Source organism: Oncorhynchus clarkii, chromosome 11 (genome assembly GCF_045791955.1).
Source record: "Oncorhynchus clarkii lewisi isolate Uvic-CL-2024 chromosome 11, UVic_Ocla_1.0, whole genome shotgun sequence".
Classification (NCBI taxonomy): Eukaryota; Metazoa; Chordata; class Actinopteri; order Salmoniformes; family Salmonidae; genus Oncorhynchus; species Oncorhynchus clarkii.
Genome location: NC_092157.1, coordinates 35,700,966 through 35,831,745, shown reverse-complemented (window position 1 = coordinate 35,831,745; position 130,780 = coordinate 35,700,966). Strand labels below are relative to the sequence as shown.

Sequence of the window (130,780 nt, the reverse complement as noted above, 5' to 3'; positions counted from 1 at the left end):
TTTATTAAGGCATCATTGACATAAACACAGTTACTTGTCATAAATTAAGAACAGTTCATTCTTTGTGGCAGAATGTGTGTTGCTTAAATTTAGATCACAATTGATGCCCCTGAGGAGAAAGCAGAGTTATTACACTTTTTGATGGTTTATAGTGTGTTTGGGTGCCAGATGGAGGGTAAATAAGTCCTTCTTTTCACCTAAAGAAGCATTGTCTTAAAATCACCCAAAAAAGCACAGGGTCCCAGAAGTAAGACAAGAAGAAGTTATCTGACTTTCGGAGAACCAAATGTCTATAAAAGGTTAAGTAAGAGGTGAAAAAAAGAATGCATCCAACACCCCTAGAATTAGCTGCTATAATGTTCCAGGACCTCTATGGTATGCTGTATGTGTGCGCTACGAGAGATGATGATTTGTCTCCCCCTTAAGGTAGGGAAACATACTGTTCCCTCAGTATGGCATGTCTGTTGTGGACTGGGAAGCCTGTACATTAGTGTCCAGCTATTCTCCTGTTAAGACAAAAGTGTGAAAAATATATATATATATTTATTTTTCGCACTTTATATATATATATATATATATATATATATATATAAGAAAAAAGGTCAAGTGAAATCTAAAATGTACTCAAATCAAATATGAAACGTCTACAATACTTACAGATGTAGTGTAAATATGGCTTTTTCTTTCTGTCAGCAGCCTAATGTAGGCCGTTGAATAAATATGCTCTGATACTTTCTTATCCTTTATATACACGAGACCCCAGTGCGATTCATTCAAATGTCTTCTTCAAGACACCAGTATCATATAGTAAACTGATGGCTAATTTGGAATACAATGTAAGGCATAGATTCTCTGGATGGACTAAACCAACTTTTCCCAGAATAACAGTTTAAACCGTCCAACGGGAAAGACTCTTTGAAGCTTGTAAATCAGCAGGTCCACAACAAATAAAAGGCCCCGATGGTCAGCAGTGTGTTTTCTGTACATTAATCCACAGGGCTCTCATTCTGGAGCATCAAAGCCTTCGCTGTGCTAATCTGACTCTACAACGGCCTCGGGAAGCTTTCCCTGTGGAATATGTAACAAGCTTTTACCTTAGGGAGACGGTGCGACATATGACAAAGGTCGTTTTGTGATGCATCTAACACAGCATTCTACTGAACGACTGTAGATCCATATAGATCCACTGTAGATCCATTCATAGATCTGCTCAAAATTTGCTTGGTTGGAACAGCAATTTAACTCTAAGAAGGGGCTTTCGTCTTCATGTTAATTTAAATACTGCCTGTAGTCAGCATTTAACTAAATCTACTCTGCAGTTATAATTTATTTTTATTTTTTAAGTTGTGCAGTGCATAATTCAGCCACAGGAGGTTGGTGGCACATTAACTGGGGAGGACGGGCTCGTGGTAATGGCTGGAGCAGAATCAGTGGAATGGTATCTAATACGTCAATGGCTTCCATGTGTTTAATGCCATTCCGTTTGCGCCGTTCCAGACATTATTAGGAGCCGTCCTCCCCTCAGCAACCTGTGCTTTCGCCAATATCACGACTGACACGCCCACAGAACCACACAGCACCATGGGACTTCTCCTCAAAGTCAACTTCCCCAAGGCCCCCCCCCCCCCCCCCCCCGCACCATATCCACATTCTCATGAAAGGTGTGAAAATCTGATTTCCCAAAAAGGATTGCTAATTCTCTATGAGGGAAGAGGCAGTGATCGATAAATCATTGCTAAGTAGATTGTAAAGAAAAAAGTATCCCGCTGGTGTCACTGCATTAGGATTCTACTGAGGATGGAGAAGAGGAGGAGGTGGGTGTAGAACTCAATCTCAATAAAGCAGAGACAAATCATGCCTTTAGCACCCATCTGGACCCAAGCCACACCACGATCACAGCGGAGTAGAGCCTTATAAATATCATGCTAGTTTGATGGGCAGGAGAATGAGAACATACGTTTCTCTCCGCTGGTTACCACGCTTGTGTTTTGTCTGATGCACATGATTACATTTTTGCCAAAGGCACCTAGAAAGAGACTAGTCTCCAGCAGTAGCAGTGGTTGAGTGAAATCACTGGGGAAGCCAATTCCCCCCCCCCCACACCCGCAAAAAGCCATATTACAACCTATGTGTTGTGATAACTGTGTTGTTTGCTCTATAACCTGCTAGTTCATATGCCTCGAGACCGTGATATTTAGGCCTAAAGGCCGAGACAATAACAAGACACAGTGGCAGAATAAATTCAACCACACTTTTGTGTTATGACAAAACCGGACAGCAAGCTCTGCAGTGGCGTGTATTCATTGATGCCAAGGGAAGCCAGGCTTCCCCCAAAAATGTACCAATACAAATAGATATTTAGCCTCTCTGTGTTTCATAATGTTCCTTCAGAGCCTGAATATTTCTCACAGGAAAAAGCATCCAAGCGAGTGAAAGAGCGCCCCTCTGTCTCTCTACGTGGAGCACATCTGTCTGATGCTGTCCGGTCCAAAAGAGTATGATATTGTTGCCGTACGTAGTATTGAAAGCAAGGGAAGCCAGCAAGCATTTGGCCTGCCTTGATAAAGCCATGGATGGAGATAGGGATTTGGACTTGTGGTTTTACTTAATTCTCCATACTGTACTGGCCAATGATTATGACGGCTATTCTGATCCAACCATTAATTCATACATTGTTGTGCCGCTGGCCTGAAAAGATGGACATTCACTATGTAGCTAGATGTAGAAGGCTAATGTTAACTAGCTAACGTTGCCCGTTAATGGAAGTTAGGCTAGCGAGCTAGCATTTTAGCCAGGTAGCCTAGGACAACAAAAAATAAAAGCATGTGCTGTATGACAGATTGATAGACCTTATCATCAACATGAAATAGAGAAGGATGGCATCGGCGTTTCTCTACAAGTAGGGTGCAACACTATCAACAAGGCAGGTCCTATATGTCAATATGTTTTTCTACTTGCATGAACGCGCACGCACACACACACACACACACACACACACAATGCGCGCACACACACACACACACACACACACACACACACACACACACACACACACACACACACACACACACACACACACACACACACGCACACGCAGATTTTACCCACACACCGCTACTGAACCTCTATCTATTGCAGTTCACAAAGCATATTGCATGTACAATAACAGACAGTTACATGACCTGCAGCATGGTCAAGCAAGTTAATGTTTCCAACATTTTCGGACCACTAAACAACTATTGTTATAGAGCCACAGAGAGTTACCGCAAGTCACAAAGAAAACAGGAGCTGCCTCCACTATTCCAGCACCATTCCAACATCAACAAATCACCTCTGCTTAGTCTAATACAGTGACAATTAAAAGACACCAAAACAATTTAGTCCATCAACGTATACTAAATATGATATGGCTGTCCATGGTTCTGATATATGTGTGCCTGTGTGTGTGTGTGTGTGTGTGTGTGTGTGTGTGTGTGTGTGTGTGTGTGTGTGTGTGTGTGTGTGTGTGTGTGTGTGTGTGTGTGTGTGTGGTGTGTGGGTGTGTGTGTGTGTGTGTGTGTTTGTGCATGCGTGTGCGTATTTGTATTTATTAAGGATCTCCATAAGTTCCTGCCAAGGCAGCAGCTTCTCTTCCTGGGGTCCAGCAACATTAAGGCAGTTATATACCATTTTAAATATTACGTGACATTACATTTTATAACACTTTTCACAACACATTAAGTGTGGTCCCTCAGGCCACTACTCTACTATCATATATCTATCTACAATGTAATGTGTGTACATGTGTGTAGTGTGTGTGTCTTATCATGTGTGTATGCATGTGTTTGTGTGTGTGTGCGCGTCTCTTCACAGTCCCCGCTGTTCCATAAGGTGTATTTCTATCGGATACTACTGCTTGCATCACTTACCTGATGTGGAATAAAGTTCCATGTAGCCATGGCTATATGTAGTACTGTGCGCCTCCCATAATCTGTTCTTGACTTGTCTTGTGGGGTTTGCATGGGTGTCCGAACTGTGTGCTAGGAGTTTATACAGACACCTTGGTGCATTCAGCATGTCAATACTTCTTACAAAAACAAGTAGTGGATGAAGTCAATTGCTCATCCACTTTGAACCATGAGAGATTTACATGCATATTATTAACATTAGCTTTCAGCGTACATGTAAGGGCGAGCCATGCTGCCCTGTTCTGAGCCCATTGTAATTTTCCAAGGTCCCTCTTTGTGGCACCTGACCACATGCCTGAACAGTATTCCAGGTGCAACAAAACTAGGGCCTGTAGGACCTGCATTGTTGATAGTTTTGTTAAAAAGGCAGATCTACGCTTTATTATGGACAGATTTCTCCCCATTTTAGCTACTGTTGTATCAACATGTTTTGACAGTGACACTTTACAATCCAGGGTTACTTCAAACAGCTTAGTGACCTCAACTTGCTCAATTTCCATATGATTTATTACGCAATTTTGTGTTTTGTTGTACCTTTATTTAACTAGGCAAGTCAGTTAAGAACAAATTCTTATTTTCAATGACGGCCTAGGAACAGTGAGTTAGCTGCCTTGTTCAGGTGCAGAACGACAGATCTGTACCTTGTCAGCTCAGGGATTTGAACAACCAGTTGGTTGCTAGGCCAACGCTCTAACCACTCGGCTACCCTGCCGCCCCAGGGCTTAGTGAATGATTTGTCCCAAATTCAACGCTTTTAGTTTTCGAAATATTTAAAACTAACTTATTCCTTGCCATCTGAAACTAACTGCAGATATTTGTTAAGTGTTGCAGGGATTTCATTCGCTGTAGTACAGTTGAAGTCGGAAGTTTACATACACCTTGGCCAAATACATTTAAACTCAGTTTTTCACTATTCCTGACATTTAATCCTAGTAAAAATTCCATGTCTTAGGTCAGTTAGGATCACCACTTTATTTTAAGAATGTGAAATGTCAGAATAATAGTAGAGAGAATGATTTATTTCAGCTTTTATTTCTTTCATAACATTCCCAGTGGGTCAGAAGTGTACATACACTCAATTAGTATTTGGTAGCATTGCCTTTAACTTGTTTAACTTGTGTCAAAAGTGTTGGGTACCCTTCCACAAGCTTCCCACAATAAATTGGGTGAATTTTGGCACATTCCTCCTGACAGAGCTGGTGTAACTGAGTCAGGTTTGTAGGCCTCCTTGCTCGCACACACTTTTTCAGTTCTGCCCACACATATTCTATAGGATTGAGGTCAGGGCTTTTTGATGGCCACTCCAATACCTTGACTTTGTTATCCTTAAGCCATTTTGCCACAAATTTGGAAGTACCTTGTGAAGATGCTGGAGGAAACCGGTACAAAAATATCTATATCCACAGTACAACTAGTCCTATAAAGCTTGGTCGCAAATGGGTCTTCCAAATGGACAATGACGTCCATTTGGAAGACCCATTTGCGACCAAGCTTTAACTTCTTGACTGATATCTTGAGATGTTGCTTCAGTACATCAACATAATTTTCCTTTCCTCATAATGCCATCTATTTTGGGAAGTGCACCAGTCCCTCCTTCAGCAAAGCACCCCCACAACATGCCCCCGTGCTTCAAGGTTGGGATGGTGTTTTTCGGCTTGCAAGCCTCCCCCCTTTTCCTCCAAACATAACGATGGTCATTATGGCCAAACAGTTATATTTTTGTTTCATCAGACCAGAGGACATTTCTCCAAAAAGTACGATCTTTGTCCCCATGTGCAGTTGCAAACCGTAGTCTGGCTTTTTTATGGCAGTTTTGGAGCAGTGACTTCTTCCTCGCTGAGTGGCCTTTCAGGTTATGTTGATATAGGACTAGTTGTACTGTGGATATAGATATTTTTGTACCGGTTTCCTCCAGCATCTTCACAAGGTCCTTTGTTGTTGTTCTGGGATTGATTTGCACTTTTCTCACCAAAGTACGTTCATCTCTAGGAGACAGAACGCGTCTCCTTTCTGAGCGGTATGACAGCTGAGTGGTCCCATGGTGTTTATGCTTGCGTACTATTGTTTGTACAGATGAACGTGGTTCCTTCAGGCGTTTGGAAATTGCTCCCAAAGATAACCCAGACTTATGGAGGTCTACAATTATTTTTCTGGGGTCTTGGCTGATTTCTTTTTATTTTCCCATTATGTCAAGCAAAGAGGCACTGAGTTTGAAGGTAGGCATTGAAACACATCCACAGGTACACCTCCAATTGACTCAAATTATGTCAATTAGTCTGTCAATCAAAAGCTTCTAAAGCCATGAGATCCTTTTCTGGAAATTTCCAAGCTGTTTAAAGGCACAGTCAACTTAGTGTATGTAAACTTCTGACCCACTGGAATTGTGATACAGTGAATTATAAGTGAAATAATCTGTCTGTAAACAATTGTTGTAAAAATTACTTGTGTCATGCACAAAGTAGATGTCCTAACCGACTTGTCAAAACTATAGTTTGTTAACAAGAAATGTGTGGAGTGGTTGAAAAACGAGTTTTAATGACTCCAACCTAAGTGTATGTAAACTTACGACTTCAACCTTAGCTGACGTGTATAGTGTTGACTCACCCACATACATAGACACACTGCCTTTACTCAAAGCCAGTGGCATATTGTTAGTAAAGATTGAAAAAAGTAAGGGGCCTAGACAGCTGCCCTGGGGAAGCCCTTATTCTACCTGCATTATGTTGGAGAGGCTTCCATTAAAGAACACCCTCTGTGTTCTGTTAGACAGGTAATTCTTTATCCACAATATAGCAGGGGGTGTAAAGCCATAACACACACGTTTTTCCATCAGCAGACTATGATCGATAGCCACACTGAAGTCTAACAAAACAGCTCCCAGAATATATTTATCATCAATTTCTCTCAGCTAATCATCAGTCATTTGTGTAAGTGCCGTGCTTGTTGAATGTCCTTCCCTATAAGCGTGCTGAAAGTCTGTTGTCAATTTGTTTACAGTAAAATATCATTGTATTTGTTCAAACACCATTTTTTCCATATGTTTACTTAGGGTTGTTAACAGGCGAATTGGTAAACTACTTAAGCCAGTAAAGGGGGCTGTACTATTCTTGGGTAGCGGAATTACTTTTGCTTCCTTCCAGGCCTGAGGGCACACACTTTCTAGTAGGCTTAGGTTGAAGATGTGGCAATATCATCCGCTAATATCCTCAGGAATATTCCATCCAAGTTGGCAGACCCCGGTGGCTTGTCATTGTTGATAGACAACAACAAAGAAATTCACCTCTTCCACACTCACTTTACAGAATTCAAAATGACAATGCTTGTCTTTCAGAATTTGATCAGTTATACTTGGATGTGTTCTGTAAGTATTTGTTGCTGGCATGTCATGCCTAAATTTGCTTAATCTTGCGAATGAAAAAATCATTAAAGTCATTGGCAATATCAATGGTGTTTTTTGATGAATGAGTATCTGGTTCAATGAATGATGAAGCTGAGTTTGCCTTTTTGTCCCTCATTTCCTTTAAGGTGGTCCAAAGCTGTTTACTATCATTCTTTATATTATTTATCATTGTTTCATAGCATAGTTTCTTCTTCTTTTTATTCAGTTTAGTCACATTATTTCTGAATTTGCAGTACGTTTGCCAGTCGGTTTTGCAGCCAGACTTATTTGCCAATCCTTTTGTCTCATCCCTCTCAACCATAACATTTTTCAATTCATGGAATAAGCAATTTCATAAATGTGTCAAGTGCAGTGTCTGGTTGCTCCTCATTACACACCACAGACCAACAAATATTATTTACATCAAAAACATAGGAATCACTACAAAACGTATTGTTTATACAATATCTTAGACCCAGCCTTTGGAACTTTGGTTTCCCTAGATATGGCTACTATCCTACATCGAATGGATTTGGATACTGGCTTTAAAGCAAATTTCTGCAGCATTAGTAAAGATGTGATCAATACATGTTGATGATTCCATTCTTGTGCTGTTTGCAACTACCCTGGTAGGTTGACAGGGGCCTTGGTTCTGTCTTTTCTGTAGATGCTGTAAACATGTTTTGCTATTACTGTATCATCAAAGGTATTATCTATGTGAGTTTCAGAGATCGTCAGAATATGAATGTAATCTGTTACTAGCAAATTATTGTTTCTTAAACTATGTATGTTAACGTGGGTCATTTTTTGCACTTTTCTGGGATGCTTGATTGTTTTCATTGCTTTACTGTAGACATACTCATGCTATTTATGTTAGCGCAGGGTGAGCTGCACGCAGAGGACTTCCTACTAGGGCACACAGTCTCATTGCTAACAGTATAACTATTGTTCATAGGCACATGATTACTACATACAATAGCTGTAGGATCAGCAGAGGCAATTATGGCAGTTAGATAGACATAAATTAGGTTACTCATATTGTGTCTACCAACGCCCATGGGATACTGTACATTTGCTGAAACATTATGACAACTCAGCAACACAATGGTAGGGATTAACTGAGCTGGGCTTCGGTCATTGATAAATCCTTGTCTCAGTGCAGCCTTATAATGTTGTGAAAGGATCCAGGAACACAAATGACTCCTTATAAAACTAAAAGCTTTGTTTCCAGAAGGTATCAAAATTGCAATGAATGTTATACCCACAGAGCTGCAATAGTCATGTAGCCAGTTATGGAGGGATAAAAGTCTGCTGAAACGTTCAATGCCACGATTTAAGGAAGGCACAGGGCCAGATACTATGGGGCTGTTACGAATCCCGTTTCCTGAGTCTGTTTTTTGCCTGTGTTCTGTCCTGGAGTGTTTTTTCCGGCGTCCTGGAACGCACCCTGTCTGGTTGCCGGGCAATGTAGCGAGTTGGGAGTTCTGATTACCCGCACCTGTATCCCATCAGCTATCTGCACACCTGGTCCTGATCATCATCTCTCCTCTTCATAAGCCCGGACCTGACATCCATTCCCTGCCGGATCGTTAGCCATGAACAACAGTATGTTGTGCCATAGTATCAGCCTCAAGTTGGATAGAATTTGTTTTGTTGTTTTTTTACGTATTGCTTGCCTTAAACTTACCTCCGTTTGTTCTGTCTTCAGTTACTCACCTGGATCATTTACCCCATTCTCGCCTGGTCGTCGGAGGATTCCGCTACCCTATTGGATCCACCTATTTACTCCCATCAACTCACCACCGCTGCCCGCTACGCCACCTGGATATATCTACCCATTCACATTCACTTGTAAATAAATACTCACCTTCTTCCTACTCTCCTTGTCCTGGTCTGCTTCTGGGTTCGATTTTGAAGAAACGTGACAGGGGTGTTTGTTGGTGTCAAGTAGAGACCCAATCAGTTATTTAAAATACATCTTCAGCTGATCTGAGCTTCCCTTACTAATGTCATTGAATCCCACATGAACTATGATAGACTCCATTTCCAGATGCAAGTTTAAAATATTTGGGAGCAGCTTATTGATGTCCTGTACTCTGTACTTTACTGCTTCTGAATAGCACAACGTTTTTGTGACATTTCTCACCATTAAACTGCCCAATACAACGGCCAGAGAAGGGAAATCCACCCCTTCCTACCCCTCACAAAATTTGTGGAGCCTTTCACGAGCCCATGAGAAGCAGGATAGCGTACACCCACAGCTCCTGGCTATAGGCCAAGAACCTCCCACAGCAGGCAGAGCCCTGTCAGATCCAGGGAGAGGGAAAGGAGCCAAGCTCGGTGACAAAGTTGCTGTTGGAGTCTGTGTAGTTGGAGTCAGCACAGCTGTCACCGACACATACAGGTCCAGCGATTAAGGCGCAGGTAGATCAGGCATCAAGGAGGCGAAGGTATTCTTCATGTCGATCTGCTCTTGACCTCTCGCAGACACTCCAGTCCGTTTAGCAGCATGCCACTGCCTTCGGGCCCCACGACTTGTGACATGGGACCAGCGCTGATTGGAACAATCTTCTTTCTGTTCTTCGTCTACTCCACCACAAGATGGAGGAGAAGCAGATGGAGATGACTTCCTTGGCAGGAAAGTTCCAGATAGCACAGGGCTTTCGGATAGGGACAGATGACAAGGCGGGGATACATCCATCAAGCCCGAGCGGCGTTCAGCCACAGCAGTTGAGAACAAGAAAGTTCCAATTTGCATTTTCCGGAATGCCTTTGTGCAGAATTGAAATGAGCTTTTTGCTAGAATAGCTACATCATTCCTGTAATCCTCCGCAAGCAAACAATTGCCACGTTGTAATTCCGGATGGCTAATATTGTCATGGACAAGAGCGTAATAAACACAACTTCTACAACACTGGAAACTGTTCATTAGCTATTCCAGGCAAATCTGGCTCCATTGCAACCTAGCTAGCTAGCTGGTTAGTTGGTACATATCCAGTCCAAACAAGCAGGAAAACCAGTAGCAAAAAATATTGACTCACTCTACTTGTAGAGAAACGCCAAGTGCCATATTCTTCTCTTTCATGTTGACAAAATGGTCTATCACAGTACATGCTTTTATTTTTTGTTGTCCTAGGCTAACTGGCTAAAATGCTAGCTCGCTAGCCTAACTTCCATTCATGGTCAACGTTAGCTAGTTAATATTAGCCTTCTACATCTAGCTACATATTGAATATCCATCCTCTCAGACCAGTGGCACAAAAAATGTATGAATCAATGGTTGGATCAGAATCGCTGTTATAATCATTAGCCAGTATGGAGAATTAAGTAAAACCACAAGTCCAAATCCCTATCTCCATCTATGGCTAATTTAGGAAAGAGACAATTTTAGCTAGCTAGCTAGCCACCAGAGGACAACAACACAATGAGATGCAACAATTCAAGTTTTTCTGTCAATGACGTATGCTCTACTGGGATTTGATAGGAATGACACCAAAATGTGACTTGTTTCAGGAATCTAGGTGTATGTCACGGGTCACTACTTCACAGGAGAGCCATTTGAATGTAAACCCTTTTTGTTATCAAAATGCCATCTGTAAATATGAATAAAATTGTTACATTATGAGTCCAGTTGGTTTAGCCACAGAAAAAGACAAAAACCTTCCCGCTAGCCATGATTTGCTGAGATAATGAGTGGGCTGGACATGCAGAGGGATGAGTTCGGATTTCTCTGCCATATATCACACTTCTGTCTATTTGAGCTGGTCAGTATGTGTAGGTAATCCTGTCTAACGTAGCTTTATTTATGTATCGCGTAGTAGAACAGGCACGGTGTTGCGCTCCACTTTCTGGAGGGCCGAGTTTTGAAATCAGTGGAATTAGAGTATGATAGCTAAGGAGAAGGAAAAAACACCTATCTCCGGATTACATCTTCAAACCACAGCATCTGTGATAGGGAGAGGCGTCCATCCATGATGTATATGGGTAAGATAGTCTAGCTAGCTACATTTTCAGATATTACACATTTCTAATTTCAACAGAAAGTAGTTTTCATTTCTAGTTAAAGTGTATTGTTAGCTAGCTAGCTAACGTTAACTGGCTGGCTCGCTAGTTAACGTTACATGTATGATCTTATTATTCGTATCTGAGAGCCATTTACTTTGCTAGTTATAGCCTAATATTAGCTAGCTAACATTGAACCTGGTTGGTTAGCTACCTGCAGATTCAAGCAGGGTAGCAAGGTCATGAGTTGGGATTACGGTTCATGTCTTAACAAAATACACCACAATGCAAGTAACAATTTCATTAGAATGTCATTGCGACAACTGTTGATAGATGTAGCTGGTAAATTCTATCTACCCCTATTTCAGAGCGCAGAATTACTGACACATTTACGAACGCTCAACACCTGTTGAATATGACCGGTGTCAGTAAAGGTTGCCAAAAAAACGTAACTTGTTGCCAGCAGCACAGTTGTAGTCACCAACGCTCTGGATAACATGAAAACAGCCTAACCAGCTCTGCTAGGATGAGTAAAATGGTCAGTGAACGGTTATTTTACGTTAGCCAGTTAGCTTGAGTGTTTAATGTTGTTGTTAGGACAGAATGCTCGGATCAACCCTTAAAGAGGGGCGGCAGGTAGCCTATTGGTTAGAGCCTTAGACTAGTAACCGAAAGGTTGCAAGACCAAATCCCCTAGCTGACAATATAAAAATCTATCGTTCTGCCCCTGAACAAGGCAGTTATCCCACTGTTCCTAGGCTGTCATTGAAAATAAGAGTTTGTTCTTAACTGACTTGCCTAGTTAAATGAAGGTAAAAAAAGAGATGGGTGGGGCTAAAGCTTAAGAGGGTGTGAATGATGCCAAATGGGTGTAGACAAAGAAGAGCTCTCCAGTTGGTACCAACACCTTCAAAGGCCATTTTCTCAAAGTGAAGTTACAAAGTTGATCAACTTTCAAAGCAGAATTACTTTCCCATTGTTCCTCAAATGCAGTGTATGATATACCAATATGTAGCTCTGTGTCTCTGCTTTTATCCAATGTAAAAAATAAAAAACACAATTTCAAAATGTTCTACATAAACTACATAAGCCCTGACCAACAAATAGAGTATGAGCCTATCATAGCCTGTAACGTTTTTCAGGACAAGCCCACATGACAACAGCGGCCTCAGATGCCAGCAGTAACTTGTCCTCCACGTTTAGCAGAGTTTTTGAACCTCTTTGAATGTATCACCTCATTGGGTTTTTATGTCACCAGAGATTGTTAGTCATTAACTGTCTAATATAGAGTAATTGCAGAAGGGGGTAGTGGGTCATATCTACTGTAGGTTGATCATAATTTGGGGGAGAAGCAATACTTTGAATGTCAACTAGATGACATTTTATTCCTGCTCAGAGAGAAATTAATAGCTATTCCCTGCCTGCAATTACATGGAAATGACTTACAATATTATCTTCCTGTTGAAACACATTACATTCCTCTTGATACCTTGTTTGATGTTTAATGATAAACTGGAATAACTATTCTTTCACTGCCTACTAATGTAGTTACTGTGTGTGTTGGCTAGCTTTGTGTATTGGTTAGACTCCTGGAGTTGTGCATTGTTCTGGTCGTTGGCGACAGAAAATAAGCATACTACAATGTGGCCGGGCTTCACCCCCACAAAAAAACATTCCTGTCAACAAAAGCATATGTGTAATCTCTAGGAACGTTACTTACCAGACATGAAGTGAAATGTGTCCCTTGTTATCAAATTAACACCAGAGTCCAACTTTTGTCCAAACCGCACTACTTTTTGGGGGGGGTGAAGCCGGCTATATTGTGGTATGGTTATTTTTTGTCGCCAACCACCAGAACTAAAAACAACTCAGGGTGTCCAACCAATACAGACTCTCGATTTTGAGTCCCAAAGCTGTATTGGCCAGAACTGCTCTATGGCTGCTCTCAAGGCTCATTTGTTACAGGGAATGCCAATAGCAGGTGTTTCTAAAGGCAATATGTTAATATAATACCCTCAGTTATTTCTAATAAAAACAGCTAGGCATCTATTATTGGCCACTAGTCTGGAGTATTGGCCCTCAAATGTAGATAGGTCCTAGGCCTAGGTCATAGCCAAATACACTTAGCCTATGTACTGCTGTCATAAATCTATAGAGATTATAGGGATTTACAATATATCGTATTGTTATTGGACACAACAGGCGTTTCATACTATTTTAACAATAGGCTACCCTTTTTTCATCTGAGTAGCCGAAAGTGGCAATGCTGACCACCAAAATACTCACAGGAGGTAGACCCCACATGGCAAACATTTTCTTATAAACAGTTACATAGTTACATGCTAGTTACATGCTTCTAACATGTGGCATAACAAATATAACAATTAATTGATTGATGGTGACGCAATATTGCTAGCCAATCCAGGGACCAGTTAACAAAACTTAACTCTGGTTCGATGCAATAGAACAGAGTTGAGCTTTCCTCAGCTACACATGCTACCTTGATTGATTTCAACCCAACAAAATGGCCAAAAATGTATATATATATTTTTTCTGTGTGAATGTATTTTTCTGTGTGAATGTGTTCACTTATTATAATACTCTAAACATTTATACAGTATACTCTCTATAATACATAATGAGGCTAGATGTTTTTTCTATTATTAAAATATGTTTATTTTGTGTTGCACTGTAGCCTATTTCTAGAAAATGCATAGACAAAACTTACTCAGACAACACTGATAGGCCCACAATGGGAGAACACATATTTGATATCCTACAAATGTCCAGAACTGGATAAAATATAAAAGGGAAATGTGTGCTTATGACGTGCTTTTAAGACAAGGTTACAACAAATGTACCTTCTCTGATACCTGCAGGGCCAAAGCCTCTCATGTGTTCAAAGTAGACCAGCATGGAGTATTGATTTGGCTGGAATCACTCAGATCTGAGAGAAATGTGTTAGTTGATTGTTTCCCAGCAGGTCCTTCTTCTAGTGATGCGGTGGCCCGGTGGGATAGAGGAGGTAAGAGGTAAAGCCATCTCTAGCTAAGATGCAGCGCTCTGCTTGCATCGATTTTGGGAGGTATAAGCGTAGCTTGGAAGAGTAGCTGCGGCTTTCGCAACATGGGGATCCTAATAAAATACCAAAAATACCAAATAAGCAGGGTTTAAATTGGGCCAGGTCCCGCTGGGTCCGAGACCCGGCACCTAAACTCAGCAAAAAAAGAAACCCTTTTCAGGACCCTGTCTTTCAAAGATCATTCGTAAAGATCCAAATAACTTCACAGATCTTCATTGTAAAGGGTTTAAACACTGTTTCCCATGCTTGTTCAATGAAACATAAACAATGAATGAACATGCACCTGTGGAACGGTCGTTAAGACACTAACAGTTAACAGACAGTAGGCAATTAAGGTCACAGTTTTGAAAACTTAAGACACTAAAGAGGCCTTTCTACTGACTCTGAAAAACTCCAAAAGAAAGATGCCCAGGGTCTCTGCTCATCTGCGTGAACGTGCCTTAGGCATGCTGCAAGGAGACGTGAGGACTGTAGATGTGGCCAGGGCAATAAATTGCAATGTCTGTACTGTGAGACACCTAAGACAGCGCTACAGGGAGACAGGAAGGACAGCTGATCGTCCTTAGTGGCAGACAACGTGAAACAACACCTGCACAGGATTGGTACATCCGAACATCACACCTGCGGGACAGGTACAGGATGGCAACACCAGGAATGCACAATCCCTCCATCAGTGCTCACTGTCCGCAATAGGCTGAGAGAGGCTGGACTGAGGGCTTGTAGGCCTGTTGTAAGGCAGGTCCTCACCAGACATCACCGGCAACAACGTCACCTAAGGGCACAAACCCACCATCGCTGGACCAGACAGGACTGGCAAAAAGTGCTCTTCACTGACGAGTCGCGGTTTTGTCTCACCAGGGGTGATGGTCGGATTTGCATTTATCGTTGAAGGAATGAGCGTTACACCGAGGCCTGTACTCTGGAGCGGGATTGATTTCAAGGTGCAGGGTCCGTCATGGTCTGAGGCGGTGTGTCACAGCGTCATCGGACTGAGCTTGTTGTCATTGCAGGCAATCTCAATGCTGTGCGTTACAGGGAAGACATCCTCCTCCCTCATGTGGTACACTTCCTGCAGGCTCATCCTGACATGACCCTCCAGCATGACAATGCCACCAGCCATACTGCTCGTTCTGTGCGTGATTTCCTGCAAGACAGAAATGTCGGTGTTCTGCCATGGCAAGCGAAGAGCCTGGATCTCAATCCCATTGAGCACGTCTGGGACCTGTTGGATCGGAGGGTGAGGGCTAGGGCCATTCCCCCCAGAATTGTCCAGGAACTTGCAGGTGCCTAGGTGGAAGAGTGGGGTAACATCTCACAGCAAGAACTGGCAAATCTGGTGCAGTCCATGAGGAAGAGATACACTGCAGTACTTAATGCAGCTGGTGGCCACACCAGATACTGACTGTTACTTTTGATTTTGACCCCCCCTTTGTTCAGGGACACATTATTCAATTTTTGTTAGTCACATGTCTGTGGAACTTGTTCAGTTTATGTCTCAGTTGTTGAATCTTGTTATGTTCATCCAAATATGCACACGTGTTAAGTTTGCTGAAAATAAACGCAGTTGACAGTGAGAGGATGTTAATTTTTTTGCTGAGTTTATAATCCAAATGAGAGCCGGGCACAGCTGGAACCCAGTACCTTTGGTTATTGGAATTCACTAATGAAAAAATGTTACCCAATTTACCACAGCCAACAATACGATTAAGCAACAGCAAAATCATATAATCCCGTAGGAGAATGTTTACTTATTTAATTGTTCAGCTTGTTACATTCTATGCAAGAAAATCATATTCCTCTTCAGGTGATAATATTCCTCTCCCTCCACACAGGGAGAGAAATATTCATGCCCAGTCATTCTACAACATTCTTTAAAAAAAACCTAGAGCCAATGGAAATGTAATTAGCGTAATCAAACTATCCCCATAAAAACCTGTCAGTTTAAGCTAGAGATATCAGTTTTGCACTGGATGCATCTCAATCCACCGCATCTCCCGCATCCGCCCAGAGTCGCACTTCCACATTGGAGGAGAAAGTTGACAGTCCAATCGGTTTGGCCTACAAACTATTATATCTCTGGAAAGATGAGACTCTCACGAACCCGATGGCCTTCTCTGTTTTGCGCTGCGACCTCCGTAAACGTCTTGGGAATCGTTTGAATTCGGTACAGCCAATCTGACAACGTCTGTCTGTAGCGTCCGAACAGTTTGGCCACCATACTAATAAGACTCTCACGAACACGTACATGTCGGTTGTTTTGCTCTAGAAGTCCTGCAGGCCTCACAAGACTCGTCGGAAAGTCTCCCTGTACCAGTTGAAAAAAATGTATGGAAGTACTGTATATACTGTATGGAGACTGTACCAAAAAATAATAGGATAAATACATGTTTGCTGATCTTTCATATATCTCTCAGATATACTGTAGGACAGACACTTCAGAACAAACTTCCTTTAGATTTTCCGGGGTACTATCTGTTGTTCCATGTAGTGAATCTGTCATTCAATGCGTTTGTATGAGCAAATAGCAGTAAGGCCAAAAATCATTTTTCATCAAATAATTGTATATATATTTGTTGGATACTTCATGGGGTCTTTACATTTCAAATCAAATAGCTAAGTGGTCCTTGGTATGACCTTCTTAAAACAATTCCATATACTGTAGCTTAGTAGAACCCACCCCCCTGCCCTTGCTTAGATAGGGCTTAGACTGTTATGGGTTAATGCAGTTGAGTGAAAACACACCATTGAAAGCAGTGTTGATGGCCACTGTTAAAAGAGGAGGATCAAGGAGCTTTCTGGTCTTAATAGGTTACACTTGTTTCTTAAAACCAAGAAATGTGTAAAATGCACAATTTTATAACCTGAGTTTTTAGCAGCAGCATTGGTTTATGCGTCAATGGCATTGAATGCATAGGAAAGGTGTAACAGGTAGGCCTGTTACATTATATTCACAGTGCATGATCCTTGGTTGCCTGAGTGCCACTGGAATGTTTTTTGGACATTCAAGTCATCAATATGTTGGTTTTTAGAGTTTGTGATCTAGCTAATAATTAGCACAATTGGGTAAATGCAGATGGGCAACTCTCAGCCTATTTATTTATAGCCACAATGCTGCATCAGGTGGGGTAAATTGGGTGATAATGCTTAAATAGCGCATCTGCCTGATAATATGGACCAATGTTATTGGGCTAATTTGTGGGCTAATTTGTGGAGGGGGACATAATACTTTAGATGTCAGCATCATTATATTTGAATTCACTTTAGAGTAGTGTCCTTTTAAAAACTCACTAGAATTTACCTTCTCACACCCTCCACAACCTGCAGCATGCTGTGATAGCCTAGCAGCTAAGAGCATTGGGCCAGTATCTGAAAGGTTGCTAGTTCTAATCCCTGAGCTGACTAGGTGAAAATCTGTTGATGTGCCCTAGAGCAAGGCACTTAACACTAGTTGCTTTGGCTAAATATAATATGTTTTTGTCAGGATATATTGTTTAGGCTAATACACTACTATAGTGAGATAGAACTAGGTAGAAAGGCATATACCCACAGGAAAAATGTTCACACCCCCACCTTATATGATTGAAGACTAAGGATAGGCAGGTAGCCTAGTGGTTAGTGCGTTGGACTAGTAACCGCAAAGGTTGCTAGAGCGAATCTTTGAGCTGACAATGTAAAAGTCTGTCGTTTTGCCCCTGAACAAGGCAGTTAACCCACTGTTCCTAGGCTGTCATTGAAAATAAGAATTTGTTCTTAACTGACTTACCTAGTTTAAAAAAACACTTGCTGTCTTGATATCACATTGACAAGAACAGATCACAAGAGTGTTAGTGCAATGACAAAATACTGTTGGGAGAATGATAATGTCTTTCTAAACATGTGTCTATTTTTAGTAGCTGCATTGGTGTCAGAAGTGGGATGGCGTGAGGACTTGGTATAGAGAGGTGTCGGGATACTCTCTCCTCAAGGAATGGGTAATATAGTGAGTGACCTGAATTCAACACCTAGCAATATTATCAAGCAGTTCAGACATCTTGGTGTAAGGGTTAAGGTGTTGGCTTGACAGTTATTGGACCTGGGTTCAAATCTCAGTTTGGCTATGCCTGTTATGTTTAGTAGAATAATAATGAATCATTAATAATAACAATATTATTGCTATGAAGTCAATAGATCATGAATGAAAGAATGTCCACTTATAAACCTGGGTTGCTACATATGTATTATTATAGCAGCAGCAGGAATGGATGGGTGCAGTCAAAGAGGTAGAGGCCGAAGTGAAAGGGTCGACTTGGTCTGCTTAAAGACGCACTGTGCAGAAATCGCTCCTCCATTTCCTGGTTGCTAAAATGCTAATAGTTTGCCTCATTTCAATTTATGTCACAAAACAAGCAGGCATAGTGTAGCGAATCATTGTACCATCTAAATACTGTGAAAAATACTTTCCATTACCAAAAATATTGTATTGTCCGCTGTTTGAAGCTGGCATAAAACCGAAAAAGCCGGGAAAAACGAAACTTAAAAATGGGAAACATAGAAATAATGCACATAGAACAGATCTACTGCTTCTTAGACTTGCGTTCAATGATAATAACAGATCTATAACACATCATCTCTATGTGAATGTGTTCAGGTCGCCCAAAAGGTTACATATTGCAGCTCTAATGCTTAAGAGGGCAATGCATCATATACAGTCATACAGTCATATACAGTCATTGGGACAATGAGGGAGTGTCGAATTTGGTCAAGGTGAATTGCTATTTTTATAGGTGAGGCTTATTTTATACGTTTCATTATGCTTAAGTTATAATGAGTGTGATATGTCTGCTGCAAAAATATAATTGGCTAGAATGTTCCCACCTGATCGTGCCTCCTCTCGCAATGTATTTCCATTAGTAGAGCGCTCAGTCGACCATCTTGGCAAAATAATAGATCCTCTTTGGTGCAGTCCATTTGACAAGAAAACCTCAAAGACCCATAATGCCACACGTTTCTGTCATGTGATTTTACATGACTTGCATAGTGCGTTTGTCAACAAGAAACCGTTTTGATATCTGGAGAATTCAGTGAATTCCTTTAGTTTTCTTTTGCGTACCATTAGCTAGCTAAATAGTTAAAATCACCAATGGATAGTTGAAAATAGAACGCTGTTCTGTTATCGCTTCCAATCTCAATCATCATGGCAGAAGTAGAGAAGGTAAGCATAGCCTATCTCATCTGTTTTGCAATCAAATCAATGGACTTTATCTTCGTGCATTGGCTTTTCTAGGATATGATTCTAACATTAAAATGATTTATTTGCATTTGTAACCTAGTATGCATGTGATGAAGACTTGCTGAAAAATGTAAAGAAAGACAACAGTATTTAGCTAGTTATTCGTATAACGCCAGCTTGTAGTCCTAAAACCCGGAAATAAGTTACCTCTGTTTCTTTAGGCACCCCGTTTGAAAAATGGGGGAAAGATTAGGGTTTTGGAATAAACGTCGAAAATAAGGCCTGAGGTTATATATTTTGTTCTATTAGATAATAGCAGTCAGTTACCATGACCTTTGAATTATGAGCCCTTTGTGTTTTTGTTACATCAATTCTAAAAAATTCACAAAGTGATGTTAGCTGATGAAGATTATCGAGAACCCTTCTTCACCACGGACCTTTTTTTCGGCATTTATGGTTTGATTTAGCAAATTTCGGGCACTTTTATTTTATTTAGATTTTTTTGAAAATGAAACCTCTTTAAACTGCTTTTTATCTATCAGAATATTTTCTTCACTCTGTCTGGAAACAAGATCTAATAGTGTCTGAGATCACACTATTTAAAAAATATTAAGATTTTGATCGGTTTCCCCAAATCCCGGAGGGGAAATGTCAGTACCACCACGTCATAAATATTCCTATTTTAGTTGAAAAGGTAATTACAGAAATTGTGCCCAAGATATTTTATATAACATTTCACGTTATTTATTTTTTGGGAAGTTTTCTTAATTATATGAATTCATCATGCCTAGATATCCATATATGCCTTGATGATACTCAGAAACATGTATTTACCACATCAAAACTGTAATATTTTACATTATTTTAGGACTTATCTTAAGAACACGTTCACATATGGGAAACATCAATATCAATTGTAATTTAATACACCTTTTCCTCAAAAATATGTACCGTGATGGTAATGACTTAGTGTTGTGGTAATGACAGCGTGGTGGGAATGACATATAATATAAACAACTGATAAAAATACCATTAAATATTTTTTATGTCACAGTTGTATATGTTTAATTTCGTTGAAGATATAGAACACACCATTCAAACCTCACAATTTTGGGATTCAATGCATTAGGCAGAAATACATAGTTGGAAACACTGGTTGACATTAAACAAATGATTGTTCACTGGTTGCAGTCTATTAAGTCAGACTCGTGAGATAGGTGTGTGCTCACTCAATATTAGATTTTGCCCTTAATACCCTCTATTGCTTAACGAGAGAGCAAATTTCCTCCCAGACTGTGCTATCAAGGCTCAGGGACAAGCCCAAACACATTCTCTGGTTGGTAACATACAATGTCCTCTCTCATTGGCCAAAATAATCGGTTGTCTCCCACACAACTCATCGTCTTGACTAGAGCATAGCTCTCTGCATCAACATCTTGTATAATACCAGGGTAAGGGTCATATATAAATAATATTTCACAACACACCACTTTCCAATCAGTCCCTCATGTATGTCAGAAATGGGCTGTATTGTGCCAGGAGATGGCTGTGCAGGTTAACGTAGAAGGTTGTGCTTTGTCTGCCTCTGTTTTGGCCCACAGACTGTAATAATTCAACAATCACATAGAAGTGGAATGATTTGAGGGGTGGGTAGGTCATCATTGTGTAGCTGTAAGACTTCAGGTGAGTGTGGCGGTGTGTTCCTTGACAGGTATGACACCATAACCACTCTTTTCTGGATAGTTCATTGTCTGTTTTTTTGGTTTATTTTCCATTGCCTCCTTCTTTCTCTTTTTTCTCGCTGGGAAAGTTGTGAGGTGGATTTCAGTGTACCACTTTCTTTTCTCTTGAGGTATCTTTCTTTTTGTTTCTTAAGATACTCCTGGTATCTTTATAGGATCTTGTTTGATTTTGTTTATGTACACTACATTACCAAAAATATGTGGACACCTGCTTGTTGAACATCTCATTCCAAAATCATGGGAATTAATATGAAGTTGGTCCCGCCCTTTGCTGATTATAACAGCCTCCACTCATCTGGGAAGGCTTTCCACTAGATGTTGGGACATTGCTGCAGGGACTTTCTTCCATTCAGCCACAAGCATTATTGAGATCGGGCACTGATGTTGGGTGATTAAGGCCTGGCTTGCAGTCAGCTTTCCAATTCATCCCAAAGGTGTTCAATGGGGTTGAGGTCAGGGCTTTGTGCAGGTCGGTCAAGTTCTTCCACACCGATCTCGACAAACCATTTGTTTTTGGACCTCGCTTTGTGCACGGGGGTATTGTTTCCATTTTAAGAAATGCTTTCACCAGAATAGGCCTAATGAATAAGCCCCTGTTAGCCAAGTACCTCAACTCCTCCACAGAGTTGAGAGCAGACTAGTTTTTGAAAGAAATCTCAGACTCCTTTGATTTACTTTGCAGTTGATACTTAAATGTTTTTAAATTCTAGAGGTACTGCCCCTAAAACGTAATTTCTCATTTGACCTATGTGGCATTGATATGAGTCAAACATTTATTCTAGTGTCAAAATTGAATACAAAGTGTAAACAGGATAGTTTTGGTCATAAAGTCAGTCTCGTCCAAAACAGAGATTTGCGAGATGATAGGAAAAAATGGTGTGTCACGGAATGGAGGTACCCACAGTTTTCTGTGGGTTGGATTTATTTTAATCCTGCCCACATGCCCACAACTGTCAGCGCCCAAGTAATCGCCAATTCGCAGTGCACCTGCATTTAGCCCGATAATAATGCCCATGGTGAATTTGGTGTAACATTCACTGGCAACATAGGGTTAATAAAATACCATAAGGAAATTGCACAATGTACATGGGACATTATTTTAAAAGGTCAATAGCTCCAAATTTTGATGATGTAACCCTTTACACTCATACCATAGAGGTTGAAAATGGCAGATTTTGGCACTGATAAATGGCTAAATTGGAATACAGTGGCTGTACAGTAACATGCTATGTATGAGCTCAGGCTCTGCACTTCACAGTGCTGTATGGGTTTTGACCGACAGTCGTTCTGAACTTGAACACTGCGCCCGACAAGAAGTTGCGCTCATCCCTCACACTAAATGGGAAGCTTTAGCACATTTTTGTTGATTCAGTGAAGGAAATGCTGTATATTAAGAGGACTCTATGTATTTTGAAAGACGAGATGTTGAGGAATATAATAAAAACTGCTTTGTCATACCAGCAAGCCAAACACTAGTGAGTCCAAATGTGCACTTCAGATTTCGATATCATAAAATTGCTCGGCGCCATACCCTGGGTTATTCTGAAGAAATTGTGCCTATGCTTGCAGTGGTGACGCGTCTTCCGGGCACCTGGGGCAGAGTTGTTGCCTGTTTTGCATGTTATGTTGTCATTCATTTGTGTCACAGTTTGCAAACAATGAAAACATTGCCATAGATTTACATTTGAAGTGCCCATCCAAGAAGGCTCAAGGTCATTGGCCACAGATAAAATTATGTAAAATCACAAGTCGGAATTGCAAATTCAACAATGAGTGGTTTGGACAGAATCAGTGGCTAACTGCAGGCGTTGCAAAGCAATCACTGTTTTGCTTCCCCTGCCTGCTATTCGGTGGAGAGGGTTTGTGTGGTCCATGTCTGGGTTTAAGGATTTAAAACATCTGTCTGAATGGGTCTCTTTTCCAAGCTTAAAGGATAAATATTCACACGTAACACCATGTGCCAGAAATGGTTGAATACCTTGGCCATGCTGTCAGTCCAGTATGACTTCTGCAGTGTTCAAAACAACTGGAAACTGGGACCTCCCGGGTGGCGCAGTGGTTAAGGGCGCTGCACTACAGCGCCAGCTGTGCCACCAGAGACTCTGGGTTCAGGCTCTGTCGTAACCGGCCGCGACCGGGAGGTCCGTGGGGTGACGCACAATTGGCCTAGCGTCGTCCGGGTTAGGGAGGCGTTGGCCGGTAGGGATATCCTTGTCTCATCGCGCACCAGCGACTCCTGTGGCGGGCCGGGCACAGTGCGCGCTAACCAAGGTTGCCAGGTGCACAGTGTTTCCTCCGACACATAGGTGCGGCTGGCTTCCGGGTTGGATGCGCTCTGTGTTAAGAAGCAGTGCGGCTTGGTTGGGTGGTGTATCGGAGGACGCATGACTTTCAACCTTCGTCTCTCCTGAGCCCGTACGGGAGTTGTAGCGATGTGACAAGATAGTAGCTACTAAAAACAATTGGATACCACGAAATTGGGGAGAAAACGGGGTAAAATTTAAAACAAACAAAGAAAAACAACAACTGGAAACTGGGAAATCTCAGACATCAGCTCTGACCTGAAGATCACTAATGTCGTGATTCAAACTTGTTTTTTCAGAGTTCCCAGTTGTCTTGAAAGTAGAGGTCGATTAATTAGGGCCGATTTCAAGTTTTCATAACAATCAATCTAACTAGGAAAGTCAGTTAAGAACACATTCTTATTTTCAATGACGGCCTAGGAACGGTGGGTTAACTGCCTCGTTCAGGGGCAGAACGACAGATTTTTACCTTGTCAGTTCAGGGGATTCAATCTTGCAACCTTACAGTTAACTAGTACAATGCTCTAACCACCTGCCTCATTGCACTCCACGAGGAGACTGCCTGTTACGGTGCGTATCGTTGCTCCAATGTCTACCTAACCATAAACATCAATGCCTTTCTTAAAATCAATACACAGAAGTATATATTTATAAACCTGCATATTTAGCTAAAAGAAATCCAGGTTAGCAGGCAATATTAACCAGGTGAAATTGTCACTTCTCTTACGTTCATTGCACGCAGAGCCAGTTTATATGCAACAGTTTGGGCCGCCTAATTTGTTATGACATAACATTGAAGATTGTGCAACGTAACAGGAATATTTAGACTTAAGGATGCCTCACGTTAGATAAAATACGGAACGGTTCCGTATTTCACTGAAAGAATAAATGTTTTGTTTTCGAGATAATAGTTTCCAGATTCGACCATATTAATGGCCTAAGGCTCGTATTTCTGTGTGTTATTATGTTATAACTAAGTCTATGATTTGATAGAGCAGTCTGACTGAGCGATGGTAGGCAGCAGCAGGCTCGTAAGCATTCATTCAAACAGCACTTTTGTGCGTTTGCCAGCAGCTGTTTATGACTTCAAACCTATCAACACCCGAGATTAGGCTGGTGTAACCGATGTGAAATGGCTAGCTAGTTAGCGGGGTGCGCGCTAATAGCGTTTCAAACGTCACTTGCTCTGAGACTTGGAGTGGTTGTTCCCCTTTCTCTGCAAGGGCCGCGGCTTTTGTGGAGCAAGGGTGGCTGTTGTCGTTGTCTTCCTGGTTCGAGCCCAGGTAGGAGCGAGGAGAGGGACGGAAGCTATACTGTTACACTGGCAATACTAAAGTGCCTATAAAAACATCAAATAGTCAAAGGTTAATGAAATACAAATGGTATAGAGAGAGAGAGTCCTATAATAACTACAACCTAAAACTTCTTACCTGGGAATATTGAAGACTCATGTTAAAAGGAACCACTAGCTTTCATATGTTCTGAGCAAGGAACTTGAAAGTTAGCTTTCTTCCATGGCACATATTGCACTTACTTTCTTCTCCAAAACTTTGTTTTTGCATTATTTAAACCAAATTAAACATGTTTCATTATTTATTTGAGGCTAAATTGATTTTATTTATGTATTATATTAAGTTAAAATAAGTGTTCATTCAGTATTGTTGTAGTTGTCATTATTACAAATAAATAAAAAATAGTCCGATTAATCGGTATCTGCTTTTTTTGGTCCTCCAATAATCGGTATCGGCGTTGAAAAATCATAATCGGTCGACCTCTACTTGAAAGCACCATAAATCCACAGAATGCCAGACTTTGATGACAAATATGCCCACAAGAAGGACCACCCTCCACCTTCCTGTTGAAGGGAGCACAGCACAACAGTCCAAAACGTCCCAAAATGTCTTGTAGACTGCTGCATAAATTATGTAATATGCCAGGGAGATATGTATACTGTAGCTATGAAAGTAATACTAAGTGTCTGTTGTGTAGTAAGCTATTAGTAGCCCATGTGCCTCACCCTAATCATTTGGTCCCTTTCCCCCTCAGAACTTAGCCTACTGTTCTGTGGTGGTGCACATGTAGTCTATAGCCTGTTTAATATAAATGTCATCATTTAATATTTTAAGAGCTTTCACAGTCTGCTTATGTGCCCCCTTTATTTATCCTATGGTTCTGACTTGGTGTACAGGAAGAATACTGTAAGAACGGCCCATGTTCGGAATTCTGTCTCTGTACGTTTCAAAAGTGCTGAACAAATCATTATATTGACTACATCCGTCTTAGCTCGCTCATTGTCTTAATCGAAATTACGGCTTGCCTCTTATCCGCTCATCATTCCCTTATGCCGTAGTTTGTACATCTTAATTGTTATAGGCCTATTGCTTATATAGGTCTATCTCATTAGTATTGTATTCATAATTTTAGGCAATGTTGGAATGATGTAATTGTTTTGCTTACTTTGCGTATTATAATTAGCTCATGTGCTTTTATTGACGAGGAGGAGATGCTATATAATGTTGTTGGGTTTGTAACCAAATATTTGTTTTCAACAAACAGTTCAGTAAAAGACCCATGTAATTCCAGTTGATATTGCGAGAGTTGTTTTGTTTGCGCAATGCGTATGTGCTTCGGTATAGAAAGGTGGATACTCATGATTGTATGTTCCTTCCTTTTTTGACCACATTAGGTCTCTCTGTCTCTGTGTGTGTGTGTGTGGTGACGTAGGAGTTAAGGCCTCAACATCTTGATGAATGTATCTGAACTAGAATCAATCAGAATTTCTCTTGGTTTCCATTTTGAAAGTGCTGAGCGAAGGCCTACCTCGTCGCAGCTTGTTTGCATGCACTTTCTTATACTTAGAGCTAAGTGTTAATGATATAAGATTGAACGTTATGATTTTGCTGAACATAAATGTAATAATGTTTGTATGGTTCAAAAGTAAAAACTAATTTGGCGTTCGTTATTTGAGGAGAATGCGGCTCTTATCGACTTACACAAATCCACAAGGAGTCAGTAGAAACCACATTTGTTTAAGCAAGTCAGCCATATCAGCTATGGTTTTTAAAAAGGTTGTAAATGAGGCTTAATGAACTGTTTCGCTGCCAGACAAGGCTCTGCTAATAGCCAGGTGTAGCGTTGGTAAGGATTCACTCCATGGTGCTGAAAGGAAAGCTGCTGTTGGGACAGCTTTATGTAGGCCCTAACAGTTTGTGGGCACCGTTACCGTTATGGCAATTCATGTATTGTTTAGTGTTGTGTAGTGGCTTTTCTGGCATGCATCTAAAAAAAAATGTGGAGTTTGCCCCACCAAGATTTACATGCTAAAATTGGCATCGTATGTTTGTCTACCGTGAAGAAAATTTGCCGCGGCACGCTGAATGCACTCGTGACCAGTGGCAATTTTAAGCATGTAAATCTTGGTGGGTCCAAAGGAGAAAAAAAAGTGGGATGCATGCCACTACACAACACTAAACAATACATTAATTGCACTATAATGGTGACAAACGGTGCCCACAAACTGTTAGGGCCTACATAAAGCTGTCCCAACAGAAGTCCAAACACCTTACCACTGCTACACCTGGCTATCAGCGGAGTCTTGTCTGGCATCGAAGTAGTTCATTCAGCATTATTTACTGCCTTTTAGAAAAAACATTGCTGATATGTCAGACTTGCTACAACAAATGTGGTTTCTACTGACAATTGAGATGTACAAACTATGGCATATGTGGACGACAAGCGGATAAGAGGCAATCCGTTATTTCAATTAAGACAATAATGAGCGAGCTAGGATGGACGTAGTCATTATAACTATTTATTCAGCACTTTTGAAATGAACAGCGACAGAATTCCGATTATGGGCCGTTCTTAGTGTACTCCCTGTACAACAAGTCAGAACCGTAGGATAAAAAAGGGGGCATATAAACAGACAATGAGAGCTCTAACAATATTTGATTATATTTCTCTAAAACAGGTTATAGGCTACATGTGCACCACGGAGTTAGAACAGTAGGCAAAATTAAGAGGTGAAAATATACCAAATTATTAGGGTGAGGCACATTGAACACCGTTTGGGTCACGTCATACAACACTATTTGACAAGTTAAATCAGCTTTTAACTTGACACGTCAAATAACACATTTCTATTATAGAATGTTGTGTGTGCTGAATTTGCACGTGCAAGCCAAGTTCCACCACTACTACCAGTAGCACTGTCAAAGCTGTCCAAAAGAAGTTTGCAAACAAGCACACACCGGACACGAACGATGTGTTTACAATACCGCGTTGGTGAAAATAGACCAAATGATTAGGGTGAGGCACATGGCCTACTAACTGCTTATTTCACAACATACACTTAGTGTTACATTTCTTAGCTACAGCATACATACAGTTTAAGTCGGAAGTTTACATACACCTTAGCCAAATACATTTAAACTCAGTTTTTAACAATTCCTGACATTTAGCCTTCCACAAGCTTCCCACAATAAGATGTGTGAACTTTGGCCCATTCCTCCTGACAGAGCTGGTGTAACGGAGTCAGGTTTGTAAGCCTCTTTGCTCGCTCACAGTTTTTCACTTCTGCCCACAAATGTTCTATAGGATGAGGTCAGGGCTTTGTGATGGCCACTCCAATACCTTGACTTTGTTGTCCTTAAACCATTTTGCCACAACTTTGGAAGTATGCTTGGGGTCATTGTCCATTTGGAAGCCCCATTTGCGACCAAGCTTTAACTTCCTGACTGATGTCTTGAGATGTTGCTTCCTCATGGTGCCATCTATTTTGTGAAGTGCACCAGTCCCTCCTGCAGCAAAGCACCCCCACAACATGATGCTGCCACCCCTGTGCTTCACGGTTGGGATGATGTTCTTTGGCTTGCAAGCCTCCCCCTTTTTCCTCCAAACATAACGATGGTCATTATGGCCAAACAGTTCTATTTTTGTTTCATCAGACCAGAGGACATTTCTCCAACAAGTAAAATTTTTGTCCCCATGTGCAGTTGCAAACCGTAGTCTGGCTTTTTTATGGCGGTTTTGTAGTAGTGGCTTCTTCCTCGCTGAGCGTCCTTTCAGGTTATGTCAACAAAGGACTCATTTAACTGTGGATATAGATCATTTTGTACCGGTTTCCTCCAGCATCTTCACAAGGTCCTTTGTCGTTGTTCTGGGATTGATTTGCACTTTTTGCACCAAAGTACATTCATCTCTAGGAGACAGAATGCGTCTCCTTCCTGAGTGGTATGACGGCTGCGTGGTCGGTCCCATGGTGTTTATACTTGCATACTATTGTTTGTACAGATGCGTTTGGAAATTCCTCCCAAGGGTGAACCAGACTTGTGAAGGTCTCCAATTTTGTTTTTTGAGGTCTAGGCTGATTTCTTTTGATTTTCCCATGATGTCAAGCAAAGAGGCACTGAGTTTGAAGGTAGGCCTTGAAATGCATACAAAGGTACACCTCCATTTGACTCCAATTATGTCAATTAGCCTATCAGAAGCTGCTAAAGCCATGACATTTTCTGGAATTTATCAAGCTGTTTGAAGGCACAGTCAAGTTAGTGTATGTACATTTCTGACCCACTGGAATTATGATGCAGGGAATTATAAGTGAAATAATGTGTCTGTAAATAATTGTTGGAAAAATTACTTGTCATGCACAAAGTAGATGTCCTAACCAACTTGCCAAAACTATAGTTGAACTATAGATGAAAATTTGTGAAGTGGTTGAAAAACGAGTTTTAATGACTCCAACCTAAGTGTATGTAAACTTCTGACTTCAACTGTATTTCCCTTGTATATTTCCTTATTTATGCAGCAGCATGCAAGACATTTTTGGACTCGCCTTGTGAAGGCGACGCAGCGTTCCTTTGTGGGCAAGTTTTGTTATCAAGGTCTGGCATTCTCTGGATTCATGGTGGGAACTTGGGGGGAGAAAACACACAGCCACTCCATTGAATAGCAGGTTAGTGTTTGCTTTGCAACGCTTGCAGTTAGCCATTGATTCCTTCAAAACGACTCATTGTTGAATTTGCGATATCCAACTTGTTGAGTAATCTTCATGTCCAATGGCCAATGAGCACCGATTCATTTTATCTTCAATTTCTCTCCATTATTTCTCTTCATATGACATGGATTAAAAAGGATTTTCCAGTAGATTGTCAACTTTATTCATGATGATGACTGCTAGCTAAGACTTTGAAAGGAAGATGTTGACATGATCAGTTCAAAGTTACTGTACATATAACTGGATTTCACCTTCATTTTATCTGTGGCCAATGACCTTGAGCCTTCTTGGAAGGGCAATTGTAATATAACTCTATGGCAGGACCCGAAAGGACTGAAATTGTGGATGTCTACCCTTGCTAAGGACTTAAACTTGCAGATGACGTACTGTCCCCATGAGTGACAGAACACTGAGTCAATCACGGCGCAATGCTCCTATTTTCTGCTGGCTCGCCCCACCACCACAGAAAGCACTGCGCTAGGCTGAAACACCTGCATTTTGGAGCTGCCTTACTCAAGAAAACAAAAAAGAGACCGTGTGTGTGCAGCTTTATTAACTGAATTATATATATATTTTTTACATTGCTTGCAAACTGATATGTAACACGCTCTGCCCCACCTGCCCTGAATGACGGGTCGCCACTGCTCATGATTTTTTATTTTTTTTAAATTACGATTTGTTTCCCTGAATTGCATTGTGAAAGCCTAACACAGTAATGTCGTATTTTCTAACTTCACTAGTCATGTTGGCAATATAACAACAGCAATATAACAACAGTCTTCTTTCATTCATAAGTGCATTGAAATGAATGTCCACTAGTTAGTCCTCTCACTCAAACCTTTGAAATGTGTTTGTCTTATCTTTCACCTACAGCATATCTTCCAGAAATATTCTTATCATGTTACTGAATGTATCCAGAGTCATTTAAGATTTCGTTCACAAAGAGTATTTGTATAATCCACAGAATCCAAGCATTACCCCATTGATTGTGTCTATTTGTCCTCACCTTTTTGGTCTAATAATTTCCCCATAATTGACTAACTGGTCCCTTTCAATCGCTACCACGGTTATGCATATGCTTAAAAAAAAAATAATCTGTAAGACAAGTCAAACTTACTTTGCCACGGATGCACACCAGCCGGTTGAAGCTAATTGGCGAAATCATTTGGCTACCTCTTCCTACCTGCGAACACACACGAGACACCCACATCAATCAAACCACAGTCATGGCCACTAGCATTTCTTAAAGGGCAATTTCACCACTTTTCAACCTCATTTGCATTATGTCCAGCACAATATCAGTGTCAACATGTGAAAATGGTGCATTTCTAGGTTTTGGAGAAAACAATATGATTAATTAATGTCCCATCATGCTTAGGGTCATGTATAAAAAAAATATTGGGCAGGCCATTATTTTGGCTAGCATGGCTATGTCCCCATCCACAGGGCCATGTCCCCATCCACAGGGCCATGTCCCCATCCACAGGGCCATGTCCCCATCCACAGGGCCATGTCCCCATCCACAGGGCCATGTCCCCATCCACAGGGCCATGTCCCCATTCACAGGGCCATGTCCCCATAGGAGGACAATGCCCCCATCCACAGGGCACTGAATGGTTTGATGAGCATGAAAACTATGCAAACCATATGCCTTGGCCATCTCATTCACCAGATTTCAACCCAATTGAATACTTAGGGGAGATTCTGGAGCGGTGCCTGAGATAGCGTTTTCTACCACCATCAACAAAATACCAAATGATGCGATTTCTTGCGGAAGATTGGTGACGCATCCCTTCAGTAGAGTTCCAGACACTTACAGAATCTATATTAAGACAATTTGTGTTGGTATTTCCTTTTATTTTGGCAGTTATCTGTATGTAGACACTGGTTTGGTGCTGGAAATGGTTGAAAAGTGGAGGAATTGCCCTTAATGAACCAAATCTAGAACCAGGCCAAGTCAGGAAGTGCAGTTGCCCTTTTAAACCCTTACCGTGTAGCCTACCCATGTTTGCCCTCTGTTGTGTGCCTTCCTTTGTTTGCTGAAATCCATACTTAATAATAAAACGATAATAAAATACAACCACCGACTGTTTCCTCGTATCGACTGAGAGCGACTCGATGTCGTCGGAGGTACACTCCGCCCACTCTCAACTCCGCTCAACTCTGTTGATGTGAAGTACATCGTGGAGTTGAGTTTGACAGATAATTAGCCAAGTAAAACTCAAACCAAACTGGTCTAAAGCAAACATTGCATCCATAATGTAATGTCATTTTTGCTTTAGATCTCTCGTCTTTTAATAAGCATGATTGTATGTCTTCTAGGGAAGAAAACCAAGTGAAGAATCCACAGATGACTCTGAGGTAAGATACTGTGTGCAAACTATGTATATGGCCCGCTAATAAAAAGTGGAACATTTTGATTAATTTAGGCTGAAGTAATTGTAGAAAATGCATGTGCTGTCTGTGCATTTATTCTCTTCCCACCTGTAAACAAACAACATATATTTTTTTACAGCAAAAACTAAGCAGATTTAGACAAATGTTATTATGCAATTTTCCAGATGTTGTGAAAATCATCTGGGTTAACAGCAGAAGATAAAATGTCTGACCATGTCAGAGACGCATGCAGTTGTGAAGTACACTGTTGCACCACACCTTTTGATTCTATATAGCATGTCAGACTGCTAGAGAGGGTGAGGAGCAGCCTGTCTTTAAATGATACAGAGAATGAAATGTAAGGAATAGCCAGTACATTGAGCAATTCCACCCCCTACTCCCCAAAGAAAAACCATTCCGAATAGAGAAAGGAAATCTTCCCCAGTAAATGAAAAGTCTGCCTGCCCCCTATCACCAGTCCACAAACAGAATCCTCTCGGCACACTAACACTCACAGGTAAACAAGCACCTGGGACTGCATGATTGTATGTCCCCCTCTGAATCGCTACAAGCCTCCGCTTATTTAGTTATTGTGGTGTAGCTTGCCCATTCGCTAGGCACCTGTCTCCGTGAGTGGGTTGTCAGTAGACCGACTTGATGAATGAAGTGAGAGTGTAGCCTGTGTGCTGAAGGCTTTGCCAGAATGGCTAGATCGGAACCAAGTTACATACTCCCACCAGTCCCTTGGTTCATGCTCTTAAGACAGATTCACGTTCACTTGATTGTGTCCCCCATGGGCTGTTGTAATATGACTTTCTGATTAGACCCTTGATTTTAGCATGCCCTACTAGACATTTAGCCTATATGAATATATATTAATTGAAATGGGGTGTTGTGGCAAAGTCTCGTAAGTCTAACAAAAAGGAAATTTACCACCTTAACAAACATATGAAAAATGGTGCCTGTAGACCTTCTATGGGGTGTACATTTGTTTGTTCTGTGTTATAGCTTTGTAAAACTGTGACAAATGCCCATGCATTAGAAATTTCACAAGGGAATAAACAGGAAATAGACATACTGGTGTAGAGTGGGAAAGGATGGTTCTTGTAAATTACATTCTTTCCACACATTCTTGAACCCCCCCCCCCCCACCCACCTTCTCACATAGTGCATATAATAGCAGTCTTTGTTTTGTGTTGATGCACCATATATACGGCCACAGTCTATGCAGCATTGGTTATAAACTGGGTTATGGGGAATATTCAGGCTGTGACCGCAAATGTACCACAGGAGAATATGGCAGCAGCGCACATGCTTGGGGTTCCTAGGAGGGTTGTAATCAATTTATGTTCCTGGGACACTGTGGCACAGCCAGTAGAGAGGAAGGATGATCTGGTTACAGATGGAGAGTGGACTGGCCTTGGACATTTATTTGTGTATCTAGAAACATTTACCTTGCTGATAGTGAAAGGGAATTTTCTATGGAATTTTTGTGTTGAATTTCCTACCTTGCTGATAGGGAATTTCCATACCAAATTCAGATTCCCTATCAGCAAGGTTAATGCATGAATCTGTGCCAGTGTAATATTCTGTGTATTATAGATGAATTATGCTGGATTGTTTTAACTGGATCCCTCTTTCAAACTAGGAAGAGGACAGCGAGGAGGAGCCTAAGCTGAAGTATGAGCGACTGGCCAATGGGGTGACTGAGATTCTCCAAAAGGATGCTGCCAGCTGTATGACTGTCCATGATAAGGTACAGGTCCTAACCTACCAGAGCTTTTCAGTCTAAACTACACTAGATTTCAAATGTCATTGTTTACGCACGTTTGACATATTCAATGTCGGTTAGCATTCTCTTTCTAGAATATGGAGAGGCAGGCCATTTCTTTCTCACCCTCCACTCATCCCTTTCACTCAGGGAGGTACACATCAGCCGCCGCCGGCCATTTTCTTTATCCCTTTCTTATTTCCGTTTCTTATAGCTTTTTGCTCCCCTGTTCTCTTTTTGAACGTTTCTGTTTTTCAGCGGGCCATCTCTGAGCTGGATGGCTAATCGTTATGGCACCGAGTGCACTCATGCACGTCTGGGCAGAGGGCGAGTCATACCTGGTTATGTCTGCTCACCTGATGTTTTATTAACCACTATTGATTTTCACTTATTTATTTTTTCTTTCTCTCCTCTCTTTGATCCTATAAAAAAAGCAATCCCGCCAGAGTGAGAGACATTGCTGTGCAGATTCCTGTGCAATTCCACATTTTACCCAACTTCCCTTCTTGCCGGTGTTTTTGTGCTTGTGTACCGCCTGCCAGCTATGCTACCTATACTGTGACACAAACCCCCGACCCAGCCAACCCCCGCCGCCTTTAAAACCACCAACACGCCGCATTGCCTGATGTTGCCTCATATTTTCAGTGCCTGAATCGGAATTTAATTTGAACAATTCCATTCTAATAAATCCTTTTTAAAAGTCACTCCGCCTCGCAAGGTTGACCCCTTTTTTATTTATTTATTTTGGGGTATTTTATTTGGGGAGATTGCAGGGGCTCTGTCTGACATGCTCAGCTGTGCCTGTAAATATAAGCATTTCATTATAGGCTGCACTGAAGCATGGTGGGCTCACCGCACACACAGGGGAGGAAGGGGAGAGGGATTAGGGGGAGGGGCTCGAGCTGGGCCTGTGTGGAAGAACGCACACTTAATCTAATGCCAAAAAGCCTCCCAGTTTTGATAATTTCTTGTCCCAGCGGACCTACACATACATTCTCTCTCTCTCTCTCTCACACACACACACTTCAACACACTCACATACTGTACAAAAGCAGGAAACGTGGGAAACCAGTTGCTGCTCTGTAGAAAATAATAGCTTTACGGTGGGCAGGAGAGGCGGTGGTTGGGTTGCTGGCGACGCGAGGAGAAGCCAGATGTACAGCGCATTTATTATGTTTAAGCGTTTTAATTTGAGAGACAAAATACCATTTCACACTGTCTGCTTTAATAAACAGGGTTTTTTCGCACCCTCTGTAATTTCACAGTTTTTGCCCCAGAGCCCACTGATTCCACCCCACTACTCGCCTTCCCCAGCTATGCTAGACATAGTGCCTTTTTAATCCTCTTGCCTCAGCTTTCACCAGTAGTACACGTTTTTGCTAAACATTTTGAATTGTCCTAAAGATTAATCTCAGGTTCATTCCATTTCAGTTCCTTGCACTGGGCACTCACTTTGGGAAGGTTTTCCTTCTGGACATCCAAGGAAATCTGACTCAGAAGTTTGAAATTGTAAGTACTCAACTCAATTCCAAGTAATCACCTGCTCTCAGAACGTTCCCAGTCATTCTGTGTCAATGTTGTTGTTGTTGTGGTTGTGGTCTCTCCTCAGAGTCCAGTGAAGATCAACCAGATCAGTCTGGATGAGAGTGGAGAGCATATGGGGATCTGCTCTGAGGACGGCAAGGTGAGATCATCTCTCTGCTCCCGTACAGAAAGGGTGACACTCCACTGGGCACAGATGTCAATTCATGGAAATGACATGGAAACAACGTTGATTCAATTAGGGAATAGGGTGTCATTTGGAATGTAGCCTAGATCTCCATTAAGTGGCAAGGTATTCTGTGTAATACGTTGAACATCACTTTGCATTTACCATGAAATTATGCAATGTGTTGAACTCATTTCATCAATGCCAAAAGCAAAGGACATTCTTGTTCATATTTAGAATTTAATGGAACATGTTGCCTGGAGAAAGGGAATTTAGATATACGGAATGTGCCCCAGTACTCATAAGTTTTACAAACCACAAGCTTTATCTTCCTCATACCTGTTTACTTTCATAAATCTACGAATGTATAGGGTTTTGAACAAGCACATGTTCATGCTCATGTTCTAAGGGGAAAGACTCTCCCATCCATCTGTCTGCCTGGCTGTCAGTCATCAGGTCTCTATGGATACCCTCTCAGTGCTCTCTACCTTCTTGTTATCGCTCCTCTCCTGATCATTATTACCATGCTTCATGGATCCTGCAGTCCAGATATGCTCTCTGATATCGCCTCCTCGCTCGCACTCCAGCGGCGAAACAAGATCTTGTCGCGCAGAAAGTGGCGTTGACAATTAAAACCGACGCCGCTGCAGTTGTCCGTCCTCGGCCAATTCAGTTAGCCATTAATCTGTGTCAATCCCTTCAAATAATCCTGAATCATCGATGGGATTGAAAATGGAGAGTGAAAAGGGCGTGATGTTTCTTTTTGAAACTTTCTTTTTGTTCTTTTTTGACTCCCAGACAGTCAGGCTGTGGTACAGTGTAATTGTTACATAGTATTGCTGTAACTACAGTAACTGCGGCTGTGGTAAAGCCAAAGATTAGGATGCTCGTATCAAAGCACCAGAGGGTTCAGAGATTCAACCTGGCCACTAATTGGTGACCCAGTGGAAGGGTAGCAGTGATCCAATCAGTCTTGCTGTCCAGAACTCCCCCTGCATACACAAGAGTGCCTCAGAAACAGCTGCAAACACAGTACAGATGTATTTTTTTATACTGACATTCAACACTTTCTCTATTGCAGGTTCAAGTGTTTGGACTCTACACGAGGGAGGGCTTCCATGAGAACTTTGACTGTCCTGTCAAAGTAAGCTGATGTCAAATGCATGTACTTCTTTTAACTTCATACTTTTCGTTGAGAGTATATGTACGAGGTGGTATACTAATATATTCAGTGCATCTCAAGATAGCCCCCATCATTGCTTCTAAACTTGATGCGTTCTAAATGGATCCACTTGCTATGTTCTCCAGGTGGTGGCGTTACACCCTCGGTTCAGCAGTTCAAACTACAAACAATTTGTCACCGGAGGCAACAAGGTGAGATTGAAAGGTATTTTTTTTCCCCAATGTGATTACACTATATAGCCCATCTCAACTGTGTTAGCAGTGTAGTTGAAAACTGTTGAGCGTTAGCTAATGTGGATAGAATATTAGCCATTTGTTTTTCAAAATGAATTCATTTAGATTTTGTTCTTGTGAGCCTCCTCCTCCCTTGTGCTTGGCTGATGGCTGTGCACACACACTGTAGGCCTTTGCTGGGTGGTGTGAAAGGCTCTTACTTTCCCCTGTCTCTCTTCTGGAGTGCACTCCGGGGAGAACGGCCCATTTTCACAAAGTGCTGCTCGCTCAACAGTGTTTGAAAGGCAATGCTTCACAAGCACACCAAATAGATGTCATTATCAGGAAGGCCCATAGTCTTAGGGTCCTGGACAGGCAGGCACACAGCAGTTTCCTCTCTAATTTGTCTCAGACTCCAGAAAAAAACTTGCTATATATTAGGTATTAATGTTCCCTTTTGAGTTACAAAGGCTGCAGTCTGCGGCATCACTTAGTATAAATGATTAAAATAGACCGAAAATCTGTACAGTACTGTATTTCAATGACCATTGGAGAGAGACAAAACAAGATGTATACATATCTACAGCACTGGTGAGAGAGAGCTTCTGGAATCATCCAATCCACCTTTCTTTTCTAAGGAAACGCTCATTGTTAGTGTAACCATTTTCTTTCAATTGGTACTGATTTCTTTCCTCTCCCTGTTCTCAAGACCCTCCATAAAGCGCCCTGTGATGAAAATCAATAAGCCTCAACTGGAGCCACATCCTGTCAAAGGCAATTCAATTCTGTCTCCACAGTTCTGCCAGTGTTATGTCCTCTCTTTGGAGAGAACTGTTAACATTTTCAGACTTTTTTTTTTGAATTAGAGAGGCCGGGGCTCTCTCTCTCTCATCTCACTCCCCAGAACATAATACCTATGTGGTATTGTACATCCATCTGTATGACACTGAGAGATGTTTTTAAAGGGCCTGAAAGGCCTTTTATGTATATGGCCTTTGAGGTGACGCCTCCGCCGTCTACATAATGACTGGAAAGAGTGACTACAGCCATCATTGTCTCAAAGCCATTGGCGAGAATCAAAGAGATTTAGAGAAATATGGTGCAGGCTTTGTCTGTCAAACCTACTGAAGTAATCAGGAATTGATTTTGCCAGTCTTTTATTATGAAGCTGATCTGTGTTTCAAAGACCACATCTTTAATGCAATCTGTAGTTTTTCCTTCCACTTCTTTTGTCACATGTCACACACACTGATAGGTTAGTTGAATCATGTGAAGATGGATCATGTCTGCTCACTGACTTGAAGTAAGTTGGAAAACACTGTGTCCGTTTACTTTACGTTTATGATAAAGTGAAACACAATCCTCCTGCTCTGGGTGGCCCACTGACACAGAAGACGACCCTCCTGTCCTTGTGCTCTACTGCCCTCTGGTGGTGGAAATACAGAACCACAAACCACCGCTCCAAGGACACGATTGTTTGTCTGTTTTTGAAACTGGTGCTGATTTGGATATCATTGGTGACACACGTGATTCTGATGTGTGTTTTTATTTTTAATGTTGCCTTCCCAAGCTGCTGCTGTACGAGAAGAACTGGCTGAACCGCTGGAAGACGTCCACTCTGCACGAGGGGGAGGGCACCATCACTAACGTCCAATGGAGGGCCAATCTCATCGCCTGGGCCAACAATATGGTAAGTAAGGAGAACCGTCAAAGCTGCAGATATGTGGCAACAAGAAACACGGCGATTAGTTTGTCGTTTTAATTTATACTTATATATTTAATCTTTATGATGATGATTTACTTTATTGTATATGTTAGGATTTTTATTGCATCTTATAGCATGTCAACTTACTTAGATTAGTGCATTGGACGTACACATAGTGAACATGCTCTGTTTGTCTTGGTCTCTTCCAGGGTGTGAAGATTTATGACATCAGCACCAAACAGCGAATCACCAACGTCCTGCGGGATAACGTCAGCCTGCGGCCTGATATGTACCCCTGCAGTCTGTGCTGGAAAGACAACTCCACCCTCATCATCGGTTGGGGCTCCTCTATTAAGATCTGTGTTGTGAAGGAGAGGGGCCACACAGAGTTGAGAGACCTTCCTAGCCGTTATGTGGAAATTGGTGAGAACATGTAGTGTATTGTTAGATAACAAAAATGTTTTGTGGAACTTTTAATGTAATATAATGTGGGGGTAAGCGCATTAGTTTGGAGTTGTAGTAATGTGGGTTTCTTCTCTCTTGTAGTGTCTGCGTTTGAAACGGAGTTCTTCATCAGTGGCCTGGCGCCTCTAGCAGACCAGCTGGTCACCCTGTACTTTGTGAAGGAGAACTCTGATCACATGGTAATGTTTGGTTTGAAACCGTATATATGTTGCATGATGGAATGGCTTAAGGGGTCACAGCCATGGTATTTAAATGTTGATATTGTATACTGTATGTGTGTGTTTACGTCTGTCTGTGCGCGCTCGCAGGTTTGTGTGTGCGTTTGTCTAAAGTAAAAGTATTCACACCCATTTGACCTTTTCCACATTTTGTTGTGTTACAGCCTGAATGTAAAATGGTTTCAAATGTGAGATGTTGTCACTGTTCTACACACAATACCACATAATGTCAAAGTGAAAACATATTTTTTTTTATGAAAAGCTGAAATGTCTTCAGTCAAGTATTCATCCCCATTGTTATGGCTGCCTTAAGTAAGTTCAGGAGTAAATATCACATAATAAGTTGCATGGACACATTCTGTATTCCATAATAGTGGTTAACATGACGTTTTAATGACTACCCCCACCTCTGTATCCCACACATACAACTATCTGTATATATAAGGTCCTTCAATCGAGTAGAGAATTTCAAGCACCGATTCAGCCACAAAGACCAGGGAGGGTTTCCAATGCCTTGCAAGGAAGGGCACTGATTGGTAGATGTCCCAAAAAATATGAAAATAAAGCAGACAGTGAATGTCCCTTTGAGCATGGTTAAGTTAGAAATTAGGCTTTGAATGGTCTATCAATACATGCATCCTTCCTAACTCAGTTACCGGAGAGGAAGGAAACCGCTCAGGGATTTCACCATGAGGCCAATGGTGATTTTAAAACCGTTACAGAGTTTAATGATTGTGATATGAGAATTGAGGATGGATAAACAACATTGTAGTTATTCCATAATACTAACTTTAAATGACAGAGTGAAAATAAAATATGCATCCTGTTTTCAACACTTAAGTAATACTGCAAAAAAAATGGCTAAGAAATGTACTTTTTAACTTGAATACAAAGCGTTATGTTTGTGGCATATTGTCAAACACGGTGGTGGCTGCATAATATTACGGGTATGCTTATCATCTGCAAGGAGAAGGGAGATTTTTAGGATAAAAATAAATGGAAAAGAGCTAAGCATAGGCAAAATCCTGGAGGAAAAACCTGGTTCTGAATGCTGGAAGACAAATCCACCTTTCAGCAAGACAAAACCTTAAACACAAGGCCAAATCTAAACTGAAGTTGCTAACCAAGACGCAATTGAATGCTCCTGAGCTACTGTTTTGACTTAAGTCGGCTTGACTTGAAAATGGCTGTCTAGCTATTATCAACAACCAACTTGACAGTGCTTGAATAATAAAAATGAAAAAAGAATGGCAAATATTGTACAATCCAGGTGTGCAAAACTATTAGAGACTTGCCCCCAAAAACTCACATCTGTAATCATAGTGATTGCCAAAGGCGTTTCTTCTAATATTGACTCGTGGGTGAATGCTCTTCTAATCAGGATATATTAGTGTTTTATTTTTCATAAATATTTTTTTTTTAATGTTATTTATGAGTAGATCGTTAACAAAAAATGACAAATCCATTTCAATCCCACTTTGTAATAAAAAAATAAAGTTTGGTGTGAATACTTTCTGAAATCACTTTATATACCATTTGTGTGTGTGTGTGTGTGAGATCAGGAGGAGGAGTTCCGAGCGCGGCCTTGTCTGGACATCATCCAGCCTCTTCCAGAGGGCTATGAGGAAATCTCATCAGACGCCCTGACCGTCCGCAATTTCCAGGAGAACGAGTGTCGAGACTACCGACTGGGTGAGCCCATCAGAAAAGCCCCGGCAAACACTACTCAGTGACACTCTGTATTTACAGATTATTCTAGCTACTATAAACTACTGTGCAGGATATATCATGTACTAAAGATCATTCCAGCATTCTCATGTGTCAACAGAACATTCCGAGGGAGAATCCCTCTACTACATCATCAGCCCTAAAGACATTGTGGTGGCCAAAGAGAGAGACCAAGATGACCACATTGACTGGCTGCTGGACAAGAAGAAGTATGAGGTTGGTGTTATAATCATCCAATCAAGCAGACTTCATGTGGGAACTTCGTATTTTGCTGCGATATATCATCTGTGTTCAGTACTAATGCATTATAACTGTCGGCTGTTACCGTGTTACCAAAACGTATTGTCTCTCTCACAGGAAGCTCTGATGGCTGCCGAGATCAGCTTCAAGAACATTAAACGCCATGAAGTCCAGGTACTGTATAGGCATTGGACATGTTAAGTGCTATTCCTTCCCAGAGTAGTGCAATTCCTTGCTATTCATGTGTTATTCCTACTCCTATTTTACCTACATGTATGTATTTGACCAAATCCCAACCCACTTCAGCAAACTAACAGTATGAATATTACCTTTCACACCCGAGCATACCTACTGCTAACCCTAAACTGCAGAGGACACATCGCCTGTGCGCCTGTCCCCCTCATACAGATTCTCTCATGTCTCACACACACTAGCTACAAACCATCTTCTCCTTTCTCACTGTGCTGCAGTGAAAGAAGCCTCATTGGCTCTCTTTTTTTTCTTACTAAAATAATTGGGTTACATTTTAAAATGTCTTTCCTGGCCCAAGGATTATGAACAGTTTGTATTGCTCTTTCTGAAATGTCGTTGTTCCTTGGATGGAAGGCTAGACCTCTTAAAAAATATATATATATTTCAAACCATGTCCTAACTTACTTACAAGCATTTTATGCGTTTAAAAAAAACAACTTTGGGAGCCAGTCAATGCAGTACCTTTTACTTAATGGGTTGAACCCAAGTAACATCAGACCAGAGCATTCAACCTGTAGTACTTAAATACTATTTGCGTTTACCATAGTGAGCTCATAGTATTGGGATAGAAACAAACATTTATTTGGGGGGGTGCTCTGTATTTCAGCACTTTAGATTTGAAATACAATGACTGAGGTTAAAGTGCAGACTGTCAGCTTTAATTTGAGTGTATTTTTATCCATATGGGTGAGCTGTTTTGAAATTAGTACACTTTTTGTGCATAGTCCCCCCCAGTTTAGGGGACCGAAAGTATTGGGACAAATTCACATATGCGTATTAAAGTACAAAAAGTTAATTTTTTTGTCCTGTATTCATAGTACACAATGACTAAATCAAGAGTTTCACTAGAAACATTTGTTGGATGCATTTGCTGCTTGTTAAGGTTGTGTTTCAGATTTTTTTTTGTGCCCACTAGAAATCAAATTTGATTTGTCACATGCGCCGAATACAACGTAGACCTTACAGCGAAATGCTTACTTACAAGCCCTTAACCAACAATGCAGTTTAAGAAAATACCACAATAAAAGTAAGAGATAAGAATAACAAATAATTAAAGAGCAGCAGTAAATAACAATAGCGGGGCAATATACAGGGGGTACCGGTATAGAGTCAATGTGCGGGGGCACCGGTGCTGAGGTAATTTGGGTAATTATGTACTTGCAGGTAGGGTTATTAAAGTGGCAATGCATAGATAATAACAGCGAGTAGTGGGGGGGGGGGGTAGTCTGGGTAGCCGTTTGATTAGCTGTTCGGGAGTCTTATGGCTTGGGGCTAGAAGCTGTTTAGAAGCCTCTTGGACCTAGACTTCGCGCTCTGGTACCGTTTGCCGTGCGGTAGCAGAGAGAACAGTCTATGACTAGGGTGGCTGGAGTTTTTGACAATTATTTAGGGCCTTCCTCTGACACCGCCTGGAATAGAGGTCCTGGATGGCAGGAAGCTTGACCCCGGTGATGTACTGGGTTGTATGCACTACCCTCTGTAGTGCCTTGCGGTCGGAGGTTGAGCAGTTGCCATACCAGGCAGTGATGCAACCCGTCAGGATGCTCTTGATGGGGCAGCTGTAAAACGTTTTGAGGATCTGAGGACCCATGCCTAATCTTTTCAGATTTAGTGAGCGGGAATAGGTTTTGTCGTGCCCTCTTCACGATTGTCTTGGTGTGCTTGCACCATGTTAGTTTGTTGGTGATGTGGATGCCAAGGAACTTGAAGCTCTCAACCTGCTCCACTACAGCCCCGTCGAGGAGAATGGGGGCGTGATCGGTCCTCTTTTTCCTGTAGTCCACAATCCATCTCCTTTGTTTTGATCACATTGAGGGAGAGGTTGTTGTCCTTGCACCACACGGTCAGATCTCTGACCTCCTCCCTATAGGCCGTCTCATCGTTGTCGGTGATCAGGCCTACCACTGTTGTCATCAGAAAACTTAATGATGGTGTTGGAGTTGTTACATACCTTTACTACATGGGGACGGCCCATCAATAAATCTAGGATCCAGTTGCAGAGAGAGGTGTTTAGTTCCAGGGTCCTTAGCTTAGTGATGAGCTTTGAGGGCACTATGGTGTTGAACGCTGAGCTGTAGTCAATGAATAGCATTCTCACATAGGTGTTCCTTTTGTCCAGGTGGGAAAGGGCAGTGTGGAGTGCAATATAGATTACATAATCTGTGGATTTGTTAGTGCGGAATGCAAATTGGAGTGGGTCTAATTGGAGTGGGTCTGGGATAATGGTGTTGATGTGAGCCATGACCAGCCTTTCAAAGCATTTCATGGCTACAGAAAGTGAGTGCTACGTGTCGGTAGTCATCTAGGCAGGTTTCCTTAGTGTTCTTGGGCACAGGGACTATGGTGGTCTGCTTGAAACATGTTGGTATTACAGACTCAGGCAGGGAGAGGTTGAAAATGTCAGTGAAGACACCTACCTGCCAGTTGGTCAGTGCATGCTTGGAGTACACATCCTTGTAATCCGTCTGGCCCAGTGGCCTTGTGAATGTTGACCTGTTTAAAGGTCTTAATTACATCTTCTGCGGAGAGCGTGATCACACAGTCATCCGGAACAGCTAATGCGCTCATGCATGTTTCAGTGTTACTTGCCTCGAAGCGAGCATAGAAGTTATTTTGCTCGTCTGGTAGGCTCGTGTCACTGGGCAGCTCTTGGCTCTGCTTCCCTTTGTAGTCTGTGATAGTTTGCAAGCCCTGCCACATCCGACGAGCGTCGGAGCCGGTGTAGTACGATTCGATCTTAGTTCTGTATTGACGCTTTGCTTGTTTGATGGTTCGTCAGAGGGCATGGCGGGATTTCTTAGAAGCTTCTGGGTTAGAGTCTCGCTACTTGAAAGTGGCAGCTCTACCCTTTAGCTAAGTGCGAATGTTGCCTGTAATCCGTGGCTTCTGGTTGGGGTATGTACGTACAGTCACTGTGGGGAGGACGTCCTCGATGCACTTATTGATAAAGCCAGTGACTGATGTGGTGTACTCCTCAATGCCATCGGAAGAATCCCGGAACATATTCCAGTCTGTGCTTGCAAAACAGTCCTGTAGTTTAGCATGCGCTTCATCTGACCACTTTTTTTATAGACCGTGTTACTGGTGCTTCCTGCTTTTAATTTTAGCTTGTAAGAAGGAATCAGGAGGATAGAGTTATGGTCAGATTTGAGAAATGGAGGGTGAGGTAAATAATGTACTGTGTCATTTTGGAGTCACATTTATTGTAAAATAAGAGTAGAATACAGTATGTTTCTCAACACTTCTGCATTAATGTGGATGCTGCCATGACTACTGATAATCTGGAATGAATCGTGAATAATGATGAGTGAGAAAGTTACAGATGCACAAATATAGTTTCTCCCAAAAATGATCACCTCCCCAGTTCTTGTAATGTTGAGCGGTGAGCATGTCTTGGGGGTTTTGATGTTTGTGCATCTAACTTTCTCACTCATCATTATTCACGATTCAGTCAGGATTATCCGTAAGCATGGTAGCATCCACCAAATACAGAACTTTTTACTACTTTAATACACATACAAGTGAATTTGTCCCCTAAATGGGGGGGGGGGCTTATGTACAAAAAGTGCTGTACTTTCTAAACGATTCACCTGATATGGATTAAAGCTGACTGTCTGCACTTTAACCTCAGTCATTTTCATTTCAAATCCAAACTGCTGGGGGAAAAAATAGTCACTTTCCCAATACTTTTGTAGTCCACTGCATGTCTTCAAGCCTTGACACATTGCGATCCCTTAGTTGTCTAATTTTCTAACGAAGATCTAAGACCTCTACTTTCTTCACTTTAAGTTAGATGGGGCTGTGATTTTACAGGATTTCTTGACATTAATAATGACTTACAGATCTGTTGAGGTCAAGGAAAAGAATGAAGTAGATTTTTGGAAACAACATTTGATGAAATTACAGAGGATACAGTCCATTACTCATGTTGTGTTCCCTCATGGAGTGTCTTTTCTTTTGTAATCAGAAAATTGGGATGGCCTACATCAATCACCTGGTGGAGAAAGGTGACTATGACACCGCTGCCAGGTACTTCAGCCTTTTAGTTATTTCAGTTTAGTGTTTCTTCTGCAAAATACCAGTGTAAAGAGTAGATGTGGTGATTATTTTCTCTCTGTCTCGCTCTCTCTCTCTCTCTCTCTCTCATTCTCTCTCTCGTGTTCTCTCTCTCTCTCTCTCTCTCTCTCTCTCTCTCGTGTTCTTTTAAGTCTAGGAAGTGTCAGAAGGTGCTGGGAAAAAACATGGAACTCTGGGAGAATGAGGTGTACAGGTTTAAAACCATTGGGCAGTTGAAGGTGAGTCGGGCCACATTGTGACCTTGCAACTTGTGGAAAATGATGGCATTAGAGACTTTGAGCAAGTTTTGGAATGAACAATACTCTCAGTATTGCCCTCAGTATTAACTGTTGTAATTCTCTGTATCGTTTTCTTTCCCTCATGTAACTCCCTCCCATATCTCTCATTTTGTTTTCCCACCTCTCCTCCTGTCTCTGCATCTTCAGGCCATCAGTCAGTACTTGCCTAGAGGGGACCTGCGTCTCAGACCTGCCATCTATGAGATGATCTTACACGAGTTTCTAAAGTCAGACTATGAGGTATGTCTGTCTGTTCCTGATGGTCTGGTGGTCTTCTTACTGCATTAACAAAGCCTCTCTCTGCAACCTCTTTCTCAAAGGGCTTTGCCACCTTGATCCGTGAGTGGCCAGGAGAGCTCTACAATAACATGACCATTGTTCAGGCAGTCACCGACCACCTCAAGAAGGACCCCATGAACAGCACCCTGCTCACCACACTGGCTGAACTGTGAGTGACTCTATACTGGTTTGAGCATTTTGATTGACTTCATTACCTCTCTATTGCTGCAATGCTTATTTTCCTCTTTATTTATTTATTTATTTATTTATATATATATATATATATATTAGTACCACTAAGCTGTGTGTTTCTTCTGTCCATGCAGGTATACATATGACCAGCGGTATGACCGAGCCCTGGAGATCTACCTGAGACTGAGGCATAAAGATGTTTACCAGCTGATCCACAAACACGACCTCTTCTCCTCCATAGAAGACAAGATTGTGCTCCTCATGGACTTTGATAAAGAGGTGATTCGCCAGCACATGCACAATTGTTTTATTAAGTAGACTCCTTACTGTATCATAGGACCTTGCTACTGTTTAAGGCTGTGTTATGCGTATAATTGTCCTTACTTGAATAGTAATATCAACTTGTCTTTTTTGAAAGTCCGTTTTTGAGTGCTTTAAACTGTGCAAAAGTCATGGAAACCCTCCGTCTTGAGTCCTTGTGCCTCATACACACAGCTCTTATTGCATTTGGATTGTCTGGCCACAAAGGTCATAAGTCACTTTGTGTGTCTCTTTGTCTGAAGAATGGCCTTTTCATTTGTGTTGTCAGAAAGCTGTCGACATGCTCCTGGATAACGAAGACAAAATATTGGTATGTGTACTTGGCTTCCCTTAATCTTTCTTGGGGAGTTTGGGGAGCACATGCTGTTCGCTAATGATGTTTCTGTCTTCAATGTTCTACAGATTGACAGAGTGGTGGAGGAACTCAGGGACAGGCCTGAGCTGCTACACATTGTGAGTCACACTACAAGTTCTTTAGTGATTATACGTTTTTAATTTCCTATGATTATCTTGATTTGAAAATTGTGTTTAACATGGCATTTCACCTCCTTCTCTCAGTATCTCCACAAACTATTCAAGAGGGACCACCACAAGGGTCAGCGGTACCATGAGAGACAAATTGGCCTGTATGCTGAATACGATCGGCCCAACCTACTGCCATTCCTGAGAGACAGCATCCACTGCCCACTAGAAAAGGTACTGAGACACTTTCAAAACTGTGTGCTCAAATACAAATATTTATTTTGTATTTTATTTTTTTTATTTCACCTTTATTTAACCAGGTAGGCCAGTTGAGAACAAGTTCTCATTTACAACTGCGACCTGGCCAAGATAAAGCAAAGCAGTGCGACACAAACAACAACACAGAGTTACACATGGAATGAAGTACATTTCTTCGAATTTAGATCTATATTATCTTATCATGTAGGTCAGATTACTACAATAGAAGAATAATTAATCATCTTACTTCTGAAACTCAAGTGTGTTGCAACTGCCTTCCCTATGTTTTTTAGGCTCTGGAAATTTGTCAGGAGAGAAACTTTGTGGAGGAAACTGTCTTCCTGCTCAGTAAGTGTCCCCTTACAGTTTCTGTGACATTAACGTTACTGAATAAACCATTAGAACTGGTTAGAAATGCTCATAAGTGCTTTATAAATGGATAGAAATGCTTTTAGATCGAGGGGGAAAAGCTTGAACTGTACCTCCATCCAGTCAGGTAACTAATTGCATTTGGTCTGAGGAAACTGACCCACTGTTACTTGTCCTTCATAGGCAGAATGGGGAACTGTAGACGGGCTCTTCAGATGATCATGGAGGAACTGGAGGATGTGGACAAGGCCATAGAGTTCGCCAAGGAGCAGGATGACGCTGAGCTGTGGGAGGATCTCATCTCGTATTCCATCGATAAGCCACGTAGGTCACGTGAATACAGAAGCACTTTCAAATGATCAGGCCTACTGCATAGTGTTTCCACAGGTGTCATTTTAAGTTTGTCTTTTTTCTCTCTCAAGCCTTCATTACTGGTCTTCTCAATAACATTGGGACACATGTGGATCCCATTTTACTCATCCACCGCATAAAGGAGGGCATGGAGATTCCTAACCTCAGAGACTCACTGGTCAAGATCCTCCAAGACTACAACCTGCAGGTAGCCTAGCGGTTAGAGCGTTGGGCCAGTATCCGAAAGGTCACTAGATCGAATCCCTGACCTGACATAGTGAAAAATCTGTCAATGTGCCCTTGAGCAATGCACTTAACCCTAATTACTCCAGGGTCGCCGTTGATAATGGATGACCCTGTCCGTGACCCCACTCTCAGAGGGTGTCTCGGGATAGTGGCATATGCAAAAAAAACACATTTCCAATGAAATATGATAAATATATCATTATCATATGTCAAAACATCAGCCATCACATAGTGTACCTAGAATATCACTGTAACAACAGCCTTGCCTCTTAAACGGTTTTGTTTCACTGTCTCTCAGATCTTGCTCCGGGAGGGTTGTAAGAAGATCTTGGTGGCTGACTCGCTGTCACTGCTCCAGAAGATGCATAGGACTCAGATGAGAGGGGTCAGGGTGGATGGTGGGTAGTTGTTTTTGTGTGTGGATGTGCAAACTGTTGGAACATAATGACTTCGTTAAGCATTAGTTTTGATGTGTTTTATTGTTTGTGTTTGAATTGTTGATTTCTTTTTCAGAAGAGAACATCTGTGAATCCTGTCATGCTTCAATATTACCATCAGGTGGGCTTACCTTATTAAGCATTAGACATTATAATGTTGCATATTCATATGTAGTGTCTACACTTTAGTATTATAATTGGGATGCTTCTTACCATCGTTGCATTTGAAGCTATTCAAAACACCTGCGTTCATGTTTTGCTCCTTTGGCGTAGATATGGCCCAGAACTTCAGTGTGGTGGTCTTCCACTGCAGACACATGTTCCACAAGGAGTGTTTACCTTCTCCTGGAACGGTAAGTATCTACCCAATCTCCTTTCATCCCCCTCTCTTCCTCACTTCATATAGAGTATGGACTTTCAGATGAGAGCAGCAGATTTCCTGCCTAATATGGCTTTTGCCTTTTCTCTTCTTTCAGATTCCTGGGGTCCAGTTTTGCAACATCTGCAGTGCGAAGCGGAGAGGGCCAGGAAGTGGAATACTGGAGATGAAGAAGTAACAGGAAAAGCTCACCTTCCCATGCCATCACTTCCTCTTTCCCCAATTGGAGTGAATGGTAATCTCTGGGTTGATAGATTTTAGCTTGTTCCTCTGTCACAGTGTGCTCTGTTGTATCAAATGCATAATATGTTGTAATGTTAAAGGAAGACTCCGTGATATGACATAAAGGCAGAAAGTAAACAGCATAGTGGGTCAATTTCCGCAACAACTAAGAGCATTGAAGTACGAGGCTCAACTTCTCTGCTGTTTTGGCTCCCTGGCTACAAGGCTGTAACCGTGTGACGCGAACCTGTGCACATGCGCAGAAACTGTGTGACTGTGTGAGAGCGCAGAAACTGTGTGACCGTGTGAGAGCGCAGTCTTGCATCTCACTCATCCCAATATTTGTGGTGCTGCCTGTGGCCACGTCATTTCGTTGAGTCTACCTTTAACTGTTACTAAAATAAAATAAGAAATCCTGCTCTATTTCCTCTTAATTCACTTCTTGCAATTTGCTTTGAACCTCAATGATCAATGAATTTAGGATTCCAAATAAAAGGCTTTTGAAATCTCAATGTGTGTTAAAAGTGATCTATAATTTCCACCGTAGCTCATTAAATAATATACTGTATTTAGTAATGGACCTACAAATTCTCTACAATAATGACAAGACTTTTGGTCTTCAGTGACATTACATTTCTTGGAAGGTATCACTTGTTCTATTGAGGACTACACTCTGCTTAGATAACACGGCCCTGTCTACAGCATCTTCAAACAATATTTTAGTTGGATATCCTTTTCTTGTAGATCTGTCCAATGACGTTGTCAAATGAGTAGTCCTTATAGCATTTTTCATGGGTATCTCTTAGATTTGATCAGTCGTGCTCTGAAAACTGACTAAGAAAAACAAAGACGATGCAGCTATTTTACAAGTGGGATGCATTGTTGAGCGCTAAATCCTGAGGCATTCGTACTGATTGTGCGGAGATTGTGACAGCCGGTTAAATGGCGTCCCTTGAGAGGGCAAGAACCAGATTTATGTCAGGAGAAGTGCAGTATTCTCATAAAGAGACATATACTGTGGGGCAAAAAAGTATTTAGTCAGCCACCAATTGTGCAAGTTCTCCCACTTAAAAAGATGAGAGAGGCCTGTAATTTTCATCATAGGTGTACACTTCAACTATGACAGACAAAATGAGAGAAAAAATCCAGAAAATCACATTGTAGGATTTTTTATGAATTGATTTGCAAATTATGGTGGAAAATAAGTATTTGGTCACTGACAAACAAGCAACATTTCTGGCTCTCACAGACCTGTAACTTCTTCTTTAAGAGGCTCCTCTGTCCTCCACTCGTTACCTGTATTAATGGCACCTGTTCGAACTTATCAGTATAAAAGACACCTGTCCACAACCTCAAACAGTCACACTCCAAACTCCACTATGGCCAAGACCAAAGAGCTGTCAAAGGACACCAGAAACAAAATTGTAGACCTGCACCAGGCTGGGAAGACTGAATCTGCAATAGGTAAGCAGCTTGGTTTGAAGAAATCAACTGTGGGAGCAATTATTAGGAAATGGAAGACATACAAGAACACTGATAATCTCCCTCGATCTGGGGCTCCACGCAAGATCTCACCCCGTGGGGTCAAAATGATCACAAGAACGGTGAGCAAAAATCCCAGATCCACATGGGGGGGACCTAGTGAATGACCTGCAGCGAGCTGGGACCAAAGTAACAAAGCCTACCATCAGTAACACACTACGCCGCCAGGGACTCAAATCCTGCAGTGCCAGACATGTCCCGCTGCTTAAGCCAGTATATGTCCAGGCCTGTCTGAAGTTTGCTAGAGAGCATTTGGATGATCCAGAAGAATATTGGGAGAATGTCACATGGTCAGATGAAACAAATATAACTTTTTGGTAAAAACTCAACTCGTTGTGTTTGGAGGACAAAGAATGCTGAGTTGCATCCAAAGAACACCATACCTACTGTGAAGCATGGGGGTGGAAACATCGTGCTTTGGGGCTGTTTTTCTGCAAAGGGACCAGGACGACTGATCCGTGTAAAGGAAAGGAATCAGCAAGGGCATTGAAGATGAAACGTGGCTGGGTCTTTCAGCATGACAATGATCCCAAACACACCGCCCGGGCAAGGAAGGAGTGACTTCGTAAGAAGCATTTCAAGGTCCTGGAGTGGCCTAGCCAGTCTCCAGATCTCAACCCCATAGGGAGTGGAAAGTCCGAGTTGCCCAGCAACAGCCCCAAAACATCACTGCTCTAGAGGAGATCTGCATGGAGGAATGGGCCAAAATACCAGCAACAGTGTGTGAAAACCTTGTGAAGACTTACAGACTTACTTACTTTGCAAATAAATTCATAAAAAATCCTACAATATGATTTTCATGATTTTTTTTCTCATTTTGTCTGTCATAGTTGAAGTATAACCATGATGAAAATTACAGGCCTCATCTTTTTAAGTGGGAGAACTTGCACAATTGGTGGTTGACTAAATACTTTTTTGCCCCACTGTACTTGTAATATGGAGGGAAAGAGGTTTAAGAGGGTGAGCTTGAGTTGGTTAATAATGGCAAAAAAAAGGGAGATGATTTGTTAAAGAAGAATGGTAGAAAGTGTAAGCAGAGTGAGCTATACGCCGTATTGAAGACCGGAGGAGAAATGGAAGTGAATGAGGGTGAAATATTGGAGGTGGTAGGTGTGGTGAAGTTCTTGGAATCCGAGGGTCAGGTTAAAGATTGGTCTGTGACAGTAGCAGTGACATTTGTTTTTTCTCTCAAGGAAAGGGTGCCATTGAGAGGAGTGATTTACTGGGGTAGGGGTAAATGTGAAAGTTAACCAACTGAAGGGGAAGATTCCCGGTGTTTGTGACGCTCGTCATTTGGTGCGACGCAGACAGGGTGGCGTGAATGGTGAAACAGAAGAGTCGTCTGTCTTTTGAGTTTTGATGTTGAGTCTTTGCCCAACAAAGGGATGCTAGGATATATAAGTTATCCCGTACAAGCTTTTGCGCCAAATACGTTATGTTGTTACAGGTGTCAAGCGTATGGGCGTGTGGCAGCAGTGTGTAGGAGGGAGGTTCCTAGGTGTGAAAAGTGTGCAGAAGGGCATGAGACTGTGTAGCATTGGGTAAAGTAGTGGTATGTGTTAATTGTAGGCATGGCTGGGGAGCCGGAAATGTCCGGTGGGAGAGAGGCAGGTTGAGGTTTCCACGGTTACAGTAGTGCAGAAGTGGTCGTATGCTGAGGCAGTGAAGAAAGTAGAGGAAGGTGGGTCAAGGGGGTGGGATCCGGAGAGGAGTGGTGTGAGTAGTAGAGTTATACCAGTACAGAGGGATAAGCAAACAAGTGATATGTTTCAGTAAGATTGGATTGTTTTGCATTTATAGCAATGGTTATCAAAAGTACTGCAGGGATGGAACGTAAGTCACAGAAAATTGAGGTTGTGGTGATAGCTGCAGAGGGGTATTTGGGTGTACGAGACTTGATGTCAGAAGAGTTACAGGGTGTGTTAAGTGGTGGTTCCCGTTATTGGCCTGAGGACAGACTAAATAGATTTAAATAGTGGAGTATGGTGGTGTTTTTTTTTGTGAGTGTTGGGTTAGATGATAGGGTATTTGTTAAAGGGTAAAAAAAACAACAAAGCAAAGCGTAAGGGTGTTATACTCCAGTCCAGTAGGTGGCGGTGATGCAACATGTATTGGATGCCAACCGCCGTTAAACCAAATCGAAGAAGAGCTATCGCTTATTATCTTATCAGTACAAACTTTAAGTGTATGCATCATATGTGTCAAATTTTGGAACGCTCAACTCACCATAGCCCCGCCTCCTCAGTTCCGGCATTTTGGCTCCGGAAGTACCGTACTTTTTTTGGTTCACAGGAAAAGGAAAAAAAACTGCTGTTGGGAAACAAAACAGCAAAGTGAGTTTTAGTGACGAATGTGATTATTTATAGTTTTACTATAGTAATACGTATCATAATAATTTACGAGATGTGATTTAGTTTTGCATCTTACTTTGCTTCTTGCGCATTTGTAGCTAGCCAACATGAGCTAGCTAACTCGCAACGACGCTATGCTGTCGTTTAACGGTAATTCCCAAGTGTCTTATCTTCTGCAAGCAAAGTGGTTTGCTTGCAATCGATTCCACAACAACTAGCGTGCTAATGTTATCCTGCATCGTGAATGGATGGGAGTTTGTTATTGGAGTAACTAGCTAGGTAGCTTTCTTGTTACATTGTTGCAGCTAGCTAACAACATAGCTAACTGTCTATTAAGCTGTTGCGCTCATTACAGCAGGCTAGTTCGTTTTCGTGCTGTTACTTAGGTAACTCGCAAATTATATTACTAGCTATTAGGCTACAGTAAAATAGTTGAACAATAACCATATATATCCCATGCTTCGAGTAAGTATTTAACGGTCATTTGCATGGTAGCTCTATCTCTGTCATTGGCTGGCTTACTCTGATAGTTAGCAATAACTTAATACTGACATACAGCTTACTTACCCCATTTAGTGGTTATTGTAGCCTCAATGGAATTGACTGTTATACATGTTCAATAATAACTATGATAACAAACACGTGCCTATTACCATTCATATGTTGCCTTTTTCTTTATAGAATGCCTGCCCCTAAAAGACACAAGTCTTTTCAGGATCCTCAAGCGAAGAGAAGAAAGGAGGATCAGAATGAAGTCGCCATGCCATCCAACAAAACGACACCAGCCTCTGCAACGTCAAGCAACCCCCAAAGAGAAGCACCTTTGCGGAGAAGGAATAAGAAAAAGCCCCCCGCAGAACTAAAAGAGGGAAATAAACCTGCAGGGTCCAGCCGCCATTCCTCCAAGACAAAGTCAACTCAAAAGGCCAGGACTAGGACCAAGTTCAATCCACCTGTAAAGAACGCCAAGCTGCTGAAAGCCATAAGTGCCTCCTCAAAGAATCCCAACTCTAAAGGAACCCTAAAAAGACCAGCCAATATCTTCAAAACTGCTTCCACAGAGTCCGATGAGGAGCTTATCAGAACTCATAAACCCCATTGCATCAGAAAATACTCTAATGGGGATCGAGGTAAGCGTAAAGGGTCACAGTCTAACCTGAATGAAGAAGTATTGCTCTCAGACCCTGTGCAGAGGGATCACAATTATGGTATACCCTCTGCGTCTTATGGTAGTCATTCTGAAGTTGAGGAAAATAAAAGGAAAAGAGTCAGAGAGTCCACCAGAGGCCCAGAGACCCAGAGAGATGTGAAGATGGAATCTCAAATGTCTTCAGAACCCTTACCTGAACAATCTGGACAGATGAGCAGGAGCAGTGAGACGCATGAGGTGCAGGATAATTCCATGACCACCCCAACAGATGAATTTAGTGAGAGTGTCAACACCAAGCCTGACATAAAAATGTATCCTCCAGCATCCCCTGAGAAAGCTTCAGACCCCATCCATAAGCAAGTGAACCAGAATAATTCCATGACCACCCCAACAGATGAATTTAGTGAGAGTGTCAACACCAAGCCTGACATAAAAATGTCTCCTCCAGCATCCCCTGAGAAAGCTTCAGACCCCATCCATAAGCAGGTGAACCAGAATAATTCCATGACCACCCCAACAGATGAATTTAGTGAGAGTGTCAACACCAAGCCTGACATAAAAATGTCTCCTCCAGCATCCCCTGAGAAAGCTTCAGACCCCATCCATAAGCAGGTGAACCAGAATAATTCCATGACCACCCCAACAGATGAATTTAGTGAGAGTGTCAACACCAAGCCTGACATAAAAATGTCTCCTCCAGCATCCCCTGAGAAAGCTTCAGACCCCATCCAAAAGCAGGTGAACCAGAATAATTCCATGACCACCCCAACAGATGAATTTAGTGAGAGTGTCAACACCAAGCCTGACATAAAAATGTCTCCTCCAGCATCCCCTGAGAAAGCTTCAGACCCCATCCATAAGCAGGTGAACCAGAATAATTCCATGACCACCCCAACAGATGAATTTAGTGAGAGTGTCAACACCAAGCCTGACTTACAAATGTATCCTCCAGCTTCCCCTGAGAAAGCTTCAGACCCCATCCATAAGCAGGTGAACCAGAGTAGAGTGAAACATGAGGAGCAGAATGATTCCGTGACCATCCCTACATATCAAGTTAGTGAGAGTGTAGCGAGCAAGATGGATGCATATAAAAAGTCTGCAGACCCCATACCTGAACTACTAAAACAGAGCACTGAGACACAGGATATGCAGGAAAATTCCATGACCACCCATACAGATAAAGTTAATGAACATTTAGAGACTAAGGTCGGTGCAAAAATATTGTCTCATCCAGCCATCGGCTTAGTAGCATATAGTAGCAGTAGTGATTCTGAATGTGAAAGTGAGGGAAATGACAGGACGGGAGTCACAGAGTCAATAGATGTGAAGATGAAAACTCAAGCATCTTCAGAGAAGGCTTCAGACCCTGTCCCTGAACAGGTGAAAGAGAGCAGTGAGACGATGCAGGAGGATCCCATGACCACCCCTACATATGAAGTTACTGAGGATTCCATGACCACCCCTACATATGAAGTTACCGAGGATTCCATGACCACCCCTACATATGAAGTTACCGAGGATTCCATGACCACCCCTAGTGAGAGTGTAGACACCAAGCTTGATGCAAATATAAAGCCTCCTCCATCTATAGAAGTATATTCAGAGGAGGCTTCAGACCCTGTCCCTGAACAGGTGAATCCTGAACAGGTGAATCAGATATACATTGAAATAGAGAAGGTGCAAGAAGATTCCATGACCACCCCAACAGATGAAGTACGTGAACTTTTAGATGGCACGCTTGATGCAGAAATAATGTCCCTTCTACCTTTAGAAGCATCCTCTGAGGAGACCCATACATTTGAAGTTAGTGAGAGTGTAGAGACCAAGTGTTCAGAACTTGCACCTGAACATGTGACACAGAGCACTGAGATGCAGGGAGATTCCGCGCCAACCCATGCAGATCAAGTAAGTGCTAGTGTAGACGCCAAGCTTGATATCGAAGTAAATTCTGCTCCACCTGTAGAACTATCCTCTGAGGAGACTTCAGACATTGTCTCTGTCTCAGAACAGGTGCTGCAGAGTAGTGAGAGACAGGAAGTCCAGGAAGATTCCATGACCTCCCCTACAGATGAACTTAGGGAAAGTTTAGGAACAAAGTCGGGTGCTAAAATAAAGTCTCCACCCTTAGAGGTGCTTTTCAGTGCTCTAAAGGAGTCCAGTCTTTGCAAACATCCCCTGTCTCATACGATGCACTCAAATGTCAAAGAGTTTCTGGGAGTAGAGGATTCTTTAGAAATCACTAAAAAAGACTGTGTCTTTGGTGTAACGGAGAGCATTGAGTGTACTTTAGACCTGGAGACTCCGATTATTGTCGAGGATATGGAGATCGGCCACTGTGTTGTGGAGGTGGTGGGAGAGAATGGAGATGAGGTGGATAGTGATCTGGAAATCATAGACAATTCTGAGAGGCCAGAGAAGACACTTGAGCTAACCAAAGGGTCTGAAGAAGAGTGCAGTGTGGATAAAAGTGAAGATGGTATTGAAAAGAAAGGCACAAGTTCCTCTAACCAAGACAGCACAAATAGTGGGAAGAAGGAAGCTACTAAAAAAACACAGGGTAGCCTGGAAAAACCCAAGAAACAGCAGATGAACCCTCAGGCCCGGACCAAAGCCCGACTAGCAGCGCTAGCTGAGCAAAAGGCAGCTGCCTCCAAAAAAGCGAGCAGGCAGCTCAACCTCCTGGCCCTATGTGAAGAAATAGCAGATGATATCGCCACTGACACAATGTTAATAAAGACGAAGGAGGAGGAGGAGCAGGTTGTAACAGTTAAGGCTGAACCCAGCAAGGAGCCAGAATGCACACCGCCTGTCACACAGGCTGAGACTGTTCCGATACCTCCTACTCCTGCCCGGCCCGAGGAACCGTCTCCAGCAGTAGAACCCTCCACTGAGGAGCCTGCTCCAGCCAAGCCCCCAGCTCCAGAGCCACCTCAGAGGCGTTTCTTCATCAGCCAAGTGACGGTACCCCTCAAAATCCACGAGAAGAAGAAGCTTACCAGGTTCCAGAGGCTGCGGCAGGTGGAACTGCAGCGGGAGAAGAATATGTCCTGGACCATGGTGAAGAAGCTCAAGTCCGATCAGAAGATGATTCCAGAGACTGAGACTAAACCTTCCCCTCCAGCAGCAGCACCTGTCCAATTGACCACCCCCCCACCCCCCTCATCCAGTCCAGCAGCACCCACAGTAGATGCACTCTCCCCAACCAGTCAAGAAGTGACCCCAAAAGTTGAGCCCCCAAAAGTTGAGCCCCCAAAAGTTGAGCCCCCCAAAGTGACCCCCAGTAAGGGACCCACCCTGAGAAAGAGGACGCTTCCAGCAGAACCCCCACCGATGCCCAACGGGCTGAAAGCTCAGAAGGCCAAGCCTGTGGTGGAGTATAAGCCTTACAAATCCAGGCCCAAGTACTCCTTTGATGACTTTGAATGTGATGACGAGCCGAAACCCACAGTGCAGAAGGCAGCAGTGAGACCTACAGCTACTACTATTCAGAGGGCAGCAGTTAAACCTACAGCCGTTCAGAGGGCAGCAGTGAGACCGACACCTAGTACCATTCAGAGGGCAGCAGTGAGAACTACACCTACCACCATTCAGAGGGCAGCAGTGACACCTACCACCATTCAGAGGGCAGCAGTGACACCTACCACCATTCAGAGGGCAGCAGTGACACCTACCACCATTCAGAGGGAAGCAGGGAGACCTACACCTACCACCATTCAGAGGGCAGCAGGGAGACCTACACCTACCACCATTCAGAGGGAAGCAGGGAGACCTACACCTACCACCATTCAGAGGGAAGCAGGGAGACCTACACCTGCCACCATTCAGAGGGAAGCAGGGAGACCTACACCTACCACCATTCAGAGGGAAGCAGGGAGACCTACACCTGCCACCATTCAGAGGGAAGCGGGGAGACCTACACCTACCACCATTCAGAGGGAAGCAGGGAGATCTACACCAGTGTCCGAAAATGGCAAACATGAAGTTAGTTTCTTAAACATTGATCTAAAATTATAAAATGCAAGGATGAGTTTTTGGGTCAAAAATGGTATTGAAATGAATTCTTACCCTCTTAATTTCTCCTTCCACAGGACTTAAAACCTACCGTGCAGAAGCCAGAAAACAGGGGTCAGAAAACAGTAGGACCTACTGCCCTGAAAACAGTAGGACCTACCACGCCGAAAACAGGACATATAACACAGAAAACAGTAGGACCTACCGTGCAGAATACAGTACCAACTGTACAGAAGGCCGTAGAGATACCAACCCCTATGTCCAAAAATGGTAAACATGAGGTAAGTTTCTTAGTTGTGATAATACAAATGTATTATTTACATTTCTATAGCGCTTTTCATACATACAAGCAATATATCATGACGGGTCCACCAATAGAGGCCAAGTCTTTGAAAGCTGCATCCTTCAAAGATGGAGAGGAGGGATACTTTAATAGCTTGAGCGGAGAGAGCTGTTCAGAGGATGGTAGAGGATGGAGTCTGCTGATGATCTTGTATAGGGAAAAACTGGGTACCAGCCTGACTCTTATAGCCACCTAGGTGATGCTCTGGGAACAATAAAGCTCATCACACACAGTTCAGTATAATAGCCAGTCGTCCTCATTACGAGTCTTCTGCCTGAGATGTGTTACTAGATCTCCCATTCCTCTCACACTTCAGGCGACTCCTCAAATGATGTTCTAAGAAGATCAATAATTGGCAGCCACTCACTCTCACTCACTCATCCCCATAGCTCCGGCTGGCGCATAGGGCAGTAACAAAGGCACTCCATTTCTGTCTGTCTCTAGCCGCCTTCTCCACTGTGCCCCAGCTCTGCTGATGTTGTTGAAGCTCAGTCTCGATTGTTCTCCTCCATGTTGTGGCCTCCCCCTCTTACATCTGTCCTCTGGAGTCCAATGGACTGCTATTCTTGGGATAGAGTCTGTACTCTTTCTCATGTACTCCAGCGGTGTCTCTTGAGTATGGCAGCTATTGCTTCCTGCTTCGTTTATATAAGGAGGTTGGTGTTTGCTATTGTGTTTGGCCAGAAGATGTTCATGAAGTTGTGTGGAAGGTAGATTGTTTTTTCAGATCTGCTTCTGTCATTTTCCAGCAATCTGAACCATAAAGGAGAAGAGTTGCCAGTACACAGCTCTGCAATATTTAGAGTTTTGTATTTGTGTTGTCTGGATTTCCAGACGTTATTGAACTTCATAAAGATTGCTTTATTGATTCTGGTGCAGATGTCTTTGCTGGCTCCCAAGGTAACTAAAACTGTGGCTTAACTCCAGGTCCTGTTCCTTGATTTTGACTGATTTTGCTGTGTTGATGGACATGACCTTTGTCTTGCTGCAGTTGATAACCAGGCTGACTTGCTGGCCAAACGGCTGGACAGTTTTCTCGTGTGTGTGTGTGTGATAAAAGGGCCAGGTCATCTGTGAAGTCAAGGTCTTTCTAGAGTAGAATACCAGGTCCATTAAATCAAATCAAATTTTATTTGTCACATACACATGGTTAGCAGTTGTTAATGCGAGTGTAGCGAAATGCTTGTGCTTCTAGTTCCGACAATGCAGGAATAACCAACAAGTAATCTAGCTAACAATTCCAAAACTACTACCTTATACACACAAGTGTAAGGGGATAAAGAATATGTACATAAAGATATATGAATGAGTGATGGTACAGAGCGGCATAGGCAAGATACAGTAGATGGTATTGAGTACAGTATATACATATGAGATGAGTATGTAAACAAAGTGGCATAGTTAGTGGCTAGTGATACATGTATTACATAAAGAGGCAGTAAATGATATAGAGTACAGTTATATTCCTCTTGCCTGATCTTCTGTGGTTCGCCACATGACCCAATCTATTGTCAGGTTGAAGAGTAAGGCTGACCTCACACAACCTTGACGAACTCAGCTTCACAACAAAGCTCATGTTGCTCGTTACCACAGAGGATGAGAAAGTTGCTGTAGAACTGTTTTATGATGTTTAACAACATGGGTGGGGATTCCATAAGTTCGTAAGATCTTCCATAGGCCTTCTGGAAGTCAATAAAATTGTTGAGTTTGTTGCCACTCACTACATTGCTCAATGATGTTTCTGAGGGCAAAGATCTGGCCTGTAGGGCTCCTTCCTCCCTCCCTTGTTTGTTCCTAAGCACTTTGTCTACAGCTGAAGACATCCGTTGTACGATCATTTTGCAAAAGGTCTCGCTGGGAACAGATAAAGGTGCGTTGCCCCTCCAGTTGTTGCAATCGAATAGAGTGCCCTTTGGTACCCGTATGATGACACCCCTGGGTCCAATCTGAAGGTATCTTTCCCTTCAACCAGATATCAGTGAAAAGTGAAAGGATGTTTGCAGCCACTACTGGATCGATTTTGAACTGCTCGGCATTGAGGTTATCAGGAACTGTAGCTTTCTCATTTAGTGACTTGATGATGGTGATTATTTCTTCTTTGGTTGGTGGGTTGGTGTTTATGTTTAGATCTTCTAGAGCAGCTTCAGGTGTTGTGTGGTAATTGGATCCACCTGGGGTTCTCTGTTGAGACCTCTGAAATATTCCGTCCATTTTGCCTCCTGTTCATTTTCCGTCGTCAGGAGATTGCCTTGCTTGCCTTTTTGATTTGAGTATTTGACTTGAATTTTCTGCCACAGATTAGGTTAGTGATTTTCCTCGCTGGTTGCTTGCGGCTGCTTTTTCAGGTAGGCCCTTTTGTTTCTTCTTACTGGCCTTTTGGCTTGTGTAGACTTTTCTGTACTGCTCCTCCAATTCTACTTTTAGCCTTTTGATTTGGAAACACTTCCCATGTTTCTGGGGTGATCCATTCCTCGCGTTGCCTTCTGTGTCCTATGGTTTTCCTGCTGCTTTCACTGTAAGCTCTAACCACTTTCCCCCCACTTCCTGTCTATTTTCCTCAGTCGCCGCCTCATCTTTTTCTTCTGTGTTGTTTGAAAGGGCTTGATACTTGTTGCGAACTTGCATTATGAAGGTTTTCTTGACGGTTTGGTACCTCAGCATGCCTACGTCAAATCTTGTCCCTTTTTGTCAGTGGTCTTGAACGTTTCAGCTTTAGATCGATGTCGGCAGTCAGAAGATGGTGGCCGCTGGCCACATCTGCTCCCTTTCGCACCTTGATGTCCCTCAGTGAGCTTCTCAACTTGCCGTTGGTTTCCTTTCCATTAGTTTTCTCTACCCCTTTTTGTAGGATGATGGCGACACCTTCACGATGTTGTCCGTCCTCCCACCCAGAGTGTCGTACTGGTTCTCCAGTGCTGGTTCTCGTGGAACCAGAGCTAGTCCACCTGGCTTTACTCACTCCCAGGATCTGTAGCTTGTATCTCCTCACTTCGTTGGCAACCTGTGCCAGCTTTCCCGGAGTCCAACTTTGTTTGAACATTCCATAAGCCAACGTGCAGTTTGTATTTGGTGTTCAGTGCTCCCATCTTCACTCAGCAGTTTTCCGTAGGCTTAAACTGATGGCAGTCATACAAGTCTGGGGGATCTTTTCATCCAGTTGTAGGACTGTCATTTGTTGCTGTTTCTGTACCTCAAAATGTTTTACGGGATGGGGTTGCTAGCCCCCGTACCCAACCGTCCACTTCTGGTTTGAGGAGATTTTGGAATTGGCAGCCAGGTGAAACAAAAAAAAGCTGGTACTATGTCCAGATGCACTTTAGCTTGCTAGCCATGACAAAAAAAGTGTTAATCTGCTAATCTGTAGTTTAAAAACACCAGATATATATGCAAGAAATACTCTTATCAAAAACAAAAGAGCTGATTTTAAAAATCAACAATTTATAAACACCTAAAAAAATAACTATGTACACATTTGCAGTAGCTGTATGCTTAGGTTGCTATTAGGGCACATTGGCAACTATAGAACTATGCTACTTGAAATAACTTTCTTGGTTGTTATGCTACTTGAGGTAACTTTCTTGGTTGATATTTTACTTGTTTTTTATGCTATCAGACATTAAAAGCGACCATGCATTTTTTTGTGTGTCCCTGTTGGATTTGAACCCACGACCTGCTAGAGTGTAGCCCTAGCAACGCTCTTAAACACATCCTTATCATTTGTTAAATATTGTCTTGTGTGGTACTGTAACTGTCTTTATCTCCCCTCCTTCCACGGGACTGCAAACTTACTGTACAGAATGCAGTAGTACCTACCGTACGCAAGGCAGACATGCCTAGACCCAGTGTACAGAAGGCAGCGGTGGTACCTATATCTTCCCCCAAAACGGAGCAGAAAGCAGAAGCACCACCTACGGCCAAAACTGGCGAAGATGAGGTAACATCCTTGGAACTGTTATTTCTTTATTAGCATGTAAGAATGGTAGGTTTGTTTTAGAAATGATATTAAAATCCCATTCAATAGCTGTACAGGGCAATTCAGTGACGCATTAGAAGCCGTGTGGATCATCATCCAGCCATTTTTATGGTAAAAATGAATTGGTCGCCAAAATGTATCCCCCTTAACCTCTTGTCTTTCCACAGGATTCCATAGCACCAGTGTCCTCCCCTCCCTCTGAAGAGCCCCCAAGAGATTCTGTTGACAAAGAGCAGTGTGAAGAAAAGCCTGCTGGTATTCTCATGTTTGATAACATCCAAATGACCGTTTGAACAGTGTTATAACACATTGTCATATCATACATTGTAACATGCTTCTTATAGAATGTCTCTTACTTATCAGTTACTGAGATTAAACCCGCATCCCCAGAGGACAAGACAACAACAGAGAATGCCGTTGACTCGTAAGAATTTACACTCAAATTACAATGACCAAATAGTTTTCTGCACAAAAACAATTTTCCGGAGCAATCCGAACAATGTCTGTGTTTCCATGGCAGTGGGGTGGTTCAATCAGCAGGTAATAGCAGTCCCCTCTCTGACGAATGTCTGCAGAAAGAAATCAAGAAACTAAAGGAGACCGACAAAGACGGAAATCAAGTCTTTATTGTGAGTGTTTCAGTCCTTCGCCGAATACTGCCCACTGTATTACTGTACTTTGAGTTCTCTTTTGTAACACAGTGGTGTTATTCAAAGACTATGCATGTTCCTAGCTTGGTCCCAGATCTGTTTGTGCTCTTACTTGCTGTCATTGTCAGGCCAAAGGTTTAGCATGACAAGGAGTTGGCATGATTGCACAGACTGGCACTCAGGCTAGTAAGTTCCTACATTTAGATATAATCTATTTTAACGTAAGTCAGAACTGACCTAGAGTCTGTGCGTGTCACTTCCTAGGATGCAGGGCAGAAGCACTTTGGCCCAGTAACCTGCAGTGTGTGTGGGATGCTGTATTCCGCTACCAACCCAGAGGATGAATCCCAGCATTTGCTCTTCCACAACCAGTTCACCAGTGCTGTCAGATATGTGGTGAGAATGAGCTGTATCCCACAGCATGAATGCGTCCCATAGGACTCTGGTCAAAAGTAACGCACTACTGTATATAGGAAATGGGGAGCCGTTTGGGACGCAGACTATGTGTGCCAACTCGTCCCCTCTGACTCAAACATCTCTCACAGGCACACACATCTCTCAACCTATAAACCACTGATTTGTCATACCGTCCACAGGGGTGGAAGAAGGAGAGGATTTTGGGGGAGTACCCCGATGGCAAGATCATTCTTGTCCTTCCAGATGACCCCAAATATGCACTGAAGAAGGTATGTGTGCTTCAGGCTCCAAATGTACATATTATCACATATGGTAAAAACATTGACTGTAATACGATATAAAAAAAGGGCATTATTAATCTAAACTACTGTACTTTAAATCCCCCTGATACACACCACTACATATGTCGAGACTTTGTAAACCCCTGATATACAGTGGGGTCCATAATTATTGTCACCCTTGATAAAGATGAGCAAAAAATACTATAAAATAAATAATACAAATAGGAAATTGGAGGAAATTAGACATTTACATGATTTTACATTAATACAATTGCACAGAGAAAGAAAGAGGTTTTGTTTAACAAGTAATAAAAACAAACACTTTACAAAATAAAATGCATCATTATTCCCATACCATTATCAGAGAATCAGGAAAATGATGATACCCTCTCCCTATTGTCTAGTTAGCTTATTCAAGTATTTTTTCAAAATATAAACACTGCCCCTCTAAAAAAAAATGATTTATCTGACTCACTTTTCAAAGAAATGCACCCATTTTGTGCTCTTGTAGGAAGCAATCACTCCCCATTGCTGACTGCAAATTGTTTATAACTGGGCTAATAACTAACTAGCAAAGGATATGAACAAATGTACAAATGTGCACACGTCGCTACAGTACATGTAGCTCTCGCTTTGATCTCAAAACAAGTGCATCTACTCACGACCGCTCATGCTGTAAACACAGTCCAGTTCAAAGTGAATGGCAAAGGTCTATTTGCATAAAGGCCTACTGCAGCTCTAATTGGTTATGGCGCACATAGTCTGTGTAGGGTACGGGCCTGAGTCTGGCCTGTCAATGTAATAGAATCCTACTCGGATGCGTTCTGCCCACAACAAAATCTATTGCATAGTTTTTGTTTTGGGATGTTGCATTGAAAGTGGCTAATATTCCGTTGATTCGACCACAATTCCCACAGTGAAGGGAAACGTTGATACTGTTAACTAACAGGGAAAACTCTAGAAAATTGAAGTTCAATCTTGTGCTGCTTTGCGTGGGCTGATATTTCTTCTGCAAGGCAGTCCCAGGGGAGCTTAGAGGGAACATTGATTGGCACCCCTGTTTTTCAGTACCCTCCCCTTGCGAGGATAACGACAAAGCCTTTTTCTAAAATGTTTTTTGAGATTGGGAACAACTTGTGGATCTTAGACCATTCCTCCATATAGAATATTTCCAGGTTCTTGATATCCTTTGTCTGTGCTTATGGACTGCCCTCTTCAATTCAAACCACAGGTTTTCAATGGGGTTCAAGTCCGTAGACTGAGATGGCCATTGCAAAATGTAGATTTTTGTGGTAAGTTAACTGTTTCTTTGTGGATTTTGATCAGTGCTTATTGTCTTACTGGAAAATCCACTTGCGGCCAAGATTCCGCCTCCTGGCAGAGGCAACCAGGTTTTTGGCTAAAATGTCCTGGTACTTGGTAAAGTTCATGATGCCGTTGACCTTAACCTTTTGGAACCACCCCCCCGGATCCGGGATAATTGTCATCAACTACGCTAAATAGCATAGCGCAACGGTCAAATAATCTTACTAGAAAATATTCATATTCATGAAATCACAAGTGAAATATAACGAAACACAGCTTAGCCTTTTGTTAATCACCCTGTTGTCTCATATTTTGAAATTATGCTTTACAGCGAAAACAATACAAGTGTTTGTAAGTTTTTATCGATATACTAGTGAAACATTATGTACACCTAGCGGCAGGTAACTTGGTCACGAAAATCAGAAAAGCAATCAAATTAATCGTTTACCTTTTGAGCTTCGGATGTTTTCACTCACGAGACTCCCAGTTAGACAGCAAATGTTCCTTTTGTTCCATAAAGATATTTTTTTATATCCAAATACCTCCGTTAGTTTGATGCGTTATGCCTAGGAATCCACCGAAAATAGCGGTCCCGACAACGCAGACAAGAATTCCAAATTATATCCATAATATCGACAGAAACATGGAAAACGTTTTTTATAATCAATCCTCAAGGTGTTTTTCAAATATCTATTCGATAATATATCAACCGGGACAGTTGGCTTTTCACTAGGACCGGGAGGAAAAATGGCTACCTCTCTATTTAGCGCAAAAATCACACTGAGAGCCAACAACTGACCACTTACGCAATGCAATTACGCTCATTCTTCAAAATAAAGGCCTGAAACTAAAGGCTGTAGACACCTTAGGGAAGCCACAGAAAAAGGAATCTGGTTGATATCCCTTTCAATGGGCAATAGGGATGCATAGAAAGACAGGGGTCACTTCCTGATTGGATTTTTCTCCGGATTTCGCCTGCAATATCAGTTCTGTTATACTCACAGACAATATTTTTACAGTTTTGGAAACTTTAGAGTTTTCTATCCTAAGCTGTCAATTATATGCATATTCTAGCATCTGGTCCTGAGAAATAGGCAGTTTACTTTGGGAACGTTATTTTTCCAAAAATAAAAATAGTGCCCCCTAGCTTCAACGGCCCCAGGACCAGTGGAAGCAAAATAGCCCCATAACATCAAAGATCCACCACCATATTTTACTGTAGATATTAGGTACTTTTCTGCATATGCTTCTTTTCTGCCAATGCCGTTTATCTATCAGGGGGTGCCGCAGCACCCTCGGCACCCCTACTATCCACGGCCTTGAACACTTTGTAACTGTGGATCCAACATGCCGATTATGAAACGTTGATACTGTAAATTACGAGTTTTCAAATATCGAAATGTGAAGTGCACATTTTAACTCATGGGTGGGTGGTTCGCTTGTATGACCAATAAAGCGGTATCTATTATAATCCTCAACACCTCATCTTTCAGAACACAGACCAATCTTGATTTACAGGATTTCCCTCACTTAGACAACACATCTTGGCATCTTGTCATGCACAGTGCTCAAGTTTAACTTCTGTCAGTCAAAACCCAGCGTTGTGAAGCGGAGAACCTGAGCTCTGACGCCATGTATAGCATGTTACTTTATATCCACAAAATCGGACATTTTCAACCCGTATATGGGATGACGGGTGCTGTGAGTGTAATGGGTTAAACAAAATGTATTTCTCTGAGCAGTTGTAGTAATGTAAAATAATATAATTGTCTTATTATTATTATTAGATATTTTTTTAGCCTACAATATGTGTTTGTATTGCTTATTTTATACAGAATTTTTTTGCTCATATTTATCAAGGGTGCCAATAACCTCTGTACATCACTACAGTTTAATTGTCCTGTAGTCCAGGGTCATATTCACTAGCCATCAAACAGAATGAAAACTGACCGTAACAGTGAGGGATAAGAAACACTGGTTATCTGTTGCAAAAGGTATTGCTACGGTATGTACTAATGAATACGACCCTGCAAATAAGTCTTACACAGCCTGTTTATTGGTGGTTTGTCAGGTTGAGGAGATTAGAGAGATGGTGGACAATGACCTGGGCTTCCAGCAGGTTGAGACCAAGTGTCCCTCCCAGACTAAAACCTTCCTGTTTATCTCCAATGACAAGAAGGTAGCTGGTTGCCTTATCGCTGAGCACATTCAGGAGGTGAGAAAGACTGTGTGGGTTAAGGCTGGGAATGTGTGTGTTTGTTGGGAGGGTGAATGTGTGTGTTTGTTGGGAGGGTGGTTGAGATGCAAAGTCAAGACTTTATTGTGACGATGTATTCGCTGTTGTTGCATGTATGTGATTGTATGTGCGTGTGCAGGGCTACAGGGTCATTGAGGAAGCGGTGCCCGAGGGCTCAGAGGGAGAGAAGGTGATGTTTGAGCGTCAGAGAGCCTGGTGCTGTTCCACCAACCCAGAGCCAGCCCTATGTGGCATCAGTCGCATCTGGGTCTTCAGCATGATGAGACGGAGGGGCATCGCCTCACGCATGATCGAGTGTCTCAGGTCAGTCCGTCAGTCTTACTTGGCCATGAATCGAAGGGGGTAGAAAAATCAACATAATTTGCTCCGTGGGGAGGGGGTAAAGTCTGCATGCTTCCGAAACAGTTCGGAAGAGTGTTTGCGTATTTTGTGGCATTTTGTTTGTTTTGGACTTCGGTATAAGGTCATTTTTTTGCTGTTCGTGCACAAAAAAATTCTCAAGGCAAGCCGAAGTCGGCCTTTGTTGGTGATTGGTCAAGACTAGGTGTTCTTCAATAGTCTTTGTCATTCAACAAGAGACGACTCATTTTCATGAACAATTTGTCATGGAGAATACTGCACCAATCATCTTAGTTAGTCACGCAATTTGACATATAAGAGCTCCTCTGCAAAAATTTCAAAATGAATGACAGATTTCTTGAGCTAATTCTGACTATTTTGAGGAAGTGAATAATGGCTGCGGCGTCCCCAAATGGACAAACAGTACTATTGCCACTTTTGTTCCTCATTTTTCAAGCAAAGTTATTTTAAAGGAGTAAATTCAGCTAGGTGCCAGCCTGACAGAAGCATGCTGACGCCTTAATGCCCCCCGATTCAGTCACATACACTGAGTGTACAAAACATAGGAACACATTCCTCATATTGAGTTGCACTCCCTTTTGCCCTCAGAACAGCTTCAATTCGTCAGGTCATGGACTACAAGGTTCCATAGGGATGCTGGCCCATGTTGACTCCAATGCTTCCCGCAGTTGTGCCAAGTTGGCTGGATGTCCTTTGGGTGGTGGACCATTCGGGAAAATGTTGTGTGAAAAACCCAGCAGCGTTGGAGATCTTGTAACAAACCGGTGCACCTGGCACTTACTAGCAAGCCCCGTTCAAAGGCACACACAGTGCATTCGGAAAGTATTCAGACCCCTCAACTTTTTCCACATTTTGATATATTAGACTTATTCTAAAATGTATTACATTCATTTTTTCCCTCATCAATCTACACACAATACCACATCATGACAAAGCAAAAATAGATTTTTAGAAATGTTTGCTAATTTATGTTTTTTTAAAAAGATACCTTCATTTACATAAGTATTCAGACCCTTTGCGATGAGCCTCGACATTTAGCTCAGGTGCATCCTGTTTTCATTTATCATCCTTGAGATGTTTCTACAACTTGATTTGGAGTCTACCTGTGGTAAATTCAATTGATAGGACATGATTTGGAAAGGCACACACCTGTCTATAGAAGGTCCCACAGTTGACAGTGCATGTCTGAGCAAAAACCAAGCCATGAGGTCGAAGGAATTGTCTGTGGTCCCCCGAGGCAGGATTGTGTCGAGGCACAGATCTGGGGAAGGGTACCAAAAAATGTCTGCAGCATTGAAGATCCCCAAGAACACAGTGGCCTCCATCATTCTTAAATGGATGCACCAAGTCTCTTCCTAGAGCAATTGGGGGAGAAGGGCCTTGGTCAGAGAGGTGACCAACTCTGAAAGAGCTCCAGAGTTCCTCTGTGGAGATGGGAAAACCTTCCAGAAGGACAACCATCTCTGCAGCACTCCACCAATCAGGCCTTTATGGTGGAGTGGTCAGACGGAAGCCACTCCTCAGTAAAATTGCCAAGTGTCAAGTCTGGAGGAAACCTGGCACCATCCCTACGGTGAAGCATGGTGGTGGCAGTATCATGCTGTGGGGATGTTTTTTAGCGGCAGAGATTGGGAAACTAGTCAGGATTGAGGGAAAGATGAACGGCGCAAAGTACAGAGATCCAAGATGAAAACCTACTCCAGAGCACTCAACATCTCAGACTGGGGCGAAGGTTCATCTTCCAAAAGGACAATCCCCTAAGCACACAGCCAAGACAACGCAGGAGTGGATTTGGGACAAGTCTCTGAATTTCCATGAGTGGCCCAGCCAGAGCCCGGACCTAAACCCGATCAAACATCTCTGGAGAGACCTAAGAATAGCTGTACAGTGATGCTCCCCATCCAACCTGACAGGGCTTGAGAGGATCTGCAGAGATGAATGGGAGAAACTCTCCAAATACAGGTGTGCCAAGCTTGTAGCGTCATTCCCAAGAAGACTTGAGGCTGTAATCACTGCCAAAGGTTCTTTAACAAAGTACTGATTTAAAGGGTCTGAATACTTGTGTAAATATATTTCAGTTTATTTTTAATACATACAATGTCTAAAAACCTGTTTTTGCTTTGTCACTGTGTGTCGATTGATGAGAAGAAAAAACAACTGAATCAATTTTAGAATAAGGCTGTAATGTAACAAAATGTGGAAAAAGCCAAGGGGTCTAAATACTTTCCGAAAGCACTGTACAACTTTTGTCTTACCCATTCACCCTCTGAATGGCTCACATACACAATCCATGTCTCAAGGCTTAAAAATCGTTATTTAACCTGCTTCCTCCCCTTCATCTACACGTATTGAAGTGGCTTTAACAAGTGACATCAATAAGGGATCAAAGCTTTCACCTGGTCAGTCTGTCATGGAAAGAGCAGATGTCCTTAATGTTTTGTACACTCAGTGTATATACTGCTACCCACCAGAGACTGGTCCAATCCCCATGTTCACCCTTTCTACTGTACTCCCACTTGCATCTCCCCCTCTGTTTCCAACTGTTTAAAATCTCAAATATGTGTGGTATGTATGTACTATATATATATATATATATATCAGTGCCTTTAGAAAGTATTCATACCCCTTGACTTATTCCACATTTTCCTGTTAGACAGATTTTTTTTCTTTAACACAAATCAAATCAAATTTTATTTGTCACATACACATGGTTAGCAGATGTTAATGCGAGTGTAGCGAAATGCTTGTGCTTCTAGTTCCGACAATGCAGTAATAACAAGTAATCTAACTAACAATTCCAAAACTACTGTCTTGTACACAGTGTAAGGGGAAAAAGAATATGTACATAAGGATATATGAATGAGTGATGGTACAGAGCAGCATAGGCAAGATACAGTAGATGGTATCGGGTACAGTATGTACAAATGAGATGAGTATGTAAACAAAGTGGCATAGTATAGTATAAAGTGGCTAGTGATACATGTATTACATAAGGATACCGTCGATGATATAGAGTACAGTATATACGTATGCATATGAGATGAATAATGTAGGGTAAGTAACATTTATATAAGGTAGCATTGTTTAAAGTGGCGGAGTGATATATTTACATCATTTCCCATCAATTCCCATTATTAAAGTGGCTGGAGTTGAGTCAGTGTCAGTGTGTTGGCAGCAGCCACTCAGTGTTAGTGGTGGCTGTTTAACACCCCCATAATGACAAGGTGAAAACGAAATATCTCATTAACATAAGTATTCACACCCCTGAGTCAATACAAATTAGAATCAGCTTGAGTTGTGAGTTTTGGGTATGTCTCTAAGAGCTTTGCATACCTGGGTTGTACAATATTTGCACATTCTTTTAAAAATGCTTTAACCTCTGTCAAATTGTTTTAGGTTATTGTCCTGCAGACTGAACAAGGTTTTTGCCTGTGCTTAGCTCTATTCTGTTTCTTTTTAGCCTAACAAACTCCCTAGTCCTTGCCGACAACAAGCATACCCATAACATGATGAAGCCACCACTGTGCCTGGAAAAATATGTAGGGTGGTACTCAGCGATGTTGTTGGATTTTCCCCAAACATAACGCTTTGTATTCAGGACAGTTAATTTCTTTGCCACATTTTAGAATTTTTACTTATGTGCCTTAATGCAAACAGGATGCATGTTTTGGAATATTTTTATTCTGTACATGCTTCCTTTTCACTCTGTCATTTAGGTTAGTATTGTGGAGTAACTACAGCAATGTTGATCTATCTTCAGTTTTCTCCTATCACAGCCATTAAACTCTGTAACTGTTTTAAAGTCACCATTGGTCTCATGGTGAAATCCCTGAGCGGTTTTCTTCCTCTCCGGCAACTGAGTTAGGAAGGACGCCTGTATCTTTGTAGTGACTGGGTGTATTGATACACTATCCAGTGTAAGTAATAACTTCACCATGCTCAAAGGGATATTCAGTGTCAGCTTTTATTTTTACCCATCTACCAATAGGCTCTCTTCTTTGCGAGACATTGGAAAACCTCCTTGGTCTTTGGTTTAATCAGTTTTTAAAATTCACTGCTCGACTGAGGGACCTTACAGATAATTGCATGTGTGGGGTACAGAGATGAGGTAGTCATTTTAAAAATTGTGTTGAACGCTGTTATTGCACTCAGTGAGTCCATGCAACTTATGTGACTTGTTAAGCAAATGTTTTCTCCCAACTGATTTAGGCTTGCCATAACAAAGGGGTTGAATACTTATTGACTCGAGACATTACAGCTTTACACTTTTTAGTACTTAATTTTTTTTATTAAAAACATATAATTCCACTTTGACATTATGGAGTATTGTGTATAGGCCAGTGACGCAATTTGAAATGAATCCATTTAAAATGTAGGCTGTAACACAATTTTGTTTTGAGAAAGTCAAGGGGTGTATATATAATTGAAATATGTCGTTTTCTTCTCTCATTGGCCTCCCACAGGAACAACTTCATCTACGGCTCCTACTTGAGCAAGGAGGAGATCGCTTTCTCCGACCCCACGCCCGACGGGAAGCTCTTTGCTACACACTACTGTGGCACCTCGCAGTTCCTGGTTTATAACTTTGTCAGTGGAACTCGTTCAGACCAACCAAGTCCTAATTTGGTGTAACCAATCGCATCAAGGTGGATTTTTTGTTGAGGCCCAGCGACTCCTCACCAACCAATCTTGTCGTGGACATCCTGTCACAAGCACATTGTGGCTCTTTTAGACTGAACGTTTAGACTCATCAAAGACTACTGTACTGACTCTTCTGAGGGGAAATCTTGGTTTTTAATCTCAGGTTGAAAACAACAAGGTGTTGTTTAAAAGATTTAAAATCTCCCTTTAATCCCTGCATAGTATTTTGAGACAAATAATATTTTTATTTATGTTTTTTAAATAAAAAACAAGCTTTTATTGGCAGTATTAAAGAGTTTACATGCATTAAGCTTGACAGCAATAGAAAACAGAGCATTTCACAATTCATAGTTTTTGAAGATCCACTTAATTTTACTCAAACGGTTCTAAAACAATGTTGTCCTGTTCTAATAATGCTTTTCATTCATGTTGAGCATCTTAAAAACTGTTAGAAGTTGCTGATATTAAGATGAGTTGTCATGTGTACACAAGGGGTTGTTCTTACACACTTCCATGTTCATCATCACTTTACTTTTAATGAAGGGATGCGTTGGCCACCTGACGTTCCATTATGTGATACAGAGTACATTATTGTTAAGGTCACTCTCACAGAATTTATCAAAATGTGGTGGTTTGATTCTGTTGAGTGAAGTTTTCACTCACCAATTTCTTCACTTCATGATCGTTCTCAGTCTTGTTGCCATGTGTCCTAATCATGTCCATTATTAAAATGGAGAGTGCATGCACTAACAGGAAGAAAAACTGAGGTAATAATGGTTGGATTTCTGTATGGGGCATTTTTCTGTAGTGCTTCTAGTCAAGGCTCTTTACCCAAGTTGCCTCAGAAATATATCTAACTGCAGAAATGTTCAATGTGAGCTGTGATATAAGTGAATTGGTAAAGGCAGTGAAGTGAGCATTCGCTCGTTTCTGCCTGTGTATGTTTGTGCCTGCCATGAATCATAAACCTCAACCTGACTGTTAGATTTCACTGACAGACTGATCGTACTGTAGACTCCCTCAAATATTCTCATCCAAACTGCCCTTATTTGAAGGCCCCCCTCCCCTGAAATCACCATTTTTAATAATTGACCATTTCTTCTATTGGCAGAAAGTTTTATTCACATTTAGGACCTCATTGATAAGACATTAAGAGTTAAAGGTAAATCACGTAATATGATTCATATAAATGTCATTGAAAGGGTTTAAAAGCTCAGGGTTATTTGTTTTTTGAGGGAGTTGAAAACACCATCCATGTCAAAGGTGATTATCACAGCAAACCAAGGGACAGTTGCTCAGCCATCAAAAAGGGTTGTGAGTCATACATTTTCTGGTATCAATGATTTATTCATCACATTGCCCTTCATTTTGAAACATTTTATTTTAGAAATATTGTGGGTCATGTAAGAAAACACATTTGATTTATAAAGAGCTGTCATGTAAATAGTTATTTAAAAATAAACTATCCTGCCCTGCTTTGGTTGAATTGATGTGTTTTGAGCATGAATGTAGCATTCATAATGTGATAACCTTCACAAGTTAAGCTTCATGGTTACATATCACAACTTTGAATAGGTTGGGTGATGAAGGTTTATTCTACCACCTAGTGGACATAGTACATTCCAACATATTTTCTTTGTACCAGTGGTGGCCAGTACAGACAAAGCCCAATGTTACCATGAAGTTGATGCATTGTTTGGCATCTTATCATTCATAGTGCCTCTATTTGACAGACGGGTTTCTATCCGTCTTGCTGTTGAATGTTCTAATTAGAGCCACAGTCATTACCGCCACAGCATGAATGGGTGGGTGTTCTATTACTGTCAATCGCATGTATTATAGTCAGTCACACATTTCCCTGTGAGTTTCATAACTCTCTGAGACTGGCTGATGCTAGTACAGAAAATAATCGATGCTATGACACCAGTCATAGCAAATCAATGGATCTGACCTGGCCACCGTCTCAACTGAAAGGGATTTTGTCTGTCTTAAATCTGGCCACCATGCTCTCATTCTGTGTCTTTGTAGATGGATTGATGTAAACACTCTCTCCTGTTAGTGCATTCCTCGCCTCTCCTGTCACAACACCGGGCCTGCTCCATGGTTACTTCAGAGAAACAAAAGAACCTTAGAACAACATGGATACTTCCTCAGACGGAGGGCGTGAGAAAACACTGAGCTACGTTGATCCTCAGAGCTGCTCTGATACTGATCAGGAAAAATGCTGGAAACGAATGGACATTTATGAAAAAAAGATCTAACAGGCCAGCAGTAAATCTGAAAAGATAAAAACCAGGAGGTCAGTCACCATTACAGCATAATGAATGACTACTTCCAAACACTATAGAGAAAATGATTTCCTCAAATGCAGGGTCTGCTGATGAGCCATTAAACATGAACACCCACAAAATGAGTATATTCACAGAAAATGGACATTACAGTAGATGATCCATTTACAGGTGCTTTTACTATACTCGTCAGCCTTGTGGCTACAATGACCAAAGGGAATAGACAAACACAGGGTAGACGAAACAGGTATAGATTCTGTTTTGTTTAATTGACATATCACAAAAATAAAGTGAAGAAACTCAACAGAACAATAGATCACAGCTGCCAGAAATGTAGAAAGGTCATAAACATCTATATACAACTACTGTAATAAAAGTTGATCTGTTATTGCAAGTTATGTTTGTAAATGCAAGCTGGAGCTTTCGGAGTTCACTCTCTTATGTAATGATGCAATAGAAATGCATTTACACAGATAAATTAACTACAGCTAATACACAATACAACATTAAGTATCAGGGGGTTACTTACAGACAATACATTTCTAGAGCATGTGATCAACTAACAATATGTGCCATAAGATCAGTCCAGTGTCTCCTTTGAGAAGATTGTGTAGATCTGTAGGGGGGGGGGGGGGGGGATCTAATGTAATCCTTTTTAAAATAGAATTTTAAGGCAGCAAGATTTGAAAAAATGTTAAAGGGGTATAGACTTTCTATAGGCACTGTATATGACATCTCCTGGTACCTTTGAATAGCCTCAGTAAGATTCTAAGCTGCCTGTGGAGAAAAAAAAGTCCACATTTAAGTGTGTCACAGGATGGGGCAATGCTGGCCACAGGAGAAGTAGAGCATCTCTAGCGCATCTGGCTCCTGTGGAATTTTCATGACATCTGTCTGACCTTTGCCAGGCTGACGTTTGCCAGGCTGTACCACAACAACCTTTCCACCTCCCGGGCCTTCTATTAGAGGGTGAACTTTATTATCTGGCATCTTGAAGTCAGTAGGGGCAAAAGCTATTCCATTCTTCTCAGCCCACAGTTTTGGTTTCTCTGTCTTGTCTTTACTGTCCTTTGAGACGTCACCCTTAGCACTGCCCTTGCTGACGGGGCTTAGGTCATCCTGGTGCGGGTCTGAGTCACAGCCATGAGGCAGGTTGAAATAGGTGCACTTTGGCACCAAAGGCTTCACAGACTTCACTATGTCCTCCAAATCAGTGTGGCCGAAAAGGGAGTAAGGGACGTCTTCTTCTGTATTTTTGCACACATCTTCAGTTGATGCAGATGTGTTCTTGTTGATATCAATAGGCTCTGAGACAGACTTTCTGATCACGCTCTCTCTGAGGAGCCACCTGTCTTTGTCTATCAGGAAACAGTCTCCAGGCTCGACCTGTGCATTGAAGGCGATATACCGTGTTGGATCACTGTATGTGCCTACAGAGCTTGTGGCATTGAAGTATGATAAGTCAGACATCCCTTTGGTCTGTGCATTATGAAATGGGGAAAGGCTGATCTTACCAGGACATTTTCTGGACTTTGGTTTCAGGGGAGATGGGGGCAGACTTTCACGGGCACGGTCTTTGACATTGGTATCTTTCTTTCCATAAAGCCTTTCGATTGTTCTCCTGACAACGCATTTGGTGATGGATTTCTTCACTGAATCATCCTCACCACTGGACGTCTCAGTTGATGTCTGTGATTGATGACCACCACTGCCAGAAGTCTCCGGTCTGTTGTCAGACAGATCTGAGGTGTTTGGGCTGGGTAGTCTTGTTTGTCCATACAGATTGTCCACAACGCTTTTTGCTATAAACAATTCCTTTATTGACTTGACCCTATTTCCGTCAGGCTCTCTAGTTATACAGCCATCATAGCTAAATGCCAACAAGGATCGTGGAGCTGGGGGGGACATGACTACAGTCTCTGATGTATTTATAGGCCATGTTGTCCTTTTAAAAGTGTGCACATGAGCTTTGTCTTGCTCTTTGGCATCATCACCGCCTGAGACAGCAGAAACCTCTATTTGGCCAAACGGTTTGATGCCAGTTGTCGCTATAGTAATGCTTTTCCCTTGCTTTATATCAGCAATCTTCTTATCCAGTATTTTTACTCGCTCTGCTACAGATGGTAATGGCTCCTCAAAACAGTTGGTTGTTTTTGCTTCAGTCTTTTCATAATGTTTATCCTCCTCAGAAGGCTCTTCCTCTAAGGTTTCCTGATACTCCTCCTCTGGGTATGGCTCATCCTTTACACTAACATGTTCTACATCAGAGCCAGACAGCTTCTCTTCATAGCTTACTCGCTTCTCCTCTGAGCTACACTGATTATCCTCAAAGTTTGCTTCTTCTGCAGTATCAGTTTGTTTTTCGAAGCTAACATGCTGCGCACTATTCTTCCCACTATCCTTATCCATCCTGTCAGCAATCGAATGCTGTTTGAACAATCTAGACAGTGTTTCTCTGACAGTACACTCCGTTTCTTTTTGAGTAGTCTGCTCCACCCATAAGTGAGTCTGCTCATCCTGCACGTTAATGTGTGCATTTGCATAGCTCAAGTCATCTTCATGGCTTTCCTCTTCCTCCCCCAAGCTAGCCTTGTCTTCTTCAGGGGTGAACTCTATTTTTTCTCTACTAACCTGCATCTTCATACATTTAACCCCCTTCTCTTCATGACTTGGCTGGTTCTCAATGTGACATTCCAGCTCTTCCTCTGAGCTAGCCTGCTGTTCTTCAAGATTAGACATGCTTTCCTCACTGCTAACCTTTGCATCCATACATTTAATCTCAGTGTCTTCATGGTTTGGTTGGTTCTCAACATGATGTTCCAGCTCTTCATCTGAGATAGCCTGGTCTTCTTCAGGGGTCGACTTTCCGTCCTCACTGCTATCCTGCAGCGCCAAGCATTTGACCTCTGGCTCCTCATGGTTTGGCTGATCCTCTATATGACATTCATATTCTTCCTCTGAGGTAGCCTGCTCCTTGAGGCTGGATACTCTTTCCTCATAGCTAACCTGCAGCCCCACATAACTTGGCTGATCCTCTATGTGACATTGCTGCTCTTCCTCCAAGCATTCATCCTCCATACATCTATTTTCTGATACCATATAGCTTAGTTGGTCCTCAACATGACATTCCTGTTCTTCCTCCGAGCTAGCTTGGTCTTTTTCTAAGCTTTCCTTACAGCTAACCTGCAGCTCCATACATTTGTTCTCCTGCTCCACAAGTGCATTCTCAATATAGTATTCCTGCTCTTCCTCCAAGCTTTCCTCCTCCTCCACATAGCTTGACTGTATGTCCCCATCCTTCACTTTGGTCTCCAAGGGACACGCTTGCAGTTCCAAATAGCCATCATGCAATGCTAAACTGTAAGCCTGCTCTATGTCTGAGTATGTCTGTTCTTTATCATGGTCAATCTGTTTGTCGCTACATTTAGCCTCTCCTTCCCAGTTGTCCTGCTCGAGTTCAGAACCTTCCTTATTCGCTGCCTGTCTGCTTCTATGGCAAGTAAAATCCTCTTTAAAGTTTTGTTCTTCTGAGGAGAAGGGCTGCTCTTGCCTACCGCTTTGGCTCTCTGGGATTGGTGACATCTTGTTTTCAGTCACCTCTTTGGGATGGTAAATATTTATAAATCTTTTAACGATGGATTTAACATCAACATTAGCATCAATATTAAGCACATTATCATTTGAAGCCTCTTCCTTAGGGACTGCAGTTGATTTGGCATTTACCCTTTCCTCTGGGAATGACTCCACTTTTTCATTCGCTTCTTTAGACATTTCTATTTCATCCCCCTCCATGCTTTCGCTCACCCCGGTTGGAAGGGCTGCCAATGCTTCTTTCAGCTTTCCAGGCAAGTCAAGCTCATGTATTAGCTCATCGATATCCAATGACTTTTCTTCAATGATGTAGTCCTTCTCTGGGCATGTTTCAAACAAGACATTGTGCTCTGAACTGTTCGGTGTTGAGCTGCGACTTCTGACTTTGCTGTTGAGTTCCTGGAAACCCTTCCAACTTTGAAGCAGTTGTGTGGAAGTTGACTTTAGCAATTCTGACAGACTAGCTTTCAACTCCTCTGCACCCTCCATATTGGCAATTTCTCTCAGAGACTCCATCATTTTCAAAGCCTCAGCACAGCTTACACTGTTTGCATTCAGTTCAAGTATGTTCCAGTTAGTGAAGCTTTCCTTTAAAGTAATAACAGATAAGAAAGAAAGGAGAGCTTTAGTAGATGACCCAAATGTAGAGGCCACATGGGAGGAGAAATCAGGCAAGCTGTTTGACTTTTCAAGACAAGATGGACGATTGTTGTGTGTGATTTGTCTAATTGACTGAATTGAGAAACAGAGCTTCTCTAGCACAGGTTTCATATCTGGCTGGGGAGGAAGTTTGTCTGTGGGTGACAGTATCTGTGTTTTTGTTAGGGGCTCCTCTGCTGTTACTTTGGTACTGTCTCCCTGATCTGAATTGCTCAGCTTATCATCCCCATTCATCTCTTTGTGATTCACTAAAGTGGGACTGGGAGGTATTGGCTTCTTCTTCATTGGGAGTTTAGATGTTGATGGTCCTTTCAGAGTGGAGTGGTTAAACAATGTTGTTTTTTCCAAAACATGGCCAGTGGTTGATATGGGTCTTTCATCTGATGTGAGACTAGTAGATGATGTCGACATGAAACATGAGGGACTACTAGCTAAGGGAGTCTCATCTAAGACAATGTTGGATATCCGAGTTTTAGCAGGCTTCTCAGATGAGAGACCATTGGAGATTGGTGCCTTATCCATCAACACCTTTTCCACAGTAGGATCACTGGATATTGAAGACTTCTCAGCTGAAGCTTTTCTAAGTGTTAGTTGCTTTTCCAGGGTGAGATTACTGACCAATCTTGCCTTTTTTGTTGGGAGTTTAGGTGATGGTGGTTCTTTCAGAGTGGAGTGGTTGAACAATGTTGTCTTTTCAAATACATGGCCAGTAGGTGATGGAGCCTTATCTGATGAAGGACTACTTGATAAGGGTTGTTCTTCATCACCTAGACTACTAGGTGATGAACACATGAAATATGAAGGACTGCTACCTATGGAAGACACATCTAAGTCTTTGTTGGATAATGGTGCCTTCTCCATCTGCGTTTTAGCAGGCAGTTGTGTCTTCTCAGGCGAGAGACTGTTTGAGACTGGGGTCTTCTCTATTGAGGAGCTATTTGGTACTGATTTATTTTCCAATGACAGACCATTTGTGATAGGTGGCTTCTCTTCTGAGATATTTTTAGGCATTGATGTTTCTTCCAATGAATGACTGCCAGATGGTGATGGCTTTTCTACTAAGATTATTGCAGTAGGAGAAACGGAGAGACCGTTGGAGAAAAGTGTATTTTCCACTGAGGGATTAATGGGCAACCTTTCCTGTGTAGTATCACTGTGTAATGGAGTCTTTTGCGATGATTGGTCAGAAGGACATGGTAATGTTGTGTTTTCCAAAGCCAGGTTGGTCTGTGTTGCTATATTTTCAAATGTTCTATTTGGAAATGCAGTCGTTTCCAAAGATAGACTACTTGGTATTTGTGTTATTTCCTTAAACAAAGAAGGCACATCTTCTTGAGTATCCATTTCACAATTGGATTCTGATACATCTGGAACAATGTCTCCCTCAGTTTCTACCGGAGACATTGTTGATGTCTCCACATTTTGAGTTTCCTCCACTGGGTCTGGGTACACAGTTGGGAGGGCTTTCTCTAACCAATTCTCAACATGTTCATTGATATTAGAAGAGCTCAGATCATGACTCTCTTTATCAATCCTTCTCTCCTCGTGCATAGACCTCTGCCTTTTTAGTGTTCCCTCCACCTGGGCCTCCGTCGGAAATGTAACATGCAATACGTTCTTCTTTACTGAAACTGAAGTATTGTTTCTATTTTCAGTAACGTGTAATTCTTTCACTGCCGATTCCTTTGGGTTTTCAATATTTAACTTGATTTCCTTTCCTTTTAGTTTCTTTTTGTTTTTGATGAGACTTCTGGCAGGTTTTGGTCCATACATTTTCCTTATGGATACATTGCTGCTAAACCCCCCAGTTTTCACTCTTTTATTGTTTCCAGGAGCATTTTCATTACTCTCTTTACGTCTTTTGTCTGGTGTTGTAACCTTACGAACCTGGTTCTTTTTGACTTTGGGCTTTGAGAACATTTTCTTGACTTTCTTTACACCAGTGGTGGAGTTTTCTTTGCTTGCTTCAGAGACCCACTCTGGGGTGTCATTGTCTTTGGTGGGCATAGAGAGAGGGGTTTTATGGACATTTAGTACCCTGTTGCGTAGGAGAGATCCTCCAGCCTTAAATTTGGGGATGGTGAACTCAGATGAAAGAGACTGGTCAGCCCTCCACACGCTGATTGACTTTGAGGCCATAGAGGGTCTACCCAGCTCCAGCTCCAAGTCATTACTGGAGGACAAGTGGGCTGTGTCAGAGGTGGCTGTTCTTCCGTACATCATCCCATATATGGACACACCCTGGACATTACACTGGCTGTTAGCCAGGAAATTGTCCTGACAGGTCTGCTGCTCGTATATGTGCATTACACTTTCTATGACTTCCTCCCCGCCATTTTGGATCTGCAAGATCTCAGCCATGCCTGATTTAAAAGTCGATTGAGTCTTATTGTAATTGTTGATATCCACAGATCCAACTCCTCTTGGTTTAGGAACTGGCTTGCTGCTGCACTGTCTGACCATGCGGTATTCCTCCTTTACCTCTCCGTTCTCAGTTGTTTCTCTGTAGGAGTTAGAACCTACCATGTTCTCCTGAATCTCATCTCCCAACATTGTTTTGAGGCTCTCCACTGAGGCCTGCTTCTGTCTGTATCTCCTGGGTCCTGGGGTAGGAGCCCTCCTGGGAGAGACCACACCCACATGTGTTTTAGCATCATCCTCATTGTCTACTTCCACACTGGTAAGTCTGCTGGTCTCTGGAGGCATATCATCCTTATCATCATGATCATCCTTTTTAACATTGTACCCATTGATGGTGCCCATGGTGTTGGGTTGTGTTGGTGGTAGGATGTTGGACTCAGGTGAACTGTTCTCCAGCTCAGACTCAGCCGCACTGAGCTGGTTGGCCACACTGGACCTGCTCAGGGTGGTGGTCCAGTGGATGGTTTCTTCCTCCCGGATGGTTAGTCGCACCTTCATCTCCACTGTCATGCTGCCATCCTGGTTCACCCGAAAGGACTTCTCAATGTCATCGTCACCGGGCATGCAGTTGTCTGCACCTTCACCCCTATCTCCATGGTAGGAGTCGCCATCTGTTTCGGCCACTGACTCTAGAAAATGGCCAGCCTCCAGTTCTACAGATTCTGCGTTGTTACTGGGGAGGTCACACTCACTTCCTGCAATGCAGTGGTTTATCTGATTCACAAAGTATCTCTCTGACGATGGGGAGAAAAGTTTTGATTTGCCGCTAGATATAGGTTTCTTTTTCCCTTTGGAGTGGATCAAAGGAGAGAGTGCAGAACGATGGATGGGTATTTTTTGGGAGGCAAGAATGTTTCAGCAGGTCAGCAAAGAAAAAGAGATCAAAAACAATAGTTAGGAAAACCAGATCCACAGTCTACACAGTTCATAATGACTGACCGCATATGAAGAGAGTAGGCCTTTGTAGGTCATTCATGGTATTATGGATGATAGTAATGTCTCAGCACTTTCCCACTGCTTATCCCGTACAAGCATGTAGACACGGAGGGGATAGATTACTACTGGACAGACAGTAGCACTGTAGATGTGACACATGAATGTTTAACAATATATTCTCAAAGTAATGGAAAACATGCCAGTTAATAGGCAGATGCTATCCAAATTATTTTTAAAACATCAAGACAAAAACATGCTTCAAAATACATACAAAATGTTGAGTGAACATAATGAGACTTACGGGATGTTGGTTGCTTTAGTCTTTTAGATGCCATTCGTCTAGCAGGCAGCCATGTTGAAGCAGAAGATTTTTGTGTCTTGTAGTTCCCAGATTTAAAGGCCTCGCGACCAGCAGCTACTACAATCCCAGAGCATATAATCAGAGCTGGGAGCCCATCCACCTGCAGACAGACGAATGAAATATTTTAACTGTAATAGTGGAATAAAATGTTGTTGTGAACGGCATCTATTAATGATTAAAATAGCTTACTTTTAGAATCATGACTTAAGACTAATACTGTATGTATCCAAAATATTTCCATACTGTATGTACCTAAATATGTACCTAAATACTGGTATGTACTTAAATCATGTTTGTACCTAAATCAGAAGTACAATTTAATTGATTTCATCAATTGAATTGATGAATTGAATTGATAAATGTATCATTCAAGAAATATGTGACACCAGGGCTATGTATGAAATCTCATGACACATCAGCAGAAGATACACATCCTGAGGTCCTTAGCAACACTATCCCAAAATCCCTTCTCAGTTAAAAGGATATAACAATTGAGGAGCTTAACACTTTCCCTTTTTCTGTCAGTTATTTATGGGTCCTGCTGTGAGTCCAACTATTATGGGTCAGTAAGGCCAATCAGTTGCCAATCAGTTGGGGCCAGGTCACCTCCAATCATGAGGTGAGGCCATCACAGAATAATGCCAATGCATGATGTGTGAGATAAGAGTTGAGTGCCTGAACCTCCATGTGTTTGGTTACAGTATCAGCACTGGTTTCCTGTCTAACTAGACCTTGAGATTAAACATATAAAATATGTGTTTCTAAACAATATCAAGCAAATCTGAATTATTAATTGCAGTAACTTTAGTGTCCATAGGCATGGGGAGAGCACTTACCCTTCTTCCATCTGGTGTGTGTAGTTTTACCACAGGAAAGTGCATCAACTCGGACAAGTAATCCAGCAGAGCCTCAAATGTGTGAGTGGTTCTCTTCTGTAGCATCAGATTATGTTTGACACTGGGGTCCCCATTCTGGAATACCATCAACCTCTTAGGTGTGCGTACAATGACAGGGGTATTTATGTGCATGGGCCTGCCAGGGTTCTGTTTGGCCAGCTGCAAGGCCCGACGCCGGGCGCTCATGGGGCGGGCATTGTACCAGGGTGGTAGCTTCTTATTGGCTACTGCCATGTTAATGGGTTTGACCTTCCGCTGGTCAGAGCAGATGTAGGCCTTCCCATCCTCCAGTTCATCTAGTGTGTGCACTGCATGGACCCCTCGGGGAGTGGTGATGTTCCTTACTCCGAATGGCAGCGGGACTTTCTTGGAGAGGCTGTCTAGGAGGGCATCGAAAGTTTTGAAGGTGCGGTTGTTGATGACCATGCGCAGGCCACTGAACTGAGGGTCACCGCTCTTGTAGAAGCAGATGCGCTTGGAGGCGATGGGGTCTGTGATATATGGGTGGCGTGACGTGGTCACTGTGTGCCCACTCCCTGAGAACTGGTCCTGGGCGCACTTTGTGAGCACCACGTCACTCATTTTGATTGGTTAATAGGCTACAGAGAGAAAGGGGAGATGGATGAAGAAGAAATAATGATAAACATTAGTTACTTGATTATTATGAGATTGTGATATCTGTTGTAGTATATCAGATTAACTTAAATAATAAATATCAAACCTGCATTGCAGTGGTATCACCAGTGGTATGTTATTTTTTCTCTAAATCAAATAAAACGACAGAATAGTTTTGGACAGTGGTTCATTAGCAGGTTGACTCCCCTCAAGGTTCTTCTAGATTTTTCCAGTGTCAAAAATGTAATAAGGAGTTGTCTAAACAAACACATTGTGTAAACATTGTTAGGCAGGCTTGATCTTTGTTGGCGTCATTCATTATGGCTGCAGAATCATGTCATCAGTCATTAGACTGAAATCAGTAGTATATAATTTTGAAAAATGAAGGTCATTGTGATAATTTATGTGTGGTTAAAACAATTCAGAAAAAATATATTATTCTTACAGTGCTGTAAAAAAAAATATATCTACATGGGAAATAGGTCATAAGAGTCTGGGGGGAAATGCAACAATTGTGTTTCCTAATGTACTTGAATGGGTATGCTATTTCAATTATTTCGGATCTGTGAACACATAATCATTATGATTACAGAATTATCACAAGAGGGAAGTCCCATTAGCAATACTCATTATGAATAAAGGATGAGCAATACTCATTATTAATAAAGGATGTAAACAAAACCCTGTCAAAACATTTGACTTCTAGCTATTTTCCTCGTTAGGCCTAATTGTTTACTCGTGGCAGATGGAGTGACATCTTGAGGGCATATGCTGTTTACGGGATATGGTGACATCAGGTTTAACAGACTACTAGGAAGCAGGAACCTTACCAAGCAACTGACATGTTCAATTACTTAATTACCCATGTTAAGCAATTATTGACAACAATAAACTACAACCATGAAACAACATCGTAATTCATTATGTATCATTCTTAGCTATTTCAGACTATTTGGTAATATCAAAGCAGTTGAAAATAGTCTGATCCTATTTCTGATCGGGAATTTGAACAAATAAACGTTTGTAAATAAGGTGTAATTATTTATCACAAAGTCCCTTTCATATCCATCACAAAATATTAATGCCACTGTTATATTGAAAAATATATACCGTTATCTATCTTTTACCTACAAGGTTATCTATGTTAGACCTACAAGATAGCTAGGCTAAACATAGATTAACCTGAACACAGGTACGTGCGATAGCTCAACAACTCCTCTCATTGACAATAAAACAAATACAGAAGTGAATGAAAATTTCAATAACATAAAACGATTGAGTAAACGTACCTAATATCCCATCATAAAAATCCCAGAAATCCCAGTTGGTGTATCCACAAATGTATCCACAAAATGTTGTCCCGTGCTCTGCATTTTGGCTACTGTTGGCCAGCTCTGTGCTGGGAGCTAAGGGTTATTTTGGGAGACAACATCATGGTTAATTTGCTTAATCTTTGCTCTAAAATAATCTCCCCTACAACAGTGTTGTGGGAGAAGAGAGGGACTGTGTGTAATAGGCCTGTACACTGCCCAGATCAAATAATACCATTTATTCAGCTGTCATTCATTGTTTTTAGAACATATATTTAAGAGAGATTCCCACCTGAGGAGATAATGTGTACCTTACCATTTTGTATTTCTCTGCAAAACCATGACCACGATTGAAATCTGACCACATTTGTATCTAGGCTCATTGAAACTTTAAATTTGAGTGTTAGCCTAATAATTCAAATGTACGACACCCCTTTTCTTATTACACTACCAGTGAGAATAACATGAAATACTGATAATTGAAAGTGTAATTAATGCACATTTGCAGGATTGTCCATTCTGACCACTAGGGCCAGCAGATGAGCAGATGGTAGCTTAGTCAATTCTAATTTTCTAGCAAGGCAAGGCCTAATCTCATTGGAGACTTCTTTAGGTAATAAGGATTAGGGGGCTTTCGATCAGAGGACCCTCAGAGAGTAGCACTTTATTCTCAATGAGGTGATATGAGGTGTGCACAGCACGTCACGCTCTGCCTTGGCATTGTCAATTCAGGGATACAACCTTTACTTCAAGGTTAGGCCACCTTCCCACTCCTCCTACCTGTAGCAACAGCAGTCAGTTAGGATAGGCAGCAGTAGGCCTAAAATGAGGGATACGTTGTTTCATTCACCCGTACATTGGTTCCTCCTTTAAAAGATGCGTCATACTGCAGCACACCTTGCAGGCTGCTGCAGCATTCTATGTCACGTTATTTAATTGCCAGCCATTTTTTTACGTTAGTGCAAGATAGTGCTAGTTTGACCACCAGAGGGCATCTTTGAGAAGCATTTGATAATCTCCCATATTGGCATTACCAGAGAATTTAAAACCTTTTTTTGTAATAACATAGTACATGGGATTGATTTTAAGAAATTTGGCTTAATAAATAATGATTAATATTATGGCATTTCTATTCCGAGAAAAACGTACTTGTACCTTCTAAATGTTCTACTTTTGTGATTCCACATTTCCCTATAGCAGGTATTCCCAAATGGTAATCCTAGATTCAGATCCTACAGGCGAGAAAAAACAGGGGTACTCGCAGTGCTGTCGGAGGTACACCAAATAAAAATGTGATTCACATAAACATATATATATATAAAATAAAATAAAAATGTACTTTTTTTTCCCTTGACATTTTCAAACAGTCCATTTATATTTTCCAACAGAGCTATTCATTTGGGTGCCATTTTTTTTACGCCTGAGTAGCCTCGTTTCACTGCCAAAAATAAAATGTAACCATCTAGTGTTCAGCGAAATAACAACACAATGTCAAATACAGGTAGCCTAGTCAAATAATTAACATCCAATCACATTACTCACTCGTGGGAATTCCACTAACTCCGTATGTAGTCAAACGTAACTGCTGCTCATGTTGGTATCTGTACTGATGGCGCAAAAGCCATGACAGGGAGACATAGTGGAATGGTAACGCGCATGCAAGCAATTGCTCCCGACGCCACTTAGGTACACTACAGCATCCCCCGAGAGGCTCTTGCTGCCAAGGGAATGCCTGACAGCTTGAAATACATTTTGGATACTACAGTGAAAATGGTTAACTTTGTTAAAGTAAGGCTCCTGAACTCTTGTGTATTTTCAGCACTATTCAATGATGTGGGCAGCGACCATGTAAACCTTTTACAACATACAGAAGTGCTCTGCTTATCAAGGGGCAAAGTATTGGCACGTTTTTTTAAATTGAGAGACGAGCTTAAAGTTTTCTTTACTGACCATAATTTTCACTTGTCTGACCGCTTGCATGATGACAAGTTTCTCACACGACTGGCCTCTCTGGGTGATGTTTTTTCTCGCCTGAATGATCTGAATCTAGGATTTACAGGGACTATATTTAGTGTGCGGGACAAAATTGAGGGTATGATTAAGAAGTTGGAGCGCTTCTCTGTCTGCATTAACTTTAATTAATTTTCCATCATTGTATCAAGCTTATGGACAATGTCAAATGTGATATAGCGAAGCACCTGAGTGAGTTGGGTGCGCAATTACGCAGGTACTTTCCCGAAACGGATGACAAACAACTGGATTCGTTATCTCTTTCATGCCCTGCCTCCAGTCCACTTACCAACATCTGAACAAGAGAGCCTCATTGAAATTGCAACAAGCGGTTCTGTGAAAATGTAATTTAATCAGAAGCCACTGCCAGATTTTTGGATTGGACTGCGCTCAGAGTATCCTGCCTTGGCAAATCGCGCTGTTAAAACACTGATTTATTTTGCAACCACGTACCTATGTGAGAGTGGATTCTCGGCCCTCACTAGAATGAAAACTAGATACAGGCACAGACTGTGTGTGGAAAATGATTTAAGACTGAGACTCTCTCCAATTCAACCCAACATTGCAGAGTTATGTGCATTGTTTCAAGCACACAATTCTCATTAACTTGTGGTGAGTTATTCACAATTTTCTAGGAACAAATAAGGTTTTATATGTAAGATGGTTAAATAAAGAGCAAAATTATTGATTATTATTATTATATTATTATTTGTGCCCTGGTCCTATAAGAGCTCTTTGTCACTTCCCACGAGCCGGGTTGTGACAACAACTCACCCTCATTCTTATGTTAAATAAATGTATTGTATAGTGTGTGTGTGGCAGGCTTACAATGATGGCAAAAAACAACATTTGAGAGTGCACTGACCCTGGTGCTAGAGGGGGTACGCAGCTGGAGGTTGAATGTTTGAAGCGATACGGGACTATAAAAGTTTGAGAACCACTGCCGTATAGTAAATACATGTAATATTAATACACATTTTTTTGACATAGGTCTAACTTTCCACAGAGTTACAGTATAAAGGTATTTTTTTTAATGTAATCTTTATTTAACTAGGCAAGTCAGTGAAGAACAAATTTGTATTTATAATTACGGCCTACACGGGCCAAACCCAGAAACGCTGGGCCAATTCTGCGCCACCCTATGGGACTCCCAATCACAGCTGGTTGTGACACTGCCTGGATTTGAACCAGGATGTCTGTTGTGACACCTCTAGCACTGAGATGCAGTGCCTTAGACTGCTGCACCACTTGATGACATCTGACCTGTGGGTATTAGCCAGTCATGTTTATGTTCTGTATATCTGCACTCAGAATTTATGCAACAGCAGCCAAATCTGAATTGTACTGACTCTATTTATAGCAAGAGAGGGATTTACTCAGGAGGTGGATTCATTCCTGAGAGGGCCTGGTATGTAAATCCTTGATCAGTATAGTAAGGAACCCAAGGAAAATACTAATGGCAGTTCTACTTACAGTAACAAATGTTTCAAAAAAAACATATCTGAGTGACATGATGTAACAGCCAACATGCATCACATCCCAAGGCAGATACCATTTTAAAATGCTGATTGTGTGTGTGTGGGAGCAGCATGTGTTTCTGTGAGTTTACGTGTGCTTGCATGATGTTCCAGGAAATTATTTTGTCTGAGCCCCAACAGACAGACCTGGAAGAATTCACAACTGCCACTGCGGGCTCCCCGTGCATCCACAATGTGGCCTGTTCCCAAAACCAAACAGAGCTGAACATTTTGAAGAATCCTTAAAAGGAAGCTGGCATGAACAATGGAGTAAGGTCTCAGAGCAAACAGGTAAGCCTGGAGCCTGCATACCCCTCACTCCAACCCTCTCCTCCAGTGATAAGAGACTGGGGAATGTTTTTAAAGCAGGGGGTTTGGGTTGAGGCTTTATGCCTTGTTGATACTGAAAATACACCCAAGCTTCAAGCTTCATCTCCCTTCAATGTTAACACAAGTGTTCTGTTTCTTTAACTTTTTCAGCCAAATTCTATTAAATCAGCTGTTGATATGATAATTTGTGTTTTTTGTCCCGATTACACTTAAAATCAGTGCCACAACAGATATCTGTTTCAACATTCCCTGTGCATTGCCACACATAATGTACCACGCTCTATTTTTAACCCTTACCATCTATAACTAATTGGCGCCAAGTTAGATTCAAACCTATGCTGTTAATGGGAAAAAATGTGTGATATGTTTTGGCCCTTGTACCCTTGCTATATTTGGCCTGGTGTTCTCTATGCAGCTGCTCCTGCAGATCTGTCTGGCTGTACTCCGATGTAATGCTTCAATCCACGGCCACACTCCTCCAGTATGTCACACACCAAGTGTTAGGGTCAACTCCTGCTCTTCAGGTCAACAACATCCAGCATTCACAAAACTAAACACCTTGCTTTGCTCTGTGTTCTAAAGAAGTTATGGGAGGCGAGAAAGAAAAGCTTATTGAATGCATTGTCTTGAATTAAAATATGCTTATATGGCCAATGCCTGCTAAGATTCCAACCATTGCAGCTGCCAGGCAACCAATTATATGTAACTCAACTGCAATCTCACCAACAAGAGTCACGACTACGACTAGCCACTCCAATTAAAGACCAAGCAGCTGATCAAGCTCTTATCTAAGCTTTACTCTGTAACATACACCAAAGGAAAACTTTTCATATTTTGGGAGAATTCTTAGTACAGTATGTAATGGTACAAATTCCATTTGTCCTGAGAGGACAGTTAAATGTGGAGTAGAGTGAAAAATTGTTCCATACAAATTTGTTAACTTCCCAAAATATGCCTGCTAGTCAAAATTACATGATGACATCATGTTTTAGGTTTACACCTTATTCCCTTCCCCTTATCAGTGGAATTCCCAACTTTTGAATGAGCAGTGTCTGCCAAACAGGACTCATGCGGTCAATCCACCCGCACGCACGCACGCACGCACGCACGCACGCACGCACGCACGCACACACACACACACACACACACACACACACACACACACACACACACACACACACACACACACACACACACACACACACACACACACACACACACACACACACACACACTTCCAATAGACAGATCCTCCCAAAACACACATTTGCAAACAGACAGACAGACACCACACACACAACACACACACTCAGAAGTCCCCCACCACTTCCATTTTCAGCTAGCTGTGCCAGGCTTTTAATCTGCCCGGTGACATCCCTGTGTTTCCGCCATGGGGCAGAGGGAGAAATAAGCACACTCCTCTGTGCGGTAAATCACTCTACACACCCACTCATTCACTTGTTTACTACTATTCAATTAGCCTGCTCTCACAGTGGCTACAATACCCTAACATACTTTTATAATAATACAACAAAACAGTTTCTACACAGTAATTAGCCAATGACAATGACAGTACCAGTCAAAAGTTTGGACAGAGCTACTCTATCAAGGATTTTTCTTTATTTTTACAAAATAAAAAACTATGAAATAACACATAGTAGTAACCAAAAAAGTGTTACACATTATCTAAATATATTTTAGATTTTAGATTCTTCAAAGTAGCCACCCTTTGCCTTGATGACAGCTTTGCACACTTTTGGCATTCTCTCAACCAGCTTCACCTGGAATGCTTTTCCAGGAGTTCCCACATATGCTGAGCACTTTTTGGCTGCTTTTCCCTCACTCTGTCGTCCAATTCATCCCAAACCATCTCAATTAGGTTGAGGTCGGGTGATTGTGAAGGCCAGGTAATCTGATGCAGCACTCCATCACTCTCCTTCTTGGTCAAATATCCCTTTCACAGCCTGGAGATGTGTTGGGTCATTGTCTTGTTGAAAAACAAATAATTGCCCCACTAATTGCTGGCTAAGTGTGCCTTAAATTCTAAATAAATCATTGACAGTGTCATCAGCAAAACACCCCCACACCATCTACACCTCCTCCATGCTTCACGGTGGGAACTACACATGCAGAGATAATCCGTTCACCTACTCTGCGTCTCACAAAGACACAGCGGTTGGAACCAAAAATCTAAATTTGGACTCATCAGACCAAAGGTCTAATATCCATTGCTCGTGTGTCTTGGCCCAAGCAAGTTTCTTATTATTATTGGTGTCCTTTAGTAGTGGTTTCTTTTCAGCAATTCGACCATGAAGGCCTGATTCACGCAGTCTCCTCTGAACAGTTGACGTTGAGATGTGTCTGTTACTTACATTTATTTGGGCTGCAATTTCTGGCTGGTAACTGCAATGAACTTATCCTCTGCAGTAGAGGTAACTCTGGGTCTTCCTTTCCTGTGGCAATGCTCATGAAAGCCAGTTTCAGCATTGCGTTTTATGGTTTTTGCGACTGCACTTGAAAAAAAATGGTAAAAGTCCTATAAAAATAGCGCTATCTTCTGTATACCACCCCTACCTTGTCACAACACAACTGATTGGCTCAAACACAATAAGAAGGAAAGAAATTCCACAAATTAACTTTTAACAAGGCACACCTGTTAATTGCAATGCATTCCAGGTGACTACCTCATGAAGCTGGTTGAGAGAATGCCAAGAGTGTGCAAAGCTGTCATCAAGGCAATGGGTGGCTACTTTAACGCTTTTTTGGTTACAACATGATTCCATATGTGTTATTTCACAGTTTTGATGTCTTTACTATTATTCCACAATGTAGAAAATAGTAAAAAAAATCAAGGAAAACCCTGAAATGAGTAGGTGTGCCCAAACTTTTGACTCGTACTGTACATATTATTAAGGTGACTGCGGTCATTTGGCTGGCCAATAACTGTCATCCAAAATTCCATGACCGTCACATCCCTACATCCCATTGTTATGTTTTACATTTTACAATCTTGAAGTGTGCAGAGTAGACGTCTATTTTGGGTCAGTTGGGAGATACAGTTTACAATGATCACTTAATAACTCACTCAATCATTCAATAACATTGTAATAAAAAGCAGAAACGTGTCTCTGTATGTGCCCAGAGGTCACTGTGCGAGTACTGACACCAGGGCTGAGTGCCACATGGCTGTTAGTTTTGGAGAGACGTGGGTGGGCGGAGGGTCAGTCAGCGCCCCAGATAGCATTCAGGGGTGAGGAGTGATTTATCCGTCTGTGTTCTGGACGGGGTCTAAATCAGACGACCTTCTTCTGATTAGGGGTCAGTCTCAGCCAGAGCAGCCAGCCAGCCACCGAGCAAAGCAGACCAGATCAGACCAGATGGGCAGCCTGCCTCCAGCGCGACCGAGACACTGACCACCAAACAAATGGAATTTCCATACGCGGCCCCAAACACACATCAGTGAGCCAGGAGTCAACTCAATTGAGGTGGCCTTGACATTCCCTCAACCCAACAACAAAAGGATGTGGTGAATCTCAGTCCCCCACTGTTAAACTCCTGTCCCAGTGGACTATTAAACACCACTGTCTTCCTAACTCTCAAGGTTCACTTAAAGGTTACTGCCAACCCTGAGGCCCTGGGTCCATTGTAGGCATTTTATGAACATTGTTAGCAATAGCGGACTCTTTCGATATCTTAAAATGAAATAAATGCACACCCCTTCAGTTCCTGTCATTTATAATCTTAATTTCACAGTTACAACTATAATTCTGTATTTCATCAATTATCAGTGTTTCATAATTTTGCTTTGTTTGTTCATAAATGTCCGATTATGTTATCATCACAGTTTTTTGTAGATAATTATTATACCCTACCATATGACGAAGAAGTCATTTTCCAGTCATTCAAGACTGCTAATCAGTACAGATTAAAAGCGCTGAACAATACAACGATCTACACAACTATTCCCAGATTGTTCATAACTCTTACAGCCATAAACACTCTCTGTATCTGACATTCTCTTCTACAGTATACAGGGTGGCAGGTAGCCTAGCGATTAAGAGCATTGGGTCAGTAACCTAAAAGTCGCTGGATCGAATCGCTGAGCTGGCAAGGTGGAAAAATCTGCTGTTTTGCCCTTGAACAAAGCAGTTAACCCCCAACAACAACTGCTCCCTGGACGTGGATGTCTATTAAGGCAGTCTCCTGCACCTCTCTGATTCAGAGGGGTTGGGTTAAATGCGGAAGACACATTTAGGTTGAATGCATTCAGTTGTGCAACTGACTAGGTACCCATCCCCATTTTCCTCTTCAGATTGGCAAAGCCTGGAAATATACTAAACAATCTCATACAGAGTACATGCAGGACATTTAGTGCCCATTTTTGTGCGATTAGCAGCCCTCTTTCGATACACGGTAATGAAATTACACTGAGACTCCGATTTTTCACTTTAAAAAAATTCCAAAACAAAACCACTGGTTTAAAAGTTTAACAAACTTTATGCACAATAACTACTTTGAACAATTTACACAGTCAAAAAAAACTGGAAAAACTGTGCAGATGTCAAGTTTGGAGACAGAATTATGGTAAACTCTCCCTCAGTTTTATTCTGTTACCAAAATGTGTATCTGCACTGTTCTTCCTGTAAATGGGAAGAACTGTAGTCCTTGTGAAAAATCTGACTACATAGGAATTTTGTGATGCAACGGACTGAAATGTTATTATTACATATCATTGATTACTTGTATAAACCTAATTTAAGAAGACCACATGTGTAATTCAAGTAAAGCCACTCAGGCTTTATCCCTTCAAACTGTAGCCTACATATAGCCCACAACACTCAATCAAATTGTTCACATTCACACACAAACACACCCTACCCCCCTCTCCTCTATCCCTCAGCTATTTCTCTGCCCTCCTCTCCTCCCCTCTGTATCTCTCTATATAATTTGCAATTCTTGTTTAACACACAACCCTGTTCTAACAATAAAATGAGACAGCATAACCACACAACAGCACAGAATGACATCCCTCTGTAGGATTTACTTTCAAAAACAAAATCTATGCAAATAGAGCACACAAGCAAAAGTCTGAAACTAAACCGTGACCCTGTGTGGTAGAGTGACCAAACAGTGAGCTGTGATGGGGATTACTAGGGCACAGGATACCCCTCCCTCTACTGTATGCTCATTTAGGACCCACTGTTGTTCACATGATGGTACTCTTTCTTACCTACCAACAACTCCATCTGCAAATCCCAACATCACCTGCACACCTCAGGCCCTGACATCTGACACGGTTTAGTATGTGGCACACAGTAGGCATCCCATTAACTTTATATTGGCATACTGGAGTCTCTTAACACAGTCAGTGTCAAACTGCTTCTGTTCTGGTCCAACGTACAAGTCTGCAAAAAACACAGCAAATACAATATTTGGCCTAATTTGCCAAAACATAGGTTCACAAAATAAGAATTTGTTCTTAGCTGACTTGCCTAGTTAAATAAAGGTAAAATAAAAAACTAAAATAAACTGGCCCGAAGACAAATCGCTCATCATCAACAAAAACAACAATTTAGCCTATTTTCCTGGGCTACTATAGTACTAAACACAACTGTAATCTTAGTTATTTCTCCAAGATATGTATTGGGAGTGAGGACATGTGTGCTCATTGTTTTTCTATTATTAGTAACACGGTAAAACAATTAGCCAGTTAACCCACCCTATCCGTGTCTATGTCGAGAAAACAACAAAAGTATTGCTCAATGTCACAGTATGTGGATCAGGAAAACGTCAGATTAGTTTAGGCAGACTGGTGCATTTTGAGTAAAAAATAAGAAGAGTAGTGTCCTGTGTAACCTTACCATTTCAAATTATAAGTGGTTTTTTGGCATAGGCTACCACTTCAACATGAACCATGGTGCTAGAAAGGAATAGTTTGGTGACACTCTGTAATCATTTGCCAAATTGCGGGAAAACGATGTAATAGTTAGCAGCAGCAGCACGCGAGGTGCCTGTGGAAATGTTCAGTTGAACGCGTGCTACGCTGACAAACTGCGCGAGGCTGCCCTCTGGCGGGAAATCTTATTTCTCTTCTCCGCTCAGCTCTTAACTTTTTTTAAAGGTCCACTATTAATTAATTGAGTACTGTGGGTAAACATATTGGCACATTTTGATTTAATGAATTAAGATAAATCTGTTATATTTACATTTTAATCCTTCAACTTTGAATACTACGTAATAATAAGCTATTATTAGTTAGACAGTCTATCAACAGTAACTACCAAGCATTAAAGTATAGGCCACCTACCTACGCCATAGATGACAATATGTGAAAAGAATCATAGCAGCTAGGGACTATCTGTTGTTGCAGATGCACCCGTGTGGGTAAATCCTGTTACTGGCGTTCTCAGCACTTGGTGTGAGGCTATATCCCTGTTGTTTATGCTACGCCGGTGTTTTTAAAACTGCACCTGAACTGACACATATGCACACACGCACACACACACACGCACAACAAAGGGGCCTGACCCGGGCCATGACACTCTGCCCTCTCTCACTTTATTTAGATTTTATTTTCATGTATAATTTTTTTTTAGGAAATCCTCCTGGTGATCCCAAAATGGGAAGAGCGGTGTGAATTTTATGGAGCAAGGTTTCCTCCCGGATGGAGGATGTTCCTAGCCAATCTTTCATGGATAGAGCAAACAGGAGTCATTGGGACGAGGAAGTGTGGACAGGTGCTCTCGGAAAGATTCAAAAATCCACAGAAATAAAACACAATGGTCCACATTTATCATATTATCACTGCCAGTGATAATAGTATATTTTTTCAATAGGAATTTTGTTTAATGGATTTAAAAAAACAAAATTCTGGTTATATTAGTAGGCATATTATCAAAGGAAATTTTTATTCTAAAATATTATGTCATATCGATTAATATATCGTGTATATAAGTTATTCACAAACAAAATCGTTTTGTGAATAGAAATTAGCTTCATTATACCTTGTTTCCAATTATTATAAACTTATACTAATTTAGTTATTTATTTGGCAATAAAATGTCAGCATTCAGTCATGTGTAACTTTTCTTTTATGGGTGGTTCTATTCAAAACACATTTCTTATTTTTTATTCCTTGTTATGCTGAACCCATCATATTACTGGTAAAAGTCACTGTTTGTCAATGAGTAAACTACAATGTCCGGTGACAGACCTGCAGAGGTTGAGACTATTGAAACTCACTGAGACTATTTCCTGAGGTTTCCTTAATTAAGTAGTCTTGACATACAGGGGAAACTGGGCACAAACACCACCACCACTACTACCAGTATTCACACCCCTTGACTTTTTACATATGTTGTTGTGTTACAAAGTTCAAATTGATTTAATTGTTATTTTTTGTCAACCAACTACAGAAAATACTCTGTAATGTCAAAATGGAAGAGCAATTCTAACATTTGTAAAAAAAAAACATATATATAAAAAAATAAAAGACTAGTATATATTGATACGGTAAGTATTGAACCCCCTGAGTCAATACATGTTAGAATCACCTTTGGCAGTGATTACAGCTGTGAGTCTAAGAGCTTTGAACCCCTGGATTGTACAATATTAGCAAATTATTATTTTTTAAATTCTTCAAGTTCTGTCAAGTTGGTTTTTGATCATTGCTAGACAGCCATTTCCAAGTCTTGACATAGATTTTCAAGACATTTTAAGTCACAACTCTAACTAGGCTACTCAGGAACATTTAATGCTGTCTTGGTAAGCAATTCCAGTGTATATTTGGCCTTGTGTTGTATGTTACTGTCCTGCTGAAAGGTGAATTTGTCTCCAAGTGTCTGTTGGAAAGCAGACTGAACCAAGTTTTCCTCTAAGATTTTGCCTGTGCTTAGCGCAGTTCTATTCCGTTTCTTTTTATCATAAAAAGTTTCCTAGTCCTTGCCGATGACAAGCATACACATAGCAGGATGCAGCCACCATCATGCTTGAAAATTTGAAGAGTGGTACTCAGTGATGTGTTGTGTTGGATTTGCCCCAAACATAACGGTTTGTATTCAGGACATAAAGTTAATTCCTTTGCCACACTTTCGGCAGTTTTACTTTATTGCCTTATTTCGAACAGGATGCATGTTTTGGAATATTTTCATTCTTTACTTGCTTCCTTCATTTCACTCTGTCAATTAGGTTAGTATTGTGGAGTAACTACCATGTTGTTGATCCATCCTCAGTTTTCTCTGATCACAGCCATTAAACGTTGTAACTGTTTTAAAGTCACCATTGGCCTCATGGTGAAATCCCTGAGCGGTTTCCTTCCTCTCCGGCAACTGAGTTAGGAAGGACACCTGTATCTTTGTAGTGACTGGGTGTATTGATACACCATTCAAAGTGTAATTAATAACTTCACCATGCTCAAAGGGATATTCAATGTCTACTACCAATAAGTGCCCTTCTTTGTGCAGCATTGGAAACCCTCCCTGGTCTTTCTGGTTGAATCTGTGTTTGAAATTCACTGTTCAACTGAGGGACCGTACAGATGTCTGTGTGGGGTACAGAGATAAGGTAGTCATTGAAAAATCCATGCTTATTATGTGACTTGTTAAGCACATTTTTACTCCAGAACTTATTTAGGCTTGCCATAACAAAGGTGTTGAATACTTATTGACTTAAGACATTTCACATTTTTGTTTTTGATTCATTCGTTAAAAAAAATAATCAAAATACAGAATTCCACTTTAAAATTATGGGGTATTGTGTGTAGGCCAGTGACCCCCCCCCCCCAAAAAAATCAAAATTCCATCCATTTTAAATTCAGGCTGTACACAACTAAATGTGGATACTGTGAATACTTTCTGAAGGCACTGTATGTGTGAGTTCTACCATGGCCTCGCTTCCCAATACCCCCACCTATCCGCCCTCCATAGGAAAACACAGCGGAGAGGAAACTGACTGCTGATGTAGTCATCTTCTAATCACTACCCGCCTGGACACAAGCTAAAAATGCCTGGAGATGCCATGAGAGACTTGGAACAAGAGTACAGAGAGCTGATCAGAACAGCCCTGGAGTTTATTTACCTCTGACTCAATCCCTTTTTCCGACGACCAAGGCTAGAGCTATGAACTTTTAATGTAAATACATTCGCAGTGTCTCTTCTGCTGTCAAGATTGTTTTTATTTGAGTACTAGTATTTATTAGTTTGTTCATGTTTACATTGCCCCTTTTCCTTCAGGTAGAAGGAAAAGGTGTACTAATTTAGCATACATCTATAAAAGCTGTGTAGTAATATTGCATTGTCTTGTAAGGCTGATGTCTCAGGAAATGGTGTGTAGACCCACTTAGAGAATCACTGATATCGTCACTGAGGTTATGACAAAATTAAGGAATCAAGATAATTTTTCTACACCACCCCACACCCACTCCTGCGATAGCTATTTATAATCGTATTAGACAAGACAAGGGCCCGAATCAGAGGAAAAATAAACTATTGTGTCACTGCATGGAGCAGATATTGACTTGATGTGGACTATATTTAGTGGCAACACAAATGGACACTGGTCGTTCTGACAGGCAGGGGCTATGAAACTGATCAGGCCCAGAGAAGGAGTGCATTTGCCTGGGATTATACAATAGAACAACCATCCACACCAAACCCTGGTTTAGACAGGGAGCAGACACACCCTCCTCTGTTTCTGCAGCTGTCTCACATACTGTATGCAATCCGCTATCAATAACTTCATTGACAGCCAGCCCACTGGGCACACAATGTCCTTTCAATGTGGAAATGTGGGTAATGATTGGTTGAGACGTTGATCAATGAGATTTCATCCTTTATTTACCTACTCAAAAAGACAGCCAGATGTTTGTTGAATTCCCAATGTGTCATCACTATGCTTTCAACCATCTAAAAGCACAACAACGTTCAAATGGTAAGACAATGTCAAATATGTTGTATTTGTACAATGAGTTAATGTGTTATCAACGTTTAATCTAATAGCACAACCAAATTACCTGGATTGCAGTTGAGATTACATGAAAAGTACATAGTGAAAGTGATCAACGCTGTTTGAGATTCTGTGAAAATTATTAGAGCATTTGTGAAGATCTCCACAGACCTGCGACCTTTGCATGCTATCTTGAACATGCACACTTTCTATGATTACATAAGAAGACATTTGTAGTTACAGTAACCTAAAAAATGTGGCCATGGATGTTTTACTCATTTTAAGGTTGAATAAATGCTGTTACATTAGTTTGTAAGATAGCCTTAACTTTAGGCTATTTACTATATTACAAAAGTCCTATTGAATTGTGTGTAGTTGACGCAACCAAATATCAACATTTAAAGGAGATGTAACTAATGCTTAAGTTAAATTTTAGCCACTTGCTCAATCCTTTTCTTCCACTTGTATTTTGGGATTAGTTGGATATGTGAATTCAACATAATTCCTTAACTTGTCGACAAGTTAGTAGGCTATATACTGTATTGTAAAAGTTATATTGAATTGTGTTAGGTTGTCAACTCAACCAAATATCAACATTTGAAGGAGATGTATTTTTTGTGCCACTGACAATGGCACAAAAGAACATTGATATGTTGGATTCACATGTCCATCTCAACCAAACATTTAAGTTAAAGAATAGAACTACATCAAATCAAACTTTAAAGGCACTTTACATTTTGAGTTGATTTAGTCCTATTCTTTCACTTAGATTTTTGGTTTGAGATGTGGATGTGAAACCGAATTTATAAATATTATGTGGACACCTATACATTTGGCAGCCAAGTACGAGTTTTCAGTCTAGCCTTTTATCATCTGTTGAAATATTTTAACGCCTAGATTAAAAGCCTCCAGGCCATGTCATAAGACTCAATTGAATAAAATAAACAAATAATTACAGGGGGCAGTTTGGAAAAACGAATGCTGTGCGAAAAGTCCTCTGGAATAAAGCACATGCTGGGGTAATAATTACATAACCAATGTTCTAAGGTGATACTAGCCACGTCTGAATATGGCTAGTAACCCTTGACAAATACTCTGCTGGAGGCAGATTTTTCAAGACAAATACTATTCATAAGACATAGAATGGGTCTTCTCTTTCTATTACAACACAGAGACTGTGTCATTCATAAGGGACATTAATTAAGACTAATTTTCAATAGTGTTCAGTTGTGACATATATTGAGGTGTATCTATTTCTTTGTGTTCAGTACTGGCTAAAGCTGTTTGTGACTTTACGGTAGTGAATGACACTTTTTTTAACATGACTCCCCAAATTTACCCCAAAGCTGTATTTGTCACTGTATTTGTGTTTGAATAAAGCTGTATTTGTGAAAGGCAGCTAGCTACCTGAGGTGAGATTAGTGCAATGCTGTGATTAAGTGCTTGTGTGTTAATGTAGCGAGCCGCCCAGGCAAGCCTAGCGGTAATCTCCTTGTCTGTTCCCCTCCCACCCCGTCCCGGTCTGGCTGGCCACTCGCTGTCAGACAGACAGGCCTCAGGACTCTCATCACTTCGCACAGTACGCAGGAACACACATTAAGGACCTGTTTCCTGGGCTGTAGACTGTAGACTCTCTCTGTCTTGTTCTTTCTTTCTTTCTTTCTTTCTTTCTTTCTTTCTCTCTCTCTCTCTCTCTCTCTCTCTCTCTCTCTCTCTCTCTCTCTCTCTCTCTCTCTCTTGCACTCTCTCTCTCTCTCTCTCTCGCTCTCTCTCTCTCTAATCTTTTGTTATCCATCTTATTGCCCTGTATTTTATAATGTATTTTAAAAATGACAATTTGCCACACCAAAACATTGCCTGTCATCTCCTATACATTTGTCTGTGATAATATCAGCTGTACATCAGTCTCTGAGCTTTGAGTCGGCTCAACATATTTCTATTCACTGTGGAGATTCCAACAGTTCTTGAGCAGACATATTTCGAGTCACCTGCCCCTCTGTCTCTCTCTGGCCTGAATATTAAAACAGACAATTTACTCAGCGGTTTGGCGCATCATTTGTATCAAATTAGTGGGGGGAGATAACATTAGCTCTCACAGGGGGTAACTGCCTCCCCACCCACCCACCCCACCCCACCCCAGTCTGTACAGGTGACCCCCACCCACCAATTCCGCTGATCCTGAGTGCTGCTGTGGTGATAGTGGTCTGAGCCTGTCCTTATGCCAGCCATTAGCTATCACAACAGAGAGGCTAAAGTTAAACCCAGCTGCAGACTGAATTTGCACAGATTCACACCAATTCCCCAGCCTAGCCCTAGGGAAAGTGTGTCACCTGTTATAGAGGGGGTCAGCCTGGTCTCATAGACTAGACGCAACATAGTAAATGTAAATCTGGGACACTCAAATTAGAATGAAAAATGCAATTTTGTAACAAAATTCAAAATGTGATTGTTACACAGCAGGACAGTTAACTCGCGCTGCCCTCAAACCAAGGCACGCTGCCTCCTAATTATCTATAGGCTATGTTTCAACTTGTCAATTTCAATTTCAATTTCTAACAACATTTTGAATTGAGCTGTTTTCCACCTTCTCATTAATTCACATAAGAAGTAGCCCATTTCACTGTTGCAGACTATTTATGTTTGAGACTTTACTGAGTCGGACAAACTTCTCTCTTCAACGAGAGCCCAAGCACTTCCCCAGTGCTTCCCCAGATCAAGTATGGAGACATTGCGCATCTCTAGACAGAACAGGCCTTGCACAAACGTATTCCCCCTGGCACATTTTCTGGCTGATGATGCACATTGCCTTCATTGTTGTTTTCCTTACAAATAATAACTTTGGTCATGTGTGCGTTCCTATCAAAGTAAGTGCATTATTTTCTGTAAATATCGTGTTGTCGTTTCTACTGTAGCATACCATATGTATGTATGAAGCATAATGTATTTACTGTTTTATTCACATGTTTTCAAGTACTTGTGACAAATCATTCAAACAGATTCTTGCAAAGATTGTAATGGACACATATGATGTTTAAAATACTTTTTTTTACTTCTAAGCTATTTTCTAGCTCTGTGTGGTGCCATGTTTGTTGTCTTTATACAATGCAGTCTGGTTGTCACGTAAGCGTCTGTCAGACCAAAGATGTTATGACAAGGGATAGTTCACTCGACTGACTTATGGTGCTTTCAAGACGACTATGGGTTGCCAGCTTAGACCCAGGGTTTTATTTTTGTTTTGCATATAAACTTCTCCTGTGTTTGCCCCCCATTTAATATTTCTGTCACACCCTGATCTGTTTCAGCTGTCTTGCGCTCGTCTTCACCCCCTCCATGTGTCTCCCATCTCCCCTCATTATTCCCTGTGTATTTATACCTGTGTTCTCTGTTTGTCTGTTGCCAGTTAATTTTGTTTGTCAAGCCTCCCAGCATTTTTCCCCTTGCTCCTGTCTTTTCTATAGTTCCCGTTTTCTAGTTTTCCCGGTTTTGACCATTTTGCCTGCCCTGACCCTGAGCCTGCCTGCCATCCTGCACCTTGCCCCACCACGCTGGATTATTGACCTCTGCCTGCCCTGATCCTGAGACTGCCTGCCGTACTGTACCTTTTGGACTCTGATCTGGATTACTGACCTCTTCCTGCCCTTGACCTGTTACTTCAACACTGTCTGCATCTGGGTCTTCACCTATAACGTGATAATGATACCTTCCCAGATTTCTACCCCCTATACGTTCTGTTGCTACTCTTCCAGTCACATATTTGTGATGGTTTGCTGCAGGGACCAGTCAACAATGATGAGACATACAGTATGTGTTCATACTCATCAAATGGTTAAGGCAAAAACTAAAGTAGGGTGATTGGTCAGGGTGGAAGGGTGGGCATATAATGTGAACGTCTAGCAACCCAAAAGGTCTTTTGTACGAATCATCACAGACAACTTCAGCATTTTAGCTAATTAGCAACTTTGCAACTACTTACTACTTTTTAGCTACTTTGCAACTTTTAACCTAACTCCTAATCCCAAACTTAACCCTAACCTTAACCTTTACCCCTAACCCCTAGCCTAGCTAACAGTAGCTACCTAGCTATAGTTAGCCAACGTTAGCAACAATAAATTGGAATTTGTAACATATCATACATTTTGCGAATTTGTTACATTTTGTCCAAATTGCAATTTGTAACATTTCATACAAATTTTAATTCGTAACATATACGAAATGGATGTTGGACAAATTAATACATACCATATGAAACAACATATTACACTAATTGGGGTGTCCCAGATTTGTACTTACTAAGTCACGTCTACTCCGGAGTCCGGGTTGGGGGTGGGGTTGCAAATGTTTCATCTGTAGGGCATGTTCCTTTTGGGGTGGAAGCCTATCTGCGTTTTTGTGTGTTTGGGGTGGTTATGTTACAATAGTACAATAAACAGAAAATAATCCCAGTCATATGCAATGCTTGATTAATGACCATCTTGCATGTTTTATGTGAGAGAAAAAACACAATACGTTGAGATTAATTAAATTGGACTGGACAGAGCAATTTACCCAAACTAGGATATGATTAATCTGTAGAATTATAATGCACCTTTTATTTTTCTTGAATATTTACAAACTCTAAAGTGACATCATCATTATGTCTGTGGGAAGGACAGGGAATATTTACCTTGAGATCCAACCTCTGCTTGTGTGACATAGGAGAAATGTCAAAACACTGGACATGAACAAAGTGGAGGAATATACGCCTTTGGAACATGCTTCCTCTGAAGTACTAAAAATGGATTCTGGGGTCAGGGTGCTTGACACCTCGAAGAAGAACCTCTTCCTTTCAAAAGAACATCTTTATTTATAAAATGGTACACACAACTATAAATATACAGGAATTGTTGTCTTGATGTGCTCAACACCTTCCTCATCCATTCCACATCAAATATCCATATACTTTATCTGTTTTCTGAATTAATCCATGCTATGAAAAACATACAGTATACCTCTTATTTGGCTATAAGAAAATATATATAACATATAAATATGTTTAGTCCTATTATACGACTCTCCATTATTTAGCATAGGTGTAGTAAATACACAAATATTGAATTGTCTCTGCCATTAGACAGGGGAGACTAAATCATTTAGAGACAGGATATCCGGGACATAAACTGTTCTTCCATGCTGCGAAAACAAGGCGTCATTTGTAAGTCAAACCCTGAGATCACCGCTATTCTAACCGGGGCAGGAAGCCGGACCAGAGCCTTCCACTGTGGACTAACTCTGTTGCCCGGTGAGCCGTTCCACAATGCTACCATCAGCTTATTCACCATGTATGTGTTTTCTTGAGAATATACAAAGAATTCAAATATAATATGTATTATCTATCAAATGTGAGCAGATGGCTGTGAACTGTAGGCCTGTGGAGGATTTGTTAAATGTAAAAATGATCAGATACATGTTTCTAATATTGTTGTGAAATTAATCTAGGCTACCACTAATGTCTATACAGTACAGGAATAAGTGATCTATCTTATGGATAAAAAACGGTTTCAACAAATTTGATTATTAATAACATAAAACAGAAGTATAGGCTAAATGGTCTGTAACCTCTTCAACTGATGTTAACATTGATTCAAATAAACAATGAAAACATTGTATTAATAACTATATGGTTACTTATTACCAAGGTGCATTGATATAATAATTGGTGTGATGCTGTATTTCATCAATGAAAAGGTAGGGTAAAGTAATTCAAAAACATAAAACGGTAAAGGAACATATATTTTGGTTCAAAACTTTATTTTTCAAAAGTGCAAAAGTATAAAACAGCTATACATAAAACGTTCAAATAGTAACTGTACATGATTTATTATCAGAAAATGTATTTATATTCCTCTTCAGAACAAAGAGAAAATCCAAACCAATGTGTGAACAATCATCATTACAATTCAGATGTCATACTATGGCTTCTTAGCTCATACAGTGATACACATTGAACGCCCTTCACACAAAAAGAAAAAAACATACTGAATTTGAACCCTCAAATTAAAGAGATCCCACTGTTCCCACTGGCCTTCAATTGTAACAGAATGAAAGAGAAAGACATAAAGAGAAAGGGAGACAGGGAGGGCGAGAGAGAGAGAGAAAGAGAGAAAGAGAGAAAGAGAGAAGACAGAAATAGTGACAGGAGACAGAAAGAGACATTTGAGGTCAGGTTATGTGCTGTAATGGCTTCAGTAGTAGATAGAGACAGGGAGGACCAGGAGGTTAGGAGGTGTAGTTACAGTAGAACACTGTGCTGGCATCAGAGAGCACAGAGGATATCAGGCTCTCAGGTCCCTGCATGTTGGCCTCATGTGCCCCATAAGACAGGCCTGTCATGTCCCCAGGTCTGGAGGAGTTCAGGTACTGTTCAAACTCACTCCGGTCCACCTCACCTATCAGCTCTGATGGATGCATCTGCTCCACCTGGTCCGCTGGGTGGGAGTCTGGGGGAGGGGAGCGCTGTCCTGTCCCATGTCCTGGGTGTCGCTTGGGGTGACTGGGGCTACAATGCTGGCTGTAGTACATAGCCAATTGGTTGAAGGAGGGGGAGATGGGGCCAGCCTGGTGGCCTTGCTGCTGCTCAGTGGGGGAGGAGAGGTGTCTGTGGAGCATGTGGTTGGCGTGCTGGTTGGACTGAGGGTCCTGAGGCGTGTACTCTGCCCCCTGGGAGTGGTAGGCGTACGCAGGCATCATGTGGCACTCCTCCTGAGAGTGGCCGGTGAAGAACATGGAGTCTGATTCCACGGCATCCAGTGGGGAGGTGTCGGGGGTGGGCAGGCTGTAGGGTTCGTAGGAAGCCCCCCCGAGGGCCTGGGCGTCGCGGTAGTGGCCGAGGGACTGAGTCGACACCTGGTAGCCATGCTCGTGGTGGTAACCCAGCCCCAGGCCCTCCATACACACTCGGGAGGTGCTCTGGTGGTCGGACACACTATGAACCAGGAACCCTGAGTCCAGACGCTTAATCCTCTTCACCTGCTTCCTCCGCCGGGGTCGGTATTTGTAGTTAGGGTGGTCCTGCATGTGCTGGACCCGGAGCCTTTCAGCCTCCTCTACAAAGGGGCGCTTCTCGGACACAGGAAGGGCTTTCCACGACTTCCCTACAGATCAAGAACAGAGCTCATATGAGTTATATGGCGGCATCGGGCATGCAGACTGGTGGTGCTCCAAAATAGCTAATTGGCAATTTAGCAACAACAGGAGAACACTGATTTCATAACATGATAACATCACTATTATTATTGATCAAAAGCAGTAATTGTTGTAATTAGTTCATTTGGAAATTATATTAGTTACTTACTCTATATTTGAATGGCCAAAGTAAGGGCAGATAGCTTTTTCATGAAAATGTGTCACTACACAAATGCTACAAACCAAAATCATTGAACTAGGCTACAATAATATTTATCATATTTATTGTAAAATAAATTCACTATGCTTTCTCGTGAAAACAACACACTGTTTAAAATAACAATTCACTAAGGATTTCGTCATGTATATATTTTTTAAAATAAATATGAAAGAAATACACATTGGTCTTTATAAATATCATGGAAGTAACAGGCTCGCATACTTTATAATTGTATTGTCTTACCCAACATTTTGCTCAACTCCGCATTGTGCAGGTCAGGATTTTGTTGTGCCAGGCGCTTGCGCTCATCCTTTGCCCACACCATGAACGCATTCATGGGTCGCCGGATCCGCGGCTCAGTCTTTCCACGGTTCTGGTTCCCGGAGCTGGTAGCGCAGGACTCGCTCTTCACTTTGGTGTCCCCGAGAGGGCTCAGGGGGTCTGCCCACTGACAGTGTCCCATTCCAGGCATCATGACTGACATCGCGCACCTAGCCTGGGTCTGATCGTCACTGGCGTAACCCGCATCCGGACTACTCATCTCTGTTCTATCGACACCAACCGCAGCAACTCGAGCAAAAAAACCAACAAAACAGAAGTGCCCCCTAGCTGTACAGATATAACAATGATCGTTAACGCAAGAGTAACGATTCCAAACTGAATGGGAAATATCCGTCACTGTTAGATAATAGCCAGGAGCTGACTATTTTACCCTGAGGTGGGGATGCTATAAGAGCACAAGCAACCAATCAACATAAGGTGGGAGTGCCCACCCCTGAGGCGCAAAAAGTTTGAAGTAACCGCCTTCCAGCCTTATTTGGAGCGCAATGCCACCCATGGAGACAAGCGCTGTCATCTATGCATAATACAAACAACACATTAGGTGCCCAAAAACAGTTCAAGATTAAACAGACGAATATTGCTATTGTGCATTTTGGAGTTATGATTAAATTAGAACATCTTGCGTTTGTGAAATAAACACCACAAAATAATTTGGGATACATCATTCTAAAAGGATATGGGAAAATAATTTGTCCTACAGCCTATCAAATTTAGCAATTTTCAAATAATTAATATCCGAAAAAGTCAACGTTAATGCACACACAACGTTTGAATTCAACTAAAATGCTGCTTTGGTGAGAGACACTTTCTCCATTGCTCATGCACCATCACTTTCAAATCTTATTTTCCAGTTTTAGACATTTTTATATCACTTTCGACCTCTAAATTTGAACTCTGCCTTATATTTTATTCTCCCTGTTATTCAGATGTAAGCCTAATACACATGGACTATCTCATCTGTGTAGGCCTATTGGGATGATGGATTAAGTAACTGGAATTTCTAAAGCGCAGATTTACGCATAATTTTGACGGGCTGCCAGCGTTCACAGAAATTGACTGAGGCTGGATGTAAATTATGTTAATAACAAAAAGCGTTCATAAAAATTCTTAGATGGGGTGCTGGTGAATACACATTTGCAAACAGTCGAGATTAAATAAACACCCATCTATCGGCCTTTGTTGTCTGAAGAGAAGGGCCGGACCCGGGCCACAGCTAGGGGACACAAGGGCCGTCTATAGTGGTGAAAATTGGTTCTCACTCTTCAAGACCAAGCAAATGAAATAAAATGAAATGTTATTTGTCACATGCGCTGCATACAACAAGTACTCACCTTACAGTGAAATGCTTACATCCAAGCCCTAAACCAACACTGCAGTTTCAAGAAAAGACCCCAAAAAAAGTATGAGATAAGAATAACAAATAATTAATGCAAATAGTCTGGGTAGCCATTTGATTAGCTGTTCAGGAGTCTTATGGCTCGGGGGTAGAAGCTTCTCCGGTAGAAGCTTCTTTATGGCCTTCCTCTGACACTGTCTGGTAATAGAGGTCCTGGATGGCAGGAAGCTTGACCCCGGTGATCAAATCAAATCAAATGTTATTTGTCACATACAAATGGTTAGCAGATGTTAATGCTGGTGTAACGAAATGCTTGTGCTTCTAGTTCCGACAATGCAGTAATAACCAACGAGTAATCTAACCTAACAATTTCACAACAACTACCTTATACACACAAGTGTAAAGGGATGAAGAATATGTACATACAAATATATGAATGAGTGATGGTACAGAATGGCATAGGCAAGATGCAGTAGATGGTATCGAGTACAGTATATACATATGAGATGAGTAATGTAGGGTATGTAAACATTATATTAAGTGGCATTGTTTAAAGTGGCTAGTGATACATTTTTTACATACATTTTTCCATTATTAAAGTGGCTGGAGTTGAGTCAGTATGTTGGCAGCAGCCACTCACTGTTAGTGGTGGCTGTTTAACAGTCTGATGGCCTTGTGATAGAAGCTGTTTTTCGGTCTCTCGGTCCCTGCTTTGACCTCATCTTCTGGATGATAGCGGGGTGAACAGGCAATGGCTCGGGTGGTTGTTGTCCTTGATGATCTTTATGGCCTTCCTGTGACATCGGGTGGTGTAGGTGTCCTGGAGGGCAGATAGTTTGCTGAGGTTGAAGAGATTGAAGAGGGGCTGCTGCGCCTTCGCCTTCGGTCTACCCACACCACGCTGTCTGTGTGGGTGGACCAATTAAGTTTGTCCGTGATGTGTACACAGAGGAACTTAAAACTTACTACCCTCTCCACTACTGTCCGGTCGATGTGGATAGGGGGGTGCTCCCTCTGCTGTTTCCTGAAGTCCACAATCATCTCTTTTGTTTTGTTGACGTTGAGTGTGAGGTTATTTTCCTGACACCACACTCCGAGTGCCCTCACCTCCTCCCTGTAGGCCGTCTCGTCGTTGCTGGTAATCAAGCCTACCACTGTAGTGTCGTCTGCAAACTTGATGATTGAGTTGGAGTCGTGCATGGCCACGCAGTCGTGGGTGAACAGGGAGTACAGGATAGAGCTCAGAACGCACCCTTGTGGGGCCCCAGTGTTGAGGCGGGGTGGAGATGTTGCTACCTACCCTCACCACCTGGGGGCGGCCCGTCAGGAAGTCCAGTATCCAGTTGCACAGGGCGGGGTCGAGACCCAGGGTCTCGAGCTTGATGACGAGTTTGGAGGGTACTATGGTGTTAAAGGCTGAGCTGTAGTCGATGAACAGCATTCTCACATAGGTATTCCTCTTGTCCCGATGGGTTAGGGCAGTGTGCAGTGTGGTTGCGATTGCGTCGTCTGTGGACCTATTGGGTAGTAAGCAAATTGGAGTGGGTCTAGGGTGTCAGGTCGGGTGGAGGTGATATGGTCATTGACTAGTCTCTCAAAGCACTTCATGATGACAGGAGTGAGTGCTACGGTGCGGTAGTCGTTTAGCTCAGTTACCTTAGCTTTCTTGGGAACAGGAACAATGGTGGCCCTCTTGAAGCATGTGGGAACAGCAGACTGGGATAAGGGTTGATTTAATGTGTCCGTAAACTCTGAGGACGCGGCTGGGGATGCCTTCTGGGCCTGCAGCCTTGCAAGGGTTAACACGTTTAAATATTTTACTCACGTCGGCTGCAGTGAAGGAGAGTCCGCAGGTTTTGGTAGCGGGTCGTGTCAGTGGCACTGTATTATCCTCAAAGCGAGCAAAGAAGTTGTTTAGTCTAACTGGGAACAAGACATCGTCGTCCGTGACGGGGCTGGTTTTCCTTTTGTAGTCTGTGATTGACTGTAGACCCTGCCACATACCTCTTGTGTCTGAGCCGTTGAATTGCGACTCTACTTTGTCTCTATACAGATGTTTAGCTTGTTTGATTGCCTTGCGGAGGGAATAGCTACACTGTTTGTATTCGGTCATGTTTCCGGTCACCTTGCCCTGGTTAAAAGCAGTGGTTCGCGCTTTCAGTTTCACGCAAATGCTGCCATCAATCCACGGTTTCTGGTTTGGGAAAGTTTTAATAGTTGCTGTGGGTACGACATCGCCGATGCACTTGCTAAAAAACTCTCTCACCAAATCAGCGCATTCTTCAATGTTGTTGTTTGACGCAATGCGGAACATATCCCAATCCACGTGATCGAAGCAATCTTGAAGCGTGGAATCAGATTGGTCGGACCAGCGTTGAACAGACCTGAGCGCGGGGCGCGGTAGCTTCCTGTTTTAGTTTCTGTCTATAGGCTGGGAGCATGAAAATGGAGTCGTGGTCAGCTTTTCCGAAAGGAGGGCGGGGAAGGGCCTTATATGCATTGCGGAAGTTAGAATAACAATGATCCAGGGTTTTACCAGCCCTGGTTGCACAATTGATATGCTGATAGAATTTAGGGAGTCTTGTTTTCAGATTAGCCTTGTTAAAATCCCCAGCTACAATGAATGTAGCCTCAGGATATGTGGTTTCCAGTTTACATAGAGTCAAATAAAGTTAGTTCAGGGCCATCGATGTGTCTGCTTGGGGGGAATACAGTGCCTTGCGAAAGTATTCGGCCCCCTTGAACTTTGCGACCTTTTGCCACATTTCAGGCTTCAAACATAAAGATATAAAACTGTATTTTTTTGTGAAGAATCAACCACAAGTGGGACACAATCATGAAGTGGAACGACATTTATTGGATATTTCAAACTTTTTTAACAAATCAAAAACTGAAAAATTGGGCGTGCAAAATTATTCAGCCCCTTTACTTTCAGTGCAGCAAACTCTCTCCAGAAGTTCAGTGAGGATCTCTGAATGATCCAATGTTGACCTAAATGACTAATGATGATAAATACAATCCACCTGTGTGTAATCAAGTCTCCGTATAAATGCACCTGCACTGTGATAGTCTCAGAGGTCCGTCAAAAGCGCAGAGAGCATCATGAAGAACAAGGAACACACCAGGCAGGTCCGAAATACTGTTGTGAAGAAGTTTAAAGCCGGATTTGGATACAAAAAGATTTCCCAAGCTTTAAACATCCCAAGGAGCACTGTGCAAGCGATAATATTGAAATGGAAGGAGTATCAGACCACTGCAAATCTACCAAGACCTGGCCGTCCCTCTAAACTTTCAGCTCATACAAGTAGAAGACTGATCAGAGATGCAGCCAAGAGGCCCATGATCACTCTGGATGAACTGCAGAGATCTACAGCTGAGGTGGGAGACTCTGTCCATAGGACAACAATCAGTCGTATATTGCACAAATCTGGCCTTTATGGAAGAGTGGCAAGAAGAAAGCCATTTCTTAAAGATATCCATAAAAAGTGTTGTTTAAAGTTTGCCACAAGCCACCAGGGAGACACACCAAACATGTGGAAGAAGGTGCTCTGGTCAGATGAAACCAAAATTGAACTTTTTGGCAACAATGCAAAACGTTATGTTTGGCGTAAAAGCAACACAGCTCATCACCCTGAATACACCATCCCCACTGTCAAACATGGTGGTGGCAGCATCATGGTTTGGGCCTGCTTTTCTTCAGCAGGGACAGGGAAGATGGTTAAAATTGAAGGGAAGATGGATGGAGCCAAATACAGGACCATTCTGGAAGAAAACCTGATGGAGTCTGCAAAAGACCTGAGACTGGGACGGAGATTTGTCTTCCAACAAGACAATGATCCAAAACATAAAGCAAAATCTACAATGGAAATGGTTCAAAAATAAACATATCCAGGTGTTAGAATGGCCAAGTCAAAGTCCAGACCTGAATCCAATCGAGAATCTGTGGAAAGAACTGAAAACTGCTGTTCACAAATGCTCTCCATCCAACCTCACTGAGCTCGAGCTGTTTTGCAAGGAGGAATGGGAACAATTTTCAGTCTCTCGATGTGCAAAACTGATAGAGACATACCCCAAGCGACTTACAGCTGTAATCGCAGCAAAAGTTGGCGCTACAAAGTATTAACTTAAGGGGGCTGAATAACTTTGCACGCCCAATTTTTCAGTTTTTGATTTGTTAAAAAATTTTGAAATATCCAATAAATGTCGTTCCACTTCATGATTGTGTCCCACTTGTTGTTGATTCTTCACAAAAAAATACAGTTTTATATCTTTATGTTTGAAGCCTGAAATGTGGCAAAAGGTCGCAAATTTCATGGGGGCCGAATACTTTCGCAAGGCACTGTATATGCGGCTGTGATTGTAATCGAAGAGAATTCTCTTGGTAGATAATGCGGTCGACATTTGATTGTGAGGAATTCTAAGTCAGGTGAACAGAAGGACTTGAGTTCCTGTATGTTGTTATGATCACACCACGTCTCGTTAATCATAAGGCATACATACCCCCCCTCCCCTCTTCTTACCAGAAAGATGCTTGTTTCTGTCGGCGCAATGCGTGAAGAAACCAGCTGGCTGTACCGACTCCGATAGCGTGTCCCGAGTGAGCCATGTTTCCGTGAAGCAAAGAACGTTACAGTCTCGTATGTCTCTCTGGAATGCTATCCTTGCTTGGATTTCATCAACCTTGTTGTCAAGAGACTGGACATTGGCGAGTAGTCTGCTTGGGAGCGGTGCGCGATGTGCCCGTCTCCGGAGCCTGACCAGAAGACCGCTTTGTCTGCCCCTTTTACGGCATTGTTGTTTTGGTTCGCCGGATGGGATCCGATCCATTGTCCTGGGTGGTGGGCAAAACAGAGGATCCGCTTCGGCAAAGTCGTATTCCTGGTCGTAATGATGGTGAGTTGACGTTGATCTTATATCCAGTAGTTCCTCCCGACTGTATGTAATAAAACCTAAGATTACCTGGGGTACCAATGTAAGGAATAACATGTAAAAAAAACAAAATACTGCATAGTTTCCTAGGAACGCGAAACGAGGCGGCCGTCTCTGTCGGCGCAGGAATTTCTTTGATTTCTGATGTACTGGGCCGTACGCACTACCCTCTGTAGTGCCTTGTGGTTGGAGGCCAAGCAGTTGCCATACCAGGCAGTGATGCAACCCGTCAGGATGCTCTTGATGGTGCAGCTGTAAAACCCTTTGAGGATCTGAGGACCCATGCAAATCTTTTCAGTCTCCTGACTGTCTTGGTGTGCTTGGACCATGTTAGTTTGTTGTTTGTTGGTGATGTGGATGCCAAGGAACTTGAAGCTCTCAACTTGCTTCGACTTGCAGGTGAACTCTGTCACAGGTCCTGGACAAGTACACAACACTCTCCTTCACAAAAGTAATATGTGTGAATGAGACATAGGCCTAGAGTGAGAAAGTGTATATATTTAGTCATAGAAGAAAAACATCTCCATAAAAAAATTGAAATAAAAGAAGTACAACGTTTTGAACATGGCAATAAAGGAAATATTTAAAATGTCAGAAAAATCACTTATTTTTAGTTACCTCGGATATGACCATCTTTCCACTGCTCACAAAATGTTTGTGTTAGAACACTCTACCACTTGTAGTGTCTACAAGCCTGTACTGAGTCATCGGCCTAGATAAGCCAGGAGAACAAGGAGAGGTGAGAGACCTACTGTTGATTGAATCAGCTGCAGCCAAATAGCCATGCAGAGTATTGGTGCACCCACACACCTAACACTATTTGAATGTTTTAATAAGCAGTGGAGATTCAAGCCGTGTCCATAGTGGTCAGGAATACAAACACCAGCCAGTGACTGCAGGGTCCTTATCAGTGTCGGCAGGGCTTAACCTGTCAGCTCTGTCTTTTCTTCGTCTGTCCGCAGGCCATTCCCATCACGCTGTGTATATACAGTCAGATACAACATGTCAGGCTTTAGCTTTTCCTCTCGCAGGTCAAAGAGGGCTGACAGAAATATGAGAGATGCTTATACAACCCCATCGTGTCCCGTCCCGATGCTAGCAGAGGCTCCAGAGCGCACTGGGAGGGGGGGGGGGGGGGGGCTCTGTCCCAGCCCAGTGCTGGGCAGGATCTGGTGCTATAATACTGTCATCATCTATTTTACCACTGATGACCTGATACGGTTTTCTGCCTCTAGTCCCATGAGACTGGACTGAAACCGCACGAGTTTGAGTGTGTGTGTGTGTCTGTATCCCTTATGGAAAAAACACTTTCATTTCACATGTGATCTTATGTGAAACTAATGTGATAATATGTGACCAAGTAAAAGCATCATATGAAACTACACGTGAAAACATTTGAGCACATGAAAACATGACCTCGTGACCTCGTGAAATAAATGTGATGACATGGGGATGCAACATTTCAACATGTGATGCCATGAAACTACACCTGACAACATTTGAGTTCCACATGTGAGATTTAACGTTTTACTTGGGAAAGTTTTTCACATGTGAAAGTGCAATTCCACATGTGAGAGTGTAAAAATAAAAATTCAACATGTGAGTTGAACACATGTTATTCTCCTCACATAAAAAGCTGGTGTTGAAATCTAAATTGTCAACATTTGGTTTCACATGTGAACAATTGACCTCATGTGTCTCTTTTGTTTTAATATTTCAACTAAAGATGAGAAAACAGCTATTTCACATGTAAAAATAGGATTTCACATGTGGAAATGCGATACACATTTAACATGATTTTTTGTATGGGAAGTAATGAAATGGTGCAGTGGTTTTAAGGTAAGTGGTATGCTGTTCAGCTAAAAGGGTGTAAACATCTTTAATCAACATGATTACATTTGACATGATCACTTAGTGCTGACCTTTCAATATGAACCCCTGGGATTTGAACTCACAACCTATGGATTTGGGGTACAGCTGAGCTTTCTGCTGTGCACCAAAGTCTTCAGCTTACTTAGATCTCCTACAGATTCATTACCTAAAATACATCGCTGCACCTAGCAAAAGAGTGCCATCTGCACTGCTATTTTAGTTTTCAGTAAATCTGACTATTCGCTCATCATTGATTTCATTTATTTATTTCAGCAATTTGAGGGTTTTCGGTATAGTTGTCTAATGTTGCTGTAGCATACTATGTCATTTTTGTTCACAGGGCATCCCCTGCAAAATCTCGTGAAAAATAGTGACGTGAAACTTCATGGGAAATATCATCACATATGATTTCATGTGTGAAATATCACATGTGAAATTAAAATGTATGTGAGAAAAACGTGGCAATTTCACATGTGAAATCATGTGTTTTTTCCATAAGGCATGTGTGTGCGAGTGTGTATTTGCTATCAGTGTGTGTGCGAGTGTGTATTTGCTATCAGTGTGTGTGCATGTGTGTGCGCGAGTGTGTGTGCATGCATATGTGAGTGCATGCGGCCAAAGCGTGCGTGTGTGAGAGTTTGTGCATGCACCCTCGTGTGTGTATGCCTTGGCTCTCTCCTGGTGTGTGGGAAAGAAAAATACACTCTTTTGATGGAAGAAGTCATAAAGTCTGGAGTTGCGGCCACATTTCCTCTACAAGGTGAGGTTCAGATTCCATCCAGAGGAGGGGAGGGGGCAATAAGGGGAGACGACACTCCCCGTGCCCATCCCCCCTCATCCCGTGTCCCACACCCCGTGCCTGGGGAGTCTGGAGCTGGGTGGGGGCCAGGGCTCTCGACGCCAGCCTCTGGGCTCCGCGCTCAGGGAGAGGTCACTTGGCTTGCTTACACAATGGCATTATCTCAGTTCCAGCCTCGGCTACTGCAGCGGTGAGCACTTCCTGTCCCTCTGCGAGCACTTCCTGTCCTTGGCATAGTAGCACAAACTGTCCGCCTTCCAAGCAAGTTCTGACACACTGTAGAGCTGCTGGTCGCCAGACTTGCTGTATAAATGTCTGTGGGCGGCTTTCTTGGGAATTGCACAATGAGACTGCAGAGTCCTTTGTGTTGAGTTGTGAGGCAGTGGTGTTAGTTTAAATCACTGGTACGGAAGGCGTATATATGTTAGCACTCAGATCCCCAGACACACACACAGGCTATTAGAGCCTGAACTTGGTCAAAGCCATAGATTTCACATGCAAAGGGTTACCAATTAACTTACTACTCAAGTTTAAACATTATGGTTCATTCATTGGAAAAAATACTATTGTGGATATTCCATCATACTATTTTTTGATAAATATCTTCAATACTCTTACATGAAGTTGTATATTCCAAAAAAAAGAAGAACAAATCTGACATGAAAACCTACACAAATGAATGAATGAATATACAAACGAACAACCGAATGAATTCTAAAACACACATAGTGCATTCACTGACCTATAGGACCTACAGGAAGTGAATACAATACATGTGTGTGATAATCTGTGTGATTTTATGAATGTTTAGTCTAGGTCTGATTATGACTAGCACCTGTTTGAGGGGGAAATGGAGGGGAGGGAGGGAGAGGTGTTTGAAGGGGGAGGGGGAGGAGTGAAGAGGAGGTTAAGGAGGGTAGCATGTACTGTAACAGGTGTTCTCAGACATACACCTAGAAACATAGCTAGCTCTCTAAAACTGTAATAATCCGGCTATTCAGTATCATTCCTTTTAATTGCGTAATCAAAGCGATGAATGTATGTTTGACAATAATATTTATAACTTTAAAAAAATATATATATTATTTTTTCTTATTATCTCATGACTAATGTGCTTCATGAGACCAATAGCAGATATGAAATGTTGTGCTCAGGTTGAATGGTCAGGTGACGTTCAGATGGCTGATGTGAAAGGTTGTGTGGTGGTTGAGTGTGATCGTGTTAATTTCCTACTTCCCTGTGTGAGAGTCTGTGACCTGTGCCGTTTGGAGTCCACAATCCCACAATCCCTCGTGTGAAGCAGATCAGAGAATGAACCAGGGCAAGATCTCGCTTTCTTTTCTGTCCTCAACTGACATACCTGCCAGTCAATGTCGATACAGCATAAGAGAATGTGTTGTCATGGTTAAATAAAGGCAAATCATAATGTCACTGAATACACCGGCCTCTCTTGGCAAAATGGCTGTGTGTTTGTGTGATAGTGAGTGTATGTGTTTGGGGGGTTAGTAGATTCCCTTCCTCAGGGGAATGCTGGGAACATTCCCTGGGCAAAGGGAAACGGGTGCATGAGGAAGTGTGTGCCTCATACCAGCAGAACAGAGGAAAACCTCTTCTCATTGTTCTGGAGGCTTTAATCTGTCAGGGATCTGCAGAGAATCAGGTGGGAATCTCCTTGGGCATGACTTGTCATTGTTGCTGTCTGTCCCACAGGGACCAGAGGACTCATTCTGATACACCCCCCCCCCCCCCCCTACACACACACACACACACACACACAGAGAGGCACACAGACACAACACCCCATCACTATTGCCTGCAGGTAGTTATGATAAAAACAATGTCTTGTTTATCTCCACAGGTTAGTTTAGAGATGTGTGTATCCGCCTCATCTCCCCGCCTCGCCTTCACTTTCTGTCTGTTTGATTAAACCCAGTCCTGGGTCCAAGACAAATGTTCAATATTCCTTTAGTCATGCTAACAGGAGGATGTTTGGAAACCTTTCGCCCAAAGTTGTGGTAACCTCTGGATTTGTGGACTGCGAGGGGTTGAGCAACAATAAGACGGAAACGCAAAGTAAAATAATCAAAGTCCCTTTCCTGAATACAGGACATCTATGGTAGGTTTCTTCACTCCTGTAGTGTATGGCTTCATAGGATTTTAAAGCCATTTCTCTTCATCACTGGAATAGAGAAAGGATGTACTGACTGATACAATGAAACTAATGTCAAAACAAACACTCAACATGTTGAAATGGCAAATCACCAGGGATATGATTAGAAGGACTAAGATAAGACTTACAGTAAGATTAGAAGATGAGTCACTTTAGGTCACTACTGCAGTCTGTGATGTGATGGGGGAAGTGTGTGTCTGAAACCAAATGAATCCAGACTTCAATTAAGGTACAGTCTGATTGTAATGACCCCCACCTGTCTGTCACAGTGACATTACCTGTGATTGATAGGTCATTGTGTCATCCTCACCATTCTGGGATCAAAGGGATAAAAGTCTCAGTCACTCATAAATCACAATATAAAAATAGAAGCACTAGAATGGATAGTGGAATTGCAGTGGTGACCGTTAGTTAACCAGGGAAAGGGAAAACCCTTGTTTCCTTACTCAAATGAACAGAGGTCAGTCCCTAAAGGGAGACAATGATTTCATCCCAAATGGCACCCTATTCCATAAATAGCGCACTACTTTTGACCAGGGCCCTGTGAAAAGCAGTGCACTATACAACCATTTCGTTTGTAACCAATCTCTTTCATCTTGACCACTTTTACTGCCCTGACCTGACTACATTCCCACCAGTGACCACTGCATTGTCTTGGCCCAGGGCTAATTGTGACTTAAGTTTATCATATTGATGACTTTATCAGCAAAGACAGAGGTATGGCCGACTTCCTGACACTTCAGGCTCCTTTTTTAGATCAATCACATTATTAGGGTCAACATTGGACGCCCCTTCTTCAAACTGTATTTTTTTCGGCAGTGTAATAATGTTCACAAACTGGTAAGACCCTATCGATTTTGGGTTTGCGCAGAGAGTGATTTGTAAATCACACATGATTGGTGTGATTCATGGAAGAAAGTCTTAATGTGCAGACACCTATAGAGGCACTTTGGGACAGCCTAAACAGTAGCTAAAAACCTCTAAGATTTGTGTTGCGAGATGATACAGATGACTGCTGGTGAGAGGGTGATAGATTGTATTTAAACGGTGGCATTGTTCCCCTGACAACTAGCTGCCACATAAGTAGTACTCTCCACAACTTCACCTGCATTTGACCATTCCGCCCTGAGAAGTCCCTCAACTCATCTCATCTGACACACATACAGATGACGCATAATAACACCTTCCTATTTCCATTCCTATATTGCAACACATTTAGATGCCTATGCATCCAAGTTTGTATACCTTTTAACAAACTGGTGAGTGCTGAATATGAGTTAATTCCTAATCTGGGCACTGTGGCCCATATATGTGAATGGGAGGAGAAAGACAGTGGGGCCTTTGTATGTGACAATCAGGGTGTGAATCGATTCATCAGGCGGTCAAATACTCCTCACTCTTTGATGTGTGGCCTTTGCCTGGTCGAGGTGCTAAAGTGTCACCGCAGAACAAAACGCTGATACCCTCGAAGGTAACTGAACACCATGTTGGCGACTGGAGCGACCAATGCCGATCAATAGCCTGTGATCAGTGGTCTACTGCCTCTCTCTCTCTCCCTGTCTCTCTCTCTCTCTCTCTCTCTCTAGGCACAGACAGCGAATCTGTGAATCAATATGGTGAAGCGCGTGAGCTGGAGAAGAAGAGTTAACTCTCAGACTGAAGATAAGAGAGACACCATTGCATCCAGCTATAAACAGTTGTATCACTGATCTGGTTTCATTGGACTTTTAGATTGATTCAATACAGTGCCTTATGAAAAACTGTATGCTATTGCAATCATGCCAGTACTGTATATTATGGTCATGTGTGTTTTGTTGATTGTTGTGGATCATTGTGTATGTTGCAGATATTTCATGTCATACATTGGTTATTAAGTTATTGCAATTGGGATATTTTTTTTTACATCAAAGGTCATTTCCAGAACTTCCTCACATACGTAGTGACTTCTCCTTTGATGGTTTGTGGTGACATGCTCCTCACAACTCTCATATCCCCTTCATGTACAATGATCACTGCACCGTCACAATGATACTGACATAATAAATATGCAGTGCCTTCAGAAAGTATTCACACCTGAATTGGAGATTGGAAAGTAGAGATTTTTTGGTCACTGACCCATAATGTCAAAGTGGAATTTTCACTTTCTTAAACAAATTAATTCAAAATGAAAAGCTGAAATGTCTTCAGTCAATAAATATTCAACCCCTTTGTAATGGCAAGCTTAAATAAGTTTAGGAGTAAAAATGTGCTCTTAACAAGTCACATAATAAATTGCATGGATTCACTTTGTGTGCAATAATAGTGTTTAACTACCTCATCTCTCTACCCAAAACACACATTTTGTTAGGGGGTGGATCAGCTTTAAAATTGAGGATAGATTGTTGCTTCCATCAATGTAATTGTCTGCATCATGTCCTCTCCCCCGTCTACTTCCAGCCTATACAGTTGAAGTCGGAAGTTCATATACACTTAGGTTGGAGTCATTAAAACTCGTTTTTCAACCACTCCACAAATTTCTTGTTAACAAACTATAGTTTTGGCAAGTCGGTTAGGACATCTACTTTGTGCATGACACAAGTCATTTTTCCAACAATTGTTTACAGACAGATTATTTCACTTATAATTCACTGTATCACAATTCCAGTGGGTCAGAGTTTACATACACTAAGTTGACTTTGACTTTAAACAACTTGGAGAATTCCAGAAAATTATGACATGGCTTTAGAAGCTTCTGATAGGCTAATTGACATAATTTGAGTCAATTGGAGGTGTACTGTGGATGTATTTCAAGGACTACCTTCAAACTCAGTGCCTCCACAAGTCTGGTTCATCCTTGGGAGCAATTTCCAAACCCCTGAAGGTACCACGTTCATCTGTACAAACAATAGTACGCAATTATAAACAACATCGGACCACGCAGTCGTCATGCCGCTCAGGAAGGAGACGCGTTCTGTCTCCTAAAGATGAACGTACTTTGGTGCGAAAAGTGCAAATCAATCCCAGTACAACAGCAAAGGACCTTGTGAAGATGCTGGAGGAAATAGGTACAGATAGGTACTACTGTATATCCACAGTAAAACGAGTCCTATACCTAAGCTGAAAGGCCGCACAGCAAGGAAGAAGACACTGCTCCAAAATTATACAGACCCCGTATGTTTTACATTTGTTATCTTGTTATTAGTCCCACCCTTCAGCTCAATTCAACCCCTCCAATCTATCTCTTAACACCATCCATTTTGGATTTGTTTTTGCCATATATTTTTCAACTGAGCTGTGATGCTTCACAAAAGTACTGAACTTAAAAAAGTACAGCATTAGCTCTAGGTAAATGTAAAAAATTGTAAGCCGTTCCTGGACCTGTGACCAAAAACGAGCTACATATGGACAGTACCAAAATAAATGATCTAATGACTCTCACTCCTGGCAGCAAAATCTGCAGAGCTGGGAAGATTGTATCCCCCATATATATAACATTCTATTGCTTGCAATCATTTTGTATGATAATTTGAATGGAAAAATTCTAAGTTTTATATCCGGCGTCGTTGTGTGTGTCAATTCATAATTACTAATTAGGAATGTATATGCACAGGAGTAAATTTTTTGGTCCTTAAATGAAACTGGTATATATATTTATTTATCACAATTTTCTTTAACCAATTCTGGTCTTTAATACAGGGCTGACATACAAGTTCCTTACTTTTTCCCCCTTCCACTTGCCTCTTCCATTTTTGCAGTAATGCTGCAATTAGTGGATTGTAATTTTGGGTAGACCAAACATTTCCATATGTCTGTGTTAGTTGCATGTGTGACATACATAATTTCCATTTTTTTTTATCAATTAGTATATTTGAGTTTAACCTCAATATGTGTTGTATTATTTGTTCTGTCTTTTCTGGTGGATTAAACTGAAATTGTAAACAACTTTATTTGGCTTGTTTAAAAAATAACAATATTATGGAGATGATTTTGTTTTCAAATAACCAAAACTGAGCGGTTGTAATCTGAATAAAGGGAAAAAGGCCATTCTTGAACATGGGGTGAGACATTCTTACTAATTTACTAGACAACCATTTCAGATTTAGGTACACCTTTTGTGTGACTGATGCCTTTAGTGAGAGATCTAATGCTTTAATATTTAATCATTTCTGCCCTCCAAATTCATATTCATTATATAAATAGGCCCTTTAAATTTTGACTGGCTTGCCATTCCAAATATAATTTAAAAGCAAATAGGTAAACTATGATATAACTAAGGAGTTAATCAGGGTGATTTTTCCACAAATAGACAGGTATTTTCCTTTCCATGGTAGCAAGATCTTATCTATTTTTGCTAACGTTCTATTAAAATTTATTAGAGTGAGATCCTTTCTTTCTTTCGGGATATGTATACCGAGTATGTCCACATCCCTGTCAGACCATTTTATTGGTAAACTACACGGGAATGTAAAAGTTGCATTTTTTTTGTGATCCAACACATCATAATTTGGTTTTAATCCAGAGAGGTTAGAAAAAGTATCTAGATCCTCTATGATGCCGTTGAGGGACTCTAATTGTGGATTTAAAAGAAAACATGTATCATCAGCGTACAATGACACCTTTGTATTTAAGCCCTGGATTTCTAATCCCTTAATATTATTGTTGGATCTAATTTTAACAGCTAACATTTCGATGGCAATAATAAATAGATATGCCGACAGTGGACAACCATGTTTTACTCCTCTTGACAGTTTCAAACTTTTTCTGAGATGTAGTCATTATTTACTATTTTACACCTAGGGTTACTTTATATAACTTTAACCCATTTTATAAGAGATTCTCCAAAAAAGATTCTCCATGAAATATTCCAGGCATTTATATATAAACTCCAGTCGTACTTTATCAAAAGCCTTTTCAAAGTCAGCTATGAAAACCAGGCCTGGTGTCCCCGATTTTTCATAATGTTCTATTGTTTCCAGTACTTGTCTTATATTATCTCCAATGCATCATCCATGTAAAAAAAAAAAACTGTCTGATTAGGATGAATAATATATGAAAAAAACTTGTTAATTCTATGCACTAAGCATTTAGCTAGAATTTTTGCATCACAACACTGAAATGTAAGAGGCCTCCCAATTGTTTAAATGGACTGGATTTCTATATATACACACCACTTGGATCCTGTTTCAGTAATAATGAAATCAGACCTTGTTGAGTGTCTGCTAATCTACCGTTTATACAGGAGTGGTTAAAACATGCTAATAATGGTCCTCTGAGTATATCAAAAAAAGTTTGGTATACTTCCACTGGTATGCCATCCAGCCCTGGAGTTATCCCAGACTTATTGGCTTTAATTGCATCAAGAAGTCCCTCTGTAATTTGGCCTTCACATGAGTCTTTCGGTACAGATGTTAATTTTACATTATTGATAAGAAGAAAATACACACAATTAGCTTTGGTTAGTGGAGATGGAGGTGACTGAAATTAAAACATATTCTTAACGTACTTTACTTCCTCTTTCAAAATATAGTTTGGTGAATCATGTGTGACTCCATTTGTAACACATTTCTGTCATGGGCGTCGTAAGAAGTGGGCCAAGGTGCTGCGTGTTGAGCGTACATTTATTTTTATTTAAGACAAAGATACCCGGCCAACACATAGAAACACAAATCATAGAAATAAAGGACATAGAATGCCCACCTAAATCACACCCTGACCAAACCAAAAAGAGACAACAAAAAGGCTCTCTAACGTCAGGGTGTGACAGTACACCCCCCGAAAGGTGCGGACTCCCGCCGCAAAACCTGAACCTATAGGGGAGGGTCTGGGTGGGCATCTGTCCGCGGTGGCGGCTCTGGTGCGGGACGTAGACTCCGCTCCACCCCTGGCTCACCCCACTTTGGTGGCGCCTCTGGTGTGAGGACCTTCGCCGCCGACCCCAGACTGGGGACCCTCGCTGCGGGCCCTGGACTGGGCACCCTCGTTGGGAGCTCCGGACTGGAGAGCATCGCTGGGGGCTTCTTGCCATGGATCATCACTGGAGGCTTCTTGCCATGGATCATCACTGGATGCTTCTTGCCATGGATCATCACTGGAGGCTTCTTGCCATCGATCATCACTGGAGGCTTCTTGCCATGGATCATCACTGGAGGCTTCGTGCCATGGATCATCACTGGAGGCTTCGTGCCATGGATCATCACTGGAGGCTTCGTGCTATGGATCATCACTGGAGGATTCTTCCTGGACGCAGGCACAGGACTCACCAGGCTGGGGAGACACACAGGAGGCCTGGTCCTTGAAGCAGGCACAGGACTCACCGGGCTGGAGAGACACACAGGAGGCCTGGTGCGTGGGGCAGGCATCAGATACACTGGGCCGTGAAGGCGCACTGGCGGTCTCGAGTGCAGAGCTGGCACAACCCGTTCTGGCTGGATGCCCACTTCCACCCGGCAAATGCAGGACGCTGGCACAGAGCACACCGGCCTGTGAATGCTCACTCGAGACACCGTGCGCATCACCCCATAACACGGTGCCTGACCAGTCACATGCTCCCCACGGTAAGCACGGGGAGTTGGCTCAGGTCTAAACTCCGACTCCGGTAATCTCCCCATCTCCCCGTGTAGGGGGCTGCCTCTCGTGCCTGCTTCGCTGACTTGCCTCCTCATATCGCCACCGCTCCGCCTTAGCTGCCTCCATCTCCTCCCTCGGACGGCGATACTCCCCGGCCTCCAGGGGCGTCCAGGGTCCCTTTCCGTCCAGGATCTCCTCCCATGTCCAGGACTCCTCTTTACCACACTGCTTGGTCCTTTGGTGGTGGGTAGTTCTGTCACGGGCGTCGTAAGAAGTGGACCAAGGTGCAGCGCGGTGTGCGTACATTTATTTAAGATAAATGTCTCCAACAAAACGAGCAAACGACCGTGAAGCTTAACGGGGCTATAGTGCCACTATCAAAGACAACTTCCCACACTGAAAGGAGGGGGGGGGGGGGGGGGCTACCTATGTATGATTCCCAATCAGAGACAACAATAGACAGCTGTCCCTGATTGAGGACCATACCCGGCCAACACATAGAAACACAAATCATAGAAATAAAGGACATAGAATGCCCACCCAAATCACCCCCTGACCAAACCAAAAAGAGACATAAAAAAGGCTCTCTAAGGTCAGGGCGTGACAATTTCAGTAAAGAAATGTTGAAGATTAAAAAACAATTTGGTGCATTTTTCCCCAAATTCCATCCAGTTCGCTTTATTTTTAGAATATATTACACTGGATCTTTCTTGAATAAGTTCATCCATTTCTTTTTGTTTTTCCTTTAACTTATTCTGAGCCTCGATAGTGTCGTTTTTATTGCTACCTATCTGTACTGTTAGTGCTTCAATTTCTTTTGTTAATATGGACTCTTTTGATCTAAATTGCTTTTGTTTTATAGATAAGTACTGAATTGCATGGCCTCTAAAGGCACATTTAAAAGTGTCCCATATATTAAGGGGATCTGCTCTACCTATGTTATGTCTGAAAAAGTTATAAATTATTCTGTCCTAGTTAAAAACAAGTTATCATCCAGTAGGCTTTGATTAAATTTCCAATATCCTCACCCACGTGGAAATTCTATAAGAGTAATATTTTTGCCAAGTATGTGATGTTCCGTTCGCATTCTGTCCCCTATCAAACTTTTTAAACATTTGGTGAGAATAGAGAATGACATAAGAAAGTAATCAAGACGACTAGCTTGATTAAGCCTCCACCATGTATATCTCACTAGGTCAGGGTAGTTAAGTCTCCATATATCCACTAATTCCAATATTTCCATGACATTCATGAGTTTGTAGTGTGATTTGTAGTGTGATTTCCTTTACGGTCCATAGAGGTATTTAAAACCGTATTATAATCTCCCACCATAACAATAGAGTCTAGTGTAGATTGTAGAGCTGATAAATTCTTATATAAATATTCAAAGAAGCTTGGATCATCATTATTTGGATCGTATAGGTTAATAAGCCATATTTATTGATTGTCCAATAACATATTTAAAATCAGCCATCTACCTTGAGGATCTGTTTGGACAATTTGCACATTTGGATCAAAATTGCTGTTAATTAATATCATCACCCCTTTTGAATTTCTTTGCCCATGGGACAAATATATTTCACCCCCCCAGTCCCTTTTCCACAAAACTTAAACTAAAGTTGTTGAATGAATTTCCTGTAAACAATAGATATTATATTCCTTCTCTTTTAGCCAGGTAAATACTGAGCATATTTGATTATTATCTGCTAAGCCATTAGAATTATAACTGGCAATACTTATTTCAACAATTACCATAACGAGACACAAGTTTAAATTCTATTTATCATAATATATGTTTGTAAACATACCATTAAAAAGTAACATGATGATTGAGTGTCTATATAGCTGTACCATGATATTTGCATTGATTCAAAGTAAACCTCCAATTGGTCCCCACTATTCTACCCACTAAAACCCCTCCTCATCCCGAGTTGGGTTGTCAACCCAATACCCGGCAGACCACACCCGACACCCTGAATCCCATGGCCCCATAGAGACCGGGACCTATCCTTAGAAAAGAGCACACAGTGCCACCCACAGAACAGAAGCAGATCAACCGCCAAAAGCATTTCCATCGCCCGCACCTCGATTTGTATTATATATAGCTATTAAAATATATACATATGACTTCCGGCAATGGCGAAGCTCTAACAAGATGCGTCTGCGTAACGTCCTCGAACTTTCAAACAATTTTAAGGCATTTGACACAGTTTACCTGTTCGTTAATAGTGAGTTGGAAGATAAAACATCTATTGTATCGCCAAAGCAAAAGATGCCCAATATGTCAAAGCCTCAGACGAGGCATGGAAAAACGCCCCTCTCTGATAGCCCTTCTTCGGCCTCAGCAGATGCTAGCTCGGAAGAAGCACCAGCATGGTTCAGAATGGAGATGGACAAGGGTATAACAAAAATCCAAGAGACACTTTCTGAACGCCTCAGCAAAATTTATGTACTGGTCGATAAACTCCACGAAGACCAGAAAGTCACAAAGGAACGAGTGACAAAGTTAGAAAAAGACCATGCTGACCAGCAGGCTGCCATTCTGGACGTCTGCGAGGAAGTGGACCAAAAATACAAGAAGTTGGAAGACTTGAGGAGAAATTTGATTATTACGAAAATTAATTTGAGACTTCAAGGTTTCCCAGAGGCTGTGGAGGGAAGAGACACAATCTCCTTTATACAGGAATGGATTCCCAAAATTCTGGATCTACCATGTCCCGCGCCCACCACTGGAGATCGAGAGGGCCCATTGCACCCTACGGAGGCGGCTGCCTGGCCAGGTTGCACCCAGGGCATTTGTCATTAAATTTCTACTGTACCATGACACTGTTCGCATCCTCTCTGCTGCCCGAGCAAAAGGAGAGCTCAATTACGGAGATGCCAGAATCATGATCTTTCCGGATCTTTCTCCCACACTACACAAGAGTAGGATGGCTTTCTCCCCACTGAAGAGACCTCTGCATCAGGCTGGCTTGGCATATGGCCTGCGCTACCCAGCGACTTTGTGGATCGAAACCAAGAATGGTGAGCGCACATTTGACTCTGTGAAGATGGCTGAAACATACATGAGGAAAGAACTTCCTGACTTTTACATGTCTACTGCACCCCGAGGAACTGTCTTTTGAACTTGGATACAGCGGATAGTGAACTGTTAGCACATGAGGAAACAACAAAATTACTATATGATCGACTGGCTGGTTGGATGGCTGGCTAGATGGCTAGCGTGATAATGACTGGCGAGTTAAAGTTGTATCATAGCTAATGTTGGCTGTGCTATTTAGCCAGCTCGCTAAGTTTACAAGCGTGTACACACTATGCCAGGTAGTTACATTTTTTCTATATACTTTTATTTTATGCAGAGAGGTCCAGTCGGGTTTGGTTAAATAGTTATGTGGCTTTTGACTGGGTTTCAAGCCTGACTATGTTAGTATGCTACCATTACGTTTTCTGGCTTGTTTATTGTTAGAGATATATGCTAACGTTAGTGATACCGAGGCAGGGATAAGCTACACACTGGCTTGCCGCCTAATTACCAGCTAGGTGATAGCTTTACACTTGTGTATGTGCGTACATGTGTGTATATATATAATATTTTTGGGGGGAGGGTGAATTCAGGAGGATGGTGATGGTTTAACTACTTGTCCCTATTGTATATTTGAGAGATGATAGTTATCATCTGGTAAATGTTTTTATTTATACATCATAGCTTGATGTATGTTTTCTTGACCTGCTCGGGTGCGTTTGTGGTCATCGCTTTTGTCGCCGCGCGGCACAGGTTTCAGGGCGCAATGGGGATGCCAATGCCGATTGGTTGACATTTGGGTGTGCGGGTAGGCTCTATTGGTGACTATGAACGTACCCAAGGTTTTTGTTGTTGTTGTTGTTGACACATGCTCAAGTGGGGCTAAATAGTCTGGTCATTATTGTTGTAATCAAATTGTATTTTGTTACTTGACTAACAATATTTTCATGCTACAAGGAACAGTCAATGGACTTCTAATTCCATATACATATCATTTAGAATTAACCTAATTCGAGCAGTGCTATGCATAGCAGGTACATTACATCTAGTTTAAAGACTAGCGTCTAAGGATATGGGTTCTTTAACTCCCTCAGTTGGGGAGGGGGTTGGGTGGGTTTGTGGTAGGGTCAGGGTATTAGCTATTGAGATGTTTACTACTTTATACTTTCATAATTTCCTTTTGAACAAGTTGAATAGACTCAATGCAATTTTGTTTCTTTCCTTTTCCCTGTTTCTTATTTTCTTTAAAGATGTCGGCACCTAATAACTATACATTTATGACACTTAAAATTAGGGGTACTGAAATGCCCAGTCAAGCGCAAACGAATTCTGAATTATCTAAAGCAGCATACGGTTGATATACTGTAGCTCTTCTTCAGGAGACACACTGACTCTGATAAACGGAAGAGAAAGTGGGTAGGTCTATTCATCTTTCACCTCTCGGGCAAGAGGGGTGGCCATACTCATTAATAAGCATTGCCCCTTCCAGATACAATCTCAGGTTAAAGACAAAGGGGGCAGGTTTGTGATCATTCAAGGTTTCATTAACACTGATTCCATTACCATTGGGAACGTGTATGGGCCTAACCATGATGATCCTACATTTTACCAAGACATCTTTTTGAAGTTAACATGCCCATCATCAGAGATAATAATGGCAGGGGATTTTAACTTGGTACTTGGTACTTCCAGTGATAGATCTTCCTCTAATAGTGTCAACCTCACACAGGCAGCTAAAATGTTAAAAGCAGAAATGAAATATTTTGGACTTGTAGACTTATGGAGATTTCACAACCAAAAGGTTAAAGAACACTCATTTTACTCCCCTGTCCATAACAGTTACTCTAGACTTGACTTATTTCTTATTCCTGCAGCCAATGGAAGTTTAACTACTGGGTGTAAGTACTTACCAAGATGTATATCAGATCATTCTGCCCTGCTGGCTTCAGTACCAGTCAGTAAAACACAACCACCCTCAAGAAGATGGAGGTTTGGCACATACTTACTAAATAATTTCTGAACACTCATATAGACATATTTTTTTAGCACCAATAACAACTCTGCCTCCCTCCTAATTTTATGGGAAGCTCTCCTTGCGTATCTGAGGAGGAAAACATATCCTTTAGTTCAGGTGCTCGTAAGATGTATAAGAGATAAGAGATCTGGAAAATGAACATAGTGTAAGAGTTGACGACTCAACTCTACAAAAATATGACTCAAAGCGATTGGAATATAACACCTTGACAACCCATAAAGCGGAAAATGCTCTTAGGAGAACAAAACAAAACTACTACAAACATGGAGATAAAGCAGGAAAGTTGCTTGCTTGGCAGATAAGATGAGGGGATGCTGGTAGAGTTATTAGCTCTATTAAGCTACCCAATAACGCAGTCCTCAGAAAATTAATCTAGTCTTCAGGGAGTTTTATGAGACATTGTACAAGTCTGAAGGGGATGCCCCTGCCACAGTGCATGAGTTTTTGAACAAACTCAATTTACAAACTTTAACTGATGAGGATAGAGAGCACTTGGAGAAAGAGATTACATCAGAGGAAATTAAGAAATCCATTTTCAACACTACTGGGGGACAATCACCAGGGTTAGACTAATTCCCTATTGATTATTATTACCCAAACTAATTGAGCCTCTTTGCAGTATGTTTAGTTATGCCATAGAGACAGAAAAGTTCCCAGACACACTTGAACATGCACTGACCACAGCTTTGTTAAAACCTGGGAAAGATCCTCTGCTTTGTGGGTCGTATAGACCAATATCTCTATTGAACAATATTGATTCTTGCGAAACTCATAGCTCTTAGACTGGATAAGGTTCTTCCGG

At 41.8% G+C, this 130,780-nt stretch overlaps 4 protein-coding genes across 4 annotated transcripts; 2 read left to right on the top strand and 2 right to left on the bottom strand.

Moving 5' to 3' along the window:
- Positions 1 to 19,380: 19,380 nt before the first annotated feature.
- LOC139420471 (vacuolar protein sorting-associated protein 41 homolog) lies at positions 19,381 to 49,900 on the top strand. Its single transcript, XM_071170655.1, has 28 exons — positions 19,381 to 19,601; positions 31,982 to 32,020; positions 33,684 to 33,791; positions 35,238 to 35,315; positions 35,416 to 35,490; positions 36,596 to 36,658; positions 36,823 to 36,888; positions 38,480 to 38,599; positions 38,824 to 39,037; positions 39,161 to 39,258; positions 40,860 to 40,989; positions 41,126 to 41,241; positions 41,383 to 41,439; positions 45,485 to 45,546; positions 45,731 to 45,812; positions 46,020 to 46,112; positions 46,193 to 46,320; positions 46,478 to 46,622; positions 46,933 to 46,974; positions 47,067 to 47,117; positions 47,223 to 47,360; positions 47,678 to 47,732; positions 47,937 to 48,077; positions 48,176 to 48,312; positions 48,649 to 48,748; positions 48,864 to 48,908; positions 49,061 to 49,140; positions 49,264 to 49,900. The coding sequence occupies exons 1-28, from the start codon at positions 19,584 to 19,586 to the stop codon at positions 49,342 to 49,344; spliced, it is 2,562 nt and encodes an 853-aa protein (XP_071026756.1). The 5' UTR covers positions 19,381 to 19,583; the 3' UTR covers positions 49,345 to 49,900.
- A 3,290-nt stretch (positions 49,901 to 53,190) lies between these two features.
- LOC139420470 (serine/arginine repetitive matrix protein 2-like) lies at positions 53,191 to 74,155 on the top strand. The gene is made up of 12 exons (XM_071170654.1): positions 53,191 to 53,263; positions 53,963 to 58,412; positions 58,520 to 58,723; positions 62,582 to 62,719; positions 62,926 to 63,013; positions 63,122 to 63,182; positions 63,279 to 63,387; positions 63,673 to 63,804; positions 64,005 to 64,094; positions 67,483 to 67,626; positions 67,787 to 67,971; positions 72,492 to 74,155. The coding sequence occupies exons 2-12, from the start codon at positions 53,964 to 53,966 to the stop codon at positions 72,658 to 72,660; spliced, it is 5,769 nt and encodes a 1,922-aa protein (XP_071026755.1). The 5' UTR covers positions 53,191 to 53,263; position 53,963; the 3' UTR covers positions 72,661 to 74,155.
- Positions 74,156 to 75,767: 1,612 nt separating this feature from the next.
- On the bottom strand, positions 75,768 to 85,820 carry LOC139420570 (uncharacterized). The gene is made up of 4 exons (XM_071170755.1): positions 85,727 to 85,820; positions 83,763 to 84,421; positions 82,867 to 83,026; positions 75,768 to 82,417 (listed from the first exon to the last, which is right to left on the bottom strand). Exons 2-4 carry the CDS (start codon positions 84,402 to 84,404, stop codon positions 75,768 to 75,770), a joined length of 7,452 nt encoding a protein of 2,483 aa, XP_071026856.1. The 5' UTR covers positions 84,405 to 84,421; positions 85,727 to 85,820.
- A 19,496-nt stretch (positions 85,821 to 105,316) lies between these two features.
- Positions 105,317 to 107,626, bottom strand: LOC139420727 (transcription factor Sox-17-alpha-A-like). The gene is made up of 2 exons (XM_071170958.1): positions 107,171 to 107,626; positions 105,317 to 106,676 (listed from the first exon to the last, which is right to left on the bottom strand). The coding sequence occupies exons 1-2, from the start codon at positions 107,466 to 107,468 to the stop codon at positions 105,802 to 105,804; spliced, it is 1,173 nt and encodes a 390-aa protein (XP_071027059.1). The 5' UTR covers positions 107,469 to 107,626; the 3' UTR covers positions 105,317 to 105,801.
- Positions 107,627 to 130,780: the final 23,154 nt, after the last annotated feature.

Bases quoted from the DNA above. Each gene is read 5' to 3' on its own strand.
- LOC139420570 (XM_071170755.1), bottom strand. From the start codon at position 84,404: ATGAGTGACGTGGTGCTCACAAAGTGCGCCCAGGACCAGTTCTCAGGG. The intron at 83,027-83,762 runs GTAAGTGCTCTC...GTCTGTCTGCAG, and splicing joins ACACACCAGATGGAAGAAGG to GTGGATGGGCTCCCAGCTCT. The intron at 82,418-82,866 runs GTAAGTCTCATT...TCCACTCCAAAG, and splicing joins ACTAAAGCAACCAACATCCC to GGAAAAAGAAACCTATATCT.
- LOC139420470 (XM_071170654.1), top strand. From the start codon at position 53,964: ATGCCTGCCCCTAAAAGACACAAGTCTTTTCAGGATCCTCAAGCGAAG. The intron at 63,183-63,278 runs GTAAGAATTTAC...TTTCCATGGCAG, and splicing joins ACAGAGAATGCCGTTGACTC to TGGGGTGGTTCAATCAGCAG. The intron at 63,388-63,672 runs GTGAGTGTTTCA...GTCACTTCCTAG, and splicing joins ACGGAAATCAAGTCTTTATT to GATGCAGGGCAGAAGCACTT.
- LOC139420471 (XM_071170655.1), top strand. The intron at 39,038-39,160 runs GTGAGAACATGT...TCTCTCTTGTAG, and splicing joins TAGCCGTTATGTGGAAATTG to TGTCTGCGTTTGAAACGGAG. The intron at 41,242-41,382 runs GTTGGTGTTATA...TCTCTCTCACAG, and splicing joins TGGACAAGAAGAAGTATGAG to GAAGCTCTGATGGCTGCCGA.
- LOC139420727 (XM_071170958.1), bottom strand. From the start codon at position 107,468: ATGAGTAGTCCGGATGCGGGTTACGCCAGTGACGATCAGACCCAGGCT. The intron at 106,677-107,170 runs GTAAGACAATAC...CTTGATCTGTAG, and splicing joins GGAGTTGAGCAAAATGTTGG to GGAAGTCGTGGAAAGCCCTT.